Raw genomic sequence first — 131,307 nt, forward strand, 5'->3', positions numbered from 1 at the left:
CTTGGCTACTGTGTATGATTTTCAGGAGGTTGTTGGTCTATTAAAGTGACTGGGGAACTATAGGAAGGAAGGGTGCTACTGATACGATAAGAAACTAAAGACAAAAGACCCCATTTCTTAAGTACTTCAACCTCCTGATTCACACGGTCACACACACACACACACACACACACACACACACACACGTTGATTTCATTTGAGCAAAACTATTTTGAGTTCATAGCGCGAGGGGCACACTTTCGCGCCAGAGGGGCCAATTTGATTCACTCGGTTCCCCAGCCAGCCAGCGGTTCCTAGAAGAATATCTGTTGAGCCACCGTTAAGTTTTGGAAATAAAAAGGTATTTGCGTTGCAGCGATGCCACACAAAAAGAGAAGCCATGCCCATGGCCAACATAATAAGTCACCGGAGGTGAGTTTTCCTTCTAAATAGTTGTTGCAGGGTAGGCTGCTTTTTCATTAAAATGTTTAAATGAATTAACCTCGGTCAAGAGCTGGCCACAACTGTGCAATCGACCAAACAACGGTCCAACGTTTGGATGCAGGAATGTCTAATGAGTAGGCTACGCGCGAGTTTTGCCTCAATTGGCATCCTCTTATAGATCGTAGCCAGGTACATATCTCTAATAACTAACTTTGAGAAAGGATAAGCTGATATCCTTATGGAAAAGAGTATAGGCTACTATATTGCAACAGTAATCGTTTTATCTGAGGCATTTGCATTACGCACCAATTGCGCAATCACCCCCATCAACCCCAAACAGGAATTGTGGTTTTGGACGATAGGCTATAAATGCAGTTCAGCCGTCGATTGTCAGTGGGTTATGCGGAAAAGATAGACTCGTCTGGCAAACTTAACTAAAAAGAGAATTAGCTATATGCCGTGAAATGCAAACCTAGCAGTCTCTTGACATCACCACAGCCGCGCTGTATAGACACTTCGTTTAGGGTACGATAATGGTCAGTCGGGTTTACTGTAACATTGTTTGAACACACAGGGAGTGGCCCTCTGGAACGCATGGGAAATAATTATGCTTTAAAGGTACACGGGAGACAGGCTAGACTAGAGGCGACACATATTTAGACAGAGGTATCCGTAGGCAATAGACGATTCTTCTCATCTTCACCGCTTCTCACAGTTTCCATCATGGCGTATGCTGCCTATTGGACCAGCCTTGTGAGTATATGGTTATAAGCCACCGATTTCTCCAACTTCTGTATTAACATAACATCCCTCTGGTAGCGATGTGTCTGAGTAAATCCATCTCCATTCTAGGAAGCATTATTGTAGTAGAGACTTCGCCTTAAATAGTTATACAAACAGCCATTCCAACTTTTGTCATGGTAAAGTTGATACACACTGTGTTGTGTTGACCTATTAGTTTACAATAAGTTATAGAATCAACAAGAAGCCTATTGATATGAAATGAATGACTTATGTTCTGGACCATAAAAAAAGGGTTGGGCCAGCATTTCTTGGCAGGTCAGAGCATTATTTTGTAGGGCGTGTGACTGTTTAAACATTAGACATGATAAAATACACATTCAGCTCCTGGCACAATTGTCTGTACTTTTACAGATGCAGATTTAGAGAGGCATTGGGGTTGGTCAGCCTATCACCTTTAACTCTTGTTTGAATACAACTGTTAGATATCCAAATATGGTCGTTATGTCCACTCTCTGAACGTCTCCTGAGTGTGCAAGTCCAAGTAGAGACTGAATCATTTGTTACCTCTTCACTTACATATCTCATAAAGTTGTTTTTAAAGTACCATGGCACATAAGGGATCATTTGTAAAACCAATATGGCAGTTCCATGCTGCCTGGATCTTTAATTTAAAGACCCTTGCTCCCTTCGGTCTCAACGTAGACTTTGATCTGAAGCCATTCTTGTGATTATTGTGACTTTGCCATTTGTAATTGTTTGTAAGCTTGTGTAGTCTAAAATGAATCTATGATCGTATGCTATCCATTTGTTTTTTGTATACTGCTCTTTGTATGCCATTTTAATATTTGAGAATTAACCAATGATCTTAGGCCACTCTTGGCACCTTTGTGTCTTTTGACACTATATAAACGAGTCATCCCGCAGTGTTTGTGATTATACCCTGATGAAGACAGCTTGGCTGTCGAAACGTTGGTAATAAAAATTTTGCATCTGAGCTGCATCTGAGTGTGCGGCTCTCCTTTATTTTTAAGTTTTCTACTCCGCTAGCCAGCACCTCGCCTAAATAGGTGTTTGTTTCTTTTTCTACTAGATAGTTCCATGCTACCATCTGAATTTTGATGGAACTTTTTACAGTATCATAAGCTGGTTGTTATAACCCGCTATTACAGGTTAATGGCACTCTTCTAATATAATAAAATGGAGCATAACTTCATTGCCTTCAGAACATTATAGGCTTTACGGCAAGTTAGGGACTTTACTGTAATATCCAAACCAACATTAGTGACCTTTCAGACAATGGGTGCAGATGACCACTTCTTTACAAGACCCAGGTGGTTGTCTGTGGACCTATTTTTTATTTTTTTATTTCACCATTATTTAACCAGGTAGGCTAGTTGAGAACAAGTTCTCATTTACAACTGCGACCTGGCCAAGATAAAGCAAAGCAGTGTGACACAGACAACAACACAGATTTACACATGGAATAAACAATAAACAAGCCAATAACACAATAAACAAGCTAATGACACAGTAGAAAAAAAGAACAAGAAAGTCTATATGCAGTGTGTGCAAAAGGCATGAGGAGGTGGCAATAAATATGCCTTAGGAGCGAATAATTACAATTTATCAGATTAACACTGGAGTGATAAATGAGCAGATGATGATGTACAAGTAGAGATACTGGTGTGCAAAAGAGCAGAAAAGTAAATAAAAACAATATGGGGATGAGGTAGGTAGATTGGGTAAGCTATTTACAGATGGACTATGTACAGCTGCAGTGATCGGTTAGCTGCTCAGATAGCTGATGTTTAAAGTTGGTGAGGGAAATAAAAGTCTCCAACTTCAGCGATTTTTGCAATTCGTTCAAGTCACTGGCAGCAGAGAACTGGAAGGAAAGGCAGCGTGTTGGCATGAGGTGTTGGCTTTGGGGACGATCAGTGAGATATACCTGCTGGAACGTGTGCTACGGGTAGGTGTTGTTGCGAAATAGAAAGCCGATTTTAGATTTGATTTTGGATTGTAGATGTTTAATATGAGTCTGGAAGGAGAGTTTACAGTATAACCAGACACCTAGGTATTTATAGTTGTCCAAAAATTCTAGGCCGGAACCGTCCAGGGTGGTGATGATAGTCGGGCGAGCGGTTGCGGGCAGCGAACGGTTGAAAAGCATGCATTTGGTTTTACTAGCGTTTAAGAGCAGTTGGAGGCCAGGGAAGGAGTGTTGTATGGCATTGAAGCTCGTTTGGAGGTTCGTTAGCACAGTGTCCAAGGAAGGGCCATAAGTATACAGAATGGGCCTTCAAAGGGTGCAGTAAGGCCTTCAAAGGGTGCAGTTAGGTATTGGAGCACACGCACACTCAATTGTCTTGACTACATGTGATTTGTTTAACATTAACATTGTATATTTGTGTGGGTGTGTGTGTATGCGTGTGCGTGCTTGTGATTCTGTGTGTGTGTGTGTGTGCGTGTGTCTTTTGCAGCAGAGAACAGGTCCTAGTACCACACTTGGAGAGAAGCAGGTGGATGGCCGGTCTTATAATACTCGAGCTGCTGCAGCCTCTAAGGCTCAGGTAAGACCCTTCTAAACAATGTTGACATCTTGGTGCGGATACACTTGACAGTTACCTCTGGTAGTGCAGAGGTGGTGCACTCAACTACACTAATGTGATGAATAACTGACTTAGAACTGAGGACCTGTGTTTTCTCCGAGTCAACAGCTAGACTTTTGTCTGTGCCACAGCTGACGTTCCCTTCTGGGGAAAAATAAAGTTATGCTATACTATTCTATCCTATTCTATTCTACTTTAACTCTGTAGACTTTGTTGCCCTCTGGTGGGGTAAAGAGGCATGTACTTAGTCACATGAATGAGTAGGATAACATGTGGGCATGCAGGCTGCTAATTTCACCACACACTTGACTGGATCCATTTCTTTATCCATATCAGTGATCTGGTTTCACAAGGCTCTCTGGGACTTTGTTTGTTTGGTTGCAACTTTTGTCAAAGTTAGAAGTTACTGACTTAATTTAAATGGAATGTTTATGTTACATGCACATCTTATCAAGCGATTCAAATCGATCCGGAGGTAGTTCACAACAAAAGGTTGTCTTAGTTCCAGTGTGTCTTCCCAAGATGCAACAGCTGGTTTTACAGGCTTGGTGAGCTGACACAACACATCTCTGAAGGTGTTTTTAGAAGCATGAGTGTGCTTGATGATGCGTGGACAAGACAAGTCTGGAATGTGTGTTTGTGTGCCTCAGTGCCTGTCTATACACAGAGTGTACAAAACATTGGGAGATGTTCTTTCCATGACATAGACTGACCAGGTTAATCTAGGTGAAAGCTATGATCCCATATTGATGTTACTTGTTAAATCCACTTCAATCAGTGTAGATGAAGAGGAGGAGGCAAGTTAAAGAATATTTTTTAAGCCTTGAGACATGGATTGTGAATGTGTGCCGTTCAGAGGGGGAATGTGCAAGACAAAATATTTAAGTGCCTTTGAACGGGGTATGGTAGTAGGTGCCTGGCGCACCAGTTTGAGGCTCAAGAACTGCAACGTTTTTCAGGCTCAACAGTTTCCTGTGTGTATCAAGAATCAAGAATCCACCATCCAAAGGACATCCAGCCAACTTGACACAAATGTGGGAACGATTGGCGTGAGCATGGGCCAGCATCCCTGTGGAAAGCGTTCGACACCTTGTAGAGACCATGCCCTGACGAATTTAGGCTGTTCTGATGGCAAAGGGAGGTGCAACTCAATATTAGGAAGGTGTTCCTAATGTCTTGTACACTCAATGTATATATGTAGGCTATGTGTGTGTGTACACATGTGCTTTTTCAACTGTGAAAAAGTCAGCCAGGTCGAAGTTCGTCCAGGTCCCCAGGATGTTGGGAGATGCCTTCAAAACCCGGCACTAGGGGCAACGGTGAGCGCTATTACCATCAAGTATCCTTGTGGCTTGCTAGGATGTTGGGGATGGGGATGGCGGCTGGGTGTAAGCAGCAAGCTCTGACTTTGAGGTTTTCAATCCAAATATGTATATAAACCCTGGAATGATGATGCTATCCATTGGCCAATGAGGCTTTAAAGCCACCGGACAGCCATATTGAAAGAGAAGTCCTACATAGGAATTAATGGAATTCTACAGTATTTAAATGAAATGTTTAAGTATATTTTAGTGTAGTGGGAACAGCGACATTAGAACTTTCAAAAAGCTCACATAATATAATTTAAAAAATTTGAATGAAGGTGTCTGTAATAGAATAAAGGTGGCAAAAACTAATGTTGACATTAATAAATGCATTTCTATAGCTTCCAAAATATTTTTTTTACAACGGTGGGGGAGTGCCAAGATGGAGGCGCGGTGGTTTCAAAACAGCTCCCCCTGTCAGTCATCTAGTATATATAAATCATTGGTTCACTCCCAGTGCCAGGAACTTTTAGTTATACTTTTTTAAAAGGTGAACTGCTCTCACCGATTCTGCATGGGTTTTTCCGGTGCTCGTTAAGAAATGCGGTGGCCATTACTGAAGCCCAAACAAGAGTTGTCTTAGGGGTGTGGTTTAATGTGGGTGTTTCTTGGGTGTGTCTTCGCCATTCAATCACAACAAACAAACAAGGGCAGTAGTGAGTAAATTAGTGACAGCGAGGTAAGCTAAGCTAGCTTTGCTATGGAGAGAAGTTTTGAAGTTGAGGACTTCTCTTGACTGACTCGCCATCTCAAGATGATCTGCTAATTCAGTTCTATGTGTAGGCTAAACCCCAGTAGTGGAAAAAGTACGCAATTGTCATACGCAAAATGACTCAAGTGAAAGTCTACTTTAGTAAAAGTCAAAAAGTATTTGGTTTTAATTATACTTAAGTATCAAAGGTAAGTGTAATTGCTAAAATATACTTAAGTATCAAAAGTAAAAGTACAAATCAATTCAAATTGCTGATATTAAGTTAACCAGAGGCATAATTTTCTTGTTTTTTAAATTTACTGATAGCCAGGGGTACACTCCAACACTCAAACAAAGCATTTGTGTTTAGTGAGTCCACAAGATCAGAGGCAGTAGAGATGACCAGGGATGTTCTCTTGGTAATTGTGTGAATTTGACCCTTTTCCTGTCCTGCTAAGCATTCAAAATGTAACGAGAACTTTTGGGTGTCAGGGAAAATGTATGGAGTAAAAAGTAAATGATTATCTTTAGGAATGTAGTGAAGTAAAAGTAAATATTGCCAAAAATATATATAGTAAAGTACAGATACCCCCAAAAATTACTTAAGTAGTACTTTTAGGTATTTTTACTTAAGTACTTTACACCACTGCTAAAGCCTGCGCTGACCTTATGTTTAGCCAACCTGACAGCAGCTAGCTAGTTAGCATAGCTTGGTGATAGCTAGCTACAGCAGGCTAGCCTATCTAGCTAGCTGATATTTCTCTGGCGAATCACAGTTATGCCAAGATAGGAAGAAGTACCAGTATCTGGAATGTATTTCATGAAACACTCGTTCTACAACACCTTGCTACAAAAGTAGCTTGCGGCTTTAAGTTTTTATCAGGTCATGTAAATACACGTTACCGTGAAACCGATATCATCAACTGTGAGTTGAATGCCCAGTCTTCAGTGAGCTCAGCTGTCAACACAATATTCTATAACTGGCTAGTCTCGTCTCCTTATGTCCGCTGATAGATATTTCCCGCAGGAAATCCCGTGGGTGTTTGTGTTACAAAGACAAAAACAATTCTGCAGTAAATTAGCTATCATATTGATTTGCTTATTAAGACAGTATGCCTACTCTAGCAAATGAAAATAAGTTGTGTGTAGAGTACAACCACAGATAGAACAAAGAGCATACAAATATTTGGTACAACTTCCGCTGTCCCAGAACTAACATGGCATTCTATTCTATTCTAAGGATTTGGCTGTCTCACCACACACTAACATGCACAGCTCTCTGGGTGAGGTTCTGCATTCAAGTCTCCAGTGGGTGATGAAGTCCCTTCCATCTATGTAATGTATTACAGGTTGTGGACAGGTGCAGTCAGGTGGTGGCTGGAGGGTTGGAGGGCATGATACTCCATCCTGGATATGACAACGTTTGCCTCAACCCATGGGTCCATTAGGCAGAGTTCAATAATTACAGGCAGATGTGAGTTGCAGGAAGATGTCACTTTTCTCATACCACTCTGTAGCTACTGAACAAGCTTCCTCCAGGAGGAAGCTTTGAATTTGTCAGTAGCCTACAGAGTAATATGAGAAGAGTGCAATTGCTGAACTTATTTACAATGCCTTCAGTAAGTGTTCATACCCCTTTACGTATTCTACATTTTGTTGTGTTATAGCTTGAATTCAAAATAGATTAAATATTAAAAATTCTCACCCATTTACACACAATACCCCATAATGACAAAGTTTATGTTTTTTTGTTGTTGAAATACAGTAGTATCTAATGTACATAATTATTCACACCCCTGAGTCAATTCATGTTAGAATCACCTTTAGCAGTGATTTGGGCATTATGACGCAATACGTTTCATTGTAAACATAAATAATGGGCGCAGGAAGAATAGAGGATTCCCCTTTATTGCATTTTAACCACCAGCCAATGTGATCACAATACACCAGAGAAGCTCTCGCCATTCAAACTTCCCCGTGTGAACGCTGTAGCTTATTTTATATCCAGCAAGCAAGGCGCTTCTTTCCTTGAATATATATATATATATTTTTTTAATTGCTCAAAATATGTGACCAGACTACAGTGCCTTCAGAAAGTATTCATACCCCTTGAGTTGTTCCACATTTTGTTGTTAAAGCTACACACAATACCCCATAATGACAAAGAAATACTTTTTTGTGAATATATATTTATATATTTTAAATACAGAAATATCTAATGCACATACCGTAAGTATTCACACACCCGAGTCAATACATGCTAGAATCACCATTGGCAGTGATTACAGCTGTGAGTCTTTCTGGATAAGTCTCTTAAGAGCTTTGCACACCTGGATTGTACAATATTTGCACATTATTCTTTAAAAAAATCATCAACCTCTGCAAGTTGGGTGTTGGTCATCACTAGACAGCCATTTTCAAGTCTTGCCATAGATTTTCAAGCCGATTTCAGTCAAAGCTGTAACTAGGCTACTCAGGAACATTCAATGTTGTTTTTGGTAAGCAACTCCAGTGTATATTTGGCCTTGTGTTTTAGGTTAGTGTCCTGCTGAAAGGTGAATTTGTCTCCCAGTCTCTGTCCATCAGACTGAACCAGGTGTTTGACTGTGCTTAGCTCTATTCCTTTTATTTTTACCCTAAAAAAACCTCCACAGTCCCTGTCAATGATAAACATACCCATTACATGCAGCCACCACCATGCTTGAAAACATGAAGAGTTGTACTCAGTAATGTGTTTGTTATGTTGGATTCGCCCCCAAAATAACGCTTTGTATTCAGGACATTAAGTACATTTTTTTGCCACATTTGTTTTTGCAGTTTTACTTTAGTGCTTTATTGCAAACAGGATGCATGTTTTGGAATGTTTTTATTCTGTACAGGCTTCCTTCTTTTCACGCTGTCATTTAGGTTAGTACTGTGGATTAACACCAATGTTGTTGATCCATCCTCAGTTTTCTTCTATCACAGCCATTAAACTCTGTAACTATTTTAAAGTCACCATTGGCCTCATGGTGAAATCCCTGAGCAATTTCCTTCCTCTCCATGTACTGAGTTAGGAAGGATGCCTGTATCTTTGTAGTGACTGGGTGTATTGATGCACTATCCAAAGTCTAATTAGTAACTTCACCATTCTCAAATGTACTTTTTCTACCAATAGGTGCCCTTCTTCACAAGGCATTGGAAAACCTCCCTGGTCTTTGTGGTTGATTCTGTCTTTGAAATTCACTGTTCGACTGAGGGACCTTACTGATAATTGTACGTGTGTGGTACAGAGATGAGGTAGTCATTAAAAGATCCCTCCATACCCAAAATCCCTCAACCATTCAATTCAACAATAACAAAAGACAGTGAAAAGTAACAGATGTGTGTTCTATAATTTTTATGCTGAGTGCAAGATCTCTGCCAGTTCATACATCTGTATCAACCTGTCTTTTAGTCAGGGGACTCCATGACAAACCATCTCTCTTGTCCTCCATCTGTAGAAAAACAAGGTAGAGTTGATACACACGGCACTGATTACATCAATGGTTGTTAGGTGAATTCCAGGACAGACAAGTGATAGTATTTTGACCTATGACCAGATCAAATGTGACCAACCTGAAGTAGGACTGGTGCCTGGTCACATAATGCCTCAGCCTTCTGCTCCTGACAGAAACAAGCATCTCTCTGGTAAGAAGAAGGGCGGGGGTGTATGATTTATGATTAACGAGACGTGGTGTGATCATAACAACATACAGGAACTCAAGTCCTTTTGTTCACCTGACTTAGAATTCCTCACAATCAAATGCCGACCGCATTATCTACCAAGAGAATTCTCTTCGATCATAATCACAGTCGTGTATATTCCCCCCCAAGCAGACACATTGACGGCCCTGAAAGAACTTCATTCAACTCTATGTAAACTGGAAACCACATATCCCGAGGCTGCATTTACTGTAGCTGGGGATTTTAACAAGGCTAATCTGAAAACAAGGCTCCCTAAATTCTATTAGCATATCGATTGCGCAATCCGGGCTGGCAAAACCCTGGATCATTGTTATTCTAACTTCCGTGACGCATATAAGGCCTTCCCCTGCCCGCCTTTTGGAAAAGCTGACCACGACTCCATTTTGTTGCTCCCAGCCTATAGACAGAAACTAAAACTGGAAGCACCCGCCCTCAGGTCTGTTCAACGCTGGTCCGACTAATCGGATTCCACGCTTCAAGATTGCTTCGATCACGTGGACTGGAATATGTTCCGCATAACGTCAAACAACAACATTGATGAATACGCTGATTCGGTGAGCGAGTTATTTGGCAAGTGCATCGGTGATGTTGTACCCACAGCGTCTATTAAAACATTCCCCAACCAGAAACCATGGATTGATGGCAGCATTCACGCAAAACTGAAAGCGCGAACCACTGCTTTTAATCAGGGCAAGGTGACCGGAAACATGACCGAATACAAACAGTGTAGCTATTCCCTCCGCAAGGCAATCAAACAAGCTAAGCGTCAGTATAGAGACAAAGTGGAATCGCAATTCAACGGCTCAGACTTGAGAGGTATGTGGCAGGGTCTACAGTCAATCACGGACTACAAAAGAAAAACCAGTCCCGTCGCGGACCAGGATGTCTTGCTCCCAGACAGAGTAAACAACTTCTTTGCTCGCTTTGAGGACAATACAGTGCCACTGACACGGCCCGCTACCAAAACCTGCGGGCTCTCCTTCACTGCAGCCAACATGAGTAAAACATTTAAACGTGTTAACCCTCGCAAGGCTGCAGGCCCAGACGGCATCCCCGGCCGCGTCCTCAGAGCATGCGCAGACCAGCTGGCTGGTGTGTTTATGGACATATTCAATCAATCCTTATCCCAGTCTGCTGTTCCCACATGCTTCAAGAGGGCCACCATTGTTCCTGTTCCCAAGAAAGCTAAGGTAACTGAGCTAAATGACTACCGCCCCGTAGCACTCACTTCCGTCATCATGAAGTGCTTTGAGAGACTAGTCAAGGACCATATCACCTCCACCCTACCTGACACCCTAGACACACTCCAATTTGCCCTACTGCCCCAATAGGTCCACAGACGATGCAATCGCAATCACACTGCACACTGCCCTAACCCATCTGGACAAGAGGAATACCTATGTAAGAATGCTGTTCATCGATTACAGCTCAGCATTTAATACCATAGTACCCTCCAAACTCGTCATTAAGCTCGAGACCCTGGGTCTTGACCCCGCCCTGTGCAACTGGGTCCTGCACTTCCTGACAGGCCGCCCCCAGGTGGTGAGGGTAGGTAACAACATCTCCATCCCGCTGATCCCCAACACTGGGGCCCCGCAGGGGTGCGTTCTCAGCCCTCTCCTGTACTCCCTGTTCACCCACGACTGCGTGGCCATGCACGCCTCCAACTCAATCATCAAGTTTGCAGACGACACTACAGTGGTAGGCTTGATTACCAACAACGACGAGACGGCCTACAGGGAGGAGGTGAGGGCCCTCGGAGTGTGGTGTCAGGAAAATAACCTCACACTCAATGTCAACAAAACAAAGGAGATGATCGTGGACTTCAGGAAACAGCAGAGGGAGCAGCCCCCTATCCACATTGACGGGACAGTAGTGGAGAGGGTGGAAAGTTTTAAGTTCCTCGGCGTACACATCACGGACAAACTGAAATGGTCCACCCACATAGACAGCGTGGTGAAGAAGGCGCAGCAGCGCCTCTCAACCTCAGGAGGCTGAAGAAATTCGGCTTGTCACCAAAACACTCACAAACCTTTACAGATGCACAATCGAGAGCATCCTGTCGGGCTGTATCACCGCTTGGTACGGCAACTGCTCCGCCCAGAACCGTAAGGCTCCCCAGAGGGTAGTGAGGTCTGCACAACGCATCACCGGGTGCAAACTACCTGCCCTCCAGGACACCTACACCACCCGATGTCACAGGAAGGCCAAAAAGATAATCAAGGACAACAACCAGCCAGAGCCACTGCCTGTTCACCCCGCTATCATCCTGAAGGCGAGGTCAGTACAGGTGCATCAAAGCGGGGACCGAGAGAAGCTGTTTTTCAGTCTATCTCAAGGCCATCAGACTGTTAAACAGCCATCACTAACATTGAGTGGCTGCTGCCAACATACTGACTCAACTCTAGCCACTTTAATAATGGAAAAATGGATGTAATAAATGTATCACTAGCCACTTTAAACAATGCCACTTTATATAATGTTTACATACCCTACATTACTCATCTCATATGTATATACTGTACTCTATACCATCTACTGTATCTTGCCTATGCCATTCGGCCATCACTCATTAATATATTGTTATGTACATATTCTTATTCATTCCTTTACACTTGTGTGTATAAGGTAATGGTTGTGAAATTGTTAGGTTAGATTACTTGTTGGATATTACTGCATGGTCGGAACTAGAAGCACAAGCATTTCGCTACACTCGCATTAACATCTGCTAACCATGTGTATGTGACAAATAAAATTTGATTTGATATGGTAGGGGGGTTCCCACAACACTGCTGAACAACAAATCCACCAGGTTTGTAAGTAGCCTGTGAATGAAATAAAATAAACATACAGTATAGCGAGAAAAATACATTTTCTCTAGTGTGGAAGTAATCATACTGTAACGACCCTGGGTTTATAAGCGCGGATATTGACTCTGCCGCTGGAACATGCTTTTGGGGCACAGTCGATAGCGCGCTGGACTTCGGGCAAGAAGGTTGAGGGTTCGAGGCCTGCTCCCTGCCTGTTTCATTACAATGGTGTCAGAAGTGATCAGACCTTGCATCCACGACAGTGCGTGTGCTTGGCCAGTGAGCTCGTTCCTGTAAGACGTAGAGTCGCAAGCTAGAGCGAGGACGCGCTCTTTGAAAGGAGGGAGTAGTGTAACGACCCTGGGTTTATAAGCGCGGAAATTGACTCTGCCGCTTGAGCATGCTTTTGGGGCACAGTCGATAGCGCGCTGGACTTCGGGCTAGAAGGTCGAGGGTTCGAGACCTGCTCCCTGCCTGTTTCATTACAATACTAATAGAGTGACTGTATGTACAGAATAGATTCAGGCCAGTGACGCTGACGTTCAAAACAACTGGGAACTTGGAAAAAACTAGCTCCGAATGGAAAAAATCTTTTGAACAGTCATCCAACTCGGAAATCCAAGTTGGAAACTCGGCATCTTTCTAGAGCTCCGACCTTCCGACCTGAAGATCACTGATATCATGATTCCAGTGTTTAATTGCTATATTGTAATTACTTTGCCACAATGGCCTATTTATTGCCTTACCTCTCTTATCCTACCACATTTGCACATGCTGTATATAGATTTTTCTACTGTATTATTGATTGTATGTTTGTTTATTCCATGTGTAACTCTGTGTTGTATGTGTCGAACTGCTTTGCTTTATCTTGGCCAGGTCGCAGTTGCAAATGAGAACTTGTTCTCAACTAGTCTACCTGGTTAAATAAAGGTGAAATAAAAAACAAGGCAGCTGGGGGCGCGGACCACACCTTGTTGTCTCTGGGCAATAATTGGCATCATTGGCAAAGGTGGGCATGTAAGTAATTCATACCCGACCCATCCATACCCGTAGACACACTTACTTCCAAATCTCATTTTGGACGAGACTTTATGACAAAAATTATCCTATTTGCACTTTGTAGTCAATTTTGACTCTAGAATGAATGTTTCTGAATCATATCAATGCTACATATGCCGTGTATAACCAGAGAAGTTGGTTCTAGGAGGCAGTTTCCCTTTAACCCTACCCCAAACCTTAACCCTAATCTGAACCATTCGGAATTAATTCCTAAACTTAACCGTCGAGCTGTTTCTGTTTTAACCCTACCCCAAACCTTAACCCTAATCTGAACCATTCGGAATTAATTCCTAAACTTAACCGTCGAGCTGTTTCTGTTTTAACCCTACCCCAAACCTTAACCCTAATCTGAACCATTCGGAATTAATTCCTAAACTTAACCGTCGAGCTGTTTCTGTTTTAACCCTACCCCAAACCTTAACCCTAATCTGAACCATTCGGAATTAATTCCTAAACTTAACCGTCGAGCTGTTTCTGTTTTAACCCTACCCCAAACCTTAACCCTAACCTGAACCATTCGGAATTAATTCCTAAACTTAACCGTCGAGCTGTTTCTGTTTTAACCCTACCCCAAACCTTAACCCTAATCTGAACCATTCGGAATTAATCAAAATGTAATTTTACATTTATCCTCCTGGCCAATGTCGAATACTGAAGTCAAACTGTGAGATCTTGTTGGGAAAAGTACAGTAAGCACTGAGTAGTGAGGCCACATTTCAATGCAACTGGTGGCAGAAGTGGGATCTGCCATAGCAACAGATGCCTCAAGGTTCCCACCTACTGGTAGGGAGGAACATCTTCACAACACAGAAGTTACATTATTGACCAACCACTAAGTTCTAAAATGGTCACTGGGATTTACATGTCTGAAATTGACTTTAAGATGGTCTAACCCATTTTTCCCATGTAGTTATAAGATTATGTCTGATCAGTGTTTGATACAACACTGACATATATTGCATTTTTTTATCCATCTGTCTTTCTCATCTAAGGTGTCCTGGCCTACCTCTATGTGTTTACATATCTATTGCTTGAGCTATGCACTGAAGCTATGTGTCACTGCTTGGTTGGTTCAATATCATATTGCAAGTACCAATAAAGTTTTCACAATCTCAGTCATGTGGTCATACCCTTTTTCTTACTCAGTGTCATAAGGTATATGGTGCAATGGGAGTGGTGTGAGGGTGCCTGTACGCCATGGTCTCACATGGTCAGTATTAGAACTGCCCCTAGTAGTTCTAATACTGGGCCTACCCCTAGTAGTTCTAATACTGGGACCACCCCTAGTAGTCTAATACTGGGACCACCCCTAGTAGTTCTAATACTGAGACTACCCCTAGTAGTCTAATACTGGGACCACCCCTAGTAGTCTAATACTGGGACCACCCCTAGTAGTTCTAATACTGAGACTACCCCTAGTATCTCTAATACTGGGACTACCCCTAGTAGTTCTAATACTGGGACTACCCCTAGTAGTTCTAATACTGGGACTACCCCTAGTAGTCTAATACTGGGACCACCCCTAGTAGTCTAATACTGGGACCACCCCTAGTAGTTCTAATACTGGGACTACCCCTAGTAGTTCTAATACTGGGACTACCCCTAGTAGTCTAATACTGGGACCACCCCTAGTAGTTCTAATACTGGGACTACCCCTAGTAGTTCTAATACTGGGACTACCCCTAGTAGTTCTAATACTGGGACCACCCCTAGTAGTTCTAATACTGGGACTACCCCTAGTAGTTCTAATACTGGGACTACCCCTAGTAGTTCTAGTACTGGGACCACCCCTAGTAGTTCTAATACTGGGGGGACCAAGGACACAGTTCAACCCTTTGGCCATAGACTGATTTGTCACAATGACTCACTCAAGACTGCATTGTCATCCCACCCCGCCCAAGGATTACCTCAAGGGACACAGAGAGGTCATGGATTAGGTATATTTCTGTGCAATACAACAGTCAGGGTATTGTTCTTTGACTTATACTCTAAAGTTTTTAGCGTGAGGGAAAGATACTGATGCCTGCACATGCAACACCTGCATGCAAGGAAGGAGAACATTTACATGTGTTACTAACTTGTTTGCATTCCCTTTATCTACAGTCCACTCAAAAGCACATGGTAGATTTGTAAGGTCCAAAAGTTAGCTATCTTAAACAATGCTAATCATTGCTGGACCATGGACCAACATCATGTTGCTGACCTACAAACTATTGGAGTTTTGTGAGTAGGTGTCACATCGACAACTCACATCAGAGTAAAGTTGTTTGTTCGAGACAAATGAGTAAATTTTTTAATTTGTTAATTTAACCTTTTATTTAACTAGACAAGTCGGTTAAGCACATTGTTATTTACAATGACGGCCTACACCGGACACATCTGGACGACGCTGGGCCAATTGTGCGCCGCCCTGTGGGACTCCCAATCACGGCCAGTTGTGATACAGCCTGGATGTATCACAAGGCATTCCTCCAGTCCTCACAAAGCAATTTGTCACAGATCTTTGCACACCTAAGAACTAGTAATAGCTTATATTGCAATTTCTCACTGGCTAAGTGCATTATTCCTTTTGATTCTCCCCGATTTCATTGCTAGTCTTCCAACACTGGAATGCTAGCCTCTTCCAGTAGCCGATAACAACTGGTGGTTACGGTAACACAGTCAAGAAAGGTTGAGGTTGAACTTGGCCACACTTGGCAGTGAAAATTGATAGAAAGAGAACTCCTGCCCCTCCCTCCTCCTCCACATAAGGAGCTTGTCATGTTGCTTGCACAACTTATCTCTTATTGCTCAGTGATTGTGTGAGTTGTACTCCATGTGGAAGAGGGTGTGTGCTTTTCCTCTGTGGTTAAGAGTGTGCGCTGTATATTGTAGATTTATACACTGAGTACACCAAACATTAGGAACACCTTCCTAATATTGAGTTGAACCCCCACTTTTGCCTTCAGAACAGACTCAATTCATCGGAGCATGGACTCTTCAAGGTGTTGAAAGCATTCCACAGGGATGCTGGCCTATGTTGACTCCAATGCTTCCCACAGTTGTGTTGGCTGGATGTCCTTTGGGTGGTGCACATTTGTGTGTTGGGATGTGTTCATGTATGTATATTTGTGTCTGATTTATTGGGGTGTGTGTGTGTGTGTGTGTGTGTGTGTGTGTGTGTGTGTGTGTGTGTGTGTGTGTGTGTGTGTGTGTGTGTGTGTGTGTGTGTGTGGTCATAATTGTGTGGGTCCGTGTCCACTTCCCTGAGAAGCGACTCAGATGTGGCCTCTTGTCAGGTGGTGTTACTCCACTATCAATGACCTTCCCTTTATAGCCCAGGGCGCTAGGCTGTACCGACTGCAGACCTGGGTTCAAATACTATTTGCCATCTTTCAAATACTTAGAGCATTTTCTTAAGGTTACGGGTCGAGAGCCAGACCCGGTCCCCCGGTGCGAACACCGGGGCCTCACTGCGGTGGCGGTCTGCGTTCTCTTTTTGGCGGAGCACGGCCCGTTGAAGGTGAACACGGACAGCTTCCCATGTCTCCTCAGCGCGCCTGAACCAGTCGTCCATCGCAGGAGCCTCGGTCTGACTCTGATGCCAAGGTGCCAGAACCGGCTGGTACCCCAGTACGCAATGGAAGGGAGAGAGGTTAGTGGAGGAGCGGCAAAGCGAGTTCTGTGCCATCTCGGCCCAGGGCACGAACGCCGCCCACTCCCCCGGCCGGTCCTGGCAATAGGACCGCAGAAACCTGCCCACATCCTGGTTTACTCTCTCCACCTGCCCATTACTCTCGGGGTGAAAGCCTGAAGTAAGGCGGATCGAGACCCCCAGATGTTCTATGAACGCCTTCCAGACCCTAGATGTGAATTGGGGACCTCGATCAAACACTATATCCTCAGGCAACCCTTAGTGCCTGGAAGACGTGCGTAAACAAGGCCTCCACAGTCTGTAGGGCCGTAGGGAGACCAGGCAGAGGAAGGAGACGACAGCACTTTGAGAACCGATCCACAACTTCCAGGATCGCGGTTTTACCCTGTGAAGGGGGAGATCGGTTAGAAAATCCACCGACAGGTGCGACCAAGGCCGTTGTGGAACGGGTAAGGGGTGTAGTTTCCCTCTGGGCAGGTGCCTAGGAGCCTTACACTGGGCGCACACCGAGCAGGAGGAAACATAAACCCTCACGTCTTTAGCCAAGGAAGGCCACCAGTACCTCCCGCTCAAACAGCGCACTGTCTGACCGATCCCAGGATGACCAGAGGAGGGTGACGTGTGGGCCCAATAGATCAACCGGTCACGAACAGCAGACGGGACGTACAGACGCCCAGCGGGACACTGGACGGGAGCGGGCTATGCACATAACGCCTTCTCAATGTCCGCGTCCAGCTCCCACACTACCGGCGCCACCAGGCAGGAGGCGGGGAGTATGGGAGTGGGATCCATGGGCCGCTCCTCTGTGTCATACAGCCTGGACAATGCGTCTGCTTTCACGTTCTGGGAGCCTGGTCTGTAGGAAAGGGTAAACAGAAAACGGGTGAAAAACATGGTCCACCTTACCTGGCGAGGGTTCAATCTCCTCGCTGCCCGGATGTACTCCAGATTACGGTGGTCAGTCCAGATGAGGAAAGGGTGTTTAGCCCCCTCAAGCCAATGTCTCCATGCCTTCAAAGCCTTGATGACAGCCAACAGCTCCCGGTCCCCCACATCATAGTTTCGCTCCGCCGGGCTGAGATTCTTTGAGAAGAAGGCACAGGGGCGGAGCTTCGGTGGCGTACCCGAGCACTGAGAGAGCACAGCTCCTATCCCAGCCTCGGAAACGTCCACCTCCACTATGAACGCCAAAGAGGGATCCGGATGGGCCAGCACGGGAGCCGAGGTAAACAGAGCCCTCAGGTGACCAAAAGCCCTGTCCGCCTCAGCCGACCACTGCAAACGCACCGGGCCCCCCTTCAGCAGTGAGGTAATGGGAGCCGCTACCTGACCAAAACCCCGGATAAACCTCTGGTAGTAGTTGGCAAACCCTAAGACCCGCTGCACCTCCTTTACCGTGGTGGGAGTCGGCCAATTACGCACGGCTGAAATGCGGTCACTCTCCGTCTCCACCCCTGAGGTGGAAATGCGGTACCCTAGGAAGGAGACGGACTGCTGGAAGAACAGGCACTTCTCAGCCTTGACGTACAGGTCATGCTCCAACAGGCGACCAAGCACCCTGCGCACCAGGGACACATGCTCGGCGCATGTAGCGGAGTATATCAGAATGTCATCAATATACACCACTACACCCTGCCTGTGCAGGTCCCTGAAAATCTCATCTACAAAGGCCTGGAAGACTGATGGCGCATTCATCAACCCGTACAGCATGACGAGGTACTCATAGTGCCCTGAGGTGGTACTGAAAGCCGCCTTCCACTCGTCTCCCTCCCGGATACGCACCAGGTTGTAAGCGCTCCTGAGATCTAGTTTGGTGAAGAAGCGCGCCCCATGCATTGACTCAATCGCTGTGGCTATGAGCGGTAGCGGGTAACTATACCTCACAGTGATCTGGTACAGACCCCGATAGTCAATACACGGGCGCAGACCTCCCTGCTTCTTCTTCACAAAAAAGAAACTCGTGGAGGCGGGTGAAGTGGATGACCGAATGTATCCCTGACGCAGGAATTCTGAGACATATGTTTCCATAGCCTCCGTCTCCGCCTGTGAGAGGGGATACACGTGACTCCTGGGAAGTGCAGCATCTACCAGGAGATTTATCGCACAATTGCCCCGTCGATGGGGTGGTAATTGAGTCGCCTTCTTTTTGGAGAAGGCGAAAGCCAAATCGGCATATTCAGGGGAAATGCGCACGGTGGAGACCTGGTCTGGACTCTCCACCGTAGTAGCACCAACGGAAATCCCTAAACACCTCCCCGAGCACTCTCGTGACGACCCCGTGAGAGTGGCCTCTGTGGCCAAGAAACTAACCAGGGTAGGCCTAGCACCACGGGAAACGCAGGAGAGTCAATAAGGAAGAGACTAATTCTCTCCTTGTGACCCCCCCTGCATCACCATGCCCAGAGGAGCGGTGGCCTCCCTGATCAACCCTGACCCTAATGGTCGACTATCTGAGGCGTGAACGGGGAAAGGCACAGCCACGGGAACAATGGGGATCCCTAAACTATGGGCGAACACCTGAATCGACGAGCGCCTAATCGAGCGCCTAATGCTGGGAATGCGGGGAAAACTCCGAAAAAGTGACATACACGAACATATGTGCGACAGAAGGCTCTGGGTGAGAATGGTGCCGGCTCACCTGGGGTGACGCCAGAGCACCCTGCCTGCTGCCTCGATACCCAGAGGAGCCAACCCGGCACTGACCAGCAGTGTGACCTCTGCGGCCACAGATGGTGCACAAGCTGGAACCCCTTCCGGTCTCCCTGCGCACCGCCCCTCCCAGCTCCATGGGTATCAGAGAGGGGGTGTGGGGGGATGGAACCAACAGACCCCGATCTGAACGTCCGCGGGCAGCCAGCAGGTTATCCAGCTGGATGGACAGGTCCACCAGCTGGTCGAACGTGAGGGTGGTGTCTCTGCAGGCCAACTCCCGACGGACGTCCTCGTGCAGACTGCAGCGATAATGGTCGATCAGGGCCCTGTCGTTCCATCTTGCGCCGGCAGCCAGGGTCCGAAACTTCAGGGCGAACTCCTGGGCGCTCCTCGTCCCCTGCCTCAGATGGAATAGGTGTTCAACTCCTCAAACTGGTCCAACGCCGCATCTCCCTCTCTCCACACGGTGTTGGCCCACTCCAGGGCTTTCCCGGTGAGGCACGAGACGAGGGCGGACACCCTCTCACGGCCTGAAGGAGCCGGGTGGGCGGTTGCCAGGTATAAGTCCAGCTGCAAGAGGAACCCCTGGCAGTTCGCAGCATTCCCATTGTATTCCTGGGGAAGGGAGAGACAAATCCCACTGGGACCAGGAGAAGGAGGGGCGCATATTGGAGAACCTGGTGGTGCTGGTGGAGACGCTGGGAGAACTTCCTGTCTCTCCCAGCGGTACATTGTCTGGACAACGTGGTCCATGGTGGTGCCAAGATGGTGGAGCATTGCTGCGTGCTCCCGGACGCGCTCCTCCACCCCTATACCCGGGGTACCTGCTCCTGCTGACTCCATATGTTTGGTCCGGTATTCTGTAAGGGGTGCGTACTGTGAAACTGTGTTTCCAACGGCGCAGTTTAATAATAAAAACCCACCGAAAACCCAAACAATCAATAAATGTGTACAAAACCCGACGCACACCTGTAACGATTGTCGTCAGGAGAAGGAGAGGAGGACCAAAGTGCAGCGTGGTACGTATCCATAATACTTTTAATCAAAAATGAATACACGAACAAAAACAACAAAACGACCAACGAACAGTTCTGACAGGTGCAACAAACACTAACCAGAAAATAGCCACCCACAAACAAAAGTGGGGAAACAGGCTACCTAAGTATGGCTCTCAATCAGAGACAACGATAGACAGCTGCCTCTGATTGAGAACCATACCAGGCCAAACACATAGAAATAGAAAACCTAGACCTACAACATAGAATACCCACCCACATCAAACCCTGACCAAACTAAAAATAGAAACATACAAAGCAATCTACGGTCAGGGCGTGACAACACCAGACATAACGTGCACAAGCACTTACAATAAACAATACCGGACAAGGACATGGGGGGGAACAGAGGGTTAAATACACAACATGTAATTGATGGAATTGAAACCAGGTGTGTGGGAAGACAAGACAAAACAAAAGGAAAATGAAAGGTGGATCGGCGATGGCTAGAAGACCGGTGACGTCGACCGCCGAACGTCGCCCGAACAAGGAGAGGGACCGACTTCAGAGGAAGTCGTGACAGAGACAAATAATCATGTTCATTTGTGGCAAAACGTCCTATATCCACCCCAAACAGAACCCCAGTAGAAAACGTCTCCCAATTGGGTTTTTAAACAGTTACATGTAATAAAGTATCGATATTAAAATAATCAATTTGTTTTAACTATATTGTGCAAATAGCCTATCACAAAGCCGATTTATTGTATCCTGAGGGTGAACAGTGTAGCCTATACAATGCGTGTTTTCTTTTTGGACATGTAAGAAACTTTTGGAAAAATGTTATAGGGGTTTTACAGTTTTTTTCGTTAGTATAAATCAAGGGAAGCTTTTTTTTTATTAAGGAATAATAAGGACATTGGAAGTCTGTCGCAATTAATTTGCCAGTCAAGGATGGATTGATTCTTATTATCGGAGTGATACAGCTCGCTGTTTGCAGCCTCCGTATGTTTGCAGGGTTTCCCATCGCTGGATCTTGACTCTCTCCTTTTCATGAGCTTTAGAAAGTTTCCTCTTTCAGCCAACAGGAACAGATATCACAGGCTCCAAACTGTCGAAGGAATCCATAATAATCAAAAGGTCCACGACACTCTAGAGCTCAAAGCTAACATAATGCTAGGTGGCCAGCGTGACAGCTGTCTATCACCGCATCTGGCTGACTAAGCCAAAGGTTAACCTAAATTAATAGTTCCTAAGTCTGGAAAAAATATTTAGACAAACCTAACTTAAAAGTGAACAGACAAATATAATGGAAATTATTCGCTAAATGACTCTTTTTTTGGCGGCAGAGGCAAAAACCATATGTAACTTTCCATGCATCTGGACAGTGGATATAGCAAGAGACATATATTTAGAGAGTTGGGCCAACTTCTATGTTTTTTTATGTTCTAATTCTACACATTCAGTAAAATATATATATTTTTAAATATTCTCAGACGTTGAATATGACCGCTGTCAGTAAACGTCGGCAAGAAAACGTCATTCAATTGTTGCCAGCAGCACAGTTACAGTCACCAACGCTCTAGATAACATGAAAACAGTCTATCCATCTTTGCTGGGGCGAGGAAAAAGTGCTTGACTGCCGTTGTGAGGTCAGAACGCTCGGATCAACCATACTCGTTGGCGGGAGTGTCCAGTGAACGCTCCGAGAATGAAACGCTTTGAATTTATGAACGGACTATCTGATCACACTCTGAATTTACTAACACCCAGAGTGCACTCTGAGCGCACACTGGCACTACGGAGTGAAATGACGAACACACCGTGTGTTAATGTGAGCTAACATGGCTGTCATAGAATGTTGTAGTGTCATGTAAATGCATCATAATGCAGAAACCTCAATGTCCCAACTTTCTCAACATATGGCTCTGAAAATAGCATATTGTGGTATGAAACACATTCTAAAGTACATCTAAAGTAAATGTTTTAAAAGTTTAAGAAAAGCCATAATACATACAAACACATAGAAAGGGACCCATGACCATTAATTTCAGATGAATTAATACAAATGTGAAAAATGTAAGTTTATTGCGTTTTGGAATCAAACCTTTCAATTATTTCAAATCGTATTGGCCTTAATATAGTTTTTCCTTTCGGCCTGCCCTTTCCCTCAAACCCTGTTCCTTGCCCTTCCCTTTAACCCTGCCCCTGCTGTGCTCCCTTCCCTCCTCCCCCTTTCTCCCTGTTCCTTCCCCTTCCCCTTAACCCTGCCCCTGCTGTGCTCCCTTCACTCCCCCTTTCTTCCTGTTCCCGCCCCTTCCCTGTGTGCAACTGGGGAACATGCTGCAGTTCACAGAATAGGAACAGAGTCAAACACATACACTCACACACACATTCACAACAGATTGAGGTGAAAATGGGCCAGTTACTAAGCTGGATCCGAGCTCCTCGGGACAATCAGGCCTTACAGGATGTGGCCGTGGAACAGGTGAGCTTTTATAATGTAACTCTGCTCACAGGTTAGAGAGAAGTGTGTGTGTCTGTTTGAGTCTTAGAGTTGTGTGTTGTCCACATGAAGGAAAGTTTGTGTCAGTGAGAAAGTGTGCGGCTGTGTGTCTGTATTTGTGAATCAGAGCTCTTTAATGTGTGTGTGTATTGTGTTGTATGTTTAGTGTAGGGCTTATAAGGGAATGCAAGTCAGGAGGAAAAGTTTTGCTGGCATTAATCCAAGTCAGACGTTGTTCTCTGGTCGAGGAGGGAGGAGGAGTGGTGGAATGTGAGAGCTGCTCGGTCAACGTCTGGGAACAGAAATACAGCACATTCTGTATTATATTGAACCAAGACCTGTATAATAAATATATAGATATATTTTAAAATACCCCCAGCAATCTTATAGCATGTAAAATAGATCATGAGATTAAAAACAAATACATTAATATTACATAGTAAATCTACTGAACAATACATCATATAGCCTCATAAATAGTGAAAAAGTATTGATACACATTCATGGATGTAAAGGCCCGTTGGTTAGGAGTTCAGAAATGTCTGCTGCTAGTGTCCAGAGTAGACACATTGGCCCTATAGATCCTGGCCGTGGAGACCTCCATAGACTGGTTGGCAAGACCTGTATAATGTTGAACCAAGACCTGTATTATATTGAACCAAGACTTGTATTATATTGAACCAAGACCTGTATAATATTGAACCAAGACAAAGATGAAAGCTGTGTGTTGCCTCCAGGTGTGTGAGAGTGTCTGTGTCTCAAGCATTGAAAGTCATGGTAGTCTGTCCACATCTGGGAACAGAAGTACAGTCCAGTCTGTACTGTAATAATACAGAGGATATTAAACCAAGGCAAAGAGAAGGGCTGTGCTCTTCACATGGCCCAACAAAGTGTGTTGCTTCCAGTTGTGTCAGTGTGTCTGTAGTTTATTCATTTGCATGGTGTTTGTGTGTGTGTGTGTGTTGGTTAGTTAGTTAGAGTATTATACAATAAACCAATCAAATATATGTATCAAACTCTTTATATCAGCAGTAATCACAAGGTGTGACTGGCCTACCAAGATAAACTTCCAAAATAACTAATTCAAGGTAAAAGGAATTGGTGCACTCAACAAAAAAAGGCAGAGATTAATTTCTTATTGCTCACTTTAATCCATTGTACAGGATGCGAACAGGTGACTAGCGTTCAACGTCAAGCTGACGTCTTCCTCAGAGTGACGTCAGCTTGATGTCAAAACGCCAGTCACCTGTTCTTGGTAAGCCTTTCTCTTGATTTTTGTTATTGTTGTTGAGCCCCCTTTCTTTCCTTTGTCTGCTGAACCAGTATTCACAAGGTATTTGACGGTAATTCAGCCTAGACCCCAAAGACCCCCAAAAATGTTGAGGTCTCAGGTCGTTATTGTAAAAGAGAATGTTTTCTCAATGACTTACTGGTTAAATGAAGGCACGATCAATAAATAAGAGGCACTGTGACCAAAAGGCCTTGATGAGCTGATCATGTTAAAAAAAAGGTAATAATAAAAAAAAAAAAAGATCTGTTCCTCAATGTTTGTTTATGTCTCATGGTGCAACATAGAATGGGCGTGTATGTAATTCTGGTGGTGAATTGAGTCCAGGCATATTTTGGATAATACTTTACACATGCTTATTTTGATGAGTTACAGTTGTGTTGCTCAGTTAGGAGTTGTGTGTGCATATAGTATGTTTGTCCATGTGTTCTAGTAGTATTTGTATGACATGAGTATCAGTTTTGCGCTTGTGACTGAGTGGGCTGCAGTCTAATATCCCTCTGTCTCTGTTGTGTTTTGAGGGGATTTTTGGCTCTGCTTTGGGCTACTTTCCCAGATCTGCGTTGTCAACATACTGACTGTGCACTCTGCCATTTCGGCTCAGCATCATCTGCTGCTTTCATCAGACACACAGGAAACAGCCAAAGGGGAAATGTATCTGTGCTACACATTCCAACAATGGTGGGTGTCACGTTAATCTGCTTCCCCAGATCACTTCCTGCTGAGATGCGACAGGTAGCCTAGCCTAGTAGTTAGGGCGTTGGACAAAAGGTTGCAAGATCGAATCCCCGAGCTGACGAGGTAAAAATCTGTTGTTCTGCCCCTGAACAAGGCAGTTAACCCACTGTTCCTAAGCCGTCATAGAAAATAAGAATTTGTTCTTAACTGACTTGCCTAGTTAAATAAAGATAAAAAAATATATAAAAGATACAATTTTTACACTACCGTTCAAAAGTTTGGGGTCACTTAGAAATGACAATGTTTTTGAAAGAAAAGCAATTGTTTTTGTTCATTAAAATAACATCAAATTGATCAGAAATACAGTGTAGACATTGTTAATGCTGGAAACGGCAGATTTTTAAAAAGAAATGGAATATCTACGTATGCGTACAGAGGCCCATTATCAGCAACCATCACATTCCAATGGCACGTTGTGTTAGCTAATCCAAGTTTACCATTTTAAAAGGCTAATTAATCATTAGAAAACCTTTTTACAATTATGTGAGCACAGCGGAAAACTGTTGTTCTGATTTAAAGAAGCAATAAAACTGGCCTTCTTTAGGCTAGTTGAGTATCTGGAGCATCAGCATTTGTGGGTTCGATTACAGGATCAAATTAGCCAGAAACAAATAACTTTCTTCTGAAACTCGCCAGTCTATTCTTGTTCTGAGAAATTAAGGCTATTCCATGCGAGAAATTGAAGAAACTGAAGATCTCATACAACGCTGTGTACTACTCCCTTCACAGGACAGCGCAAACTGGCTCTAACCAGAATAGAACAAGGAGTGGGAGGCCACGATGCACAACTGAGCAAGAGGACAAGTACATTAGAGTGTCTAGTTTGAGAAACAGACGCCTCAGAAGTCCTCAACTGGCAGCTTCATTAAATAGCAAACACCAGTCTCAACGTCAACAGTGAAGAGGCGACTCTGGGATGCTGGCCTTCTAGGCAGAGTTGCAAAGAAAAAGCCATATCTCAGACTGGCCAATAAAAAGAAGAGATTACGATGGGCAAAAGAACACAGACACTGGACAGAGGAAGATTGGAAAAAAGTGTTATGGACAGACAAATCTAAGTTTGAGGTGTTTGGATCACAAAGAAGAACATTCGTGAGACGCAGAAAAAATGAAAAGATGTTGAAGGAGTGCTTGACACCATCTGTCAAGCATAGTGGAGGCAATGTGATGGTCTGGGGGTGCTTTGGTGGTGGTAAAGTGGGAGATTTGTACAGGGTAAAAGGGATCTTGAAGAAGGAAGGCTATCACTCCATTTTGCAACGCCATGCCATACCCTGTGGACGGAGCTTAATTGGAGCCAATTTCCTCCTACAACAGGACAATGACCAAAAGCACAGCTCCAAACTATGCAAGAACTATTTAGGGAAGAATCAGTCACCTGGTATTCTGTCTATAATGGAGTGGCCAGGACAGTCACCGGATCGCAACCCTATTAAGCTGTTGTGGGAGCAGCTTGACCGTATGGTACGTAAGAAGTGCCAATCCAACTTGTGGGAGGTGCTTCAGGGAGCATGGGGTGAAATCCCTTCAAATCACCTCAAAAAATTGACAACTAGAATGCCAAAGGTCTGCAAGGCTGTAATAGGATTCTTTGACGAAAGCAAAGTTTGAAGGACACAATTCTTATTTCAATTAAAAATCATTATTTATAACCTTGTCAACGTCTTGACTATATTTCCTATTCATTTTGCAACCAATTTCATGTATGTTTTCATGGAAAACAAGGACATTTCTAAGTGACCCCAAACTTTTGAACGGTAGTGTTTCTGTCAAACACAAGTGTCAGTAAATGGTTAAGTGGGATGTAGTAAGGACTAGTGAGTATCAAGGTGTGACATTTGACACTTGTTTTTGCACACTTATGCAATTAGCAGAGCACCGTGTGCTGAAATATAAACTGCTGTCATATATTTTATATTTCCCAATACATTTCCTAATCACACATTCAGTATTGCCACGTACATGCAACTCTATATATAGTAACTCTAAGCTGTACAGAGCATGCAATGTGTAGGGATGACCAAAATATATTTCACAGTATATGCCGCATATACTGTATTTATATTTTTTGTAATATATTGACACATATGCCTTGTTTACATGGCTTTTACATTGTACACAATGAAAATAAGAACATGTTCATACAAAATGAATAGGCCAATTATAGATCCAGGTAAGTGAAGGCCCATAGTGTGGTCATGTGTGGAAATGTCTGTTGTATTGACCAGAGCTGTAAAGAGGGGAGGGACCTATATTCTAGCACTTGGAAATGTCTGTTATACCCTAAAGCGTGAGTGTCTGTGTCTGCCTGCCTGCACATTCACACAGAAGTGTGTGTTTGTTTTTGTACTATTTGGTCATTTCCTTGTAAAAGGACCTATGAGCACCAACATGTGAAGTTCATTGGAACATGTCAAATTGGGTGTCTCTTTCTTAGAGTGTATATATTTATTTTTTATTTGATTTATTAAGGCATATATATGTTTTTCAACCATTTTCCATCCTTACACTGCTACTGTCCTCCTCCTACTGGCATACTGTTATGTTCAGCTCATAACTGTTTGCTTTCTCTTTCTGTCGTCTGGTGGTCAAAGCAAGAGTGTGGAAAAGTCTGGACAACTCCTCTCTCTCTTCTCACTCTCCCCAATTAATGTCACCTCTCCTGGGCTCTTACCGACACCTACCCATGAGTCCCCTCTCTTTCCATGTACTGTAACTAGCCCCATCACGACTAAGCACTGACCGACACCGGACGGTCATGGGCATTCAAAAGTGGTTGAAGTCCTTCTTGGCCTTGATTTCGAACATCCACAGATGTTTTGGTCCGGTCCAAACGAGCCTTCATTTGGCCCAAACATAGACGTCCATGGTTGGTTCCCGAACCAAATCGTAACCAATCATATACATCTATGTTTCACGAGCAAAGTACAGTACGGTAAAGAAAGTTATAGTTCAGGACAGTTCTGTACTGCATTGTAGAGTAGAATAGAGTGGAGTAGAGTTATGTACAGTACACAGTAGAGCACACAAGAGTTGTGTACACTATAAAGTACTGTACTGAGCTATACTCTACATTACTGTACTACTGTACTGAATAGGGATCTGACAAATGGAAAAATGTTAACATTTAAACATAATTTGTTTTGCATCGGTTTTCCGTTAAAACGCTAAGAAAAATAAATACAATTACAAGTGAATTCACAATGCAGATGCGCTGCTACCAGCAACGGTTCGGGTCTCACGGTGCCTCTCTCTACCGTTACTGTGCATCAATTCCACCTTGCAAAGCTTGCATTTCCTTCTCATTTTACTTCTCAAAGTATTGCCATACAGGACTTCGCTGCTCTCGCTTGCTTTTCTCTGCCATTTTGACGTAGTGGTGGAGAGTCGACTCCAAAATAATTGATTCGCTGACTCCTATTTCTGACTGTCAAGATTAGTTTCCTCTTGGAATTGACTCCTAAGATGCCGTATTCACTTCCATCTTTCATAGCAAGCTAGCGAGAAACCGAGAGAGCGGGGAGGAGCAGAGTATAGGCAGGTCGGCCACCGGGCAGACAGTCAGAACTGTGCACTAGGCCTATCTATCGGCAATCGGAAGCTATATCATGCAATGGAATGCTGTATCTCACAATTTCTTGGCTTATAATGTCTCGGGAAAGTTCAGGAAAGCAGAGCCTTTCATCAATGAATAGGTTAGGATATTACATTTACATTACATTTAAGTCATTTAGCAGACGCTCTTATCCAGAGCGACTTACAAATTGGTGCATTCACCTTATGATATCCAGTGGAACAGCCACTTTACAATAGTGCATCTAAATCTTTTAAGGGGGGGGGGGGGGTTAGAAGGATTACTTTATCCTATCCTAGGTATTCCTTAATATTGAGATGAGCGAGATGCAACACTTCACTCTCACACAGTAACACACATTATCTGTCCATGTGCACGGGTTCGCTTCACACTGTTCACAGCTTGGGTGCCACCAAAACAGAAAAGTTGAGCCTTGCGCTTCAGCGTTCTTACTTGTTGCTGAAATTGACCCACTATGCTGTTTTACTTTCTGCATCTACGTAAAAAAAAAGTTGTTTCTCGGTTAGGGATTTTCTTAACGTTAAGGATCCCAATGTTCTGTGCTGTACTGTACTCTACTCATCTCTACTGATCTCTACTACTCTACTGTCTCTATTTTGATGTCCAAACTTGTGAAACAGAGACATATGATTGGTTCAGATTTGGTTCGGACCAAATTTGGTCTTGTTTGGTGGTGGAGCTCGTTAAAATAATAGCCAGTGTGTAGAATAATACCCAAATATGCAAAGGAGGATATTGCATATTTCTACAGTTGTGTACCTATTTAGGATACATCACCATGAAGAGAATAACTTTCATATCCATAATTATGCATTTCTGTGTAGTACAGATTAGGGAACCATGATGTAATTCCATTACCGCAATTCTGTTACTGAGTGTAAATCCACCTCACTTACGATAGTTCAATAGCCAAAATATATTTGTTCAGGTAGCCTAGTGGTTAGAGCGTTGGACTAGTAACCAAAAGGTTGCAAGATTGAATCCCGGAGCTGACAAGGTAGGTCTGCCCCTGAACAAGGCAGTTAACCCACTGTTCCTAGGCCGTCATTGAAAATAAGAATTTGTTCTTAACTGACTTGCCTAGTTAAATAAAGATAATAAATAACCTCAAGGTGTCATGTCATAGCTGACATCCCATTCTTTCGGCAGTCATCTTTAAATCTTCATTCGGAGCAGATATTTAAGAGTTTTTGAGAAAACGTGGTCCGCTACCGTGGAATTGCCCATTTTCCTTTTGAATATGTACGGTACTGTGTGTCTGTGTGCATCAGAAAGATAGTCCAGCCGTCAGATTTCTCACTCCACTGTCAGTTTGTCTTGAGCCTGACTACTGATCCAATTATGACACGCTCAGTCGCTCTCTCATGCTCTGGTTATATAAAAGCACATCTTGGAGGGTTTCCAGGCATTTGGGCTTACCTGAGAATGTTCTTTTTACCAGGGCGTTGAACAACATGGCATTTGGCAATTCGTTTACTCGTTTGTTCTCCTGTCTATTTCCATCTATTATGGTTCAGGTAAACCCTGGCTCTGTCCCAATACTCTAAAATAAGTTAATTTCCTCGCTAACTTTTGCCTCCTTCACTTGTCTTCTTTCCCTCATTGCTACTGAGAGGTGAGAGAAAAATAACTGGATAATGGAGGAAAGGATGTGAGGAAAGGAAGTGAGTTAAGACTATTGAGACATAGCCCTATTTGCTGTTACCAAATATGTTTCTGTTTAACAGGAAGCAATGAGCAATGTCCTGAGCAATCACACACAGTGGTGAGGTGATATCATCCATTGAGCTGCTCTGTGTTGGTCCTCATGTCAACACGAATATTTGATTGTTGAAAATATTTTGACTCAGCCACTTGGACAGGCAGCGAGGGCAAACACTCCACCATAGAATGTACAGTGCTAAATATAGCAGTACGGCACAGAGACAAAAAACAGTAGATGTGATCTGAGAGTGCACAGAACAGTCATTGGCACTCATGCAGCCATTCAGTCGGCTGTTATGTCAGTAAGTTCAACAGAAGGGGATGTTGAAGACAATTGTCTTTTGAGTATTCACCTGCATGACAATTACATGTCTGTGTCTTATCAGAGAGAAATTACTTGACATCTGTGGCAACTTCTGAACACTGACATGATGTGTGGACGTGTGTGTGTGTACATGTGTGTATTTGTCTATGCATGTGTTTCAAAGTATGTGTGTCCAAAGTAAAGAATGTCCGATAATCGGTCTGTCAATAGTTTTGGCCTTTTCTAGTCTATCAGCTATCGGCCCTTGAGTATCGGTACAGACAAATTCCCCTTTATAGCGTGAACGCACTTGCCTCGTGTGAAACTTCTGCAAGGCGGTGCCACTCATTGTTAGTTAGCCTGTCCTCGAGGAACGTCTGTGCTGCTTGCTATAGCTACCCACTCATGCTGCACTTTTATAATGCCACACTGAATGTAGAAATGGAGAAAGTGGTAATTAATTTAATGTTAGGCAAAACAATGTCCATATAGGCTGCAGCACTTTACAATGTAACATACTGGTAGCTAGCTAGCTAGGTAAACAACAACATTCAGCATAGAGCTAACTTTGCTAGATATGAAGCTAACGTCAGTTCACTAATGTTATCCTAGAACCTAACATACTCAACTGCCAGACGGTGAAGCGGGATTCATCACTCCAGAGAAAATGTTTCTACTGCTCCAGTGGCGGCGAGCTTTACACCACTCCAGCGGAAGCTTGGTATTGCGCATGGTGATCTTAGGTTTGTGTGTGGCTGCTTGGCCATGGAAACCAATTTCATGAAGCTCCCGACGAACAGTTCTTGTGTCGACGTTGCTTCCAGAGGCCGTTTGGAACTCGATAATGAGTGTTACAACCGAGCACAGACGATTTTTACGCGCTACGTGCATCAGCACTCTGCGGTCCCATTCGGTGAGCTTGTGTGGCCTACCACTTTGAGGCTGGGCTGTTGTTGCTCCTACACATTTCCACTTCACAATAACAGCACTTACAGTTGTCCGGGACAGCTCTAGAAGGGCAGAAATTTGACGAACTGACTTGTTGGAAAGGTGGCATCCTATGACGGTTGCTGAGCTCTTCATTAAGGCCATTCTGCTGCCAATATTTGTCTTTGGAGATTGCATGGCTACGTGTTCAGTTTTATACACCTGTCGGCAACGGTTGTGGCTGAAATAGCCAAATCCAGTCATTTGAAGGGATGTCCACATACAATATATATACAAAAGTATGTTGTTTTTACCCTCATTGACTGTGCTTTGTACCGACCCATGTAGTGCAATTGCAGTAAGCTATTGTTACACTACAGTTGTAGTATGAGTTCACACCCATTTTAGCATGCAGCCCCATTGAGGACTTTCACTATTTTGAAGTAGTCAACTGGGTGAGACTTCCTATGGGTTACATAAGGATCACATAATTCCATCCAGGTGGCAGTAAATCACCAACCTTGGCTTTATACCTGTTCAAACTCCAGGTGGCAGTATGCACCCTTTAGTTTGTTTACCAACTTATAGATGTAGTAGAAGAAGATGGCCTCGCTGGTGCTGCCCATGCTCTTACAGACGCTATAATTGGACCAATACAATGTTGCCTCCTCTAACTATCTCTATGGTTCACACTCAGTTTGACTAGTATCTCCCTAGGAACAAAACCTCTAGACTGAACCCTCCCACCTGCACTGATTTGTTCCGTGACGCAGGCCAAGTTATCTGATTGGTCTAGTTCCCTGAGATGGGTGGGTACTTGCTTTGGCTAAGCATTCAGTTGTCTACAGATATAAGGGATGTGTTGGAGAGCATACATTTTGTGCAGTTGCTGATCAGCAAATGTTAATGTGTGTTGCATATTGGGATGAAAGTTATCTGACTTGCGCCTACATGTTGACTGCATGAACTTTGCAATAACCACAAAATCGAGGGTCATGCAGTATAAAAAAAAAATATATATATATATATATATATATATATATATATATATATATATATTGAATATTAAAATGTACAATCTACTTGCAGTGAAAGCTGCTAAACATTTACATTACATTCAGTCATCTAACAGACTCCCATCCAGAGCGACCTACAGAAGCAACCAGGGTCAACACCCTGCTCTAGGGCACGTCGACAGATCTCCCACAAGGCCAAAAGCGGGGGCCCGAACCAGCGACCTATCAGCCACCGGCCCAAGCTCCCAACCGCCAGGCCACCAGACCTTCAAGATCCCCCCCCAAAGGCTCCCCGAGAGCTGCCCCTCAACCATCCGAGACCCCCCCCCACAAAAATAATAATAATGATCAAATAAAATAATTCCATTCACCACCCCCATGCCCTCGTCCCCCCAATGTACCGAGAACCAACAAAGTAAACAAAAGAGAAAAAAGACAAAGACCAATGACAACAGAAAACAGCAATGCAAAAATCAAGACATCAAGGAAAACAAAAATCATAACGGCAAGGCCAACAGAATACATTTGAGTGCATGTATGGCGCTATATACATATTTGTGTATGTGTGTGTCCAAGTATGTGAGTTTTGAATGAGAGTGTGTGTATATGCATGTGTACACGCGTACAACCGCCTCACGCAGTTTTTGATTATTGCTGTCTCTGCGGTTCTTTCCCATCAACCGCACCCTGCAGCCATCACCTACATAATGTCCGTGTTTAAGGTCAACTGCATTGCAGTCGGAAACTGCAGACTGACTGATCTACAAATCAACTTGCATCCTAAACAACTAATCATTATTGTTCGTATATCAGTCAGTCTGTCACCGTTTACGTACAATGCATCACATCATGTTATGCTCGCGAACGCAGTCAATGAGAGGCACAATTGTCCACCAATCATCAGGGAGTTTTTCTCAACCCATGTGAATGTGACTGAAACGGAGAAAATGTTCTGCCGCCATTTACAAGCTACTTAAATGAACGGGAAATTTAAGAAACCTTTCTCGCCAACTAGTGTGATATTTCGTTTGCGAGTGTGTTTTTATAATGATATGGGGGTTAGAGAATAACTTATTTTGACATTCTAACAAAAAACTATTCTAAACAATGGAAGCATATTTAACACTGCCATGTTATGAGACCTTGCTGTTAGACAACCACTAACAGCAAATTTCTGTTTCTCCCCCGACTGCAACAGCCTGATTATGACTGCTGTCAATGCTTTAAGAACGCACCCAAAGGTTACCAAGAGTTACCGAGTGAGTCGGTCCCACCCGAGTTGTTCCACCCCAGTGTAAGCATGTCGCGCCCACACACACGCATGCATGCGCACACACACACACACACACACACACACTAGTGGGGAGGACTTGATTTAGTCAGTAGGGAAGATAAAGATAAAGACAATTGAATAATTGAATGCCAAGAGGAGAAAAGAATGCCAGGAGGAGTGATTACGTAACAAGCAGAGAGGTCAGTGGTTTGTTTGGTTTTCCTTTTTAGGACATTTTTTGACAGACCCAATCTGGTTGGAGGAGTGCAGACATCTGTGAAACACTTAATTCCATGTCGTGCACCATTTGATGCCCAGCCCGTATACACCGTGTATAGACACGATATCAAGTATGTGTGCACAAAACACAAAACAAACATGTTACATTAAACAAATTAATAATAAACATTTACATGCATAATTATCAATCATAACAAAGTCTAGTTTTCAACTTTTTACACTACACAAACAATACACTTCTCTACAACACTGCATGGATATATCAATATTACGTGACATTATTACATGAAACAACTAAAACGTTCCCTAGTCTGTAGTTGCGACATCTTAAAACCTCCCAGGGCAACATGACCACCCAAGACAAGTTATGCCTAATCTGTCCCATTCTATATGTCCCTTTCTATCTTCCATGTGTCGTTGTCAACAAAAGTTGACTGAGGACATTCCATGTATTGTACTGTAGATTTGATCGTTGTCAGTTAAACAAACTGTCACACAGAACACATTGATTCTTTACAGATACAAAGTAACAAGTACATAGAATGGAAAACGTAACATTGAAGCAGTGTCACACTACGATGGTACAGAGTTTGCGATTCCCCCTTATAATGAAATAGAATTTGTTCTCTTTCAAACGTTCACATCTGTAGTTTACAACAAGTGTCACACTGTCTCTGGACACTAGTGGGAGCCAGCCTGCTAGACAGGCCCTTCTCAGTTTACATAATGGTTCTGCATCTTAGAAGATAACTTCTAATATCTATTGAGTTTTGTGACATGGAAGTATTGAACCGTTGGTATGTCAATTGAATCCAAGCTCATATGACATCGTAGTTTAAACACAAGCACGTAGCCATGTTTTTCCACAATCTTACATAAGGCTTGGCTAATGTCCCGTCGCAACATTTTCCTTTGTGTTTTCATAGTAGCTACAACAAGGTCTTTGAAGACTGTTTTGGGTAAGGCAAGAAGCACGTCCATGCTTGTGTTTGGGTCCACATATCTTTTCCCTCCATTATTATCTCTAATTTCTTCTCTCTCTCATCTTCGCTCCCGTCCTTGCTCTTTCCTCATCCTCCCTCTCTTTTAATTCTTAGCATATAATCATTGCTCGCTCTCTCCCCCCTCCCTTGCTCCTCTCTGTAAAAGGGTGCGGTTTGAGCTAGAGGCTCCATGTGACACTCTCCCTCTCTCTCTTGCATTCACTCCCTCCCTTTTCCCTCATTCTCGTTCTTTATACCATTTGTCTGTCTTTATATACAGTTGAAGTCAGAAGTTTACATACACCTTAGCCAAATACATTTAAACTCAGTTTTTCACAATTCCTGACATTTAATCCGAGTAAGAATTCCCTGTCTTAGGTCAGTTAGGATCACCACTTTATTTTAAGAATGTGAAATGTCAGAATAATAGTAGAGAGAATGATTTATTTCATCTTTTATTTCTTTCATCACATTCCCAGTGGGTCAGAAGTTTACATACACTCAATTAGTATTTGGTAGCATTGCGTTTAACTTGGGTCAAACGTTTTGGGTAGCCTTCCACATGCTTCCCACAATAAGTTGGGTGAATTTTGGCCCATTCCTCCTGACAGAGCTGGTGTAATTCAGTCAGGTTTGTAGGCCTCCTTGCTCGCACACGCTTTTTCAGTTCTGCACACAAATTTTCTAGAGGATTGAGGTCAAGCTTTAACTTCCTGACTGATGTCTTGAGATGTTGCTTCAATATATCCACATAATTTTTCTACCTCATGATGCCATCTATTTTGTGAAGTGCACCAGCCCCTCCTGCAGCAAAGCACCCCCAAAACATGATGCTGCCACCCCCATGCTTCACGGTTGGGATGGTATTCTTCGGCTTGCAAGCCTCCCCCTTTTTTCCTCCAAACATAACGATGGTCATTATGGCTAAACAGTTCTATTTTTGTTTCATCAGACCAGAGAACATTTCTCCAAAAAGTACGATCTTTGTCCCCATCTGCAGTTGCAAACCGTAGTCTGGCTTTTTTTAATGGCGGTTTTGGAGCAGTGGCTTCTTCCTTGCTGAGCGGCCTTTCAGGTTATGTCGAAATAGGACTCGTTTTACTGTGGATATAGATACTTTTGTACCTGTTTCCTCCAGCACCTTCACAAGGTGGTTTGCTGTTGTTCTGGGATTGATTTGCACTTTTCGCACCAAAGTACGTTAATCTCTAGGAGACAGAACGTGTCTCCTTCCTGAGCGGTATGACGGCTGCATGGTCCCATGGTGTTTATACTTGCGTACTATTGTTTGTACAGATGAACGTGGTACCTTCAGGCGTTTGGAAATTGCTCCCAAGGATGAACCAGACTTGTGGAGGTCAACAATTCTTTTTCTGAGGTCTTGGCTGATTTCTTTAGATTTTCCCATGATGTCAAGCAAAGAGGCGCTGTTTTAAGGTAGGCCTTGAAATACATCCACAGGTACACCTCTAATTGACTCAAATTATGTCAGAAGCTTCTAAAGCCATGACATCATTTTCTGGAATTTTCCAAGCTGTTTAAAGGCATAGTCAACTTACACGGAACCCAAACCGGCTGTGCGCGTGTGCCATCGTGCGCTATCGTGCATAAATGTATTTTGCCCCCCCACACCAAACGCGATCACGACACGCAGGTTAAAATATCAAAACAAACTCTGAACCAATGACATTAATTTGGGGACAGGTCGAAAAGCATTAAACATGTATGGCAATTTAGCTAGTTAGCTTGCACTTGCTAGCTAACGTTAATTTGTCCTATTTAGCTAGCTTGCTGTTGCTAGCTAATTTGTCCTGGGATATAAACATTGAGTTGTTATTTTACCTGAAATGCACAAGGACCTCTACTCCGACAATTAATCCACACATAAAATGGCCAACCGAATCGTTTCTAGTCATCTCTCCTCCTTCCAGGCTTTTTCATCGTTTAACTTATATGGTGATGCATCTAAACTTTCATAGTATTACCATGACGACCGGCAAAACAGTTCCTCTTTCAATCACCCACGTGGGTATAACCAATGAGGAGATAGCACGTGGGTACCTGCTTCTATAAACCAATGAGGAGATGGGAGAGGCAGGACTTGCAGCGCGATCTGCGTCAGAAATAGGAATGAGTTCTATTTTAGCCCTTGGCGTCGCAGATGCTCGTTGGCGCAATAATTGAATAACATGGATTTCTAAATTTATTTTACGACGCACGCGACGTGTCCGGTACGGTCAGCATGTTAGTGTATATAAACTTCTGACCCACTGGAATTGTGATACAGTAAATTATAAGTGAAATAATCTCTCTGTAAACAATTGATGGAAAAATGACTTGTGTCATGCACAAAGTAGATGTCCTAACCGACTTGCCAAAACTATAGTTTGTTAACAAGACATTTATGGAGTGGTTGAAAAACGAGTTTTAATGACTCCAAGCTAAGTGTTTGTAAACTTCCGACTTCAACTGTACCTCTCTCTCTCCCTCTCTCTCTCTTTATGTTCTCTCCTCTCTCTCCCCCTCTCTCTCTCTCCCCCCCCCCACCCCCTTTCTCTGCCTCTCTGTTTTTGAGGGGCTCTGCTGTTCAGATTCCTAAGCAGTGAGTGTATCAGACACACCCTACTGCTGCCAGACAGACAGTCCGTGCAGCAAAGCCACCTCTGCCCAGCCTGCTCCAGCTCCACCCATCTCTTTCACTATTAAATATATGCCGATGACCAGCACTTCACTATGCTTAGGACTTGGTCAGCTTACATTACAGCACATACAGTACATTCACTGCTTTGTAATCATTACTAATTTATACATGTAGGCTGTTGTATCTGTATTATACTACTGCCACATATGCACAAACACACACAGTCACAAGACCCAGCCCAAACTTTCCCTCACACATGTAGGGGATTTGATTATCTGGCCCGTGTTGCCCCAGTGGGAGGAATTTGCACCCCGCTCTGGCTGACGGCGAAGTGCGCTCAAAACAAAAGTGGCGTAGGTTAAGCACGTGGAGTAATGCGTAGGATTCTGTTTTCAAATTCAAAAGTGATTGCTTTTGATAAAAATACTTTATCTGCCTTCCCAATGAGAACGAGTTTGAAAATTCCAACATATATTTTATGGAAAAGTGATGTTGTATGTTTCTGAACGATGTACCTTGCTGCCTTATTGACAACATGGCAGAGCGGCACAGATTACTGTTCGATTTTAGAAGGCCGCTCCTCCCTCACCGTTTTTTCCCGTCACGCCACGGGCCATAGACCGGTGAACCGAGGTTTATTTTAATCAAACTCCCTCAGTGGAACTGACTGGTCTTGTTTGTTTTTCCTGGCTAGTCTTGTGAAGGAGGCGGGCACCCCTTTCAACCAATCAGATCCAGGCTTCTCCGCTTCCTTTTTTGAAAAGGGGAGGAGCTTGAGCAGTACTGTCCTGTCAGGCTTGTCCCATTGGGAGGAGCAGATGTTTTTATCTCTAGTCTGTTTATGTGAGTGTGTGAAAGTGTATGCATGTGTGTTTTGTGGGACGTATATGCTTCATCCATAGGGAATATAAGGTAATTTAGCCTCAGGACAGAGTCGGGGACTATCCAGATAAATATAGGATACACTCACACTCAAATCTATGGTATGTATCTAAACAAAGCTTTTCTATGTGTGTGTGATTTGTGGTTCCCTCTTTTGGTGCCAGCCCTATAGATTTAGTTTGATGGTTTTGTCATATCGCTGAGGTGACAGTTGACAGACGCTGTTGTGGTGAGTGACGTCATGTTTTATCTGTTATGAGCAGACATATCCACCAAAGATGTTACTTAAGTCAGTCAGATGAAGCCATGGGGCTTCTGATGTTTACATGTCGTTTACATGTTCTTAATTAACTTGTTAACTAGGAAACTTGGCGAAGGGCTCAAAACTGCTGTATGTGACCGAGGGGGAAAATACAGATACTTATATGCATCGCTTGGAGGCAAATTGCTTCGTCATTCAGTTGAACTCAGGCAGACTTGTTCTGTACTGTAAGATGTTACTTGGCAAGGGTCTAGGAAGGGAACTCTGTGATGTCATCAGAGTGCTGCTGGCGGTGTAGATATAGTGATCTGTTGAGATTATATTAGGTTCACAATGAGACAGACTCAAAACATCCCTAACCCCTATCCTGTACCTTAACCCAAAACTCTAACCCTAAACCTATCTCCTAACCCTGACCCTAAACCTAACCCTAACACTAATTCTAACCTTAATCCCCTAGAAATAGCATCTGACCCTGTGGGGACCAACAAAATGTCCCCAGTTGGTCAGATTTTTGTTTGTTTACTATTCTTGTGGGGACTTCTGATACCCACAAGAATAGTTAAACATGTCGACGCACACACACACACACACACACACACACACACATTCTGACTCTTACTGTGAACTGTGAGTCAATTAACTTATTGCTGTTCAGATGTTTGACAGATGTGACAATCTGCTGTGAAAAAGCATATTAATTATGCTTATGACAACAGGAAGTATGTTTTTTTTATAAGCATGGCCTTATTTCTATTACAGCATATTAGATGACGGTCATTCATATTTCATTCACCCAGCTCAGTGTAACATCAATAGGTGTAGGCTACTACACGATACTCACATGTTCCCTATACCCATCATGAGGTTTATACAACCTAGCCTATGAATGAAAGTTTACAATGTAGTTGCACAGGTCAAGAGAAATTTAAGCAATCAAGGTGACAAACGTTGACACATTCAATACTGCCTTGCACAATCTTGCCTGCATCTAGCTGATCTGGGGTGCAATCATTAGTCCAACAGGTGCAAATGAGAGATTCTATTGGACAAATTCAGGTATGTTTATCCCTGTTTCGTTCCATTTGCTTCCATTTAAGAAACATTTTTCAACATAATTGGTGGAATGAACAAACCCCTGATCACACGCAAATGCAGTTCACTTTCATAGCAGCTACATACAAACAGCGTTGATCGTTGGATAATTCCTTTTCGCATATGCGCTATCCTCCTCTCACCTTTTCCCTTCACTTGTGGACTTCAGTTTACAACACATCAGCTGTCTGTGACCAATCAGAAAAACCTTTCCAAGACAAATCTCATATCATAACTGCTAACCGCTACACACAGCCTACATCGTTGTCACCAAATTAAGTAACATCAAGTCAACATCGCTGCTAGAACTAACATGTTAGTAAACCGGATACAATCATGCAGTACAGTGTACAGTTAGCAAGCAGTGTAGCAGTTACACCGCCGGGCCCCGGTGGCAATACATTTATAAAACCGAAAGCTTACCTTGACTTGGAAGAGTTCCAGTGTCGGATAGCCATAGAAAGCTAGGTAACGTATTATTATCCCTCTCTGTTTGAGTAGGCTAAAATAGCTAGCTGCAATGGCTAGTTAAGTAATTGAAAGTTTAAAAAATATATATATATAGCTACCTCTCTGTCTCTCTCTCTTGCTTCTCCTTCATTTTTTAAGAAATTAATTTGTTAACTATTCAATTATTGTCTTTCTTTTTGAGTCAACTACTCACCACATTTTATGCACTGCAGTGCTAGCTAGCTGTAGCCCTTCAGTACGATTCATTCTCTGATCCTTTGATTCAGTGGACATCAGTTCATGCTGCAAGAGCTCTGATAGGTGGAGCATGACTTCCAGAAGTTGTCACAATTACTGTGTAAGTCTATGGAAGGGGGTGAGAACCATGAGCCTCCCAGGTTTTGTATTAAAGTCAATGTACCCAGAGGAGGATGGAAACTAGCTGTCCTCCGGCTACACCATAGTGCTACCCTACAGAGTGCTGTTGAGGCTACTGTATACCTTCATTGCAATTACTGTGTTTTAATCAATTATTTGGTGACGTGAACATATTAGTATAGTTGTACCTTTTTATGAAATTCACTGAGGAGGATGGTCCTCCCCTTAATCTTGCCAATGAAAAATCATTAAAGTAGTAGGCAATATCAGTGGGTTTTGTGATGAATGAGCCATCTGATTCAATGAATGAGGAGCAGAGTTTGCCTTTTTTCCCAAAATTTCATTGAATGGGCTCCAAAGCTTTTTTACTATCATTCTTTGTCATTTATCTTTGTTTCATAGTGTAGTTTCTTCTTCTTTTTATCCAATCGGTTGTCCAGCCAGACCTATTTTCCATCTCTTTTGCCTCATCCATCTCAACCATACAAATGTTTAATTCCTCATCAATCCACAGGGATTTAACAGTTGTACAGTCATTTTCTTAATGGGTGCATGCTTATTAGTAACTGGGATAAGCAATTTCAGAAATTTGTCAAGTACAGCGTCTGGTTGCTTGTCATTACACACCACAAACCAACAAATATTCTTCACATCAACAACATAGGAATCACTACAAAACTTATTGTATGACCTCTTAAACACAATATTAGGCTCAGCCTTTGGAACTTTGGTTTTCCTAGATATGGCTACTATATTGTGATCACTACATCCGATGGATTTGGATACTGCCTTCAAAAAATTGATGCAGCATTAGTAAAGATATGATTAATACATGTTGATTTCATTCCTGTACTGTTTGTAACTACCCTGGTAGGTCGATTGATAACCTGAACCAGGTTGCAGGCACTAGTTACAGTTTGAAGCTTTCACTTGAGTGGGCAGCCTGATGAAAGCAAGTCAATATTTAAATCCCCCAGAAAGTATACCTCTATTGATATCACATACATTATCAAGCATTTCACACGTTATCCAAATACTGACTGTTAGCACTTGGTGGTCTATAGCAGCTTCCCACCAGAATGGCCTTTAGGTGAGGCAGATGAACCTGTAGTATATTACTTCAACAGTATTTAACATGAGATCCTCTCTAAGGTTTACAGGAATGTGGTCCTGAATATAAACAGCCACACCTCCACCTTTTGGCATTTCTGTCTTTTCAGTAGATGTTATAACCCATCTATTGCTACCACTGTATCATCAAAGGTATTATCTAAGTGAGTTTCAGAGATTGTCAGAATATTAATGTCATCTGTTACTAGGAAATTATTGATTTCATGAACCTTGTTCCTTAAGCTACATATGTTAATGTGGGCTATTTTAAATACTTTTGGGATGGTTGATTGTTTTTCTTGCTTTACTGGGAAGCTTAGCAGAGGTAGACATGTTCAGGTTATTTTTAATAGTGCAGGGTGAGCTGCACAAGGTTGACTTCCTACGGGGGCACACCACCTCAGTGCTAGCAGTATTACTCTGGTTCATAGGCATATGATTACTGCATACTAGGGATGCAACGGTACACAGTATGTTGTCGAACCGTTCGGTACGGTTCAATACACAGTCTGCCTCTCATTTTCCTATCATTTCCAAAAATTGCTTATTGCGCTGCAGACTATACTCACGTTGTACATTCAGATCCATAGAACCAGAAGCACAGTTTGTGAACAGGAAAGGCAGGCAACTGCTTGGGGCCCCAGGCCGTTAGGGGCTCCTGAGGGCTGACAAACTTTACTCCACAGCAATGTCTCAAAATGTGTCAACCGCAGTGACTACAACCCCCTCCCCCTTAAACAACCAATGGACGATTTGCAATGACATCTCGGTAGGAAACCTCCCTAAAGGGGCCCCGTGTAGAGAGGGGAAACTAAAAACAAATATTCTCTCAGCTCCAACGTGACTATGACGAGCGCTAGCGAGACAGAGAAGCACATTTAAAGAGGCACCGCCGTCTTTCAAATCCGCTGTGTGGGAACGTTTTGGATTCAGCGTTCAATACGATGACGAGGGTAAGAAGACCGTAAACAAACAAGTAAGTCTGCAAGCATTGCTTTTCCACTGTCGGCTACTCGAGTGGAAACACTTCTAACCATGTGTCATTTACGTCACCATCACAAAGCCGTATGTCTTGCAGGTGAAGCTGGAGCAAGAAGTCCACTCGTTAGCGAAAACACAGCAATCTCTCGCTGCTGCCTTCCAACAACAATTAGCAAAACATTCAGAAAAACATAAAGAAATAACGAAAGCAGTGGGAGTATTCATAGCCAACGATTTGCAGCCCTATTCAGTGGTTACATTTAATATTGCCTATACAAGTATGTAAATTACCCTGTGTATTTAAAATAGAGCAGGCAAAGCACCTACAGGTTGTCAAAGCTAAGAAGCACTTTTTAATTGTAAAGTTTTTCTCCCCTTGATTTCATACAGTAGAGACAGAAACCAGGCCTAGTCAGTCATGCTGTCATTTTTCTAAATAGAACATTTTATTTGTCTGTAGGCAAAATAAAGAGTTCATTATTTAAAGGGTGATGTGTTAATTTTTTCTTACAAAGACCGTACCGTTACCGAAGTTTACATGCACCTTAGCCAAATACATTTAAACTCAGTTTTTCACAATTCATGGCATTTAATCCTAGTAAAAATTCCCTGGTTTAGGTCAGTTAGGATCACCACATTATTTTAAGAATGTGAAATGTCAGAATAATAGCAGAGAATGATTTATTTCAGCTTTTATTTCTTTCATCACATTCCCAGTGGGTCAGAAGTTTACATACACTCAATTAGTATTTGGTAGCATTGCCTTTAAATTGTTTAACTTGGGTCAAACGTTTTGGGTAGCCTTCCACAAGTTCCCCACAATAAGTTGGGTGAATTATGGCCCATTCCTCCTGACAGAGCTGGTGTAACTGAGTCAGGTTTGTAGGCCTCCTTGCTCGCACATGCTTTTTCAGTTCTGCCCACAAATATTCTATGGGATTGAGGTCAGGGCTTTGATGGCCACTCCGATACCGTGACTTTGTTGTCCTTAAGCCATTTTGCCACAACTTCGGAAGTATGCTTGTGGTCATTGTCCATTTGGAAGACCCAGCTTTAACTTCCTGACCGAAGTCTTAAGATGTTGTTTCAATATATCCACATAATGTTCCTTCCTCATGATGCCATCTATTTTGTGAAGTGCACCAGACCCTCCTGCAGCAAAGCACCCCCGTGATGCTGCCACCCCCGTGCTTCACGTTTGGGATGGTGTTCTTCGGCTTGCAAGCCTCCCCCTTTTTCCTCCAAACATAACGATGGTCATTATGGCCAAACAGTTATTTTTGTTTCATCAGACCAGAGAACATTTCTCCAAAAAGTATGATCTTTGTCCCCATGTGCAGTTGCAAACCGTAGTCTGGCTTTTTTTATGGCAGTTTTGGAGCAGTGGCTTCTTCCTTGCTGAGCGGCCTTTCAGGTTATGTCGATATTGGACTTGTTTTACTGTGGATATAGATACTTTTGTACCTGTTTCCTCCAGCATCTTCACAAGGTGGTTTGCTGTTGTTCTGGGATTGATTTGCTCTTTTCGCACCAAAGTATGTTCATCTCTAGGAGACAGAACGCTTTTTTAGGTTTTGGCTGATTTCTTTTGATTTTCCCATGATGTCAAGCAAAGAGGCACTGAGTTTGAAGGTAGGCCTTGAAATACATCCACAGGTACACCTCCAATTGACTCAGGCTAATTGACATCATTTTTCAGAAGCTTCTAAAGCCATGACATGGAATTTTCCAAGCTGTTTAAAGGCACAGTCAACTTAGTGTATGTAAACAAATGTAAACAAATTGTGATACAGTGAAATAATCTGCCTGTAAACAATTATTGGAACAATTACTTGTCATACACAAAGTAGATGTCCTAACCGACTTGCCAAAACTATAGTTTGTTAACAAGAAATTTGTGGAGTGGTTGAAAAACTAGTTTTAATGACTCCAACCTAAGTGTATTTAAACTTCTGACTTCGACTGTAAGTGTTGATATTAGTTGGGTAGGCGTCTTTACTTCAACACGATTGTGTTTTGATTGATTTCTAATACCTTTTGACTTTTTCTGGTAGATGTTGTCTAAGACCCATTTTCCATCTGTTTGACCAGAAATCAAAGCCTTTGCTTATTCTGAAATTGTAGGATGGGAAATGTGTATAGAATGTATAAATGTCTTCATTTCTCAAAAATATAGACTCTTAGCGTTCATTGACACCCAATTTGACATGCTCCTTTGAACTTCACATGTTGGTGCTCATGGGTCCTTTTGGATGTAAATGGCCATTAGCATAGCTATAACACCAGCTGAACCAGTACATGACACTACTAGGCAGAATTGTCCCTATTTAGGTCAGTATGACATACTTTGCAGCCTACACTGGTTAGCTTACTCATTTGGTATCACTGTAGCATCTAGCTTTCTGTTGCTATCAGGGTTGGAGTCAATTCCAAATTAATGACATACTTTGTGCCCGGGTTAGCCAAATGCTTTGTCATCACTATAGCAGCTAGCCGTGTTGCTATACCCAGCCCTTTTCACATGTCTGTCTGTGGGGTGGGGCCCAGTATAAGTCAACACTTTTCATAGCCCAGCTCAGTAAAGTAAAGACAATCTCTTTAACCCTATTGTTGAAGAAGCGCTCCTATTAAACCCCTAGGAGGAACAACCCTACTCCCTCCTGGTTACACAGACTGACATATGAATATATTATTAACCATGGCAGCATTGGCTCCTGTGCCACGCTGGCTGCCCCTGTATGCACCATTTAAATGGTGCTGTGAGTAATGTTTCTGTGCCACCAATTGATACACACCCTTCTCGGGTGTGGCTATAGGACTCTGACTTTGTGTGTGTGCGTGCGTAGATCGTGGTAGATCGTGGTCAACTGGTTTCAGGGCAAATGGCCCTTAAAACAGCCACTTCTATTTTGGCCCATTGTCCCGTTTTGGGTACGGCTGCCACTAGCTCCCATTGTGTGTGTGTGTACCTGTGTACACAATAACGTTACTAAACATTACGGTAATGCATGTTTATCCTATGCGTACTCCTCTTTGCAAATAACATTTTCAATGAATACGCCCCATTGACAATAATATCTCATTATTTCCTTCCTCATAAAAAAGAAAGAAGAAGCCTGACAAAATAACAGCCAGTTTGAGACGGTTGAAAAGTTTTATACATTGAGAGAACATTATGTATCTGTCATGTTCTGAACGTGTATAAGAACCATTTATTGACTGTAAACAAGGGGCTGTCATGGCTAGCATTTTGGGTTTGGTTACCCCCCACAGACCTGTTCACTGTGGAATGCATGAGGAATGTTGAAACGACGTTGGATGCAGGTAGGTAGACAAACACTGAGACTCTGGGCTAGACTCAGGTGAGCTGGAAGAGCGCTAGGTCAGACTCTTGTGAGCCAAAATCAACTACATTTTTACCCCAGTGGTACAGTTTTGGGTTATATTGTCTCGTGAGAAGTAGTAGTGCTTGGTTGGACTTCTAATCAGTAATAGTGTTTTGGAACTGTCTGATAAGGATGATAGTGTTTTTGTTACTCTTTGTTTTTGCTGGAATAGTGTTTTGTTAGCTCGCAGCTAATCAATATTTGTGTTTTGATACTTTCTGATAAGCAGTAGTACAGTAGCTTTGCCACAGTTTAGTTATGGAAGCAATGTTTGGCCTAGCTAGTCTATACATGAACTACTAACAGATTTGCAATAATAGTGTGTTGCTATTCAATAATAATAATAATAGCAAAACAGAATTATCGGTTAGACTTATGAAGTAGGCCTACTCCAATAAGTTACACCCAGTCTTGTATCACAATCAGCAGTAAAAGGGACTGATTACAGTTTATAACACTGTTTAGGTTGGCCCCAGAGAGATGCATTCGTGTGGTTGACTGGTTTCTGCTGTACGGTCACTGTTGACATTAAGACATGTTGTTATGCTGCCTGGTACCCGCCCTCAATTCTATACCCTGCCAGTGATTTGTGTGATTCCTAATGGACTGTATGCAGTAGGGCTGACTGTTTGTCTATCTGCCTGTATTAAAGGGTATCTGGGTGGTTCTAGGAGCTAGGTGAAATAGCCTAACCTGTCTACGTATCACGTGTATGTCTGCATGGGTAGACACCTACTCAGGGATTTTCCCTGAGAGAGAGCCTTGTTGTTGTGACTGGTGGTTTTAATGGTGTGCCACTCAAGCAGATACAAATCCATTCAGCATACTTTTGTGTACACTAGTATGGGTTTAATGTCACTAATTTAATGTCACTCACCTGGTGTCCCAGATGTAAAACAGTCCATTATTGGAGAGGAAGAATGCTGTGGACCTTGAGGCCGGATTTGAGAATAGGGGGTCATAGGTAGTGATGGGGGGAAAACATTGATACAGTTACATATCAGGATATTATTTTTGACTATTGTATAGTTTTGACAATATCGCAATAATATTTTTGCGCTAGTTGGCTGTACCTGCACCAAAGTTCCAGTGTAGACAGTGCATTCGGAAAGTATTCACAGCCCATGTCCGTTACAGCCTTATTCTAACAATTGATGAAATTGTTTTTTCCCTCATCAATCTACACACAATACCCCATAATGACAAAACAAAAACTAAGGCTGTGTCTTTAGGGTCATTGTCCTGTTGGAAGGTGAACCTTTGCCCCAGTATGAGGTCCTGAGTGCTCTGGAGCAGGTATTCATCAAGGATCTCTCTGTACTTTGCTCCGTTCATCTTTGCTTCGATCCTGACTAGTCTCCCAGTCCCTGCCGCTGAAAAACATCCTCACAGGATGAGGCTGCCACCACCATGCTTCACCGTAGGGATGGTGCCAGGTTTCCTCCAGACGTGACGCTTGGCATTCAAGCCAAAGAGTTCAATCTTGGTTTCATCAGACCAGAGAATTTTGTTTCTGAAAGTCCTTTAGGTGCCTTTTGGCAAACGCCAATTCGGGCTGCCTTTAACTAAGGAGTGGCTTCTGTCTGGCCACTCTACCATAAAGGCCTGATTGGTGGACTGCTGCAGAGATGGTTATCCTTCTGGAAGGTTCTCCCATCTCCACAGAGGAACTCTGGAGCTCTGTCAGAGTGATCATTTGGGTTCTTGGTCACCTCCCTGACCAAGACCATTCTCCCCCGATTGCTCAGTTTGGCTGGGCGGCCAGTTATAGGAAGAGTCTTGGTGGTTCCAAACTTCTTCCATTTAAGAATGATGTAGGCCAATGTGTTCTTCCGGACCTTCAATGCTGCAGAATTGTTTTGGTACCCTTCCCCAGATCTGTGCCTCGACACAATCCTGTCTCGGAGCTCATCGGACAGTTCCTTCGACCCCCATGGCTTGGTTTTTGCTCTGACATGAACTGTCAACTGTGGGACCTTACATAGACAGGTGTGTGCCTTTCCAAATCATATCCAATCAATTGAATTTACCACAGGTGGACTCCAATCAAGTTGTAGAAACATGTCAAGGATGATCAATGGAAACAGGATGCACCTGAGCTCAATTTCGAGTCTCATAGCAAAGGGTCTGAATTTTTATGTAAATAAAGTATTTCTGATTATTATTTTTATTAATTTGCAAACATTTCTAAAAATCTGTTTACACTTTGTCATTATGGGTTATTGTGTGTAGATTTGATGTGGGATAATTTAAAAATATATATTTTAGAATAAGGCTGTAATGTAACAAAATGTGGAAAAAGTCAAGGGGTCTGAACTTTCCAAAGCACTGTTTATATAGCTTGTTCTCCATCTTCTTTTTAAATAGGGAGCCAATTTATTTTCAGCACTTTTATTTCCATGACTGATCAAAACTTATTTTCTCATGGCTCTCTCTTGTTCCTCTGCAGCTCTCTCTTGTTCCTCTGGTGAGAAATGTTTGGAACATTAAATCGCAATAAAGTCACAGTATCGAATCATAATACATATAGAATTGTGAGAATTGCAATACATATTGTATCGGCAGCAAAGTATTGTGATAATTTCGTATCGAGAGATCCCTGGCAATTCCCATCCCTAGTCATAGGCTGTATAGCTGGAGTGTGGAACGGTATGGCTGGAGGAGCTATAGAGAATCAGTGTGTTCAGCTGAAGTAAGTAACCATGCTGAAGAAGGTCAGTCATCCTCAATCTGCTGCCGTGAGGTCACCGACTACGGAATGTGAATGAGGTGTCAAAGGCCAACAGTTATCACACACTGGTCTGACATCAGCTAGGTGGTAAATGTTTCCTATTCCTGAGGCCCTCAGTTGCCTGTTTAGCATTATTCTTATCTGGCCTAGCTAGCAGTTAGCACACCAGGGGAGAAATCCCATTGGTACACATTAGCCAAATGTGCTACAATTCTGTTCATCATTACCCTTGTGTAGTGAACGTGGACTAACTGATCCAACTGATTTTTCACTTGACTTGACAAACATGTCTCTGAGTTGATGTCTGGTGTGTACTTTTTGACATTGAATTAAGAGCTAAGACAGACCGTGGTAAGTTTGGCATGGCTATTAGCTTGTATGCTGTTGCCAGTGATGTACTAGGCCATACGCACTACCCTCTGCAGCGCCTTACGGATGGTCAGATACCGAGCAGTTACCATACCAGGCGGTGATGCAACTGGTCAGGATGCTCTCGATGGTGCAGCTGTAGAACTTTTTGAGGACCCGGGGACCCATGCCAAATCTTTTCAGTCTCCTGAGGGGGAGAAGGTGTTATCGTGCCCTCTTCACAACTGTCTTGGTGTGTTTGGATCATGATAGTTCATTGGTGATGTGGACACCAAGGAAATTAAAACTCTCGACCCACTCCACTTCAGCCCCATCAATATTAATGGGGGCCTGTTCGGCCTTCATTTTCCTATATTCCACGATCAGCTCCTTTGGCTTGTTCACATTGAGGGAGAGGTTGTTGTCCTGGCACCACACTCACTATAGGCTGTCTCATCGTTGTTGTGTCGTCAGAAAACTACATGATGGTGTTGGAGTCGTGCTTGGCCACGCAGTGGTGGGTGAACAGGGAGTACAGGAGGGGACTGAGCTAAGCTGTAGTCAATGAGCTAAGCTGTAGTCAATGAGCAGCATTCTCACATAGTTGTTTCTTTTGTCCAGGTGGGAAAGGACAGTGTGGAGTGCGATTGAGATTGCGTCATCTGTGGATCTGTTGGGCCGGTATGCGAATTGGAGTGGGGCTAGGGTTTCCAGCATGATCGTGTTGATGTGAGCCATGACCAACCTTTCAAAGCACTTAATGGTTACCGACGTGAGTGCTACGGGGCGGTAATCATTTAGGCAGGTTACCTTCACTTTCTTGGGCACAGGAACTATTGTGGTCTGTTTGAAACATGTAGGTATTACAGACTCGGTCAGGGAGAGGTTGAAATTGTCAGTGAAGACACTTGCCAGTTGGTCTGCGCATGCTTTGAGTAAACGTCCTGGTAATACGTCTGGGCCCGCAGCTTTGTGAATGTTGACCTGTTTATAGGTCTTGCTCACATCGGCTACGGAGAGCGTGATCACACAGTCGCCCGGAACAGCTGGTGCTCTCATACCTGCTTCCGTGTTGCTTGCCTCGAAGTGAGCATAAAAGGCCACGTCTCGGTGAAACATAAGATATTACAGTTTTTAATGTCCCGTTGGTAGGATAGTTTTAATCGTAGAACGTCCAGTTTTTTGTTTTCCGATGATTGCGCGTTGGCCAATAATACGGAGGGTAGTGGGGGTTTGCCTACTCATCAGCGAATTCTTGCAAGGCACTCCGCCCTCCTCGCCCTTTTTTCCCATCTTTTCTTCACGCGGATGACGGGGATTTGGGCCTTGTCTCAACAAAGCAGTATATATAATTAGGTTAGGTGTAGACAAACAGTAAAATTCTTACGGGTCTTTTTCCAATGATTCAGAGTTTAAGATACATTTGTTTATATAAAATAGACACAAACAATAAATACACAGTGAATACAGAGTTACAATAAGAGTAAAAAAAAAAGGCAATATACATGTTAAAACAGTTAAATGCGGACATGAGCATGTGTTCATATAATCTTGCTTTCTACTAAGTCCTAACAGTGATGTGCCAGTGTTAAATCTCTGTATATTTATGTTGTACTGACGTCAGTCTCTTGTGTTCAGGTTCCCGGGGCTTGGTTTGATGTCGCTATCTATAGTGTACTGATGTTAGCCTCTGTGTTTAGGTGTGTTATGCTCTGAGTATACTAAACATTAACATTAAGAACACCATAACATAGACCGACCAGGTGAAAGCTATGATCCCTTATTGATGTCACTTGTTAAATCCACTTCAATCAGTGTAGATGAAGGGGAGGAGACAGGTTAAAGAATAATTGTAAGCCTTAAAACAATTGAGGCATGGATTGTGTATGTGTGCCATTCAGAGGGTGAATGGGCAAGATAAGAACTGCAACTCTGCTGGGTTTTTCAGGCTCAACAATGTTCTGTGTGTATCAAGAATGGTTACCACCACTCAAAGGACATCCAACCAACTTGACACAACTGTGGGAAGCATTAGAGTCAACATAGGCCAGCATCCCCGTGGAACGCTTTCGACACCTTGTCGAGTCCATGCCCCCGACGAATTGAGGCTGTTAACAAGGCAACACTCCATCGTAACTCCTCCTCCACATTTACTGGATTGGTTGAACAGTGCAGAAGAGAACCTCCTACAGTCTTCTTGTCAAGACCAGTATGTAGGGGATCTAGTTTCAGGCATTTCTTTTACACCTGCTACGTTAGGTTGGACAAGGACTTCATATGACATGAAAGCCAGATGGGCAGGGTAGTTAGTCTGTGGGGTTTGTTGAAGTAGGTTTTGTTGCATTAGAAATGAGAAGTGCAGTTTGTTTACACACCCAAAGCCACTTCCTTTGTCATGTGCTGTCGGTTGGAAGACCGAGGGGAAAGCTCGCAGTGAGATGCCCATGTTCCTTTGCTGTCATGATCACATGAGTAGTTGTGCAACCAAATGCCTTTTGAATCAATGTCTTTGTTTCAGTTTTGTTTATAAACCATCATTTAATTTGAAATAAACATGAGTCATACTTGAGTAGCTTGGATCAAACCAGATGCATTCAAGTAGAGTGCTCTGGTATAGTTTTGCCAACATAGAGAAACAGATAACAAACTAATTGTATGTCTTTGGTTGCCAGTCAGAATGCCAGGTGCCACGCCAAGCCTCCACCCTCTCTTTGTCTGTCCTTTCATTCGCCGTCAGAGTCTGGTGTGTTGCCTAGTGCATAAATATTTATCCAAAAGGAGGGCAGTGTGACTCATTAGCCCACTTTCCGCCCCTGGGTGTCTGTGATCTCACTTTCCCCGCCCTACTTCCTCCCAACCCATCTGAGTGGGGACTTGTTCCAATACTTTACAGATGCATCCTTCCTTTCCTTCCTTCCTTTGAGGTTCATTACTGATTATCACTTACTGGTGAAAACAGCAGGCCGCAACCATGATTTCACATATCGAATCACATACAGTACAAATCAGTGATTGCCTCAAACCCAGCTCGCTAAGGCCCTTAGCTGGGTTTTGACAAGGCCTTTGTGTCAACACCACTCTCCTTCCACAAGACACATTCTTAGAACAAAAGGTTCCAAAAGGGTTCTGCCTCTGCCCCCATAGGAGAACCCTTTTTGGTTCCAGGTAGAACTATTTTGGGTTCCATGTTGAAAGGGTTCTATATGCAACTCAAAAGGGTTCTTCAAAGTGTTCTCCTATGGGGACAGCCGCAGACCCCTTTTAGATTCTAGATAGCACCTTTTTTTCCTGAGTGCATAGATTAAGTAATGTTGTCAGTGAGCAACAAATCGAATCAAATTTGATTGGTCACATACACATGGTTAGCAGATGTTAATGCGAGTGTAGCGAAATGCTTGTAATCAGTAATCATCTCCAAGTAATGTTGTATGGCAAAATAAAGTTAATCTGAATAGTATAAGTAGTATACTGTTAGTATAGCACAGGATTTTACGAGTCAAAATGTAGTATACAGTTTGACTAGTGAGATTTCAACCTCTCTGTCACTCTTTCTCTCGATTTCTCCACCTGTCTCTCGCTGTCTTTATCTCCCATCCTATCATCTCTGTGTAACAGTAGAATTGTTTTAAGCTGGCTTGACTGCTTGGTCCAATCGAAACTTCTTAAAGATACTTAGCAGGGTATGAGACACTCACACACATTCTTGGGACTCATACCATAACAAATACATTATGCTGTGCTGTAACCCTGGGACATTTGAGACCCTCCTTCTCAAAACCCATTGGATAAGAAAGCCAGAGGTCAAATCAAAGGTCCCGCCCCTCTCACCTTCTTCTCTAATGGGTTTTGAGAAGGAAGAAAGTAGAGTGGACATGAGGAGAATGCAATTGAGATTCTCCAATAGGCAGTATGGGTGGAGAGGGTGAATGTAGGCTGCTTGACCTGTGGGTCACCTCCACTTAAAGGGTCCCCTTAAACAAACTCCACCTGGTTTCTGCATTCCTCAAACCTGCAATGTTAGTTAGTTACCCTCACCGCGTCAGTCACAATGTGTACATTCCACGTACAACAAACAGTAGGGATCTGGGATCTACTTGGTTACGTAATATCATGAGAAAAGCTATATAGAGTTCCTTGGACAAACTGTTTTGATTTTATTATATGATGCTATCAGTCCACTGACATGTGGGGTGTCAATCATGTCATATCATTTCCCCTTCTCTCTAGAGATCAGCTGCTTCCCATGTCTCAGTTGTAGAGTGTATAACAGGGGATGTAGAACCTCTGGGATACACACCTAAGGTTGGTAATTGACGGATCCTCTTTGATGTGTGAACGTGAGCTAGGGCACGAGAGAGAGATTCCGATTTCCTGTAATATTGGTTCTGACCAAGTCTAGATACATTTCCAGAAAGTGTATCGTTGACTCCTGTGGTCTTCTTGAATATATAACTGAAAATTGATATCATTAAGAACTACAAGTTAGGCATTATAATAAGGGTAAATCCATTTCAATTCAATCACTTTTTGACAGCACCCCTTTTGATTTGAACAACACTTTCCATACATATTTGCCCGTTTTAGAAGGATTCAGAAAGTGACCTTTTGGACCTGAGTACCAACACATTCAAGAGATAAAGGTGTTCAGAGTTGACAGCACCACGTCAAAGTTGCATACCCCACCATACCATGAGACATGCATGTCTTCATCACTGGAAAAGTGAAAAGCTTACAAACAGTATTGTTAAACAATTTGATCATTTCTTGTAATACATTTTTATTTTCTATTGTCATTTTTTTCTCTCCCTTAAATGTAATTTATCAAAAAATGCATAAACTCCGATTATTTTCATATTTGCATATATTATAGCTTAGACCCTACTATACATCATCTGAGGTTTTTGTGTTGTGCTCACCATCGGTTGAAACACAATATGCTCTTGAATATAGCATGGGTGTCATGTTTTGGCTGATAAATGTACTAAAATGGGAATACAATTGAAATGTAGACATTCAAATGGTACCATAAACATGGTTAGAGGTCCACACATCAGAGAATGTTGACTTGAATGGGAATATCTGTTTTACATTTATACTGTCAATCCTCCATAGGAAACCTATTGAAATCATAGAAATATAGATAATAGAATAAACATGACCATTTAAGTTCACATTCGACGGTGGGTGGACGAGCAAGATTTAGACATAACTATGACACTTTGTGGCTGTTGTAACTAGTGACGACCGCATCGGTTGAGACACAACATGCTCTTGAATACAGGGTGGTTGTCATTTTAATCATAGAAATACAATTCATAGAATGGACCTATCCCTTCACACCACTGGTAGACCATTGAAATGTAAATTGAATTGAAATGTTGACTTTTAAATACTACCACAAAGATGGCCGCCGTTTCAAATTTAGTTTAAAGCTCCAATATTTAACTTTTTGGGCAACCTGACCAAATTCGCATAGAAATATGAGTTATAGATCTGTCATTCTCATAGAAAGGAAGTCTAAGATGCGGTAGATCTGTTCTATGTGCGCTATTTCTATACTTCCGTGCTTAAATTAAACAATTTTGTATTTTACTTTCAGGTTTGGTAAAGCTGAAGATACAATATTTTGGGCTATGGAAAAAAATATTTTACAGTGGTTTAGATGGTATAATGATTCTACACAATGATTGCTTGTTTTGTCACATAAACTGAAATTAGACAAACTATTAGAATTATAGCAAACAGGAAATGGCGGAACGATTTCTGCATATTGCACCTTTTAAATTTCATTGGTGACCAGCTAAATTGCTGTGGTCTGAAGGGATAGGTCAATTCTATTAATTATATTTCTATGATTGAAATGACACCTACCTTATATTCAAGAGCATGTTGTGTCTCAACCAATGGCGGGCACAACACAAAAAACTCAGATTATGTATAGTAGGGTCTAAGCTACAACATATATGGGAAAAAAATACATTTACTCGTGTTTTGGTCATTTAAGTAGAAGGTAAGTCATAATTAAAAAAACATTTTTTCAGTAAATTATAAAATAGTTTGACAACCCTGTTTGTTAGCTTTTAAATTATATTATTTTATTATTATAATATATTTTTGGGGTACTTTTACCCCTTTTTCTACTGAATTTCGTGACATCCAATTGGTAATTACAGTCTTGTATGTGAGGAAATTGTACAGACATTTGAGCAGCATGGAATGTTTTTTTTTGCTGTGGTTAATTTCAAGTCAAGATTATGCTTAATTGCGTCAGTGATTCTGACAAGGATTAAGTCTGTGTGTCCTACTATAAGTGACAACTCCTCTGTTCATTTTATGTTTTTTAACTCTCCCTCTTTCTCTCTCTCTCTCTCCCCAGTCGCAGCCCAGACAATATTCATCCACTTCAGTGGCCCAGGTTGCCGTGAATCCAGCACAATTTGAGGTACCATTACTATACACTCCTCCTTAACCCATCTTCTCTCCTTCTCTCACCCTGCCCCTCTCTCTTTCTCCCTCTCTCACACACACCTCTTCCTCCTCTTCCTCTGCCCAGCCTTCACCTTCTTTTCTTTGGGATAGGTCCCAGTTTCTGATCTGGCTTCCAGTGTATTTGACCTTTGACCCCTTCTTTGGGTGATGCTTGGTATTGTTAATGTCTTTCCTGTTTTGACAGAGTAACGGCTGCTCCGTGTGTCCCAGTCTGTGTTATTACCATAAAACCATAAAGGACAGGGGAAACAAAAAGCAAGATCACATAGAAAAACAAAACTCCCCTCTTCCTCCCTTTCAGGCAAAGAGTTGGTCACACCCAAATGTTCAGGGAGTGGAACAATGGCTTTAGAATTAAATATAGGCTTATGTTATTGGGACTCATTTTGATTTTGCAATTGCTTCCAACTAGAATGTTTTAAACATATCCTGAATTATTCTATACATTTTTAATAGGCTTGTTATTTTGTGTTTATTTTGTGCTTGGCTTTATTGAGGGAAAACATGCAGCACTTGCAACAATTTTTTACATTCTTGACTCTGTATAGGTGATGACCTCCAGACATAATTCCACACCAGTGTTGTTATGTTGTCACCCATTCAGGAAATGGGCTGTTAAAATAGGTTGTTATGAAGAAGAAAATCCAATGCATTTCTGGATCCGGGGGGGACAGTATTTCTAGATCTCAGGAGGGTAGTAGCGATGTACTTGGCAACACTTGCACAACAGTCAGTGTCTTCCCTACTAATGTCAGTGCAAAAGCTCTATGCTAAACAGTAGGACTCTTTTAGTTGCTTTCTCTCCAGAAAAGAGAAAGATTACCTACAGAGAACACCTATAGTCAGCACACATTGCACAGCACCTTCTTTAACTGGTCTCCAGCCCAATATTTATGGTGAACTACAGATTGGACAAACTTCCTTTGGTTGAATGTTGGGTTTTGTTGTTGTGGGGTTGGGCGGGCAGTGGGGGAACTGAAAGTATTTTTTTTGCAAATGGGTTTTAGTCAACGTGTAACCCAAAGCTTACAACCTTGGTTTAGGTGTTTTGGTAGGTCGTTGACCACTCAGGACAAAGGAATTACCAAACTGGTTTCCCTAGAGAAGTTGTATCAGTTCCCCGAATCTCTTTCCTGAATCTATTCCAAAAGTCCCCTCTCCTATGCCCAAACAATGCCATGGTGACAGCAAAGGGCAGAGATGCCAACCTGAGGTGGCGTATTCACGTGTCCCCCAACTCCATGACAACACAACATGAAATGTCACCTGTTCTGGTATCTGATTCCGCGTGAAACCCAGGAAGAGTGAAAATTCCTTTGGCTTGTGAAGATGTGACAGACAGTTTGCTACGTAGTAAAGCTACTCATGTTTCACTTGTATCATACACATGCATGCACTGCATACCTATGTAGAGATTTTGCATACACACACGGTTATATATAGTACATACAGTCGTCATCATTTTTACTTGTCAGTCATTTGTTGTTAGTTTTTTGAGGGGAAAGCATCACTAGGCACAGAATTTTGTATAGATAAGCAATTGGATAAGGCAAGCTGAAAGTAATCAAATGTTACCGAGCCAATCACAATCCTTGTTGCATTACAGAGTGCATCTGCCGCCTCGACCATGGCTACGAAGCCAAGGGCGGAGTCCGTGACAATGGGTGGAGCCACAGGAAGTGCTGTCGCAGCGGGAGGAAGTCCTACTACAGCCGGGACAACACAGAGAGGAGCTGCCAAAGTGATGATGCCAGAGGTAGACTAGTAGCTGGGTCTATGGAGATTCTTGTGGGACAATCATGGCTTATTTAACTCTCTTCCCAAATGCGTTCCCATGGGCGTAGAGTACACTCTGTTAAATGGAATCTCGCTCTTTACCATTGCCTCCTTCACAGCTTGGCCTAGGGTGTGTTCCGATCTGCTTACATCACTATTCACAATGACCGCAATGAGCTTATTGATTGACTGTGCTTTTTTTACATGCTGGAGTACGGGATTAGGACCCTTCACTGTCCATTGGTGATGTGCATAACATGTTGCTGGCTGGTTTTCTGAACCACGTTTCCAAAATGTGTTCTACGCCTGCTTCTTGGTTTGTAGACGACACTTGTCTCTCCAAACACTGCTGGAGCAGGTGCTACTATTATTGACATACCAACACCTGGGACCAGAAGCAGTCCTAAAGACACCCCAAAGGTAACGCCAAACACCCCTCCCCTAAATATAGTAATGGTTTCATCCTCTGGCCCTTGTAGGACCTCTTAATGGCCTGAATGACTGCTGGTTTTCAGATTCTGGGTCGATGTTGCCCGTAGGCACAGATCTAGGATCAGCTTACCCTCTCTAAATGCCTAACTTAACCAATTTGGGAAGGGAATACAAAACTGACCGTAGTTTAGTGTCTAGGGCCAACTTTACCCTACTTTAGATTTGAATAAGCCCTGCACCTCACACTCACTGGGCCCCCATTCACCTTGACATATTTGAATTTAACGGGTGTCAATACATTGAATCTGCTCTGTTTGTGTTGTATCCATTGAGTTTTAACTCATTCCTCTTAAATATAGACTGCGCCCATGCACCCTGCCAAAGCTACACCTCCTACCCCTGGAGGAGGAAATATTGTCGGAGTGGCGGCGACACCGTGGAAAGCTGAAGTACCGAAGCTCCAAGAGTCTCCGAAACAGACAGCCAAGGTAGATGGCAGACAGTCGATGAGTGTGGGGCGAGGCCTCTTTCTTCGATCGTTATTCTTTGCCCGGCCTGGCTTTCTTTTAAAACTCACTCCCCCTTTCAACACTCTCTTCCTGGGTCACTATTCCACGTCTTCTTCGTCATTATCTCTCCCCGTGACCTTGTGGTTTAAGTCATTCTCTTTATCGTCATATTCTTCCACGCCTTTTATATAGTATCCGTCCTCCGGCTTTCTCTCCGGCGATATCCTTCAAAACGTATCTCTGCTTTGGACTTCCTTACTTCTGGCCCGGAGGTGTCTGACTGGGAATTGAATGGACACTTCTGCTCTAATGTGACTGAGTCTGCATGCCCACACTTGTGTTACGCTCAACTCGTCAAGACAAACAGTGTCTGACACATCACCACAGAGAAGGCACAATGGTATTTCCACCTTTTACTTTTTCTTCTGGTTGCGTCGCACCACATCTTGTATTGCTTCTGGCTTTGTTTACCTGGTTTAGGTTGATGGGGATCTGTTGTTGTATTTCTGTTTTTGCTGTACCCTCTTTGAAGCCTTACGGGGGTGCTTACTACCGTCCTAATACTTTTCTTAACAGTGACGGCAAATGACAGTCTGATTAGGCACTTACCTTATCATGGTGCCTTTCCTTTGTCATTACCTACGGGCGATAAGCTGTTAACTATCGTCTTATCACTCTACTAAACTTTGACTCTAAGGCTATGCGCAGCTCTCTGAGGTCTGCTCTGCACCTCGTCTAATGGCGTGAACCATATGCCTTTTTATAGAGTGTGCCCACCACATCTAGCAAAGCTGACATGGCTAAAAAGGATCCTGCTAAGTTGCCCCAGGCTGTTTCTGCAGGCGGTGCCGCGGCTGGAGGCCCCTCTCAGAAGGGTCCAGTGACCAAGGTAGACTCCGGATTACTGTTCGATATTAACTACGCTATAGTAGAAGAAGACTCTTGGGGGTGGGGCTATCCCTGGTGTTAGGGCTATATCATTGATCACTTCCTGTGTCATTCTTTCTCTGTTTTCACACAATGTAGCCATGAATTAAAGTGTGGAAGCGGTGAGGAGTGTTTACTGTACCATTCTATATTTTATTTGACGACAGGAAAAAGAGTGCTTTTGCTCCTGCGTGAGTACTACCTTTGTGGGTTTGGTTGAATTGAGTCCACAGCCACCCAGAAGCTCAGTTGGGCACGGGAGATGAGCAGTGTCACAGATAGTAACCCAGTGTTGTATTCACTAATCTCTCCTGCTCCGGGTTGCAGGTACAGGTGGAAGTAGGTCCCCCAGCAGCCAAGACAGCCAAAGAGGTAAATCATTGATCTATCTTTTCTCTCTATGTGGGTGTTATATTGCACCAAAAAATGAATGGCATGGAGTTGCGTTGCTTGTGTTTGAGTTGTCGTATCATGTGTAGGAGCTTGATGCGGACCCCTTTGATGCCCTGGCTAATTTCTTGCCCTCGTCAGAGCCTCTCGCCCCTGCAGCCCCCATATACACCGGGCCAGAGGTTATAGAGGTACAGCACCCTCACATAGTGTGTGTGTGTGTGCGCACGGTGCGAGTTGGATAGATGTATTTGTGTGTCCACCCAGTCACCAAATGTAACAGTGTGTGTTATTGCATGTGTCACACAGCATGGCTTGACCCATCAGGAGGGAGTGATATGTGGGGGGAACAACTGCCCACTGCCCCCAGGATACCGATTTGAGGACATGGTCAGTCCCTAACTCTTAATCCCCCTTCTCCTCCAGTCTCCTTCCTCCTGCTCCTCGTCGTCGTCGTCATCATCATCACTTATGTTGCTGTTAGAGAGCTTTAAGTTTGTATGTCTTTAGCTTTGCACTGCAGTACTCTCTTTGACGTTACACATTTGACTAGAACTCTTGGTCATCAGGTCTCCTAGCCCTTAGCCTATCCCAGGACACGTGTGTAGTTCTGAGAGGACTTGATAGGTGTAAGCAATAGGTCCAAATGTCCACCAAGCTGATCAGAGACCAAGATGGAGCTACTACCATATCAATGCAATTCTTTCAGATCTATGTGCTGTGCCCTAGAGGGTCAGAGCTAGGGTTTGTTTCTGGACCAGGTGGGAAAAGCCTGTGTGTAGTTACCGCCCTTGAATAACCTTTTGTCATTCTTTTCAGAACATGATCAGATTTGACTTAAATCTAGGCATACTCAACTATGTCATTAATGAACTTATAGAATAATTTATGATTTTTTTCATTTTTGTAGGCCCCTGTTGCAGATGTCAAGCCAAAGGATGTCCCGGTAAGTCATTGTATTTACTGTCAGGCGATGCACTGTATGCTGTGGCGAATACACAGAGATATTGACCCCCCCATTCTCCCCCCTCTTTCTCTCTGCTTATCTCTCTCAATCTTTCTCACACACACACACAGACTCACGCACACACACTTCATGAACAAAATAAACCATAGGCCTAATGCCCCGGTCTCTTCTGACAGTGTTGGATACCTCTACAGTGTGGAATGTTGCATTGCGCTGAGGGGTGTTGGCTTTGCAAACAACAGTAGAGCCATCTCAACCAGCCGGTTCTAGTTCTGCCAAACCCTTTTGCGCACACACACTAACAGAGGATACATTGTCAACACACAATCACTCATTACGCCACGCCTATTCACCCATACACAGACCCCACATTTGTATAGGAAGTGACGTGTCACATTTTCTGGACTATCCAGATAGATTTGCTCTTCCTCTGAGCGACCCAGCCCAGCTTAGGAGACAGCATATGAACGGTGACAGTCTAGTGGACCCAGCCATTGTGTTTTCATCTCCCTGTGATATTCTCAGCCGGATTTAAAGCTCTCAACATGACAAAATACTAAATAATTTCATAGAATTGAAACAATACCACTTTATTTTGGTCACAGACGGACGAAATTGTGCATAAAGCTGAAGTTTTAACGAGTCTGCACACATTTGAATGGTGTCGCTCAGTGGACGTTTAATAGAACGTTCTCTGTCGGCAGTTAAATGAAATAGTGCCAATATTGTACTGTCATTAAGTATGATCATATTTATTTTACAGTTATAAGAAGTTTGAAAGTTGTTTAGAATTTGATTGTTACTATATTTAGAAAGCATTTCAGTAATTTCAAGCCATATTGCCCCACTTTTTTTTTAAATAAAAATAATTACATTTGGTTATGTCTATTTAGGCGGAAATCAAAATGTTGCCCTATTATTCAATGAAGTGCCAAATAAAGTAACAGGGTTGACGATTTCATCTTTAATCAGCCATAAATCCCCTGGTGACAGGGGAAATGAAAGTTTGTTGTGTGCAATAGAGAGTGGCAATTAAATGCAAGCTTTACAAAAACATTGAAATTGTTAAATAAAAATGTGCCTGTCTATCTATGGGTAAGTTTTGACGTGTTACAAATAACCAGAAAATGGCCAAAAACAGTAGAACCAGCTCACCTGCTTTTACTCTATGATTTGACTATTAGATGTTCAATGTTTCTTTTGGGGGGAAAAATATTTAAAAATGTATAGTTTCACCATATTAAATCAAGAGTTCAGTTCACATAACAGGGTTGACCTTAAAATAGATGACATTTACATCTGTCGATGTCAGGGTTGACATCGACAGATGTAAATTAATCACTAATCACATGACATAAATAATAATCTTCAGAAATGACTTTGTCAAAGCAACAAATTAACTAGGGCTGTACGATGATGGTGAAACTTGGCGAAATTGTATGGTTAAGTGGGTTAAAATACACAGGGTTGACGTAGGGACATGTCAAAATGCAGAATTTTGCTACTTTGATTTCTTCAGATGTATTTAATTCATGTGGTCTATATTAAAGGGCACTTCATTTAATATAGCAGGCATTTAAAATTCAATATTGGTGCACAATTTCTACTTTAAATATTTAAAGTGCCGCAAAAGAGACCCATTTCGTGGAACGACCCATACACGCACTTATTCACCCTCTGTCCCAACTTTGGGCCACACCTTGTTTTGCACTGTAGTGCTCTCTGTTGTATACCTCTGCTTCTAAGAACTTCTTTGGATATGAGGCAAACTCTTTTACCGATCAAGTATGTTGTCAAAAGTGAGTTGTCTAAAATTGGCCATTGGTTACGTGTTTAAAAAAAAATATATATAATACAACTGATGCTAAGTAAAGGGATTCTGCTCAGAGTCGTTTGCCAAGTGCTTGGTTGCAGTAAGATCCTAGGGAATGTAATGGGTGTGTCAGTACTTTTCCTTCTGGTCTGCCACGTGTGGTCTGGTCTTTGTTATTCTGCCCTCTTTCAATGGTTGGAGTTAGTCTAAAGTGCCATCTAGTGGCGTATTATGAAGACACAGCTTTTACTGTAATCCTTTGTGTATAACTATGCTTTGCTTGTATCAGAAACCCATGAGCACAGATGATGCTCTGGAATCCCTCTCCTTTGGGTTCACAACCTCTACTGCTCCCATCCCTCAGAAACAGGAGAAGGTGAGACTTCACTATTTCCAGGTTATAATCACTTATGGGTCATGTTCCCTGAAACATACATTGGGTAACAGGATCGTTATTAGTCCCATAGTCTTTCGGGTGAAACAGCGGTCCCGACTCTTCATGTTTAATATATGACAGTGATACAATTTCATCTATTAACAGAAAGTGGAGGACTTGGCTGCCATTGATGCCTTGTCTGCTGGCTTCTCCAACTTCGCTCCCCCTCCACCCGCTCCTGTCAAGGTAAATGAAGAGTGCTGATATTTCACCTGCCTCCTCCATTGTAAAACTGTATTCTAAAAGAAATTAGCGTGACATGGTAAACTGTTACGAAAAGCAATGTCAGGGAATGTCAATTGACATAAACATGGTCATAATGACACCTGGCAACATTTTGGCTAGCTTATCGGACTGCTAACTCGCTAGCCACCTACTGGTTACTATGTCATGGTTCTGATGAATAGCCTGCCCTGCATACTGTTGCAAACAACATGACCGTGTCATGTAATTTTGACATACACCAATGTCAGCTGTAATAGCTTATGACAACTGTTATGTCATGTAAAGATAAGCTGCTGTGAAGACCCCTTTATAGTGAAGGGTTCAAGTGAGCTTTTACCAAATGGTTTCCCTTCTTCCTCTCAACTAGAACCCAAGCAACAGTATTGAACGGACTCAAATAATCTCTCTCCTCCATTCCAGAAAACTGAGTTTAAGTCTCCCGTTGTGACCAAGTCTGCTGCTCCTCCCGCGGACAAGAAAGCTAAGGTGGAAAAGGTAAATAACCCCAAAGAAAGCAAGTCCTACGTCATGATCATACATTAATAAGCCATGCGTAACAATGTCATGAGCACTACATATACACTGACAAACGCTTATGTCCACTGTTATATTGGGATGTCCATCGTTGCAGCTCAGACAACGCAATCAAATCATCTCTCTCCTCCATTCCAGAAAACTGAGTTTAAGTCTCCCGTTGTGACCAAGTCTGCTGCTCCCCCCGCGGACAAGAAAGCTAAGGTGGAAAAGGTAAATAACCCCAAAGAAAGCAAGTCCTACGTCATGATCACACATTAATAAGCCATGCGTAACAACGTAATGAGCACCACATAAACACTGACAAACGCTTATTTCCAATTTTATATTGGGTTGTCCATCATTGCAGCTCAGCCTGTCATGCTTTGTGGCGGGTTGGGTACTGTACTGTGTCGGCAACAAAAAATGTTTCCATGCAAAATATGTATTCCATGTAGTACTTCTGTCGGGTCATGAAGCTGTTATCTATTGACGTTTGTTGTGTTTCAGTTGGCTGACTCCCCAATGGACACCAAGCCTAAGACAGATGAGGTTTGTCATAGGAGGGATACAGTTTCTATCTAACCAATGAAATACTGTTACTGTTGTACTATGTATCATCCCATATCATTGTTGAACATTTAATCTAACCCCTTGTGTCGCCCTTTCTCTGTCGGTGTTTCTTTCTTCATGTCCCTCTCTGTGTGTCTCTCCAGGGTATGTCCCTGGATGCTCTCAATGCTCTGGGAGACACTCTGGCTGCTCCAGAACCAGCGCCCAAACCTCCCAAAATCAGACCTGAGGACATTGTCACGGTACACTGACTTGTATTCCGCCTGTGCTACATTTTGTCTGTGCGTGTGTACGCGTGCGCAAATCATTTTTGGTGCACATTTCTGTTCTGCAGGAGGGCAAACTGACATCAGAGGCGGGTGTGTTTGTGGGTGAGAGGGACGACACTATCCCACCAGAGTACAGGTTCACAAAGGACAAAGTCAAAGACCTGCCTCCTCCCAAGAAAGAGGTGAGCCTTCTGAAGCCATCAAAAGCCTCATGTCCCACTTTCATCACACCTATAGTAAATACCAGTGGCGCCCTCCAAAGGGATCTGATGTTATAGTATACTGAGATTTGAGTCACAGTACTCATACTTCTCCCCTCTGTACTCTGTTTTCACTCTCTCTCATTCTCCAGCCTTCCATGGACGCTGGCGAGGCTCTGGACATCCTGTCAGGTGACTTCATGTCTTCCTCTGTGGCTCCATCTGTCCAGGCTCCTGTCCTGTGCCCCCCAGCTCCTCCCAAACAGGTGAACAGCACCTTCTATCATTGGTCGTTCACTTATCAAACCATCCACTAATTGGTCAACTCTGTTATGAATCGATTTACCCCTCCAATACTTTCATTTTCTATGGGTCTATTGGTAATCTTCTAAGTGAAAGTCACTCCAATGCCATTACTTTAGGGCTATCATAATATGGCATGTCAGTAAGAATCAACCGATATAGCAGAAAGTGGGTCGTCATCAATGCTCATAGCATGTTATAACAGCCATTTTGTCAATCTTATGACAGCCTTAGGAAGGCATTATAAGCTGTAAGTATGTGAGTCTATCTCTCCCAGGCCGAAATAGATGATTTAGCAGCCCTGGATGCCTTGGCTGGAGACTTTGTGGCTCCTACTAAGGCCTCCGCTGTCCAGGCCCCCGTGGTGCCTCACTTCGACAACCCCCCACAGGTAAACTCACTGAGGTGTTTTGTATATGTTTAGTTATGTAGTGTGGTGTGTGTGTGTTCATTGTATTCAAATCATATCGTTTGTGTGTGTGTGTACCTTGTGTATTGCCGACTGTCGGGTCATGATGTGTGTGTGCATGCATATGTACAGTATACCTTGCGTACTGTCAGGTCATATCATATGTGTATGTGTTTTGCCCTTACTTCCTGTCTATAGAGAGCCGTTTGTACATTTGACCTTGAAGCCCCCAGCATGGCTCCTGTTGTACCTGGAGCCACTACTAAACCCGGAGCCACTACTAAACCCGGAGCCACTACTAAACCCGGAGCCACGACTAAAGCCGCAGCACCTACTAAAGCCGCAGCACCTACTAAAGCCGCAGCACTTACTAAACCCGCAGCACCTACTAAAACCACCACTGATGAGGTAACCACGCTACGTGTAGACACAGGAGAAATCTAAGGCGCAGTAAGAGAATCAACTGAAGAAAAAAGTCCCTGCACACAGCTAATCCCTGTGTGTGTGTGTGTGTGTGTGTGTCTCCAGGGTATGTCCCTGGATGCTCTCAGTGCTCTGGGAGACACTCTGGCTGCTCCAGAACCAGCGCCCGAACCTCCCAAGATCAGACCTGAGGACATTGTCACGGTATACATACACTGAACAACAAAGTTATTCTTACAATGACTAGCTTACAGTATAGTACATAGTGTAGCAGTCCCAGTGACCTTTTTTAAAGGATAGAATTAATTTCAGCTCTGTTTGTGTGTGTGTGTGTTTTTTGTTGTTGCGTGTGCTGTTTAGGAGGGCAAACTGACAGAGATGGAAGCTGTGCTTGTGGGTGAGAGGGATGACACTCTCCCACCAGAGTACAGGTTCACAGAGGACAAAGGCAAAGACCTGCCTCCTCCCAAGAAAGAGGTGGGCCTCATATACGCAAAGCAAAAGTCATTGGGAGATCAAAAAATACATTACTTTTCACTATGAGAAGAAACAGAACTAAAGAGAACCAGGAGTTATTGGTGTACGGGAATTTGATAATCATAACTACATATCTTCTTCCTCTCTTCACTTCTCCTCCTCCCTATCCTCTCCCGTCCACTCCTCCTCTGTTCTCTCTCTCTCTCTCTCTCTCTCTCTCCAGCCGTCCATGGACTCAGGTGAGGCTCTGGACATCCTGTCAGGTGACTTCATGTCTTCCTCTGTGGCTCCAACTGTCCAGGCTCCTGTCCTCTGCCCCCCAGCTCCTCCAACACAGGTGAACAACACCCTCTACCATTGGTCACTCACTTATCAAACCATCCAGTGATTGGTCTGCTCTGTATAAATCTATGACCAGCCAATACGTGTTTTTATGTCTGGTTGCTTTAAGTGTCTCTTAGTTTTTCATCGGTAGCAGAACAACTCACTTAACATATACATTTTCCCTCCATCTCTCCTCCTTTGTGTCTGTAGGCTGCAGATGACTTTGCCTTGGACGCCCTGGCAGGGGAATTTGTAGCCCCAGCTGTTGCCCCTGCAGTCAAATCTGCTGCTAACCGCCAGGTACTGACACACACACACACACACTTAATGTGAGATTATTGTTGTCCTATGCCTAATTCACATTTAGTGGCTCAGTCAGATACCCATTGTCAGCAGTGACATGTAACCGTGTGTGTGTGTGTGTAGCTGTCTACAGGGACGGTAGATGCTCTGGATGCCTTGTCAGACACCTTAATGAACATGACTCCTATCCCGGAGCCCGTTCCCGTCTCAGTCAGGGACATCGTCAAGGTACTTATAAAGGGTGATATGAAGGCTTCATTAAGCCTACACATGATGTATTTAGTTTAAAGTGTGACCGACTGGAATATTCACTCTTGTGCAACACAACTGTTGAAGGCTATTCCTTGGTCCAAAAAAATAAGCCTTACCTCACTGCAGCGAAACCTTTAGCCTTTAGCCTAATGCTAATGCTATCTGTTGTTTTACCTGAGTCTTTAGCCTTTAGCCTAATGCTAATGCTATCTGTTGTTTTACCTGAGTCTGCTCTCTGCTTATTCTAGGAGAAGAAGATCATGGAGGAGAAGCTTATCAAGATGGGGGAGAGAGATGTCAGCCTTCCAGCTGAGTACCGGCCCACAGAGAAAGACCTTAAGGTAACATATACAGGGTTGTAGTAGGAAATAAGAAGGGTATTCCTGAAGATGCTAATGTAATGTGCTAATGATAACGTAAATGCTAACACGTGGTAAATGCAATACACCAAATAAAATGGTACTAAACGGCCCTTATGTTATTTTTACGCTCTTCTACATACGTGAACTTTTCACAATAACACAGAAGTAATACTGTACAATTCTGCCCACTTTCGTCTTTTGTTTTTATATTGGATTAGTACTAAATAATTAACAGTATATACAGTGCTGTGAAAAAGTATTTTCCCCCTTTCTAATTTTCTCTACTTTAGCATATTTTTGATACTGAATGCTATCAGATCTTCAACCTAATATTAGATAAAGGGAGCATGAGTGAACAACTTACACAACAATTACATACTTATGTCATTTATTTCATGAACTAAGTTATGCAACACCCAATGCCCCTGTGTGATAATGTTATTGTCCCCTTACACTCAATAACTGATTGTGCCAACTTTCACTGCAATGACTCCAACCAAACGCTTCTTGTAGTTGTTGATCAGTCTCTCACGTCCCTGTGGAGGAATTTTGTCCCACTCTTCCCGCAGAACTGCTTTAACTCAGCGACATTTGTGGATTATCAAGCCTGAACTGCTTGTTTCAAGTTCTGCCACAACATCTCAATTGGGATTAGGTCTGGATTTTGACTAGGCCATTCCAAAACTTCAAATGTGTTGCTTTTTAAACATTTTCATGTAGACTTGATTGTGTGTTTTGGATCATTGTCTTGCTGCATGACCCAGCTGCTCTTCAGCTTCAGCTCACAGACGGATGGCCTGACATTCTCCTGTAGAATTCTCTGATACAGAGCAGAATTCATCGTTCCTTCTATTAAGGCAAGTCGTCCAGGTCCTAAGGCAGCAAAGCATCCCCAAGCCGTCACACTACCACCACCATGCTTGACCGTTGGTATGAGGTTCTTACTGTGGAATGCAGTGTTTGGTTTTCACAAGACATAATGGGATCCATCTCATCCAAAAGGTTGGCTCCAGTTTGCCAAAAAGCACCTAGAGGATCATCAAGACTTGGAAGAATGTTCTATGGACAGATGAGTCGAAAGTATAACTTTTTGGACGACATGGGTCCCATTATGCCTGGGGAAAACCAAACACTGCATTCCACAGTAAGAACCGCATACAGTACCAACGGTCAAGCATGGTGGTGGTAGTGTGATGGTTTGGTGCAGTCATTGCAGCTAAAGGTGGCACAACCAGTTATTGAGTGTAAGGGGCAATTACTTTTTCACACAGGGGAATTGGGTGTTGCATAACTTTGTTAATTAAAAGAAGTACAATTTTTTTGTTTGTTATTTGTACACTCAGGTTCCCTTTATCTAATGTGAGGTTTGGTTGAAGATCTGATAACATTCAGTATCAAAAATATGCAAAAATCAGAAAGGGGTACTCTGTGCCCATAAGTTAAGTGAGGTGTATATAGGATGGCGTTTCCCAAACTCGGTCCTCGGGACCCCAAGGGGTGCACGTTTTGGTTTTTTCCCTAACACTACACAGCTGATTCAAATAATGAACTCATTGTTAAGATTTGATTATTTTAATCACCTGTGTAGCGCTAGGGCAAAAACGAAAACTTGCACCGCTTGGGGTCCCCAGAACCAAGTTTGGGAAACGCTAATATTTTTATTTATTTTCCTTACTATGCAAGTCAGTTAAGAACAAATTCTTATTTACAATGATGGCCTAGGAACAGTGGGTTAACTGCCTTGTTCAGGGGCAGAATGACAGATTTTTACCTTGTCAGCTCAGGGATTCGATCTAGCAACCTTTCCGTTACTGGCCCAACGCTCTAACCACTAGGCTACCTGCCACCCCAGGTGTAAGTAAGGCTGTATATTTTAATAAGGTTTTGTGTATTTTCTCCTCACAGGCAATGGCAGAGGCCAAAGCCCAGGCTGATGTTAGGCCCAAGCAGGTAAGGTTTCTGTCCAACTGTATCTATAATTGTACAGATCAGTCGTATTCAATGTCATACTGTGTTGAACACAGTGCAACTCATAAAAGTAATGTTGAATTCATGTAAACCGTATGTACACTTGTGACCATCTTCCTTAAAGCCATCTATGGATGACAGCAGTGCCCTCGACCTCTTGTCTAGAGACTTCTCTTCCTCACCTGGTCCTGCTGCAACCTCAGTAGTTGTGACAACAAAGCAGACACAGCCCAGTCTGGAGGTACGTACATATGGCCCAAATCAGACTTTTTGACGCGTTTTGATTTAAGCACTTCTCAGTAGTTGGTATTCAGACTTACCGAATGCAGGTGCGTAATGTACTCTGCAGGTGTGGCTCCCTTGCACACTCTCTGCATTTGAGGCTACTAAGCCCATGAAGCTGGTCTGCAAAATTCTTGATATTTTTAGCTCAGCCTCTGCTACTCTATCATGGCCTCTCTTTCACACAGGTACATGTTAATCTTTTTTTTGTCAATGTACTTCTTCAGTGTCATTCAGTCTATTTTTTTCATCACTTGCTGCTGCTCAAATGGACTTCTTCCCTTCACTTACTTCCTTGGCTGCTCTTTCAAGAACCTCCAAGGGGGCCTGATTGTTTTACGTTCGTATAGACAGGGCATGATGATGTCTGCTCTGTAACAATAAAAAACTATCTTGAGTTCATATGCATGACACCTTGCAAAAATACGTAGCATATTATGCATAAAACTGACCAAATGTAATCATCATTTGTATGGTGTATGGTGGCCATTGGCTCAAACATTTTGACTATATTAGCCCACACAGCTACATGGATGCACTTTCATGCTAAGTTTGGGACCTCATATTGTAGCTTATAGAGACCCCAAGTGATGTATCAACTTTGGTTTAGATACAAGCATCATGAAACATATAACACAATACATTCACTTGACATACTGAAAATCAGTTTTTGCTTACCACTTTTTCCGTGTGGTTTCTTCTTTCACAGACTCCATGAAATGATGACTTCTTCCTAAATATTTGGTCACATTAATTTTGTGTATGGTTTCCTAGAAACGGGGGGTAGCTCAACTAACCCTTTGGGTCAACTTACCCCACTCTCTCCTACATTTACCTAAAGCCATCCCTTTAAATACGGTGTACCTTTAGACAATATAGAGAGAACGGGTTCAGAATATTGGGTATCGATGAAAGAAAGCCATTATGCATATTCGTCTCCGTTTCAGCACCAATTGGTAGATTTAAAAAAAATACTCTGATCTTGTAGATTATTTAGGGTTTATGAAAGTATTTATGAATCAGAGATAACAGGTTTGGAGAGCCTTTACGCACTAAATGTATTGATGAATAAAAAAATAGTGGTTTGATTCATCCTGAAAGTTGCCACATTCAGTTGTTCAATCCATTAAATATTAGGTGAGAAAAGTGTAGAATAGGGGTTGAACAATAGTCTTATAAATGATGCAAAATGTAGCTACAAGTTGAAGGAAACTAACACTAAAGTGACAGTTATAAATGTATGTGGGTATCACTGATGGTGGCTACCAATAGTGGCTAATATTTACAATTCTAGAGCGCATAAATCAACTCGGTACGTTTGGCACAGGGTTTTCCTTAGGACATTTGAGAAATTTACCGTACCCATATGCATTGGGTGCGTAACCTGATTAGGGCCGTCCACCCACGATGCTCAGAATGACAGAAATCACATTTAGATTATGGTAATTAATACTAACAGAACAGGCAAGTCGAGGATGCAATGATTTGCGGTCCTTCTAACCTAATTCTGATGCGCACTTTGAAGATGTTAGACTTACTGTCCACATTTACTTATCCTCAGCCAACAAGACGAGTAACGAACAGCAAAATCACTAGCCTATGTCAATCTACTATTCCCCTTAGTAGAAAAGTTAACCTACAACAGTGGAGGCTGGTAGGAAGAGCGATAGGAGGATGGGCTCATTATATAGGAGGAGGATGGGCTGGAATGGAATAAACGGCGGTATCAAACATATTGACTCCGTTCCATGAATTCCATTCCAGCCATTACAATGAGCCCATCCTCCTATAGCTCCTCCCACCAGCTTCCACTGGAAGATGAACTTGCCATTGATTCTCTGGTTATGGAGCAACAGATATGGTTGTTGGTTGTCTTACAGCGCCCTCTAGTCTTATTGAGACGTATTACAAGTCTCCCGTATCACTTTACCATAGCCCTCCCTGAAGTTATATCCACACTGAACAAGGTGTCAATTTTGTTTATTGCAGAGCAACAGCAAGTCAAGGTCTAAGTCAAAGGTAAGAACTAGACCTTAAGAAAACCAAATGAAATTAGATCCTAATAATCATTTGAGATTCATGCCCATATTCATGTGATTTGATATAAATGTCCTCTAATTGACTTGACCTTTGACCTTTTGTCTCAGAAACAACAGGAGGAGAACCCTTCAGCCAAAGACCACCTGTCTGGAAAGATGAGTTCAGATGTAGTGCCAGGATCCAAAAATAAGGGTGGCAAGAGCTAGACCTCTAGGTAAGGACTTGACCATCAAGTACCTCAGGAGCACAGATTTCAAAAGTAGCCTACAAGACTCAACCAACTTGAAACAATGTCACTGTGATACTGCAATGCAGGCTTCTATATTCCATATTTTCCCTAAAGTACTAGCATACATACAATTTAGTCTGATTTAGTATCATAGTATAGGATTTTTTTGTCGTCTTCTGTGAGATTGACTGATGTTTTTTTAATGTATTGCAGGTTTCTAGCGCACTACATGTCCCCTGCCACATGGAGGCGCCACTAGAGGGCGCTGCTGTGAACGATGATTCTATTTTTCTAAATGGTGGAGAATGTATACTGGATGAAAAACAAACATGACCACACACACACACACACACACTTACACACAGACACATGCTGTGTGCAATGCCTTTCCTGCTTGGTTTCGCACATGACAGAAGATTGTACTTGTTTTGGTTTCTTTCCTTTGAGATGAGGAGAGCAAAATAAAGAGAGAGTGAGAGAAGAGAGAGAGAGAGTTTGTTGTAATTTATTCCTCATGATTGACAGAGCATCTGTGCAATCCTGTGAGAAAAATAAAATGGGATGTGTTGCCCTAGCTAACAGTCTGTATTGCCCCAATGTTGCAGTGACGTTGCTTCAACATTGCTACAATGTTGGGTAATAGTGAGCGTGATCTGGGTAATGGTGAGCGTGATCTGGGTTTAGGAACAGTGTATAGTGGGTATATAGGATTGTGATGTCTTTGCAATCTTGCTGTACACAGAAAAGCAAGTTTTCTATTATGTGGACAGCCAACATAAGACACTAGCGTACAGCATAGTCTGCTTAGTTTGATGATAATACTTAGTTTACAATATTGAAATGTGTAAAAGGATTTACAGGAAGTGATCTGCTTGGTACGGATGCATCTGATAGCTCATGCAATACTATATATTTACTTTCTTGATAGATATCGCTTTACAGAAGGGTCTATATGTGTGTACTTTGCCTCGTAGAAGCATGTATTGGTTTCCGAAAGTGCACTTACAAGTAAACTTGGGTGGTCACTACCTCTGTAAACTGCCTTTGTTTGAATACTGTAAAACAGTCCCAAGGGCTATCACTTCTACTCAAAAAGTCAAAAGCTGGTATGACAGAATTCTACATACAGTATTTCGGTGCAGGTCTCAAACTCAAAACTTGAGAGATATTTTGGAAATGGGAATTCTAATTTAATAAAAATATGTGAAAAATAATTGGTTTGCTGTGTGTATTCAGTATTCAAGTGTCTGTAGTAACTGCTTGTGCCTCAACAACCGAAAAACAAACACATTTTGTAGCTAACATGGGGTAGCCTAAATGTACTTGCCCTATAAAATGGCAATAAGAAAATGACAAAAACAATTAATGACTGTAGTAGAATACACAATTGGTAAGAGGGTCATTTGGTATAGGGAACTTACTGTATATTTTGTTGCAGTAAAGAGAATACTTATATATTTTAGAAAGGATTTCACATGTAATATTAGGAAAACCTTTATCTTGTACAAAGCAGCTCTGTAGTTTTTACATTTTGTTAAGTTTTACAACGCTGCTTCCTCTGATATTGGCTGTTTTTCGAGTGCAACAGCCTTGGACGCTTGTAGAGTAGAATTTCAATAGATTTCAAGTGTTTGTAAACAAAAAAAATTGAATAAAAAAGATGTAGCTTTACCATTTCTGTCTCATCATTCAGATTGTAAGAGATGAGTAATATAAAGTAACGGAGATTTCACATTAACATGCCTTTACAGTTACGAGAACACTCACATTTCACATACACACTGTGTTACAATCATTCGAGTATTCCAAAAATATTGCTTTCTTCCAAATATACAAAACTGAATAGTATGGGGAAGAATTCCAACAATTTGAGGCATAAAATGTTAAATTAGTTTTATGGAGGTTTCACTGCAGAGCTTGTGTCTTTGGTAATATTTACAGAACACGGAAGTCAGAAAGTGAAAAGCATCTTAATACATCATTATAAACTTAGTTTTAATCAATACATCTCCATTTATTAGAGTAATGACATGAATCATATTCACAAAGCTGCCATAAAGCCAGTATGTTGATGAAATGAAGAGAGTGAGAATTAGGCTATTTCAACTAGATACATGGTGTTACAGTTAAAATGTATCAAATATAATCAATTGAATGGTTCATAGCAAAGAGACGTTGCACCATCTTCTTTCCCTCTTTCTCAGTGGAAATCATTGTCTGTCAGAAGAAAAGACAAGGAACAGCCGTGTCATAAGCATCACTAACAACATTGTGAATGTCAGGTCGAAGTTTCAATCTGTTCAATATTTTTTTTAGGTAGTTGTTTTGGTCTGTCTAGTTTTTTCCCCCAGCAGTAATTGTAATTACTTTACTATAAACACTGACCAATAATATTCCATAAAATATAATACTATGCAAAATCATATTTCAACTAACCAATATGTTATTTTTGTGTTCTTGTGTAGCTTGTACATGCTGCTTTTACTATGCCTGATGCTTTTACTATCCTACACTAAAACACACCGCTCAATTTAAAACATAAAGGAATATTTAGATGGTTGTGGAATACTTTTTGTGGAGAGTTTACTCATTGTGTACTTGTTGAAGATTAGACTAGTCTGTTGTTGGCTATAGGATGTTGTTTGCCTGGTGCTCCCATTCTCGGCCTGAGTACAAGAGAAAAACATAAGAGAAGCTTGTCTTTCTAACTACAAACTCTGTTAGGTCGTTTAGGGGAGAAAACTCCCAAAGGTGTGCACCTTGTGTGCGTTTACTATGAAAGCAGTCTCCGCTAAAGCGGGAACATTGCCTTTAAATTTATGTCACTCTGTAAAGCTGAATTTCCGCGATGCAGATTTAATAGTCTTAACAGTCTGGTCCATAATTATTGGCACTCTTGATAAAGATGAGCAAAAAATATTATAATTTCTGATCTGTTTGCCATAGTAAATAGGGAAAACTTACTTTGTTTTGTAATAATGTGGGCATACAAATAATTGTAACATTTAAAAATAAATATGGCCTCCTGTGTGGTGCAAGGCACTGCATCGTAGTTGCCAGCTGTGCCATTAGAGATCCTGGTTCGAGTCCAGGCTCTGTCGCAGCCGGCTTGGGAAATCAAAAACAGCTTGGGAAATTCCAGAAAATGATGTCTGGCTTTAGAAGCTTCTGGTAGACTAATTGACATAATTTGAGTCAATTGGAGGTGTACCTGTGGATGTATTTCAAGGCCTACCTTCAAACTCTGCCTCTTTGCTTGACATCATGGGAAAATCAAAAGAAATCAGCCAAGACCTCAGAAAAAAAAATGGTAGACCTCCACAAGTCTGGTTCATCCTTGGGAGCAATTTCCAAACGCCTGAAGGTACCACGTTCATCTGTACAAACAATAGTACGCAAGTATAAACACCATGGGACCACGCAGCCGTCATACCGCTCAGGAAGGAGACGCGTTCTGTCTCCTAGAGATGAACGTACTTTGGTGAGAAAAGTGCAAATCAATCCCAGAACAACAGCAAAGGACCTTGTGAAGATGCTGGAGGAAACCGGTACAAAAGTATCTATATCCACAGTAAAACAAGTCCTATATCGACATAACCTGAAAGGCCGCCCAGCAAGGAAGAAGCCACTGCTCCAAAACCGCAATAAAAAAGCCCGACTACGTTTTGCAACTGCACATGGGGACAAAGATCGTACTTTTTGGAGAAATATCCTCCGGTCTGATGAAACAAAAATAGAACTGTTTGGCCATAATGAGCATCGTTATGTTTGGCGGAAAAAGGGGGAGGCTTGCAAGCTGAAGAACACCATCCCAACCGTGAAGCACGGGGGTGGCAGCATCATGTTGTGGGGGTGCTTTGCTGCAGGAGGGGCTGGTGCACTTCACAAAATAGATGGCTTCATGAGGGAGGAACATTATGTGGATATATTGAAGCAACATCTCAAGACATCAGTCAGGAAGTTAAAGCTTGGGTCTTCCAAATGGACAATGACCCCAAGCATACTTCCAAAGTTGTGGCAAAATGGCTTAAGGACAACAAAGTCAAGGTATTGGAGTGGCCATCACAAAGCCCTAACCTCAATCCTATAGAAGATTTGAAAAAGCGTGTGCGAGCAAGGAGGCCTACAAACCTGACTCAGTTACACCAGCTCTGTCAGGAGGAATGGGACAAAATTCACCCAACATATTGTGGGAAGCTTGTGGAAGGCTACCCACAACATTTGACCCAAGTCAAACAATTTAAAGGCAATGCTACCAAACACTAATTGTGTGTATGTAAACTTCTGACCCACTGGGAATGTGATGAAATAATTAAAAGCTGAAATAAATAATTCTCTCTACTATTATTCTGACATTTCACATTCTTAAAATAAAGTGGTGATCCTAACTGACATAAGACAGGATATTTTTACTAAGATTAAATGTCAGGAATTGTGAAAAACTGAGTTTAAATGTATTTGGCTAAGGTGTATGTAAACTTCCGACTTCAACTGTAATTACTATGGCACACATATACAGTCAGGTCCGAAATTATTGACAACCTTGATAAAGATTATCAAAAATGACTGTATAAAATATATGATTCAAATACTGAGCTATATTGTATGCCACATTTGTATTTTAAATGTTTTGTAAAAAAAATGTTTAGTAAAAAAATTTAAATGGGAAAGTATTGTATTATAAACCCTGGGTTTATAGTATATTATTTTATACTACTAAAATTGCACAGAGAAATAGATTTTGTTGAACAAGTTAAAAAAGGTAGGGGTCAAAATTATTGAAACTTATTGCGAGGATAACGACATTGGGATTGGAGAACACATTTGGAGGGATCTTAGACCATTCATCCATACAGAATCCTTCCAGATCCTTGATATCCTTCGTCTGCATTTCTGGACTGCCCTTTTCAATTCAAACCACAGGTTTTCAATGGGGTTCAAGCCCAGAGACCGAGATGGCCATTGCAAAATGTTGATTCTGTGGTCAATTAACATTTTCTTTGTGGATTTTGATTACTGCTTGGGGTTATTGTCTTGCTAGAAGATAACCTGCGGCCAAGTGTCAGCCTTCTGGCAGAAGCCACCAGGTTTTTGGCTAAAATGTCCTGGTACTTGGTAAAGTTCATGATGCCGTTGACCTCAACAAGGGCCCCAGGACCAGTGAAGGCAAAATAGCCCCATAACATCAAAAATCCACCACCATATTTTACTGTATGTATGAAGCATATGCTTCTGTTTTGATATTCTATTTCCATCAACTAGGTTCAATGCTCTTGTTTTGCTTGGTGGGCAAGGGTGTTTCATGTGAGCGTATATACTGTAAGTGGGTGTTTCGTAAATACATGAGGGTATGAGTGGGTGTACACATATGCAGGACTCACGATTGCAGTGGCATATGGGGATGAAGAGGAGGAGGAAGAGGAAGCCACAGCCAGCAGCAAATGGGCCCAAATGATCAGATCACAGGATGCACTAGGGTCCATCTTTCCCACTGCAAAAGCACAAGTCAAACAGGGAACACATTTTTGTTCAACCACATTGGATAATGGCAAATACCCAGTCTGTGTAATTTTGGTTATCCAAAACAACCCTATCAATGATGATTAGAATAATGTTGATGATGAAGCAAAACTTGGCAGTTGTAGATCTGGTTACCTCTATGCCTGTGGTCATTTGTGGCGTTGTCGTGGTTGTTTTAAGTGGAGTGAGGTGTCAAGTGAGGTGTGTTAGCATGGATAACTTGCAGACCGTTTAAAACGTATTTAGGCTATAGCTTTGGCTACAATAAACCTCTGATTGAAAAACCCTTGTTGCCATTGTTGTCTAAAACTGGATTATTCCGATCAAATTAATGTAATGTAGCCTAGCTAGTTTACTCACCTGGCACAGCAAGTCAAGTTACTTCACCAAATACTTGCGCATTACTGTTGATTGATGCACAGCTGTAGACCACACTATCTCGGACCTTTTTGAAAGCCTTCAATATCAAGACGTCTTTGTTTATCTGGTCCCCACTGAAGACTTAGGTGTCAAAAAAGTATGTGCTTTTCTTAATTCTTGGAATTTAACGATGCGATAAACTCCATTCCAGCGTTGTCCTTCACTCAAAACCAAATCACCATGTTGCCCCTATGTTTCGGTCTCTATCCCTTTTCTCTGTTAGAGAACTCAGTTCGAGAGTTTTTGATAGCGTTTGTGAAAATAATTGAGATTCAACAAATAAATACATACATTATTTCTTATTTAAAGATGTATTTTTAAAAAGGAAATGACTGAAACGTGATCAATTATACAACTGGGTTACAAGCTTATAGCCTAAAACCATTTTGTTCACAATAAGACAGTCTAGAGACAAACCTACAACACAAATGAATGTACGCTTCACATCGAAATTTAAATAGCATTAGACAATGTTATTTATTACAATGGTATTGTTTGTTCCAATAAAATTTGCCTATTTAGTCAGTTTACTGCATGCATGCCAAGAACGTTGTGCATATAGGCCTCCCTAGGCTAATTGTATTTCAGATTGAAAAAGCTAAAACATTATATATAGCCACACTTATGAACTAGGCCTATTAGAGTGCATGTATTCTGGCGACGTGGAAATCCATCGATTACTTTTGTTTAAACTATCCGCCCTACATTGAAGGGAATAAACTCCATAGGCTATACCATGCTTACATTGACAAAAGAACCGTGAAACAAGTGTCTGCATCCACTTTTGGACCAGTTTCACGTATTTTGGCACAGCAATACTTTCAAGATCTCCATCATGGTATGTACAGTAGAACCCGGTATGATGAGGAGCTCAAAACGACCTTAAACCCCGCCCCAAGTCATTTTTTATCACTGTTAAATCGAATCATTTGCAGGAGTCATTGCAGGTGGTCTGTAAAGGCTGCTCAAGCAGAGCTCGCCAATCCGCGCTGCGCCTCCCAACAGGCTGGCGGCTTTGTGCACAAATTGCACGCGGTCTGTGCGCTCACCCACAGCACAATGTGGCGACAAAAAACGAGGTAAAGACTAGGCCAAATACGAATACGAGTCAAACTTTCAACGAAGGGGGAATGAATGTAAAACAAGAAATACTATTACCGAGCCTTGAGACTATTTGTTTTCAAATAATGTTAACAAAAAAATATATATTTTATTTATTTGTAGTATTACTATTATATTTGCAACACAATGTACTTATCATGTAGAACGCCTATATCATGTCCAAACTAGGCAAAATAGGCCTATATTTCACGAATCTACAGCCTAAATCAGTGCATGGTGTCAAAGTTTAATAGATAGCCTAGACTTTAACAGATTAGACATCTGAAATAACCCTGAAAGAGTTTCACAGCCATAGATCCTGAAAACGTTTGAACATAAACTGCCACCTGGGTGTCTGAAAATAGTTTAGCATAGGCTGTTTTAAAACAATTCTTCTTATTATTTTTTGAAGAAAAAACTGCTGCAGATGTACAGGAAGGAGACAATATTGCGAAAGACTTCTGAGAAGATTCAGAGAAGGCTATTTCATTTGTCGAGGATTCTCAAGAATTTTGTAAGCATCTGGTCAATAAATTGTAGGTCGAATTTTATGTTATTGACACGATTTGACATACTGTAAGATAATGTTCAAATACATTTTTTTTTTTTTTTAAGGGTGAGGCTCTGCTTATACGATTAGTTAGGGTTCCTCGCTTGTGCAAATACAATAACATTGAATCGAAATTAATTTGGATAACTTTTGGATCAATTTTGATAACAATCTGACACTATAAAGCTCATAAATTACAAGGCCTATGCATGAAAGATAGTGATGTGAATACATGTTTGGTTATATCGCCCCCTAAATGCAAGAAATAGTTCACCAAAAGTAAAATCTAATTTTGCGAAAATAGGTTATATCCAACTAATTGGTTGCATCATTTTTAATCCCCCTATTCATTTATTTTTGTAAATGATTTACCAACCCTTCCCTGATTGCAGTAAACTAATAGACAACATTTACAGCTATTTTTACTCACACAGTGCACTCTAATCTTAATTTCAACCCTCAGATGTCCACAGACTAACCCTTCTTTCCCAGTACTCTACCATTTTACTATTTCCTTTTGCAATACTTCCTACTATTTTACTGTGATGTCTTACGAGGGTCGTGAATCTCTGTACTTGTACCATTTCTACCGAGATTGCCCTAAAAATAAATACTTTACCTAAGAATATAATCATATTTCCCATTGATTGGTCGTGTTATTTGTTCAAGATCTGCTAACAGTACTGTAGGTCCATCTGAACACAGACATTATGACTTAACAACCATTCCTGGACCTGACTCCAAGAGCGAGCCACTGAAGGACAGTACCAAAAGAGATGATCTGTTGATTCAGTTTCCTCGTGCTGTTCAATGTCACCTATATTGAGCATTATTTTTGTGGCGAGAATTTTATATAATAGTTTAAGTGAAAATAACGGATTGATGTGTCGATTGTTGTTTTGTATATACGTTCATAAACCCCTCAAAAATCTGTTCCTAACTATCTTGAATTTTATACGGCATAGTTGTCAAACCTCTCTACCTTCAGTGAAACTGCTACATTTTACGATTTACACTAGTCATTTTAAGCCATGCATGGTTTTTCACTGAAGGCAGACAAACCCATGCATTCCTTTTTCTTTTGAGTAATTACTTCTTCCATTTTCGTGGCAGAGCTGCGTGAGTTGGAAATACTTTTGTATTGAGAACACATCTCCATACACATTTGATAATTGCTTGTGTGACAATTTTGCCGTCCTTATTTACAATGTCATTCATAAACATGATACCTTCCTTATAACTTTTTTTCAAAGAAAATTGTTCTTTCCTCTATCAGTACATTGGAGTGTTTTATTTGCTGTAATATTTCTTCTGCCTCTTCTGGAGGATGAAATTGGAATTGTACCCAACTCTGTATGGTTTCATTTAAAAAGGAGGATACTTTAAACAGGGTTTCATTGTCAATCCACCGGAAATGGTTGGTTTTAATCTGTATTACGGTAAAAAAAAAAAAAAAAAAACGTTTTGAAAATTAGATGCGTCTCTCTTAGTAGCCTGCTGGAAACCAGGTTTGGATTTAGATATAATTTCGGTATAATGGAAGCTTTAAGAGACAGGTTTAATGCCTTAATATTTAATAGTTTTAACCCTCCAAACTCATTCCACTGGGCACACACTGGTTGAATCAACGTTGTTTCCACGTTGAACCAACGTGGAATAGACGTTGAATTGATATATCTGCCCAATGGGATGTTCCTTATATAAATATGTCCGTTTAACTTTAGCCTACTTCGATTGATGATTCAAGTCGAGGAAATGAGAATGACTGCACCTGTTGTATCGATGACTCAGTGGGGAGGATTTGAGGAGGATGAAGGTCAAAATGAGCAAGAAACCCCGCCTGCAGAACCCAATGTTTTGAGACATTTACATTTTTCAAAAGGCAACTCAATTGTAGTCTAGACTCATTGTAGCCTCATGTATCCACTTCATTTATCACCTTTTACGCATATCAACATGGGTAGGCTATTGCGCTACAGTCTCACCAGCCCTATACAGGCTATTATAATAATTTCTTGCCTAATTGTTGGCGTAGGCGAATGTGTCGCCCACATTATATTAGAAGTTTGGCCACACTCTCAAAACGTTGCCAAGGACATGACAGTTTCAGCTGGACAGCGCCAATGACTGGTCTGTTCTACTCTCCTACTGGTCTGTTCTTCTCTTCTACTGGTCTGTTCCAGAAAATCCGCTGTCCTTTCTCCTAACACCTTTGTGCTTATTTGTTTCTCTTCAGTTAGCTAAGATATGTAAAAAGAAGCTTCTGTACATTCGATGGAAAGAGTCCTGACTCAAAGACAGACTTACCGGAAGAATGTAGGCTTCAGAAACCAACTCATGCGATCAGCCAAGTGACATCACCTGTGGCGCAACGCTGTAGCCTATACATCCTGTAAAAGTGTGGAAACATGACTTTAGCATCAATACATACAGTGCATTCCGAAAGTATTCAGACCCCTTGACTTTTTCCACATTTTGTTGTGTTACAGCCTTATTCTAAAATGGACGAAGAAAAAACAATCCTCATCAATCTACACACAATACCCCATAATGACAAACTGAAAACAGGTTTTTGACATTTTTGCAAATTTATTACAAATTAAAAACAGAAACGCCTTATTTACATAAGTATTCAGACTTTTTGCTATGAGACTCGAAATTGAACTCAGGTGTATTCTGTTTCCATTGATCATCCTTGAGATGTTTCTACGACTTGATTGGAGTCCACCTGTGGTACATTCAATTGATTGGACGTGATTTGGAAAGGCACACACCTGTCTATATAAGGTCCTACAGTTGACAATGCATGTCAGAGCAAAAACCAAACCATGAGGTCGAAGGAATTGAGCAATCAAGCAATCGGGGCAGAATGGCCTTGGTCAGGGAGGTGACCAAGAACCCGATGGTCACTCTGACAGAGCTCCAGAGTTCCTCTGTGGAGATGAGAGAACTTTCCAGAAGGACAACCATCTCTGCAGCACTCTCTACCTTTATGGTAGAGAGGCCAGACAGAAGCCACTCCTCAGTAAAAGGCACATGACAGCCCTCTTGGAGTTTGCCAAAAGGCAACTAAAGGACTCTCAGACCATGATAAACAAGATTCTCTGGTCTGATTAAACCAATATTGAACACTTTGGCTTGAATGCCAAGGGTCACATCTGGAGGAAACCTGGCACCATCCCTACGGTGAAGCATGGTGGTGGCAGCATCATGCTGTGGGGATGTTTTTCAGCGGAAGGGACTGGGAGACTAGTCAGGATCGAGGGAAAGATGAACGGATTAAAGTACAGAGAGATCCTTGATGAAAACCTGCTCAGAGTGCTCAGGACCTCAGAATGGGGCGAAGGTTCACCTTCCAACAGGACAACGACCCTAAGCACACAGCCAAGACAACGCAGGAGTGGCTCGGTGAAAGTCTCTAAATGCCCTTGAGTGGCCTGGACTTGAACCCAATCGAAAATCTCTGGAGAGACCTGAACATAGCCGTGCAGCGACGCTCCCCATCCAACCTCACAGAGCTTGAGAGGATCTGCAGAGAAGAATGGGAGAAACTCCCCAAATACAGGTGTGCCACGCTTGTAGCGTCGTACCCAAGAAGACTCCAGGCTGTAATCGCTGCCAAAGGTGCTTCAATAAAGTATTGAGTAATGGGTCTGAATACTTATGTAAATGTATACATTTGCAACATTTTCTAAAAACCTGTTTTTAATTTGTCATTATGGGGTATTGTATGTCGATTAATGAGTGAAAAAAAATTATTGAATCCATTTTAGAATAAGGCTGTAATGTAACAAAATGTGGAAAAAGTCAAGGGGTCTGAATACTTTCCAAATGCATTGTATCTTCAATATGAAGCAATCTTCACTAGACCTGCAGCTGTGGGCGTAAAAACACATCCATTTGAGTTTCCATTTCAGAGATGAAGTGCTCCTCTCGTCTTGTTCATGTTGCAATAACAGCGTGTGTCAACTCATGCCCTTCCTTTACTTTGGAAAAGGAAAGAGCACTTTTACTTACTTTAGATTATACTATAGTAACCCAAATCTGAATGTCATGTTGTATGCCATTGCCTAATACTGAGTACTGAGACAATAACTCATAACCTTTTCAGTCAGCAGGGGGGATTGTGTTGGTGTGTTCTGCAGTTAGAAGGTGGGTGTCCAGGAAGAGCCAGTCAGACAGAAAGAGGGGCCCTGACAGTTAGCCAGTTTCCATTCCTCTGTATCGGCATTGACTCACCTAACCATCCATGGTGCTTTCTGTCTACCCCCACCTGGGCTTCCCTGTCTTAGTCACACCGAGGGCTCTCTGACCCCAAACACTGTGTGTGTATGTGGGGGGGAGGGATGACCGGGGGATGCCGGTGAGAAAGAGAGTTCCCTGAACATTTAGCACCAAGCACCACATTAGACAAATGGAGAGTGTGAGTAACGTGCCATTGACATGTAGTCAGAAGAAGACTCCCGTCATTGGAGATGCAACAAAAGCAGTATTAGGATAATTTCCCCTGCCCTTATAGGGGCACTATGGATTGTGGGAAGGGAAGAGATGGAGAAGCTTCAGTTGGGTGAACTCAGCGTACAGTAAGTAGCCATGGCTGACTAGACAAACAGACAGACAGATTTTAAATGCCTTATTTGAATCAACAAATCCCATTACAGTTGAGAAGGATTCAAGCAACTCAAAGGACACAGATATCTGGACACTTATGGACACAGAAAGCACCTCCTTCTCCAAAACAACTAAGCTGCCCATGACAGCTGACACGGAGCAGTAGCTTGCTATCTGCTTTGCCTTTGTCCTATGCAGGCCTACAAAAGGACACATACTTTTCAGCCTATGTACACACGTACATGCACCTACGCAAGTATACACTCGCAGATGTGTAACCCCCCAAAAAAGTATATGGAATTGGCTATTTTTAAGACAATAGGACAATTTGTAAGACAATAGGACAATATGTAAGACAATATGACTATTTGTAAAACAGCAGGACAGTGTGTAAGACAATAGGACAATGTGTAAGACAATAGGACAATGTGTAAAACAATAGGACAATGTGTAAAAAAAAATAGGACAATGTGTAAGACAATAGGACAATGTGTAAGACAATAGGGATCAAGTATATTATCAGTCCATTGTAAATGAACTAAGGCTACATTAGTTAAATACATTTTGCTAAGGGGTTTCTAATTGGGAATGCTGAAGCCAATGACGAGGCCTTTCAAGATGCAGATTTGAAATATTTCAACATAATTTATTCTCAGTTTAAACTGTCTGAGAGAGATATCTATTATCATGGTTGACATAGTTTCCGCTTTTTCTAAAGATTGATGTCTTAACTTTATGCGTTAAGTTTTGCTAATGCTTTGTCTGTGTTTGTTTAGGACAAAAATGTAAATGTAAACTGTATACAGCACTTCATTAAAATGTTTTGTCAAATGTTTTGTCAAATGCTTTGTCTAGCACTGTTGAATTAATCACTGTGTATAGTCAACTATATTTCAATGTTTCGTACAGTTCATAACCAGGCCATGGCCGAGTGATCATAAATGAAAAATGTTCGATAAAGTATTTGACCAAATATGCACAGGGACTGTGGTGTAGGCTATATGCACATTATAAGGGAAAAACCAAACAATGACAAATATAAATAAATGTGGTTCTTGCCATTGCTGTAGATTGCTCTTTGGTGTAACAATAGAAAACGTAACAGAAATGGATGTGCCCAAGTTTACTATTATGGCTACTGTCAGAAGGACAATCTACAACTGAGACTACAAATACTAAACATTATGAGACTAGATGAGCAACAATATCTTCAGCAATACTTACATAATATTTTGTGCAAAGGTTTAAACATATACTTTTTAAACTAAAATATAGTACTATTGTTTTTATCATAAAAAGCTATGTTTGGTTGTTTCATTTTCTCGTCAAATAAGAAGAAAGACCATAAAATTGTCATAGACTGTTTTCTCTGCTACCGAACGGGAAGCGGTACCGGAGTGCCAAGTCTAAGACCAAAATACTCCTTAACAGCTTCTACCCAAAGACATAAGACGGCTGAACAATTAATCAAATGGCCACCGGACTATTTACATTGACCCCCCCCCTCCATTTATTTTGTACACTGCTGCTACTCACTGTTTATTATCTATGTATAGTCACTTCACCGCTACCTACATGTACAAATTACCTCAACTAAACTGTACCCCCGCACACTGACTCGGTACCGGTACCCCCTGTATATAGCATTGTTATTTTATTGTGTTACTTTATATAATTTTTTTACTTTAGTTTATTAGGTAAATATTTTCTTAACTCTTCTTGAACTGCACTGTTGGTTAATGGCTTGTATAAGGAAGCATTTCACGGGAAGGTCTACACTTGTATTCGGCGCATGTGATAAATAAAGTTTGATTTGATTTGATATCTTTCAAAAACATAAAAGAGAAGAAGAATTTTAGGAGTACTATTGTTTTTTCATATAATCCTTATTACACATTACATTCATAGGCTAATGTGTGTTTGTTGAAGTGGAAATTTATAAAAGTGATATAAGTTATTTTTACTATGCTCATACAGATACCATATATTAAAACATAGGATTACTTTTCAATGATAGTTTTTACTGTATATGCTTCCGTAACAATCATTGATATATTTTTTCCCAAGTGATTACTATTCTTTGTATATATTTTTTATTCTAATACACGTTCAGTACATCTCTCTTTAGGATAACCAAATACCATTCCAGATAGATGTATTGGCTGTTGTGAACATGTGCACTAAATTGGAACATGTTGATATGTGCAGAGCAAGAAAATAGAATGCTTGATTTAGGGCAAGTGAAATGAGTAATGTTAATTTGATAGTACTGTTTCCACTGGTGTTTACCAGGACTGTAAAATAAAGTGTTTTCCTATGTATTTAATATAGTATCAATGGGTACTTTTGTTCTGTTACCTATGACAAAGAAACATTGTTTGTCAACTATAGGCTACCAAATACATAGTGATGCTTTTTTCAATTCATCTTTAAAAAAACAACGTGTAGGGTAACATGGGGTAACTAGTGCCATGTAAGATGCCTCGCGACAAACCATGTCCAAGTCATCGTAAAGTATAAAAAAGGACTGTGTAACTCAATTAATTTACTTGTAGATGATTTGGTAAATGCTAGTTTAGGCACCATTCACTTGCATTGGATTTCCGGGCGGGCAAGATGCTCCATTGGACGGGGGGCCAGTTACCCCCAACATTCTCACCTTAGATTTTACTGCTTTATTAAAAATTGATAAATATTTGTATCTCTAAACAAGTGGATTATTTATCTTTAGGCTCCCCTAATGGTATATACTGTATCTATACACAAGTTTATAGATCTAATTTAGTCAGATTATATATATAACTTTATCTAAATTATGAAATATTTTATACATTTACCTAAGAATTGTTTGTTAAAGTGACTTAAATGAGACAGATAACATTTTTAGTTGAACAAGAGTAGTGGCAACTGTTACGTTGGTAACAATGATTTGGGAGACAGGCGCAGGAATGCGTAATAAGGGTTTTTATTGTACCCAAATTACGGCGTGCCGTGTAAAGGCACGGGGACGAAGACCAAACAAACACTGTACAAAAAACAAAGGGTTGAAATCCAAACAAAAGAGCGAGGAGTACCTTGAATAATTAACATACGCGTACAATGATTAACACAAGGGGCGAGACCTGTAATCATCTGCGCAATCCACAATGGCACGAAAGCCAAAACACACAGCACAGGTACTCACACGCACCAACGGACATCGTAACAATAATAGACAGCACCATGGTGAACAAAGGGCACATATATACAAATACTAATCAGTCGGAATAGAGGACAGGTGTGTGTGATGAAAGTTCCGGAGGGATCCGTGACAGCAACCAGGGAATGTGTTGGGGGGGAAAATCGGTTACCCCAGGTGGCTAGTTACCCCATGTTACCCTAATTATTACAAAGTGATTCGATAAAAACTCTGTAAAATAAAGTGTAACAATGAACTGAAATTCTGTGTACTTTTCTGATGCCCACTTATCTTCCACCATCTCAACCACTGCAGTCAACTTTTCCCATTTGTTTTGTCATGACACAATATCAAATTAAATAAATAATATGAGACACAACACAATGAGAGGAGTTTTAATAAAGTTGAGGGTTTTATCATGTCTGACGACAGTGTTTTCTCTCACTTTTCCTCCCTCTCTCTCTTTCTGTCTCTGCCTGTGGCGGGCTCTGTGGTCGCTCTGTGGTTGTTTTGTTTCAGCGTCAAGAAGAGGGGCTCAAAGTTGAAAGAACAAAGAGAGAGAAAGAGTGATAGCATCTCAATGTGCACAGTGCTCTCTCTCCTCTCTCTTTCTCGTGCCCTCTCTTTCTGTCACACAGGAAAAGGTCTTGTTCACTCGCTGAGACCTGAAGAACCACGGAAGACAGATGTTTTTGCTGCAGGTGTGCATGCTGTTTCATACAAGGCTTATCGTTGTGTTTATTATATATATACACTAATATTGTGGTTGACATCAAGAAAGACAGCTTTTATATAATGTGTTACATGTCTCTGCTTTCTGTTCAATGCAATATGAAGTGTAATGGTGGAGCAGGCTTGATTATGTTTCTGTGTTTAAACGCACAGTCAGATTAAAAGTCTCCCACTCAACAGTTACACAAGGAAATCACACACACACACACACACACACACACACACACACACACACACACACACACACACACACACACACACACACACACACACACACACACACACACACACACACACACACACACACACACACACACACACACACACACACAACTCGCTCTGGTCCCTATGATAAGATGACAGTAAATGGACATGAAGTAATGAATGATAAAAAAACGATTTTATTCATTAACACATGATGCACACAGACAATGAACACATTAGGCTACTGAACCAGAATACAATGCTTCATATTGCTTTGACTCTATTGAAAGTACAGTTTTGCCAAATATCAATAGGCAAACCATGGTATTGTTGTTCCAGATGGGCAATGCATGGCAAACACAAAACAATAGATATACAGTATGGACGTATTTACAAATAATGTATTATATTTATCTATTAAAAGCTGCATTTGTAGTATACTAGCACATAAGAGAGTAATACTGGTTCATAAAAATGTATTCTGTTAAATACATCCACTTAATTAGAAAACCATAGCCAGAGGCATTAACAGTGTGGACAGCATCCTAAGAGTTTCCTTTTAGACAGTTGCATCTTCAGGTAAGTTCATTGCTGTAATGAACAAAGAATAGAAAAGTGACATGCTAATAAAACTGTCTTCAGATTCACTCGAATTGGATTCCTGGAAGGAGATCCAAGGGCACATACAGCACTGTCTCAGTCTGCAGTGTGGGCTCTCTGTCTTATTTCAATGGTCTTTTCCTGTGAGGCAGATACAAACAGTCAAAGAGAGTCAACTACACAGAAATGAATACAGGGACAAAGATTGTCTCAATTATAGAGAAAGTCAGATCGATCACAGAAAATGAGAGATTAGAAGCGTGACCAGGACCTGTATTCACAAAACATCTCAGAGTATAGGATCAGGTCCCCGCCGCCCATGGAATCGTACTCACTGTGATCTAAAAGGCTAAACTGATCCTACTCTGACGCTTTATGAATACAGGCTCAGATCAAAGAGTCAAAGAGTAAGTCACAGAGATCGATACAGAAGCAGTTAGAGATATTTTATTGTGTTGTGAGAAAAGGGGAGAGGAGGAGAAGATAAAAATCACAGGGTTGTGAAGTTTACACATGGAACTTACTTGGCAAACTGATGTCGACACTTTTTGGGTAGTCCTGCAACACACACACAAAATTCATTCAGAACAACAGCATACTAACGGTCATAAACATGAATATATTACCCATAGGAGCAGCAGGTATACTGATATCCCACACAGAATATATCAATTACGATGTTGTTGCTTACTCCCAAAATAATGCACTTTATTGTCTTTCCCTTGTCAAACGTGAAATGTTGCAGGTTAAAATGTTGTTTGTCCCTGGTCGGGCTTCATTTATAATTTGATATCTACGTAACTCAAGTTTTCCCGCAAATATTCCATTGACATCAATACACAGTTTACATCTCAAGTAAGGATTAGGCCCTGCGTGAGCAGTGTCTTTGACAATTGACAATACTAATTACAAACAGCACTGGAGCTGGGTGGTTCTGCTATATTGCTTCACCGGCAGGTAAGCAAGGCGAAAAGACACTCACGGCTGAAGTAGTACAGTGTGTAGATCAAAGCCACAGCCAGGGTGAGGAGTACTCCGACCAACGGCCACAGAACTTTGGAGCCACAGCCTGGAACCCAATTCAATACACTGTTACAATGTTTTAGCAGCTTGTAACACAACATACAACCAGTTGTAACATAACTAGATATACAAAAAGTAACCTGAAACACATTCAACTTGTTACGCAGACAACAAACAACTTATTAGACAGACTTGTTAAAAGTTATGAACCTCACCTTCTGGGGTTTGATAGTTCCTTTTGGTGCAGCGGCCGGTTGGGATTCCAGCGGGCTTGGGCTTGGGCTTTGTGAGAGGGGTTAATGTTGGGCGAGTTTCTGGTGGGACACAAAAATAGACAACGTACGAGACACACTGTGAGAGAAACAAAATAAACAAAACATAATGGAGAGATTTGGACAGATGAAGAAGCTTAAGGATGGTAACTCAAGAGACAGATCTGCAACTGGCGCAAGGGAAACTTCTAATTGCTTTTATTTTCTACAACAAGGCTGAATTCCGCACTGACGTTCTGACTTCACAATATTTGGTCATGAATTCCAACCCAGCTCTGAAGGGACACGAAGCGAAATCTGAATCAAAGGTTGAACTGTTTCGGAAGAACATGGAAAATCAGGAAACTGCTGTGTTCTCGGGTCATTCTAAATATAATACGGCAGATGTGAGTGAGTGCGTTCCACAGTTGTGTAACTTGTTCTAGGAGGGAAATGTAGGAATTCTGGATTCATTCAGGAAATCTTCTCATCTCTAATCAGTCATATGAAGAATGGGAAGCGTCAGTGCCGTGCAGAGTAATGGCTTCCTCTCACCTCCGGGTCTGAGAAGAACTCCTGGCCTCCACAACTCGTTCTCTTTCTGGTTCTGGAGTATACAGGAGTACAACCCTGCGTCCTCTGCCTTTATTTGAGTGATGCGCAGTGTGAAAGCCACCTTGCTCCCCATGTCCCTTTTACTGGCCTTGAACCGGTGTTCATCCACCCCGGGTCCGTAGAAATACCGGTCAGCATTGTTGAGGCTGAAAAGGAACTGGAAGCCGGAGCTGTTGTGGTGTGTGCGGAACCAAAAGACTGTCTGGCAGGAGCGGCTGGAACACTCACAGGTGAGGACCTCTGTGTCGTCGATAGTGGGGTAGCGGACGAAGTGGGACTCGGTTGGTGTCAGGCTGTACACTGGAAAAGGAGAAGTGAATGGGGGTTTAGTTTGGCTGGACAAACTGTCGCCACATCAAAGAAGACAAACAATACTGATGGAATAAGGTCCTATTGTCATTTGTGCATGCTGGACAGAGATCACAATGATAAGAAGACATGACGGATGTCCGTAACACTGGTATGCTCTTACAATATTTTTACCTGACAATTTTTTTTTTACAGGATTGAAACATTGTTTGCTTGTGCTTCACTGTAAATAAATGATTGTGCTTTTCAACAGTGTTATTGAAACCGGTTTATTTACGACAGGTACACTTCACCAGAAATACATCAAGCGAGACAGAATGAGATAAAGGGTCGAGATTGTTCCATCTAAAATGAAGCAAAAAACTTGAAGTGGTGGAGGGATACAGACACAAACACTGTGTTCAAACCAATAATTTTGCAAGAATGGAAATGTTAAAGTATGGCACCTTGGAACCATGACTTGTAGCAACACAACAGAAAGGTTAGAAGAGAGACTTATCTATAAAGGTGACATTCTGAGGCAAACGTTGCGCGAGACAATGCTGAACTGTTTCGCTTCGCTTCTTTACATGCAATGCATCAGATAAATATGTATACATATCTCAACTTCAGAGCTCTCGTTTGGATTTAAGAAGAGCTAGTGGTTGTCTTTGAATATCAGTCATGTTTTGGAGATATGACAATTATTGAAGGTCTGTGCATTTTTGGCTCCGGCCTACTGTTTTTCGTTGACGTTTATCCGATCATCACTAAAACAACATATCACTCAAATCACCAAAATATTTTAAAGGACTTCATAGAAAGAAAACACGGGGGCCTCATCCAAACTCCTTTAACTCTCTTAACATTTCCTGGTGTGAAACCTTCTAGCAAAAATACACAAGTCTAGACAGAAATAACAACCGTCGGCAAAAATGGAATGAAAAGTAAATAACAATAACGCATACACTTAACATTCTGACTCTCACTAGTTGTCAAGGTAGGCCTCACGCTGTTCCTGAGACCTGAACAGAGACCTGAACTGACCTTGACCGTAGGTAGAGAGAATATTGGTGTCCTTTACCTGTTTTCCACAAGCACACCATTGTCCATACCAGTGCCAACGGGGTCATCTTGAGTGGTCGCGTATTTGTGATGCGTGTCGTCTCGAGGGTTAGCTGAGGGTCGGCAAAAGTGCTTTCTTTTCCCTTTCTGCATCTGTCAGAGAACAGGGGAGCAACTGAACTAACATGGCCAAGTGTCGCCTGGGTAACACCCCTACGTGACAACACACAGCCACGCAACAGGCCTATCAGAGAGCGAGACACACACACACGCGTATAATGAAGAGAGGAGATGATGTTCAATGTATATCTAATGGCAATATGTCAGAAGTTTTCCCCATATAAGAAAGACGCTTCATATCCTCTTGTTGATTGCTCAGAAGGCTTTGTCTGTCATTTGTCACAGTACCATACACTATTGATAATAGTGTATGATTCAGTCATGTAATACACAAAATAAAAAACACATAAACCTTTGAAGTTTGTATACATTAACACTTTTTACTCCTAATTCAAAATGTTTATTGCGGTATGCTGTAGAAGTGCCCAGACACTTTTATAATCATTTCACTTGGTTTTAAGAAACTTACCCCACCAGCTGTAACCCTCATCAGGAATATACTGCTATTACTTTGATTTAAAGGGAATGCTACACAAAGACGTATCTATTCAGAATAAAGTAACGCTCGTGGGCCAACCGAACGTGAACAGTTCCATAATATCAACAATTACTTTTCCCAACCGATGGACATTAGAACCATTGGCATAGAAATTTCAGTCAGGGTCGGCAGTATTTACAATCTGTAATAATAGTGCTGGTCTACAATATTTTTGTACTACAGTGCCTTTGGAAAGTATTCAGGCCCCTTGACTTTTCCCACACTTTGTTAGGTTACAGCCTTATTTTAATTTTTTTATGAAAAAGTTTATTTATTCCCCTCATCAAACTACACACAGTACCCCATAATGACAAAACAATTGTTGCTAATTTAAAAAATGTTAACGTAAATATTACATTTACATAAGTATTCAGACCCTTTTCTTTGTTGAAGCACCTTTGGCGGCGATTACAACCTCGAGTCTTCTTGGGTAGGACGCTACAAGCTTGGCCCACCTGTATTTGGGGAGTTTCTCCTATTCTTCTCTGCAGATCCTCTCAAGCTCTGTTAGGTTGCATGGGGAGCGTTGCTGCACAGCTATTTTCAGGTCTCTCCAGATATGTTCGATCGGGTTCAAGTCTGGGCTCTGGCTGGGCCACTCAAGGACATTCAGAGACTTGTCCGGAAGCCACTCCTGCATTGTCTTGGCTGTGTGCTTAGGGTCATTGTCCTGTTGGAAGGTGGACCTTCGCCACAATCTGAGGTCATGAGCAGGTTTTCATCAAGAATCTCTCTGTACTTTGCTCCGTTCATCTTTGCCTTCGATCCTGACTAGTCTCCCAGTCCCTGCCGCTGAAAAACATTCCCACAGCATGATGCTGCCACCACGATGCTTCACTGTAGGGATTGTGCCAGGTTTCTTCCAGATGTGACCATTGGCATTCAAGCCAAAGAATCTTGTTTCTCATGGTCTGAGAGTCTTTAGGTGCCTTTTGGCAAACTCCAAGCGGTCTGTCATGTGCCTTTTACTGAGGAGTGGCTTCTGTCTGGCCTCTCTACCATAAAGGCCTGATTGGTGGAGTGCTGCAGAGATGGTTGTCCTTCTGGAAGGTTGTCCCATCTCCACAGAGGAACTCTAGAGCTCTGTCAGAGTGACCATGGGGTTCTTGGTCACCTCCCTGACCAAGGCCCTTCTCCACCGATTGCTCAGTTTGGCCAGGCAGCCAGCTCTAGGAAGAGTCTTGGTGGTTCCAAACTTCTTCCACTTAAGAATGACAGAGGTCACTGTGTTCTTGGGGACCTTCAATGCTGTAGAAATGTTTTGGTACCCTTTCCCAGATCTGTGCCATGACACAATCCTGTCTCGGAGCTCTACAGACAATTCCTTCGACCTTTTGGCTTAGCTTTTGCTCTGGCATGCACTGTTACCTGTGTGACCTTATATAGACAGGTTTGTGCCTTTCCAAATCATGTCCAATCAATTTAATTTACCACAGGTGGACTCAAGTTGTTGAAACGTTAGGATTATCAATGGAAACAGGATGCACATGATCTCAATTTCGCGTTTCATAGGAGAGGGTCTGAATACTTATGAAAATAAGGTTGTTTTTTTATTTTGTATAAACTTGCCAATAAAAACTTGTTTTTGCTTTGTCATTATGGGTTATTGTGTGTAGATTGTTGAGGAAAATGTTTAAATTAATACATTTTAGCATAAAGCTGTAACGTAACAAAATGTGGAAAAAGTCAAGGGGTCTGAATACTTTCTGAATGAACTGTATATGGAATTGTTTTATACCAATACATTTTTAAACGAAGGCCAAGTTTTTTTTCTGGTGTGACTAGTTTGCACAATTACCAAGTCTCACCTCTCCTAACCCCTCTGCCCAGGTGTGTGACCTAGCCCAGCTGCAGCCGCACTGAGTACTGGAGCACGGCTGCAGATCAAGCTACCTTAACTCCAGTTCATGTCAAAGAAATACAAAACCAACCAACAATGAAGCTCAATGAGTACTTCTGTAATTGCTGAATCTGATAAATACCTGAAAATGTAATTTTATCTGTCAATAGAATTCTACTGAGTCTTGACAATTTCCACAAAGCATGAACCTTACCACTGTGAGATGTAGTGAAGCAGCTTTGAGGTCACCTTTCCTACAATAAAAGTTATGAGTAAACTTAGAAGTAGCCTATTTTTCATATTAAAATATTCTATTTCCCAGCAAATATTGTAGCTCACATTTACTTGTTCACAACCTTACAGCAAGATTTTCAATGTTGTGGATACGTTTTTAACGTTGGTTCTCATGAACAAATATATTTACCACCACTCACTGACAACACACATGTGATCCTGCTTTCGTGTTTTGTTCACGTACATTATCTTATATAGTCTTTATGCCTGCCTTTATATGGGCACCCTGAGAGACGCACACAGCACACTAAGGGATACAATTCAATAGAATATGGAACGATCCGCAAAATTGGTTCATTTTCTAATTTTAAATTTCCAAAAGATTTCCTTTCAGTAAGAACATTACATCAGATACAGTGAGCTACAAAAGTATTAGGACAGTGATATTTTATTTTGGCTCTGTACTCCAGCACTTTGGATTTGAAATTATACAATGGCTATGAGGTTAAAGTGCAGACTGGCAGCTTTAATTTGAGGGTATTTTTATCCATACCTGGCGAACCGTTTAGAAATTACAGCACTTTTGTACATAGTCCCCCCATTTTAGGGGATCAATAGGTATTGGGACAAATTCCCTTATATGTATATTACAGTAGTCAAAAGTTAAGTATTTATTTAGTCCCATATTCACAGCACGCAATGACTACATCAAGCTTGTGAATCTACAAATTCATTGGATGCATTTGCTGTTTGTTTTGGTTATGTTTCAGATAATTTTGTGCCCAATAGAAATGAATGGTAAATAATGTAGTGTCCTTTTGGAGTCCCTTTTATTGTAAATAAGAATATGTTTCTAAACACTTCTACATTAATGTGGATGCTACCATGATTACGGATAGTCCTGAATGAATTATGATGAGTGAGAAAGTTACAGACGCACAAAGATCCCAACCCCAAGATATGCTAACCTCTCACCATTACAATAACAGTGAAGATTATCTATGCATAGTCACTTCACCCCCACCTACATGTACAAATTACCTCAACTAACCTGCACCCCCGCACACTGACTCGGTACCCCCTGTATATAGCCTCGTTATAGTTAGTGTTACTATTTATTATTACTTTTTATTTTAGTCTACTTGGTAAATAATTTCTTAACTCTTCTTGAACTGCACTGTTGGTTAAGGGCTTGTAAGTAAGCATTTCACAGTAAAGTCTACACTTGTTGTATTCGGCACATGTGACAAATAAAGTTTGATTTGATTAGCATGTCTTGAGGGTATGATATTTGTGCGTCTTGAGGGAATGATATAAACTTTCTCTCTGATCATTATTCACAATTCATTCAGGACTATCGGTAATCATGGTAGCATCCAGGTTAATGTAGAAGTGTTTAGAAACATATTCTATTCTTATTTACAACAAAAGTGACTCCAAAATGACACAATACATTATTTACCCTTTATCTCTATTGGGCTTAAAATAATCTGAAACACAACCAAAACAAACAGCAATTGCATCCATCAAGTTTGTAGTGTCACAGACTTGATGTAATCATTGAGTGCTAGGAATATGGGACCAAAAACTAAACGTACAGCCTACTTTAATACACATAAGTGAATTTGTCCCAATATTTTTGGTCCCCTAAAATGGGGGGACTTTGTACAAAAAGTGCTGCATTTTCCAGACGCTCACCCGATATGGATGAAAATACCCTCAAATTAAAGCTGACTGTCTGCACTTTAACCTCATAGTCATTGCATAATTTCAAATCCAAAGTGCTGGAATACAGAGCCAAAACAACAACAAATGTGTCAGTCCTGATACTTCTGGAGCTCCCTGTATACATAGCAGGGTGATGAAGATATTCAGTTGGGATCATGCAAAGTTAACCTGTACTACAATGCAGTAAAAAAAAGTGCTTAAAAGTCAATGTATCTGAACATTTCAGAAATGCATTTCATTAAAAAGGTTTTTGTTATATAAATTGCTAATGAACTTGGCATTTAGCATCATCCTGCGAGAGAGTTTGTCATATTAAGGGAAAGTTCACCCAAATTAAAAGTTATGAAAAAATATGACAGCAATCCATGCTTTGGTCTATTTACCAGGCCACTGTTTCCAAATGCTTAATCTAAAGCAAGTCAATGATATTGATATTAGCATTTTATATTCTTCATGTCCAAGTCATCTATAAGTAACTTAACTGAAGCGTGAAAAATGCTCGTATCGGTACCATTGACTTGCATTGGATTTGTGCCACAAATGCTAAAAGGTTAGCATTTGGAAACAGGTCAGGTAAACAAAACCAAAGCATGGATTACTGTCATACCTTGTCCAAAGACTGCTTACAGGGTAACAAAATACATTTGGTAATTTGGGTGAACACTCCCTTTAACAATGTACCTTGCTGCAGTAAAGCAAAGGCATTCTGAAATTGTAAGCTGTTAATGCCTAACTAAAACTGTATGGAGCTTGGTTTTTTAGAGTGTGTGTGTGTGTGGGGGCTGAGGGGTATAGGGGGAGAAACATGGCCTAGGTGGGGGTCGTATAAGAGGAGGATGTGGGCACGGCGCAGCTCTACGGGGGTCGAGGGTTTGAGAGAGACAAGGAACCAAACCACAGGATTCTTTGAAAACAGGAGATCTCAGAGGGCTTCAGAGCATCTCTCTACGCGCCTCAGAACAGTCAAGCCTTTGTTGGGCTCTCGAGTCGCAAAGCTGACAATCGAGAAATATTTACTCTCATGTCTGTTCAGGAACACAGTGTAGGAGATCTAAGAATGTTCAAGCATTATTTCCCATCTGTATGTTTTGTATTATTGTTTGCAAAAAAAGTAATTCAAAAACATGGAACATCAGAATCTTGATAACAATGATCCAATAGACATTGTTCAAATATACACCAGATGTAACTGCTGTATATAAACTGTCATTCATTCTACAATAAACCATAGCAAGCCAAGTGTCCTCATTTCTACCACTTGCACCTGTTTGACCCAACACAGACACATTGCATTTTCTGTAGAACATTGTTCTAGAGATCCTCACTCCCTTCGAAAATATCTACCGGTATGTAGATAGAGGTATCAGGCAACCTCAACATTCAATCAGAGATTTGTTTTATTTCCTCCTACAGCTAATGTTATTACACTGAAAGTAACACAGTCCTACCGCATTGTTGCTAACTAATAGTAAAGTCATTTCAGCCCTAATTCCTAAGAACCTGATATATTTTATAGCCAACATAACAGATATGCATTCTAATTTACAATCTAGAAAAGTACATTTCTTGAAGACGTGTGTGCTTGCTCATCTTAGTATTTTTCATGGTAGTGAGAGGCTCCGAGACTGCAGAGTTGGATTGATCGACTGCTGCCCCCCTGTGGTAAATCTTGGCCCAAGCATAGAAGAGGTGAGATCTCCTTTTTCCTTTTTGTTTGAACAAAAAGCACTCTTATTCTTTTCTCTTTCATGAGATACAGACAGTTGTTTTGTGTGATCTCTTGTCTTGACAATGAAAACCACATGATCATTTTACTAAATGGCATTGGTTGAGATCAAATATGGCAAACAAAAATCATATGTTTAATTTAATTTAAAATAGGTTGTCAAAATTGGCTCAACAGACCTGTTGAGCTGCCTGTTAAAGGGTTACCCCCAAGACATGCTAACCTCCCCTGTAATTGGTAATGGTGAGAGGTTAGCGTGTCTTGGTGTATGATCTTTGACCCTCTAACTTTCACTCTCATTATTCACAATTCATTCAGGATTATCTGTAATCATGGTAGCATCCACAATGTAGAAGTGTTTAGAAACATATTCTATTCTTATTTACAATAACAGTGACTCCAAAATGACACAACACCTTATTTACCATTCATTTATTTTGGGCACAAAACAAACTGCAAATGCATCCAACAAGTTTGTAGAGTCACAAGCTTGATGTAGTAATTGCATGCTAGGAATATGGGACCAAATACTAAACTTTTGACTAATTTATTTATAAGAATCTTTAGGGGTGTCAATAATCTTGACCACCTTTGAGGAAGAAAAAAATATATTACTTGTTAAACAAAATCTTTGAGCAATTACATTAGTATAAAATAGTATAATTTCCCAATTTTTTTTAGCATAAGAATATAGCTCAGTATTTGAATAATTTTTTTAATAGTCATTATTGCTCATGTTTATCAAGGGTGTCAAATTTTAGACCCAACTTTACATTGGATTTTTAAAAAGTCATCAACCAGTAATGTTATCATCAAATTTCAACCAGTGTTGTAAACATTGAAATTAGGGTAAAACTTCAACTTAAATATATTAAGACCTAATCTACCATAGACAAATAATAGTATACCTAGCATTGTGTTGAAATGATGGTGTCCTTTGGGCAATTCAGATGTCAATGTAGCCTACATTTACTTTCACATAAGTAAGTTACTTTCAAATCAAATAAAAAATGTATTTGTCACGTGCGCCGAATACAACAGGTGTAGACCTTACAGTGAAATGCTTACTTACACGCCCTTAACCAACAATGCAGTTTCAAGCAAGTTAAACATTTAAAATAAAAGTAACAAATAATTAAAGAGCAGCAGTAAAAATAACAGTAGCGAGGCTATATATAGGGGGTGACGGTACAGAGTCAATGTGAGGGAGCAGCGGTTAGTCGAGGTAACTGAGGTAATATGTACATGTAGGTAGAGTTAAAGTGACTATGCATAGATAATAAACAGAGAGTATCAGCAGCGTAAAAGAGGTGGGGCAATGCAAATACTATTCAATGTTATTTAGGTAGTCTACACAAAATAGTATGGAAGCTGATCACCATCTACATGTGTTGCCATGATGGCTCAGCTGAAACATATACGGCTTGTTTTCAAAGCTAAGCAGGGTACATTGAGGTGGGCATCTGGATGGTAGACTTGTTCTCACTAAAGTCCATTACCCCTCATGTACCAATAGGAGTCACTGTTCAGGCAGGAATTGTAAGAATGTGGCTTCACATCTTACATCAATCAAATGTATTTATAAAGCCCTTTTTACATCAGCTGATGTCACAAAGTGCTCTACAGAAACCCAGCCTAAAACCCCAAACAGCAAGCAATGCAGGTGTAGAAGCACAGTGACTAGGAGAAACTCCCTTGAAAGGCTGAAACCTAGAGAGGAACCAGGCTATGAGGGGTGGCCAGTCCTCTTCTGGCTGTGCCAGGTGGAGATTATAACAGAACAAGGCCAAGATGTTCAAATGTTCATAGATGACCAGCAGGGTCAGATGATAATAACAGTGGTTGTAGAGGGTGCAACAGGTCAGCACCTCTGGAGTAAATGTCAGTTGGCTTTTCATAGCCGATCATTCAGAGTATCTCTACCGCACCTGCGGTCTTTGGAGAGTTGAAAACAGCAGGTCTGGGACAAGGTAGCACATCCGGTGAACAAGTCAGGGTTCCATAGCCGCAGGCGGAACAGCTGATACTGGAGCAGCAGCACGAACAGGGGGACTGGGGACAGCAAGGAGTCATCAGGCCAGGTAGTCCTGAGGCATGGTCCTAGGGCTTAGGTCCTCAGAGAGAAAGAATTAGAGAGAGCATACTTAAATTCACAAAGGACACCGGATAAGACAGGAGAAATACTCCAGATATAACAGACTGACCCTAGTCCCCCCGACACAAAGTATTGCAGCATAAATACTGGAGGCTGAGACAGGAGGGGTCGGGAGACACTGTGGCCCGTCTGACGATTCCCCCGGACAGGGCCAAACAGGCAGGATATAACCCCACCCGCTTTGCCAAAGTACAGCCCTCACACCACCAGAGGGATATCTTCAACCACCAACTTACTATCCTGAGACTTCTCTTAAATTAGGTTGATGGAATGATGTTGAAACAATGATGTTGATCCAATTATACCATTTTACTATCAACATTGAAACAAGGTCAAATAACATGTCTAATCAAATATGAACAATTTCAACCACCCAATATACAGGTAGCTGACAAAATACTGGAAACACTTCAGTAAATGAGACACAAAGCATATTGAAAGCAGGTGCTTCCACACAGGTGTGGTTCCAGGGTTAATTAAGCAATTAACATCCCATCATGCTTAGGGTGATGTATAAAAATGCAGGGAAGGTCATTCTTTTGTCTACCATGGCTATACCCAAATAGGATGACAATGCCCCCCCCATCCACAGCGCACGAGTTGTCACTGAATGGTTTGATGTGCATGAAAACTATATGCCATGGCCGTCTCAGTCACCAGATCTCAAGTCAATTGAACACTTCTGAAGTGACACCTGAGACAGTTTTCCACCACCATTAACAAAACAGCAAATAATGGAATTTCTCATCTATGTCAAGGTGCATTGAAGCTGTTCCGGGTCGCGGTGGCCCAATGCCCTATTAATGGCAAAATGTAGATTTCTGCCTAAATAGACATACCCAAAAGTAACTGTTAGTCATGTGCAATTACATATTTGACATGCAAAAACGTGGTATATTTGGATAGACGACATCTGGGAGATTGTGAGGAAATTATCAGAAAATAGATAGGAGTTACATAGCTCAAAACACACAAAAAACACTTTTGTATTTTTAAAGTCATCTTTCATTGACAAGCTGTACGTGAATTATTGATGCCCAGAGCTGGAAACACATCAGATGGCTCCTACAAAGTGTGAACAATATCAGGAAACAGGTGTGGTCATGGGATGTTTCCAAGTCTCTGACCCAGGTAGCAATAGTTCGCATTACGCATAAAAGGGTCTAGGCCTTGCTTTGTCCCACCCAGGTCAACTGCATATCCCTGGAAAGCTTATCTCATTGGCTACTAGACTGTCAAGATGCCATAGTAGCCAATCCCCTGTGTAATGGATGCCTACAGTGCGTAAGCAGGCAACATATTTTTGATGCGCAAAGATAGTCACTCGGTGGACATTCAATGTTGCTATTAAGTCATGCATAATCAGATAACATTGGCAATAGGCTAGATTTGTTCCTACCAACCTAAGGATTGATCTGAAACCAATGTAGTTATAGCTCAAACACAGACCAAATCGAAGCTTACCTTGTAAGATGTTTGCTGTTTTACACAAACGTGTAAAATAAAAAATTTGACTCTCGGGGCTGGTGATCAATAATCAATAACGGTAGGTCACATGCAGACAAATAAAATATCCTCATGATCTGTGGAGTCCCGGCTTTCGATGTGTATCAACGTATTCCCTGTTTATTTCGTTGATGCTTCACAACGCAAACCGGAATGTAGGTAGCAGCCATCTTGAAATTAGGTCATTGCCTCCGCATGTCCTTATACATACGCATGTCCATAGATGGTAGTAAATCACATGAAAGAATTGAAGGCGCCAATCAAAACCCAAAATACTCAGCTTTTCGCAGATACCATGCTTTTGGAGATAGGGGCTACCGTTCTCATACCAGACTGAATTGAATAAATCAAATCTAAAAGGGTTCCCAAATATGGGGACTTTACATTTAAGAGGTTAAAACACTATGTTGGGAGTTACCTGTATATTAAATATAGAATGAAACATATTTTGGGGGAATTTAACACAATTTCAACATATTCATAGTTCTGATGATTATGTTCAAATTAGATTGACGTAACAACCTGTCAATGTATTTAAGTTTAAGTTTGACCCTAATCTCAATGTTTACAACGCTGGTTGAAATGTATTTCCCACATTGATTCCACGTCGACAAATGACACTGAAACAAGTTGGATGTTTCATAGCTAATTAGTTTTGTTTTACTTTGTTGATTAGGCTACTCTGTATATCCAATATGAAACTCCACAACTCACCAATTGCATAGTTCGCGCACAGAATCCAACCATTATCCAGTGGTAGCGGTATTATCAGCGTCAGGTAGGCTACTATGCTCCAAAAGGGCAAAGATTAGGCTAACACCAGAGACAAACTCAGTGAGAAAGCAACTGTACCTATGATATCAATGGAAAACAATATGTCACAATAAAAGCTTGTTTTCGGTTTGATTTTTGATCCGATTTACAGCTGCTAGGACCATGGTTAAGTTTGATTGAAATTAGACAGACAAAACTCAATAGCTATTAATAGATTTCACCTAATAGCACTCTTCATCTAATCCATTCACCACCAGCTTGTCAAACCTCCTTTACAACCCAAACAGGAGCACAAACACTTTTGGGCTTTTGCGCCAGCCCTTGATGAGCTGAATCAGGTATATTGGAGCACGGCTGGGGCCAATGCTTACCCAGAAGCTCTCCAGGAGGAGGGATGGTTGATCCCTGTTCCAAAGGACATTCTGAATGGAAAAAGTGGAAGACAGAGTAACACATATTGTATCTCACTAATCATTGGTAAGACAAAGTCTACAGTGGAACTTGTGGGACAGATTCATTAATAGACATGCTGGATAGGGGGAGGTCATATGCCATTCGGAATCCGTTCTGCTGAAACACTTGCTTGGAATTCAGACCAACAAAGTTTCTTTAAAGTAGATGTGTTTGATGTCATTGCAACATATGATTTTGGCTGTGAAGTAAGCTCTGTCACTTTAAAATGCGTCTTGCCGACAGAATGGAGCAAATGTGCAATTGCGTGTCGAGGTTGTCGATAACATAAAGCGATGACATAGTCCTTGAATGCACTATCGTTACGCTATCAGAACCATGTTATAGCATATATAATAAACAGTCTTGGCAGCTGATGAAGTGTATTACATTCATGACACAAACCCTTATTTTACAATAAGCATATGGCTAGCCAGCTAGCATACCTAAACTACTGCTGTGTAAAGTCAGTTGTCGTACGCCAATGTTGTTGCTGTTGAATTTTTATGATGTCCAGGTTGTCCGGGGCTTGACAGCTGTAAAACTTGTAAAATACTTTTATAAATGTATGTAGTTCTTTCCTTGAGCTGTTCTTGTCTATTAATGTTCTGTATAATGTCATGTTTCATGTTTTGTGTGGACCCCAGGAGTAGCTGCTGCTTTCGCAACAGCTAATGGGGATCCTAATAAAAAATGTCAAAGACGTCTAGCAACATCATCTAGAACACATAGTTGGTGAACATAAACAAACGAACATGGGAGCTTGTTTGTTGCAAATTGTGATGCCAAATAGCAGTGGTGGGAAAAGTATCCAATTGTTATCATACTTGAGTTAAAGTAAAGATACCTTAATAGAAAATGACTCAAGTAAAAATGTAAGTCACCGAGTAAAATAAGTGTCTAAAAGTATTTGGTTTGAAATATAATTAAGTATCAAAAGTAAATGTAATTGCTAAAATATACGTATCAAAAGTAAAAGTAAGCAAACCAGACGGCACAGTTTTTCATTTATGGATAGCCAGGGGCACACTCCAAAACTCAAGACATCATTTACAACTGAACCATGTCTGTTTAGTGAGTCTGCCAGATCATAGTCAGTAGGGATGACCAGGGATGTTCTCTTGATAAGTGCGTGAATTGGAATGTAAGTGAAGTAAAAGTAAAAGTTGTCAAAAATATAAATAGTAATGTACAGATACACCAAAAAAACAACTTAATTAGTACTTTAAAGTATTTACACCACTGGAACATGAAACTGTAACATTTCTCCATGTTAGCCTACTTTGCTTTACATATTTAGGGAAGCACGTGGAACTTGGTTGCTTTTGTTCATATTCACCAAACTGTCTGCTTTATATTCCACTAAACATATTTGTGATGAGTGTGTTCCTTGTTCAGCATCACAAGCCTATGATGGACTCATCCCATAGCTTTTGCCTGTGGTTGTTGTCTTGATCTGGTGCTTGTTTCCTTGCATGTGAGCCGGGTACATCTCCACAGGGTCAAGCTTAATGTTACACGCTGGACATGTAAAGGACTTGGCTGCAGACAGAGGAATATAGCAGACAGAATAATATTATTACTCAGAAACCTTGCTTTGCTCGATTCCACACAACACTGAAACACATACACACATTTTTGAAGGAGACAGAGCTATTTGAGGGGTTAAAAACCTTAGCCCATTTTCTCTGACCATTTTCTCTGACAATGCTTTCCTTTCCAACCATTTCATGACTGGTGATCACCATAGACAGGCAGTCAGTGTAGGGCATGGGTACCTTGTGCGGGGTACTCTCAAAGGTCTTTGAGCAGCTGCTGGCAGGAGTGATTTCTCTGGTGCTAGCGGCCAACATAATGTTCCTGGGCCTTGTGGGGGTTGTTGCAGGTGGCACTGCTTGTTCGGATCACTCAGGTTCACAGTGGCTGAGGTGTCCTGGGGTCCCTTCCCCACCTCCTTGCCTGTTCCCTGGTCTGTGCCAGAGGTCTGGGGTGGGCCGGGAATGGGCTACTCAGGGCCACTTTGAGAGAGAGAGTGTCTGATTGGGAAAGAGAGATGTGTGGGTTCAGTTTTTAACACTGACTATTACTTAGTGTTAGATTACTAGTACTAACCTGCCTATTAGGCAGAGTGATATAGGCTGTACTAACCTGTGTATTAGGCACAGTGATATAGGCTGTACTAACCTCTCTATGAGGCACAGTGATTTAGGCTGTACTAACCTGTTGTGGAAATTACCACCAGGGATACCTGAATTCAATCTTAAATGAATCATTCTTTATTAACAGAAAGCTGGAGAGATCACAGTCAAACTTAGATGCATAAAGTACCAGTCTGAAGTGAGCTCTGCCGGGGCAGTCCTGTTAGTTTGCTTATATACTGCTTACACAGACAAGTTATATTTGCGTGATTTAGCTTATTCATTATTCATAATGAATTAATCATTCATGTTTGGTTTATGCATGTGAGCGACCAATACCTCACAAGGCTTCTTCTCTCCAAGCTGAGACCTTGAAACTGAGATATCCCTTTCGTTCTCAAAACAATGTTCTGGGCATACTGTCAAATTGCAAATACTGATAGTGACGATTGCTCCCAGGCACGATCAATCAGTCACTTGCATGAACCCAGTCAAATTGGTTATTAGAAAAGCACAAACATAAAATGTTCCTTCACACTGTCTATTAGGCAGAGTGATATAGGCTGTACTAACCTGTCTATTAAGCAGAGTGATATAGATTAGGGATATTAAACAGCCTTTAAAAAATCGGTTTTGCATTAAAACGATAAGAAAACTGCATAAAATTCCATGTGAATTCACAATGCAGCTGCGCTGCTGCCAGCAATGGTTTGGGTCTCACGGTGCATCCCTTTCAGATGGTTAAGCATTGCATCTGTACTACCATTACTGTACCTCAATTCCACCTTCCACCTATCTCCACTCTGCTGATCCTCAACACTGGGGCCCCACAAGGGTGCGTTCTCAGCCCACTCCTGTACTCCCTGTTCACCCACGACTGTGTGGCCATGCACGCCTCCAACTCAATCATCAAGTTTGCAGACGACACTACAGTGGTAGGCTTGATTACCAACAACGACAAGACAGCCGACAGGGAGGATGTGAGGGCCCCCAGAGTGTGGTGTCTGGAAAATAACATCTCACTCAATTTTCAGCAAAATAAATGTGATGATCGTGGACTTCAGGAAACAGCAAAGGGAGCACCCCCCTATCCACATTGACAGGACAGCAGTGGAGAAGGTGGAACGTTTTAAGTTCCTCAGTGTACATATCACCAACAAACTGGGCATACGGTCCACGCACACAGACAGCAAAAAAGATCATCAAGGACAATAACCACCCGAGCCAATGCCTGTTCACCCCGCTTCCATCTGTTGAGGTGAGGTCAGTACAGGTGCATCAAAGCTGGGACAAAGAGATTGAAAAACAGCTTCTATCTCAAGGCCATCAGATTGTTAAACAGCCACCACTAGCACAGAGAGGTGGCTGCCTACCAACAGACTTGATATCATTGGCCACTTTAATAAATGGAACACTAGTCACTTTAATAATGCCACTTTAAGAATGTTTACATATCTCGCATTACTCATCTCATATGTATATACTGTATAATGTACCCTTCAAAATCTATTCTTTACTATCTATTGCATCTTAGCCGCTCTGTCACTGCTTACATATTCTTATCCCATTCCTTTACTAGATTGTGTGTATTAGGTAGTTGTTGTGGAACTGTTAGATTAGATGTTAGATATTGCTGCACTGTCAGATCTAGAAGCATAAGCATTTCGCTACACTCGCAATAACATCTGCTAACCATGTGTATGTGGCCAATAACATTTGATTTGATTTGATTGATGAAAAACAAGATTCTGTGGTTTGATGAAACCAAGAATGAACTCTTTGGCTTGAATGCCAAGCGTCACATCTGAAGGAAACCTGGCACCATCTTTATGGTGAAACATGGTGGTGGCAGCATCAAGACCTGGGGATGTTTTTTAGCGGCAGGGACTGGGAGACTAGTCAGGATCAAGGGAAAGATGAACGGAGCAAAGTACAGAGAGATCCTAAATGAAATCCCGCTCCAGAGTGGAGCAGGTGGACCTTTTCCACATTTTGTTACGGTAGAGCCTTATTCTAAAATTGATTAAATTGTTTTTTTCCTCAACAATCTACACACAATAGCCAATATTGACAAAGCAAAAGCATTTTTATTTTAGAACATTTATACAAAATAAAAAACCTAAATATGGTGCCAAGTATTCACACCCTTTACTCAATACTTTGTTGAAGCACCTATGGCAGAGATTACATCCTCAAGTCTTCTTGGGTATGAAGCTACAAACTTGGCACACCTGTATTTGGAGAGTTTCTCCCATTCTTCTCTGCAGATCTTCTCAAGCTCTGTCAGGTAGGAGGGGGAGCGTCGTTGCACAGCTATTTTCAGGTCTCTCCAGAGATGTTCGATCGGGTTCAAGTACGGGCTTTGGCTGGGCCACTCAAGGACATTCAGAGACTTGTCCGGGAGCCACTCCTGCATTGTCTTGGCTGTGTGCTTAGGGTTGTTGTCCTGTTGGAAGGTGAACCTTCACCCCAGTCTGAGGTCCTGAGCCCTCTGAAGCAGGTTTTCATCAAGGATCTCTCTGTAGTTTGCTCTGTTCATCTTTCCCTCGATCCTGACTAGTCTCCCAGTCCCTGCTGCTGAAGAACATCCCACTGTATGATGCTGCCACCACCATGCTTCACAGTAGAGATGGTGCCAGGTTTCCTACAGATGTCACACTTGGCATTCAGGCCTCCTCCCCTGATTGCTCAGTTTGGCCGGGAGGCCAGCTCTAGGAAGAGTCTTGGTGGTTCCAAACTTCTTCCGTTTAAGAATGATGGAGGCCACTGTGTTATTGGTGATCTTCAATGCTGCAGACATTTTTTAGTACCCTTCCCCAGATCTGTGCCTCGACATAATCCTGTCTCGGGGCTCTACAGACAATTATTTCGATCTCATGGTTTGGTTTTTGCTTTGACATGCATTGTCAACTGTGGGACATTATATAGACAGGTGTGTGCCTTTCCAAATCATGTCCAATCAATTGAATTTACCACAGGTGGACTCCAATCAAGTTGTATAAACATCTCAAGGATGATCAATCGAAACAGGATGCAACTGATCTCAATTTCGACTCTCATAGCAAAGGGTCTGAATACTTATGTAACTAAGGTATTTATGTTTTTTTTTTAAATATACATTTGCAAACATTTCTAAAAACCTATTCTTGCATTGTCATTATGGGGTATTGTGTGTAAAATGATGAGGATTTTTTAAAATTTAATACATTTTAGAATAAGGCTGTAACGTAACAAAATGATGAAAAAGTCAATGGGTCTCAATACTTTCTGAAGGCACTGCATATTTTTTTCAATATTAATATCATACAGTTGACACATATGCATGCAATGCCCTGATGCATTTAGTGCTCAAAATCTTTGACAGCTGAACCTTGAGGTGGACCATCATATTTTAAAGAAAAGCTTAAAAAACAATACAAAAACTGCATATGCTACACATCAAAACACAAGGAATAGTGTTTTTGTAATTTGTTATATGCTGTATTGAAGGACATGTAAATGTGGCTCATTTGGCCAATATCCCCCCTTTATTGATAGTGCTGGCTGCACCATGTCGGATCTGAATGCATTTGAATGTCCGGTACATTTTTCAAATGTCTGGTAAATAAAAATCTGCCCGATCACGTTGTCTGGCGTCAAATTGTCCCAAAGGAAACTCTGAAAAGTGCATATTGTTTTAGAATATTCGCAGGAAAATCTGTCGCCAATTGGATGGAAACCTATAGACACCCTCAAAACTCTGGTAAGTGTGCTAGTCCAGTGTCACTTTGATTATGCCTGCACATCATGGTTCACCAGCAGCCCCAAGCATCTAAAGCAGGTATTCCCAAACTGGGGTATGCAATGCCGTCGCGGGTACACCAAATAAAAATGTGATTCACATTTTCAAACAGTCCATTCATATTTTCCAACAAGGCTATACATTTGGGCGAGTTTTTTTTCTGGCCTGAGTAGCCTCGTTTCAATAGAAAAAATGTAATTATACCATCTAGTATTCAGCGAAATAACAACACAATGTCAAATACAGATAGCCTAGTCAAATAACTAACATCTAATAACATTAACCGTTACTCTCTCGTGGGAATTCCACTAACGGTCCATATGTAGCCAAATGTAGCTGCTGCACATTCCGTTTGCTAAAAAATGGATAAATGGTTAAAAAAGTAAGGCCCGCTTCCATAGAGACACATACCAGCTCTACTGGTAGTACTGCTACTACCAGCAGTACTACACCTGCACCTGTCGACTACACAAGTTGTTCTGCTTCCACAAGCACATCCAATGCTAGCATCAGTAATTCTGCATTTGTTGTTAGCCCAGCTAGCATGGACACTGACAGTTGTGAATCTGATGCAGCCGAAGATCTACCCCGGAAAGCACCGAACAACAGACAGGTGTAACGGCTGATTTCCTCCTCTTCGTCTGAAGGTGTGTAGGGATCGGACCAAGACGCAGAGTGGAATGTGTCGGACGGCACTGGCTGCTCCTGTCTGGCGGACAGCTCTGACGGCTCGGGACAGACGGGCAGTGCTGTAGAGGAGGAAGGCTCTGACAGCGCTGGACAGGTGGGAGCAACTGGAGAGAGAAAACGGAGAGACAGCCTGGTGCGGGGGGCTGCCACCGGAGGACTGGTACGTGGAGGTGGCACCGGAATTACCGGACCGTGAAGGAGGACACGCGCTCTTGAGCACCGAGCCTGCCCAACCTTACCAGGTTGAATGGTCCCCGTAGCCCTGCCAGTGCGGCGAGGTGGAATAGCCCGCACTGGGCTATGCTGGCGAACCGGGGACACCATTTGTAAGGCTGGTGCCATGTACGCCGGCCCGAGGAGACGCACTGGAGGCCAGATGCGTTGGGCCGGCTTCATGACACCCGGCTCGATGCCCAACCTAGCCCTACCAGTGCAGCGAGGTGGAATAGCCCGCACTGGGCTAAGCACGCGTACTGGGGACACCGTGCGCTCCACCGCATAGTGGCCTGCTGGAGGTCATTTTGCAGGGCTCTGGCAGTGCTGCTCCTTGCACAAAGGCGGAGGTAGCGGTCCTGCTGCTGGGTTGTTGCCCTCCTACGGCCTCCTCCACGTCTCCTGATGTACTGGCCTGTCTCCTGGTAGCGCCTCCATGCTCTGGACACTACGCTGACAGACACAGCAAACCTTCTTGCCACAGCTCGCATTGATGTGCCATCCTGGATGAGCTGCACTACCTGAGCCACTTGTGTGGGTTGTAGACTCCGTCTCATGCTACCACTAGAGTGAGAGCACCGCCAGCATTCAAAAGTGACCAAAACATCAGCCAGGAAGCATAGGAACTGAGAAGTGGTCTGTGGTCACCACCTGCAGAATCACTCCTTTATTGGGGGTGTCTTGCTAATTGCCTATAATTTCCACCTTTTGTCTATTCCATTTGCACAACAGCATGTGCAATTTATTGTCAATCAGTGTTGCTTCCTAAGTGGACAGTTTGATTTCACAGAAGTGTGATTGACTTGGAGTTACATTGTGTTGTTTAAGTGTTCCCTTTATTTTTTTGAGCAGTGTATATTGGGAATAGTGCCTTTCCTCAGCTACATTGTGTTATATGTGCAAAAGTACTATCTCACAACTCAATGAAACCTTCACTCTTGCACAGACATTTAGAAACAAAACATGCCAATTTGAAAAATAAGCCACAGGAGTTTTTTGAGTGAGAATTAAGAGGACTTTCGAGTAGTAAGACATGTATAAAAGCAACAGATACCATTAATAAGAAGGGGCTAGAAGCATCTTATATGGTGAGCTACCCGAGTGGCTAGGACAGGCAAGCCCCATACTATTGTGGAGGACTTAATTCTTCCTGCTGCCGCAGATATGGCTGGGACAATGCTGGGGTAAAAGGCCAAAAAAACTATACAGACACTGCCTTCATCAAACAACACTGTTTCACGACGCATCAGTGACATGGCAGGAGATGTTTTGAAACAATTACTGCTTCACATACAAGCCAGTGAATTCTATGCATTACAGCTGGATGAGTCAACAGATGTGGCGGGCCAGGCACAGCTCCTGGTATATGTCTGTTACATTTATGGGGGGTCAATTAAGGAAGACATGCTCTTCTGCAAACCACAGGACAACAGGAGAGGATATTTTTAAAGTACTGGACAGCTTTGTGAAATCAAATGGACTTTGGTGGTCAAGATGTGTTGGTATCTGTACTGATGGCGCAAAAGCCATGACAGGGAGACATAGTGTAGTGGTAACGGGCGTGCAAGCAGTTGTTCCCGACACCACGTGGGTACACTGCAGCATCCACCGAGAGGCTCTTGCTGCCAAGGGAATGCCTGACAGCTTGAAAGACGTTTTGGACGCTACAGTGAAAATGGTTAACTTTGTTAAAGCAAGGCGCCTGAACTCTCGTGTATTTTCTGCACTATGCAATGATATGGTAAGCGACCATGTAAGGCTTTTACAACATACAGAAGTGCACTGGTTATCAAGGGGCAAAGTATTGACACGTTTTTTTAAAATTAAGAGACAAGCTTAAAGTTTTCTTTACTGACCATAATTTTCACTTGTCTGACCGCTTGCATGATGACAAGTTTCTCACACGACTGGCCTATCTGGGAGATGTTTTTTCTCGCCTGAATGATCTGAATCTAGGATTACAGGGACTCTCCGCAACTATATTCAATGTGCGGGGCAAAATAGCGCTATTAAGAAGTTGGAGTTCTTCTCTGTCTGCATAAACAAGGACAACACACAGGTCTTTCCATCATTGTATGATTTGTTGTGTGCAAATGAACTAAAGCTTACCGACAATGTCGGTAAATGTGATATAGCGAAGCACCTGAGTGAGTTGGGTGTGCAATTACGCAGGTACTTTCCCAAAACGGATGACACAAACAACTGGATTCGTTATCCCTTTCATGCCCTGCCTCCAGTCCACTTACCGATATCTGAACAAGAGAGCCTCATCGAAATTGCAACAAGCGGTTCTGTAAAAATTACATTTAAATCAGAAGCCACTGCCACATTTCTGGATTGGGCTGCGCTCAGAGTATCCTGCTTTGGCAAATCGCGCTGTTAAGACACTGATGCCCTTTGCAACCACGTACCTATGTGAGAGTGGATTCTCGGCCATCACTAGCATGAAAATTAAAGACAGGCACAGACTGTGTGTGGAAAAAGACTGAGACTCTCTCCAATACAACCCAACATTGCAGAGCATCCTTTCAAGCACACCCTTCTCATTAACCTGTGGGGAGTTATTCACAATTTTCGATGAACAAATCAAGTTTTATATGTAAGATGGCTAAATAAAGAGCAAAATTATTATTATTACATTATTATTTGTGCCCTGGTTCTATAAGAGCTCTTTGTCACTTCCCACGAGCCTGGTTGTGACAAAAACTCACACTCATTCTTATGTTTAATAAATGTATTGTATAGTGTGTGTGGCAGGCTTACAATGATGGTAAAAAACAACATTTGAGAGTGCGCTGACCCTGGTGCTAAAGGGGGTACGCAGCTGGAGGTTGAATGTTTGAAGGGGTACGGGACTATAAAAAGTTTGGGAACCATTGATCTAAAGAATAAGCTACAGACTAGGGTTGAATATTTTCCCTGGATTTTGCAAATGTTCCATCCGGAAAATAATCCCTTTTCTCTTGGGTAACTCTGTATTTTCCCACCCAAACCAGTAGTGTCATTCTAAAACATGCAAAGCATATTAATATGTCTGGATTTGATTAGAGCTTTGATCGACATGAACATTCAAGTCTGATGCTACTTGAGCCTGATGAGCCATACATTACATACATTTTATGAGCCCTACATTAATGCCCTACATTTAATGATCCCAAGCCCAAAAAAGCCCAAATGATTGTGCCATTATCCAATACTTAGCCTATGATATAGGCTACCATACATTACGCACAACAGAAAAACATAAAAGCTCAGAGGTATACAGTGGCTTGCGAAAGTATTCACCCCCTTGGCATTTTTCCTATTTTGTTGCCTTACAACCTGGAATTAAAATAGATTTTTTGGGGGGTTTGTATCATTTGATTTACACAACATGCCTACCACTTTGAAGATGCAAAATATTTTTTATTGTGAAACAAACAAGAAATAAGACCAAAAAAATGAAAACTTGAGTGTGCATAATTAGTCAGTCCCCCAAAGTCAATACTTTGTAGAGCCACCATTTGCAGCAATTACAGCTGCAAGTCTCTTGAGGTATTACTCTGTAAGCTTGGCACATCTAGCCACTGGGATTTTTGCCCATACCCCAAGGCAAAACTGCTCCAGCTCATTCAAATTGGATGGGTTCTGCTGGTGTACAGCAATCTATAAGTCATACCACAGATTCTCAATTGGATTGAGGTCTGGGCTTTGACTAGGCCATTCCAAGACATTTAAATGTTTCCCCTTAAACCACTCGAGTGTTGCTTTAGCAGTATGCTTAGGGTCATTATCCTGCTGGAAGGTGAACCTCCGTCCCAGTCTTAAATCTCTGGAAGACTGAAACAGGTTTCCCTCAAGAATTTCCCTGTATTTAGCGCTATCCATCATTCCTTCAATTCTGACCAGTTGCCCAGTCCCTGCCAATGAAAAACATCCCCACAGCATGATGCTGCCACCACCATGCTTCACTGTGGGGATGAGGTTCTCGGGGTGATGAGAGGTGTTGGGTTTGTGTCAGACATTGTGTTTTCCTTGATGGCCAAAAAGCTCAATTTTAGTCTCATCTGACCAGAGTACCTTCTTCCATATGTTTGGGGAGTCTCCCACATGCCTTATGGCAAACACCAAACGTGTTTGCTTATTTTTTTCTTTGAGAAATGTCTTTTTTTCTGGACGCTCTTCCGTAAAACCCAGCTCTGTGGAGTGTATGGCTTAAAGTGGTCCTATGGACAGATACTCCAATCTCCACTGTGGAGCTTTGCAGCTCCTTCAGGGTTTAATTGTGCTCCGTGGGATGTTCAAAGTTATGGATATTTTTTAAACACCCAACCCTGATCTGTACTTCTCCACAACTTTGTCCCTGACCTGTTTGGAGAGCTCCTTGTTCATCATGGTGCTGCTTGCTTGGTGGTGCCCCTTGCTTAGTGGTGTTGCAGACTCTGGGGCCTTTCAGAACAGGTGTATATATACTGAGCAAGAGGTCAAGTACATTAGAGTGTCTAATTTGAGAAACAAACGCCTCACAAGTCCTCCACTGGCAGCTTCATTAAATTGTACCCGCATAACACCAGTCTCAATGTCAACAGTGAAGAGGCGACTCCGGGATGCTGGCCTTCTAGGCAGAGTTGCAAAGAAAAAGCCATATCTCAGACTGGCCAATAAAAATAAAAGATTAAGATGGGCAAAATAACAGACACTGGACAGAGGAACTCTGCCTCGAAGGCCAGCATCCTGGAGTCGCCTCTTCACTGTTGGTGTTGAGACTGGTGTTTTGCGGGTACTATTTAATGAAGCTGCCAGTTTCGGACTTGTGAGGTGTCTGTTTCTCAAACTAGACACTCTAATGTACTTGACCTCTTGCTCAGTTATGCACCGGGGCCTCCCACTCCTCTTTCTATTCTGGTTAGAGCAAGTTTGAGCTATGAAGGGAGTAGTATTCAGCGTTGTACGAGATCTTCAGTTTCTTGGCAATTTATTGCATGGAATAGCCTTCATTTCTCAGAACAAGAATAGACTGACGAGTTTCAGAAGAAAGTTCTGTTTCTGGCCATTTTGAGCCTGTAATCAAACCCACAAATGCTGATGCTCCAGATACTCAAATAGTCTAAGGCCAGTTTTATTGCTTCTTTAATCAGAATAACAGTTTTCAGCGGTGCTAATATAATTGAAAAGGGGTTTTCTAATGATCAATTAGCCTTTTAAAATGATAAACTTGGATTAGCTAACACAACATGCCATTGGAACACAGGAGTGATGGTTGCTGATAATGGGCCTCTGTAAGCTTATGTAGATATCCCATAAAAAATCTGCCGTTTCCAGCTGCAATAGTCATTTACAACATTAACAATGTCTACACTGTATTTCTGATCAATTGGATGTTATTTTAATGGACCCCCCAAAAAAAAATATTTCAAAAACAAGGACATTTTTAAGTGACCCCAAACTTTTGAACGGTAGTGTATATTAGGTATAAAAAATATACCAATGGAATGAAAACAGCTATATTTATTGGTGTTGACAACCTATTGGTATTGCATACTCTTCAGACAGCCATGTTATTCAGCAATGTGTGAAGTGTTAATTCCTTATGGAATTGAATTGAATAGGCCTACACAAGTAAATTAAATGTTTTACGGCAAGAGGTAACATGCGGTCACAATTTTCAGTTAGGCAGCAAAGTTTTAAATACATTAAGTCCCTGAAACAAGCATTTTCATCTCTGCATTTTGTGCAATAGCTAGTTTCTTAACCCAGGTGCCAGTTCAGATTGTATAGGAGAAAAATATTTAGGCAACAATTGGTTGCTTGCCCATCTAATGGGACAGCAACTGCAGTGGATGGATTGTGCTAGCAAATTGGCTTCAAAGCGAATGCAGCTATTTAGGGCCTCCCAGTCAAGTGTTTGAGTGGGACCTAGCTAGCTAGCTATTGGAGTAGGTACAAGGCTAAGTGCAAAACGACATTCAAGTTGGAAAGACACGATTGTTTACCGACGGAAAGGGGTCCTCTAGGATATCTGGTTAGCTACAGTGCCTTAATCGACATTTAACAGTTAGTGAACTAACCTTAGCTCGCTAATTTGAGAATGCCCTTGCCTTGGCTAAAGACGTTAGCATTGCCACCTAGCTTGTTAGCTACGAACTGTAATTTTACATTCTTATTGAACTCACTTTCAATCTGTGAAACATTGGTATTATTAGTGTTCATACAGAACCCACATTATGATAGAAAATATTATTTTCAGTATCTGATTCCACTAGCAGCGGAGAACCGATACTTTGCTCTTCCATCTTTGTTCCTATCTGAGCAGCGCATGCGCATTGCTAAAATAAATAAAAAATATGTTGCAGAATGGTCCTTGTTATCTGGGATCCTTGGGATGTCCCAACTCTGACTTTACCCCATTGACGTTGATATTTAAAATGGTGAAGGTAAATGACCACCATACAAATATTCCTCCCTTAGTGGTCTTATTTTCATGGACAGACTTTGGGCAGAGTAAACCTTCTCGATTCGCCTCTTCCTCTCTGCTGTTTGAGATCTTTACTCTCTGTAAAGTTAGAATTTTGTACTCAACTTGCATATAATAACTGAGAACATGTTTGTTTTTCTTTTTATTTGTATTTTCAAATCATGTTTTCAAAAAGGATAACATTGCTCTCATCATGATATTTCTCTTAAACTATTCTTTCGTTGAAACAGATCAATTAAAGAGAGGACAATGATGAAGACATTAATAACAAAATAGATACTTTATTAAAGGAAATGGCATGTGCATGATGTTACAACTGTAATTGATAGTCTACAGCAGCAAAAAGGGACAGAAAAAGGATGCAATGGTAAAGGGTGATGCTATATGATTATCAAAGTGGATAAACCACAAAATTGGACCAAATCACATGAGATTAGAATAGAGGTCATGAAAGAAACAGACAGAGACAAGGGAGGATTTTAATCAGCCACGGTTGATAGGTTGTCTAAGGTTATTTTCTCTTCTGAAATTCTCTGGCCAGGACATCCAACTGCAAAGAGAGTAACATGACATGAATTACAGATACAGTATTTCATAGCCCTGGTGAGTGGCTAATCAGTGACCATGTAGAAAAGAAAACGAGAAGTATTCCGGCCCCTCAGGCTTAGATTTGAGCTATCCCTGCCATATATGATTGCCACCTGATACAGTATCATTACATGAATGTACTACTTTCTTCCCGCCCCTGCACTTACAATAACGTTTTTAAGGATGTTCCTTCGCTGGGGTCTCAGGTAGCTGCATTCTCCTGCCTCACAGAGTTTAATCTCCTCTGAAATCTGAGACAGAGAGATAACAGCATGATGGTGACACAAATGGCTACTGTGTGTTACCCAGACAGGAGCTAAACACCCGTCTTGACTCCTGATGAAAAGTGCTGTATGTAATATCCATTTGAGTCATTGAGCTTGTAGTACTGTGACCCACCTCAGAGGTGGTAAATGAGTCCAGCTCCCTCTTGCCTCCAGGGTACCAGCCATGGGACCAGTGCTGGGAGGAAGACAGCTGGGCTCCCAGACACAGCAGCAGCCCCAGCATAAACACCAGTCTAGCCACACTCACCATCACTGAAGCTGAGTGGAGAGGGATGGAGAGGTGTAAGGAGAGGGAAGTTGTAGGTTAAGAGAGGATGCGACACTTGTCTGTGCAATAAGGCATACCTTTCACAAGGAAAGAAAGGGAGGGATGGGGGCTGGTTATACAATTAATGCCTCAGAACCGAGAGAAAGTGTGAGAGGCTGCTTTAACACAGGCTGCTCAATTACAAAAAAATATATAAAAAAATGTGTCTTTTGACCAATCAGATATTTTTCCAATAATTGGGCAAAAGATCAGAATTAGGCTGCCTGTGTAAACGCAGCTCATGTGGCCTGTCCTACTACTGCTGGTAGTGACATGTGATGGCGCCTTCTGATCGGCCAGACTTGCAAATTAGGGTATCCAAATGTTGGTGAAGAGGAACAATTGGACAGGCAAACAGCAACACGCAACAACAAGCCTTAACAACAAGCCTTAAAGTTTAAAATATGTTTTTCTTGTGCCACTTATAACTTATCCAATGCAGGAGATATATTTGACACAATCAAATAATATTTATGCAGGGGGAGAAAAAAAACTCCACAAACACATTTTGCAGTGGGTTTTAAAGATCAGTTTCTCATAGGCAATTGTTGAGGTAATTTCTTCTCAAGATTCCACCAAGGCAGGATTGAAAATAAAGAACATGTTAACAGCGTAATATTTATTGTAAAATGACGATAACTATCAAGGATTTTTTTTACGTCAAAATTATTCATAGACAGCATCAAACCCAAAGCAAATGCAATAATCCTATCAAAGATCTCACTTCATACCCATTAATACTCAAGAGCAAAAATCATAGCAATCCTTACCTTAGACCCTTAGTCCGATAATCACTGTGGTATGGAATCGGTTGTCACTGTTGATGTCCCCCAGGTACGTCTGTGTGTCCACTGTTCACTTCTGCCTATTGTAAACCTGTTGGTATACAGCAACTCAGTGGCACGTCACTTTTCCTGAGCCGATAATGAGTGTTGTAGAGCTGGTCTCTTATGGTATCTCTGGAGCCTCCTCTTCCTCCTCAATTTATGTCCCCACCCCCACGCCACTTGGCCCTGCCCATCGCTGACCCCTTTGCTCCTTCCCCTCCCAGCGGTCAGCTGAGCGGTGTTTAGGGACGCGGAGTGTGCGTAAGATCCGCTCAATTCCAATTATCATCTCCAAACAGTCCTGAGGATGTCCTTCCTCACTCTATCTAATACCCCCATTTCACCCTCCCTCCCTGCCCCCTAACACCAAAAGCAACACATTTAGTGACGTAGGGTGAGTATTGGTTAAGTGGGACACCTGGCAAAGTGGGACACTTAAGCTTTGTAATGGATATCTTTGCATGTGTACAATAACATAACCAACAATCAATGCCTGTGTGTTAGAGATTATTTTTTTTAAAGGGTTCAATGGGTATGACGTCATCATTATGGGCATGGCATCCCGTGTAATGACATGTGTCTCTAGACACATAATGGTAAGTAAAATGACATAGGGTTCTGAGGTGAATTATCAAATGTTCAATTTCATTTTCCTCAAATCTGCTATCAGCTAGCTTGCTAGAAAAAGCTTGCATAGCTGCATTTTACTTAGAAAGATATAACCTAACCAACATAAAAACTCTGAGCTAACTACTGTATATTCATAACCATACAGGTATATGACGACAAAAAATGTTTATTTTGCTCTATTTGACTCTGGTGGCAATAAAAGTCATTGAAATTGATGAGGGATAAGGTCTTTCTGGTTTCATTCTACAAAATGTCCATTACAGTGTAGTGTTTAGAATGTTGAGCTGATAGGCCGAGATTCAGTTCATTTTATTTATAGTCTATACAATTACATACAGTGGGGCAAAAAAGTATTTAGTCAGCCACCAATTGTGCAAGTTCTCCCACTTAAAAAGATGAGAGAGGCCTGTAATTTTCATCATAGGTACACTTCAACTATGACAGACAAAATGAGAAGAAAAAAAATCCAGAAAATCACATTGTAGGATTTTTAATGAATTTAATGAACCATACCCGGCCAAAATCATAGAAAACAAAAACATAGAATGCCCACCCCAAATCACACCCTGACCAAACCAAATAGAGACATAAAAAGGCTCTCTAAGGTCAGGGCGTGACAATATCCTCTAATTTATCCTTCTTCACAATAAAGAATTAAGTGTCCCACTTTGCCAATCAAGGTGTCCCAATTTGACAGTATCAACGTAAAAAATGTGGTCTCAGCACAATTTGCGTTTGTAGAAGAGTCATCCATCCTGTGTTTAACATTTCTTTCTTTGCTCTTTTGTATAGTGTAGTAGAGTTCTTAAGATATTTAGAATGGTATCATGTTGGGGGTTAAGACAATGGGGTGGTTCTGTAAGGTGTTCCAGAAAACACATTTTCAGAAAGTGTCCCACTTTACCGATACTCACCCTACAGTATATACACATACACTACCGTTCAAAAGTTTGGGGTCACTTAGAAATGTCCTTGTTTTTGAAAGAAAAGCACATTTTGTCTATTAACATAACATCAAATTGATCAGAAATACAGTGTAGACATTGTTAATGTTGTAAATGACTATTGTAGCTGGAAACGGCTGATTTTTAAAGGAACATCTATGTAGGCGTACAGAGGCCTATTATCAGCAACCATCACTCCTGTGTTCCAATTGCACGTTGTGTTAGCTGATCCAAGTTTATCATTTTAAAAGCTGTTAGTAGCCCATGTGCCTATCCCTAACAATTTGTTCTGTTTTCACCTCTTAATTTTGCCTACTGTTCTGACTTGGTGGTGCACATGCAGCCTATAACCTGTTTTTGAGAAATGTAATCATTGAATATTGTAAGAGCTTTCATTGTATGCTTATATGCCCTCTTTATTTATCCTACGGTTCTGACTTGGTGTACAGGGGGAACACTGTAAGAACAGCCCATGTTCTGAATTCTGTCGTTGTACATTTCAAAAGTGCTGAACAAATAGTTATATTGACTACGTCCGTCTTAGCTCGCTCATTAATGTCTTAATCGATAGCATCTTATCTGCTTGTTGTCCCCTTTTGTACATCTCAATTGCCAGTAGAAACCACATTTGTTTAAGCAAGTCAGCCATATCAGCTATGTTTTTTTTAAAGGCAGTAAATGAGGCTGAATGAACTGTTTCGTTGCCAGACAAGGCTCCGCTAATAGCCAGGTGTAGCACTGGTAAGGTGTTGGGACTGCTGTTGGGATTCTGCCTTTGGGACAGCTTTATGTAGGCCCTAACAGTTTGTAGGCACCATTTGTCACTGGTATAGTGCAATTAATGTATTGTTTGGTGTTGTGTTGTGTAGTGGCTTTGCTGCCATTCATCCCACTTTTTTTGTTTTGCCCCACCAAGATTTACATGCTAAAATTGCCACTGACAAGTACAACTATCACTTGAGAACTGACAAAATTGGTGTCATTTAGCTAACAGTATGCGGGACCAGTCAACATCATTCCAGGGATCAGTGTTGGTCTGCAGTCCGGGGGTTGAGGATCACTGACCTAGGCCAAATCCCATTTCCTCTGTATTTGCCCATGCTTAAAGTGGTGCCGTGGCCTGTCACACGGCCTCAATCACACTGGAGTGACCGCCCGGACACGGTTGCCATGGGGACACCGGATGAGCAAACGAGCACGATCAAACATACCAGCCACCACCATCACTCTCATTTCCCGTCTGACAGGCCTTTTTGCTTGGGGGAAGGGGTATCAAATTGGAGAGTGGCTAATTTTCATGTTTAAAATGCATAGGGGTAGTTCCTATCAGGCAGTTGTTTGACAGTGTCGTCTCTCTGTTGACTTAGACAGAAATACTTTATCTGCTGACTGACACGGTGCTGCCAGCGCGAGGGGAGAGCAGGACATGATGACAGAGCACTGCATGAGTCACCGAGGAGACATTGCCTTGTCCGCCAAACCTTTCTGAGACGCGCCAACGGAACCGGAGAACCTGGGCCCGTATTCACAAAACATGTTAGAGTAGGATGTATGATCAGTTGATCTAGGATCAGTTTAGCCTTTTAAACCATAATGAATAACAGGAGGGACCTGATCCTTATTAGACTAGGGGCGTCAAACTCATTTTGTCCCGGGGGCCCGCAACAAGGTCTGGAGGGCTGCACATAAAATTGGTTATATTTCCTCACCAGTGAAATTTGCAAAAAAATCTATCATTTGGGGAAATTTCGATACTCCCTGACTGTCTAGCTTTCATTTTGGTGATTATTAGCGAGCTGGACACAGTCAAGGATCTCTATGAATGTAATTCCACTATAATTTCTACAGTATCCATTTGGTTTCAGTCATTTTAAAGTAGGGTATAATGAGTTTGTTTGTTTTCCCACACATGGAATAGACCATGGTTAGTTGGATTAGGTGTGTTAGTGAATAGAAGCCTACACACACAGTGGCCTTCCAGGTCCAGATATCCATATCCTTGCATGAGTAGCCTCAGTCAAGTTCTCACAACAAGCTGTATAATTTAGATAATGTATTATTTGGATATGGATTAAAATAGGGGTCTTCAACGTTTTCTTGCCCAGGCAAACCAGCGTCCCCATAATGTTTTTATTTTATATTATTTATTTAACCTTTATTTAACTAGGCAAGTCAGCAACATGTTTTTTTCCCCCCACGTCTTCTCTCATCTGCTGAATAATAAATAGCAAGGACAGGTAACCAACATTTTATATGGAATAGACTTGGTATACAGTTTTGCATTATTTTGACCTCCCCACATTATAATTGGAAGAAGTGTCAACTGTAACATAGCCTACTAGATGAAAGTAACTCTAACACGTTCGCTAATACTGTAGCTGCTGTTTAAACAAAGGTTAGCATTGTGTTGGCAAAAATTTATCAAAGTCAAGAAAGCTTGCCAGTAGCCAGCGGCACTTGTGACTGGTATACGCAGGTGCTTTTTCAAAGCATATGTCATATACTCCAGTGAGTGTAATTGGTTCCAAATTAGTGTAATTTACTCTATTAGGAGTTGAGAAATAAAGTTGACATTGTTAGAAAGAAGATATTCCCCCTTTGCTACTGAAGGTATGTAATTAAAATGTTGTTTCTTCTGTTTTTGCTTGCGATATTCATAACATTGGATTTTTTATATACAGTGGGGAGAACAAGTATTTGATACACTGCCGATTTTGCAGGTTTTCCTACTTACAAAGCATGTAGAGGTCTGTAATTTATATCATAGGTACACTTCAACTGTGAGAGACTGAATCTAAAATAAAAATCCAGAAAATCACATTGTATGATTTGCATTTTATTGCATGATATAAGTATTTGATAACCTACCAACCAGTAAGAATTCCGGCTCTCACAGACCTGTGAGTTTTTCTTTAAGTAGCCCTCCTGTTCTCCACTCATTACCTGTATTAACTGCACCTGTTTGAACTCGTTACCTGTATAAAAGACACCTGTCCACACACTCAATCAAACAGACTCCAACCTCTCCACAATGGCCAAGACTTATCCTCTGCAGCAGATGTAACTCTGGGTCTTCCTTTCCCGTGGCGGTCCTCATGAGAGCCAGTTTCGTCATAGCACTTGATGGTTTTTGCGACTGCACTTGAAGAAACTTTCAAAGTTCTTGACATTTTTCAGATTGACTGACCATGTCTTAAGACAACAAGGGTTAAGGGTGAAAAATGACCCGCCACTATGTTAAACAGCAGAGAAACCCCCTAAATTATATTTTTTCAACTTGAAATTTGATGACTTTTCCTAGAGTGACCCCAACATTAGAAAAAATGTAACATTGTGTTTGTTCTCATTTCCATGAAAGCTGTACACCACCAGGGTATAAAGATTGTCTTAGGGTCATAGACCCGACAGTTATAAAATCATGCACACACCACAAAAAACACAATGAGAAATTGAGATTATGTGTGTTACTGATTGAACTCAGCCAGCAGCTCCTGAAGAGGAAGATCACCCTGGTTGGCACAGTTAGAAAGAACAAGCCTGAGCTCCCCCCTGCACTCCTCGCAACACGGGGGAGAGAGGCGTTCTCATCAAAGTTTGCCTTCACCCCCACCCCCACTCTAGTTTCTTACCTCCCAAGAGGAACAAGAATGTGGTCCTCCTGAGCTCACTGCACAAAACGGCTGAGATCAGTGATCGTGAGGACAGGAAGCCAGCCATCATCCTGGACTACAACCACAACAAAGGAGGCATGGACAACCTGGACAAGGTGATTGGAACTTACAGCTGCAGGAGGATGACTGCCCGCTGGCCCCTGGTCATCTTCCATAACATCATTGATGTGTCCTCATACAATGCCTTCGTGACATGGAACAAGATCAACCCTACCTCGATGCCTGATGAGCGGAACAAGAGGAGGGTGTTTCTGGAGCAGCTGGGAAAGGCACTTGTAACCCCACACATTCAAAGAAGGGAGCGCCTCCCCCGCACAGCAGCCTCTGCAGTGCTGGGAAAGCTGTTCAGGGGGCTGAATCTTGTCCTGATCCACCCGAGCCTGCAGCTGGGGCAGGCAAGAGGAGGAGATGCCAATTCTGCCCCCCAAAGGACGGTAAAACAAATGCTATGTGCTGCACATGTGAGAAATACATCTGCAAAGTCCATGCACCCACACTTGCATACTGTCCTACTAATTAGAGTTGATTGATTTATGTTCTTCACGTTTTTGTTTTGTATCCATTATCTTATTTTATTCTTATTTATTGTTGTTGTTTATACACCTTGTGGGTGGGGGGCAATGGTTAAAAAAATGGGAGAAGACTACTATTTTGCAGTTGAATTCCTCATTGTACAGTATAAGAATATATCATTATTTTGTCAAAAAAGTTCAAGACTGTTATTGTTTCCCTTCAATAAAATGCATTCAAAACGACTTTCTGCACATTTCTGCTACTTTCTTAGGCGATACAAGTGGCATCTCTTGCAAGTGGCATCTCTTACACCTATGCAGTACCTTTAGCAATAATAATAATAATTATAAACCTCTACTTTAGTAAAGAAAACAATTATGACAGGTGTGTTGTAATAAAAATGAGTGGTGTCCACTGATTGGATGCAGTCTTTCTGCATTGTGAAGAGGGAAAACCCAGATATTCAAAGTTTGTGATGAATGACAGGTTGTTTCTTCATACAAAATAGATTTGGGGTTTAAAATTCAATTTAGCTGATGTATTTTAGACATTTAGTGAAGGCGGGTCCTTTTTGACCCTTAGGACAAGGGGAGTATACAGAATGTTAAGAATACACAAAGGGTTAAAGTAATGATTGACAGCCGTTTCTCTTTGCTTATTTGAGTTGTTCTTGCCATAATATGGACTTGGTCTTTCACCAAATAGGGCAATCTTCTGTATACCACCCCTACCTTGTCACAACACAACTGATTGGCTCAAAAGCATTAAGGAAATAAATTCCACAAATGAACTTTTAACAAGGCACACCTGTTAATTGAAATGCATTCCAGGTGACTTCCTCATGAAGCTGATTGAGAGAATGCCAAGAGTGTGCAAAGCTGTCATCAAGGCAAAGGGTGGCTACTTTGAAGAAACTGAAATATAAAATATATGTTGATTTGTTTAACACTTTTATGGTTACTACATGATTCCATGTGTGTTATTTCATAGTTTTGATGTCTTCACTATTATTCTACAATGTAGAAAATTGTCAAAATAAAGAAAAACCCTTGATTGAGTAGGTGTGTCCAAACTTTTAACAAGTTTTATATACATACATACATACACACACACACACACAAATCGCAGACCTCCAGTCAAATACCCATGGATTCAAATATAAATGTTTCCATCACTGCCTTTACACACATTCCAACAACCCCTGCTGCAGTGTAATGTAATGAGACATGCAGCATGAATATTTGATATCTGCCAAAACACTCAATAACAGTGCATGACCTGGATGTGCATTTGGGAACACCACCATCAGTCAATCATCCAGAGTGTAATTAGTCTAAGAACAGGGTTGTGATGTTGGGAGAAAACGTTTGAAATGGCATTTAAATGGGGAGATATTACCGGTACTTGTCAGAACATATATTCTAATTTTCCATTGCGAAAAGTTTTGCTATGGTGTGCCCTACTGAACAGAATGCAGGTTAGAGGACTTAGTTAAATTGAAGATGATAGTATTGGTGTTTAATATATATATATATATATATACACACACACACACACATACCTATGTGTATATATACCTATGTATGTATATATATATGTACATGTAATATATATATATATACACACATATAAATACAGTTGAAGTCGGAAGTTTACATACACCTTAGCCAAATACATTTAAACTCCGTTTTTCACAATTCCTGACATGTAATCCTAGTAAAAATGCCCCGTCTTAGGTCAGTTAGGATCACCACATTATTTAAGAATGTGAAATGTCAGAATAATAGTAGAGAGAATGATTTATTTCAGGTTTTATTTATCACATTCCCAGTGGGTCAGAAGTTTACATACACACAATTAGTATTTGGTAGCATTGCCTTCAAATTGCTTAACTTGGGTCAAACATGTCAGTTAGCCTTCTACAAGCTTCCCACAATAAGTTGGGTGAATTTTGGCCCATTCCTCCTGACAGAGCTGGTGTAACGGAGTCAGGTTTATAGGCCTCCTTGCTCGCACACGCTTTTTCAAATCTTCTATAGGATTGAGGTCAGGGCTTTGTGATGGCCACTCCAATACCTTGACTTTGTCCTTAAGCCATTTTGCCACAACTTTGGAAGTATGCTTGGGGTCATTGTCCATTTGGAAGACCCATTTGCGACCAAGCTTTAACTTCCTGACTGATGTCTTGAGATGTTGCTTCAATATATCCACATACTTTTCCTTCCTCGTGATGCCATCTATTTTGTGAAGTGCGCCAGTCCCACCTGCAGCAAAGCACCCCCACAACATGATGCTGCCACCCCCGTGCTTCACGGTTGGGATGGTGTTCTTCGGCTTGCAAGCCTCCCCCTTTTTCCTCCAAACATAATGATGGTAATTATGGCAAAACACTTCTATTTTTGTTTCATCAGACCAAAGGACATTTCTCCAAAAAGTACAATCTTTGTCTCCATGTGCAGTTGCAAACCGTAGTCTGGCTTTTTTTATGGCGGTTTTGGAGCAATGGCTTCTTCCTTGCTGAGCGGCCTTTCAGGTTGTCAATATAGGACTTGTTTTACTGTAATTATAGATACTTTTGTACCTGTTTCCTCCAGCATCTTCACAAGGTCCTTTGCTGTTGTTCTGGGATTGATTTGCACTTTCACACCAAAGTACGTTCATCTCTAGGAGACAGAATGCGTCTCCTTCCTGAGCGGGATGACAGCTGCGTGGTCCCATGATGTTTATATTTGCGTACTATTGTTTGTACAGATAAACGTGGTACCTTCAGGCGTTTGGAAATTGCTCCCAGGGATGAACCAGACTTGTGGAGGTCTACAATTCTTTCCTGAGGTCTTGGCTGGAATTTTCTAAGCTGTTTAAAGGCACAGTCAACTTTGTGTATGTAAACTTCTGACCCACTGGAATTGTGATACAGTGAAATAATCTGTCTGTAAACAATTGTTGTAAAAATTACTTGTGTCATGCACAAAGTAGATGTCCTATCCGACTTGCCAAAACTGTAGTTTGTTAACAAGAAATTTGTGGAGTGGTTGAAAAACGAGTTAATGACTCCAACCTAAGTATGTAAACTTCCGAATTCAACTGTATATATTACACGTACATATGTAAACTCAGCAAAAAAAATAAACGTCCTCTCACTGTCAACTGCGTTTATTTTCAGCAAACGTAACGTGTGTAAATATTTGTATGAAAATCAGATTCAACAACTGATACAAACTGAACTAGTTCCACAGACATGTGACTAACATAAATTGAATAATGTGTCCCTGAAAGGGGGGGTTCAAATACAAAACAGTCAGTATCTGGTGTGGCCACCAGATGCATTAAGTATTGCAGTGTATCTCCTCCTCATGGACTGCACCAGATTTGCCAGTTCTTGCTGTGAGATGTTACCCCACTCTTCCACCAAGGCACCAGCAAATTCCCGGACATTTCTGGAGGGGAATGGCCCTAGCCCTCACCTTCCAATCCAACAGGCGACATTGTTGCCGGTGATGTCTGGTGAGGACCTGCCTCACAACAGGCCTACAAGCCCTCAGTCCAGCCTCCCTCAGCCTATTGCAGACAGTCTGAGCACAAATGGAGGGATTGTGGGCTCCTGGTGTAACTCAGGCAGTTGTTGTTGCCATCCTGTACCTGTCCCGCAGGTGTGATGTTCGGATGTACCGATCCTGTGCAGGTATTGTTACACGTGGTCTGCCACTGCGAGGACAATCAGCTGTCCGTCCCGTCTCCCTGTAGCGCTGTCTTAAGCGTCTCACAGTATGGACATTGCAATTTATTGCCCCGGCCACATCTGCAGTCCTCATGCCTCCTTACAGCATGCCTAAGGGCACGTTCACACAGATGAGCAGGGACCCTGGGCATTTTTCTTTTGGTGTTTTCAGAGTCAGTAGAAAGTTCTCTTTAGTGTTCTAAGTTTTCATAACTGTGACCTTAATTGCCTACCATCTGTAAGCTTAATGACCGTTCCACAGGTGCATGTTGATTAATTGTTTAGAGTTCATTGAACTGAACTGAAGCATAGGAAACAGTGTTTAAACCCTTTACAATGAAGATCTGTGAAGTTATTTGGATTTTTACGAATTATCTTTGAAAGACAGGGTCCTGAAAATGGGACGTGTTTTTGTTGTTGCTGAGTTTATATACATATGCGCACGGACACACACACAATTAACTGAAATGAACACTGAACTGCAGTAACTATTGTTACTACAGTTATATCAGTAACTATTGCAGATTGTACCAGATAATGCTGTGTAGTCAAGAAACAAACAATCTCAAGCACTTTATTTAGGTTTGAACAGTATCTTGCTTTGAAAGGCCATTTGGCATTATATAATTATATATAATTTTATCATATATATAATTATATATACACACATATATTCAAATTTTTGAATAACAAAACACTATAAAATGAAACAAACGCAAATTAAAAATGATTTTAAGACAATAATAATACAAATTAAAAATAGCCAAAACAAAAAATACATTTCAAAATGGTCCCAGTACAGTTTTAATATAGATTCTTAAAAAATGATCACAATAAAATAAAAAGCAAGGCAGCAGAGAGGAATGAAATATAAATAACCCTACATTATGTACAGAAGGGAGTGGGACAGTGACCGGTTATAAGGGAGACAAAACCGGCCCAAGGGGCAAAGAGAACGAGAAGGCGGCGGAAGGAGAAAGAGAGGATAGTAGTTAAGAGAAAGAGCGAGACAACTTTGGGCATCTCAAAAGGGACAGCTAAATGGGCTCAGAGGAGAGACAGGTTTAGGGGTGGGAGAGACTGGTTGAAACCTATGAAGTCCCACTGTTTGTTTCGCTGTCGTTCACTGTCTCTGGAGAAAGGTGTGCCCTGTTACTCAGACAGGGATATTCAAAATGCTCTACTGGGGCATAGCGTCACATTTCAATCTGCAGCTAGCAGACGGTATGGAACAAGGACCCAGACACGCTAGGCTGTCCTCTGTAATAACCAGTAAACTGTCTTTGTGATTGCAGTAACTCAGGGCAATGTATTATACCAACTATATTTGGTTAGGTGGAGGACTCAACGAGGGGCCATAAAGAAGGAATAGTCAAAGGTCCAGCACTTCAGTGACATGGAGTGAAGACGTAGCTGGAACACAAAACAATGGAATGGCTTTGAATTGGAATGGAACCAGGCGTTACAGCATGAAATGGAAAGGGGGATACCTAGTCAGTTGTCCAACTAAATGTATTCAACTGAAATGGGTGTTCCGCATTTAACCCAACCTCTCTGAAATCAGAGAGGTGCGGAGGGCTGCCTTAAAAACGACATCCACGTCTTCGTTGCCCGGGGAACAGTGGGTTAACTGCCTTGCTCCGGGGACAGAGCGACAGATTTTTACCTTGTCAGCTCGAAGCTGGTTGAGCATGAACAGAAGAATAAAAAGGCCCTGATCCTGGTCTCAGAGTTACAAAGCCAAGAGGTTTTGTCGACAAAGTTCTATACGATGGCTCAGAGATAGTGGGAAGGGGGCAAATATATGTACTAATCTGTAAGGTGATACTGGTTTACCAAGCTTCTATACACCAACACTCAACCAACTCACTGAGGGAGAGGTGCAGTGAACATTTACCATATAAAATCGACCTGTGAGGCACTTTCTAGAGTGACGCTTTAAGTCAACTGGGTTGGGTGTTGGCACAATGTCATTGGGAAAAGGGGATTCTTACATTTGGCTAAACATTCAGACACAGCCAATGACAGACAGAGCCATAGCATGGAAGCAAGGTGGATAGAAACCGCAAACTTTCTGGCTCAAAAGAAGAGTAAAACCCTCCCTCCTCGTCAAGCACACAAAACACCCACCCTGATGATTACAAAGATCCAACACACCCAAAACATCCACGAAGTAAAACAAAAGGTAACCAATTGTAACCCATGGGCACTTGGGTAGAACGTGGTCTGAAATGACGGTGACAGTTTAAGTGACTGGTCCAAATGAGACATCCAGTTTGAAGATCTCTACCTAGCTATTTCTGTCCCATGGTTTAACCTAGGTTTCCCGGTCAGAACTAGAGGCCTAACTAGAGGCCATAACCAGAGGCTTTTATAAGGCCTCTCCAACGTTGACATTAGGGTTGCAAAATTCCTCAAAAATATTCTAAAAAAGTCTTGGAGGATTTCTGGAATCAGAAGGGAATAAAGCAGCACGGCAATCCTCCAAACTGGAATTCTTCAAAACAGGATAATAAAACAATCGCAACCCTAGTTGACATCAAGTAATTGCCTATATAAAAGGGCCATGTTACCCATCTGGCCATTGTATCATTGGTTAGTCATTTCAAGGGCTTTTTTTTGGTGCAACTAGCACAAGCTTTTTGAACAAACCGACAATAACTCCAACAATTTCTCAATAATGGTGCGTTTTTTTTTTTTGTGCAGAATTTTTAGGGACTCTTTCTAATTCAATGATCCGAACACATTGACAGAGTTGGATTGTGCTCCTTCCTTTCTGCTCTATAAAAATATATTATAAAAGGGAGAAGTCAAACCGATCTATTCCAACTACTGAACAGTGGGGGTTGTGCACGGTGCAAGCGTTTGTCTACACACTGCTGGC

At 41.8% G+C, this 131,307-nt stretch overlaps 3 protein-coding genes and 1 pseudogene across 20 annotated transcripts; 1 reads left to right on the forward strand and 3 right to left on the reverse strand.

Moving 5' to 3' along the window:
- The first annotated feature begins 231 nt into the window (after window positions 1-231).
- Window positions 232-72,920, forward strand: LOC120063958 (calpastatin-like). 18 transcript variants are annotated; one of them, XM_039014276.1, is made up of 32 exons: window positions 232-411; window positions 3,648-3,737; window positions 55,919-55,984; window positions 57,638-57,787; window positions 58,132-58,227; window positions 58,599-58,727; window positions 59,515-59,637; window positions 60,003-60,047; window positions 60,155-60,256; window positions 60,375-60,455; window positions 60,976-61,011; window positions 63,135-63,221; window positions 63,387-63,467; window positions 63,927-64,001; window positions 64,179-64,253; window positions 64,530-64,571; window positions 64,736-64,834; window positions 64,927-65,043; window positions 65,214-65,327; window positions 65,642-65,755; window positions 65,972-66,181; window positions 66,302-66,400; window positions 66,557-66,673; window positions 66,897-67,010; window positions 67,208-67,297; window positions 67,424-67,528; window positions 67,801-67,893; window positions 69,820-69,864; window positions 70,007-70,123; window positions 72,154-72,183; window positions 72,312-72,418; window positions 72,647-72,920. In XM_039014276.1, the coding sequence occupies exons 1-31, from the start codon at window positions 358-360 to the stop codon at window positions 72,408-72,410; spliced, it is 2,895 nt and encodes a 964-aa protein (XP_038870204.1). In that variant the 5' UTR covers window positions 232-357; the 3' UTR covers window positions 72,411-72,418; window positions 72,647-72,920. The 18 variants fall into 18 exon arrangements, with proteins under 18 accessions (XP_038870204.1, XP_038870212.1, XP_038870220.1 ...); XM_039014284.1 differs by lacking the exon at window positions 232-411 and adding an exon at window positions 855-1,176; XM_039014271.1 differs by lacking the exons at window positions 232-411; window positions 3,648-3,737 and adding exons at window positions 23,042-23,192; window positions 33,981-34,076.
- A 2,121-nt stretch (window positions 72,921-75,041) lies between these two features.
- On the reverse strand, window positions 75,042-82,363 carry LOC120021899 (annotated as a pseudogene).
- Window positions 82,364-88,926: 6,563 nt separating this feature from the next.
- On the reverse strand, window positions 88,927-92,760 carry LOC120026248 (T-cell surface glycoprotein CD8 beta chain-like). The gene is made up of 6 exons (XM_038971071.1): window positions 92,611-92,760; window positions 91,179-91,538; window positions 90,588-90,686; window positions 90,332-90,418; window positions 89,874-89,907; window positions 88,927-89,490 (listed from the first exon to the last, which is right to left on the reverse strand). Exons 1-6 carry the CDS (start codon window positions 92,657-92,659, stop codon window positions 89,472-89,474), a joined length of 648 nt encoding a protein of 215 aa, XP_038826999.1. The 5' UTR covers window positions 92,660-92,760; the 3' UTR covers window positions 88,927-89,471.
- Window positions 92,761-117,449: 24,689 nt separating this feature from the next.
- LOC120026256 (progonadoliberin-2) lies at window positions 117,450-118,063 on the reverse strand. The gene is made up of 3 exons (XM_038971083.1): window positions 117,926-118,063; window positions 117,694-117,777; window positions 117,450-117,488 (listed from the first exon to the last, which is right to left on the reverse strand). The coding sequence occupies exons 1-3, from the start codon at window positions 118,061-118,063 to the stop codon at window positions 117,450-117,452; spliced, it is 261 nt and encodes an 86-aa protein (XP_038827011.1).
- Between the last annotated feature and the right edge of the window lie 13,244 nt (window positions 118,064-131,307).

Source organism: Salvelinus namaycush, chromosome 2, assembly GCF_016432855.1.
Source record: "Salvelinus namaycush isolate Seneca chromosome 2, SaNama_1.0, whole genome shotgun sequence".
NCBI lineage: Eukaryota > Metazoa > Chordata > Actinopteri > Salmoniformes > Salmonidae > Salvelinus > Salvelinus namaycush.

Excerpts from the sequence above, each read along its gene's own strand:
- LOC120063958 (XM_039014271.1), top strand. The coding sequence starts at position 23,121 with ATGGGCCAGTTACTAAGCTGGATCCGAGCTCCTCGGGACAATCAGGCC. Across the intron at positions 23,193-33,980 it reads AGGATGTGGCCGTGGAACAG|CCTGATTATGACTGCTGTCA; the intron begins GTGAGCTTTTAT and ends CGACTGCAACAG. Across the intron at positions 69,865-70,006 it reads CTGATGTTAGGCCCAAGCAG|CCATCTATGGATGACAGCAG; the intron begins GTAAGGTTTCTG and ends TCTTCCTTAAAG.
- LOC120026248 (XM_038971071.1), bottom strand. The coding sequence starts at position 92,659 with ATGACCCCGTTGGCACTGGTATGGACAATGGTGTGCTTGTGGAAAACA. Across the intron at positions 91,539-92,610 it reads GGTGTGCTTGTGGAAAACAG|TGTACAGCCTGACACCAACC; the intron begins GTAAAGGACACC and ends CTCCTTTTCCAG. Across the intron at positions 90,687-91,178 it reads AGTTCTTCTCAGACCCGGAG|AAACTCGCCCAACATTAACC; the intron begins GTGAGAGGAAGC and ends GTGTCCCACCAG.
- LOC120026256 (XM_038971083.1), bottom strand. The coding sequence starts at position 118,063 with ATGGTGAGTGTGGCTAGACTGGTGTTTATGCTGGGGCTGCTGCTGTGT. Across the intron at positions 117,778-117,925 it reads ACTCATTTACCACCTCTGAG|ATTTCAGAGGAGATTAAACT; the intron begins GTGGGTCACAGT and ends TCTCTGTCTCAG. Across the intron at positions 117,489-117,693 it reads ACATCCTTAAAAACGTTATT|TTGGATGTCCTGGCCAGAGA; the intron begins GTAAGTGCAGGG and ends CTCTCTTTGCAG.